The 143,292-nt window shown below is 46.0% G+C and overlaps 4 protein-coding genes across 14 annotated transcripts; 1 reads left to right on the forward strand and 3 right to left on the reverse strand.

The window, feature by feature from the left end:
* Window positions 1-10,816: 10,816 nt before the first annotated feature.
* On the reverse strand, window positions 10,817-82,509 carry opa1 (OPA1 mitochondrial dynamin like GTPase). Of its 7 annotated transcripts, none has more exons than XM_076040629.1 (31): window positions 82,319-82,509; window positions 81,150-81,462; window positions 80,841-80,937; window positions 80,572-80,679; window positions 79,923-79,976; window positions 78,440-78,522; window positions 76,996-77,136; window positions 75,660-75,713; window positions 75,302-75,406; window positions 75,075-75,161; window positions 74,788-74,901; window positions 74,519-74,599; window positions 74,343-74,417; window positions 74,067-74,138; window positions 73,875-73,974; window positions 73,660-73,790; window positions 73,397-73,469; window positions 73,079-73,151; window positions 72,842-72,957; window positions 71,860-71,924; window positions 71,604-71,680; window positions 70,512-70,677; window positions 70,062-70,214; window positions 69,718-69,826; window positions 69,331-69,410; window positions 69,016-69,156; window positions 68,759-68,875; window positions 68,565-68,658; window positions 68,264-68,374; window positions 59,293-59,368; window positions 10,817-10,829 (listed from the first exon to the last, which is right to left on the reverse strand). In XM_076040629.1, exons 1-30 carry the CDS (start codon window positions 82,345-82,347, stop codon window positions 59,304-59,306), a joined length of 3,084 nt encoding a protein of 1,027 aa, XP_075896744.1. In that variant the 5' UTR covers window positions 82,348-82,509; the 3' UTR covers window positions 10,817-10,829; window positions 59,293-59,303. The 7 variants fall into 7 exon arrangements, with proteins under 7 accessions (XP_075896744.1, XP_075896745.1, XP_075896743.1 ...); XM_076040630.1 differs by lacking the exon at window positions 10,817-10,829 and adding an exon at window positions 57,659-59,060 and having other exon boundaries at window positions 76,996-77,133; XM_076040628.1 differs by lacking the exon at window positions 10,817-10,829 and adding an exon at window positions 57,659-59,060.
* A 2,310-nt stretch (window positions 82,510-84,819) lies between these two features.
* Window positions 84,820-105,963, reverse strand: atp13a3 (ATPase 13A3). Of its 4 annotated transcripts, XM_076040671.1 has the most exons (34): window positions 105,795-105,963; window positions 102,416-102,493; window positions 99,895-99,981; window positions 99,556-99,729; window positions 98,188-98,415; window positions 97,927-97,997; window positions 97,746-97,829; window positions 97,522-97,591; window positions 97,084-97,218; window positions 96,514-96,586; window positions 95,823-95,954; window positions 95,308-95,490; window positions 94,992-95,149; window positions 94,630-94,818; window positions 94,414-94,475; window positions 93,893-94,043; window positions 93,584-93,703; window positions 93,323-93,340; window positions 92,882-93,035; window positions 92,622-92,742; window positions 92,360-92,484; window positions 91,673-91,833; window positions 90,872-91,000; window positions 90,691-90,770; window positions 90,500-90,542; window positions 90,073-90,182; window positions 89,822-89,918; window positions 89,632-89,704; window positions 89,359-89,536; window positions 89,069-89,247; window positions 88,892-88,980; window positions 88,681-88,761; window positions 87,947-88,039; window positions 84,820-86,913 (listed from the first exon to the last, which is right to left on the reverse strand). In XM_076040671.1, the coding sequence occupies exons 3-34, from the start codon at window positions 99,943-99,945 to the stop codon at window positions 86,746-86,748; spliced, it is 3,780 nt and encodes a 1,259-aa protein (XP_075896786.1). In that variant the 5' UTR covers window positions 99,946-99,981; window positions 102,416-102,493; window positions 105,795-105,963; the 3' UTR covers window positions 84,820-86,745. The 4 variants fall into 4 exon arrangements, with proteins under 4 accessions (XP_075896786.1, XP_075896787.1, XP_075896788.1 ...); XM_076040672.1 differs by lacking the exon at window positions 102,416-102,493; XM_076040673.1 differs by lacking the exon at window positions 87,947-88,039.
* Window positions 105,964-114,635: 8,672 nt separating this feature from the next.
* lsg1 (large 60S subunit nuclear export GTPase 1) lies at window positions 114,636-119,871 on the reverse strand. Its single transcript, XM_076040623.1, is given in 15 exon segments — window positions 114,636-115,238; window positions 115,343-115,513; window positions 115,695-115,774; window positions 116,012-116,144; window positions 116,296-116,430; window positions 116,517-116,618; window positions 116,797-117,177; window positions 117,335-117,511; window positions 117,784-117,844; window positions 117,950-118,036; window positions 118,173-118,259; window positions 118,349-118,469; window positions 118,850-118,976; window positions 119,420-119,543; window positions 119,739-119,871. Coding segments are annotated over 14 exon segments (1,941 nt in total). The 5' UTR covers window positions 119,519-119,543; window positions 119,739-119,871; the 3' UTR covers window positions 114,636-115,058.
* A 947-nt stretch (window positions 119,872-120,818) lies between these two features.
* Window positions 120,819-123,010, forward strand: fam43a (family with sequence similarity 43 member A). 2 transcript variants are annotated; one of them, XM_076040625.1, is made up of 2 exons: window positions 120,819-120,970; window positions 121,142-123,010. In XM_076040625.1, the coding sequence occupies exons 1-2, from the start codon at window positions 120,835-120,837 to the stop codon at window positions 122,218-122,220; spliced, it is 1,215 nt and encodes a 404-aa protein (XP_075896740.1). In that variant the 5' UTR covers window positions 120,819-120,834; the 3' UTR covers window positions 122,221-123,010. The 2 variants fall into 2 exon arrangements, with proteins under 2 accessions (XP_075896740.1, XP_075896741.1); XM_076040626.1 differs by having other exon boundaries at window positions 121,145-123,010.
* Window positions 123,011-143,292: the final 20,282 nt, after the last annotated feature.

The following is a 143,292-nucleotide window of genomic DNA, read 5'->3' on the forward strand; positions in this document are numbered from 1 at the left end:
CCAGAGAACCAGAGAGAAAAAAAAAAAATATAGCAAATAGTTTGTCATGGCGATGTAAATCTCCGACCATTTCTTCCTCTGCAGACAACACCACTTTGAAATTGAAAAACGTGAGAATTAAAGAGCGGAAGCTCCCAGCTCAGCCTCACAGGCGTTTGGGTCAGTACTTCTGGAAGGATCTATTGATTTTTATGTTGCCAGTAACAGCGGAGAGACTTTTGGAAGTTTGTTTTTCCCCCTTCTCCAATTCTTGCCAAAAAAATATATATAACCACATTCACGCCTCAAAGTCAATACAGAGTCCTTAAAATAGAAAGGTTTGTCCGTTTACAACATGTGATTGGCTTGCAAGTCTTTTCAATTACGTCATCAAATCAATGATTTCTGGCCATGTTCCCTTACTTTACACTGACTGGTTTGAACCTCTTAATTATTACTATCATGAATCACAAGTCTGGTCTCTTGTTTTTAAATGAAATGTCAGTTGTGCTTCTCTCTCTTCTGACGCTCAGCGACTCTGCCGAGTCTTTTTTGTCAGGTTTACTTCTCCACACGCCATCATCTGAACACGTTCTGACTGCGGCCGCGTGTTGTGACAGGCCGAGGTCCAGCTGTTTGTCCAGACTGATAAATCTACGTCCTGGCCTGTCACCATACAGGAGTGAACACTCTTAAGCGGCTCCTTGATCGTTTTTCACCACATCATTTTTAAATTCAAGTATGAATTCAAGAAAAATCAAATGTGTTGTTTGTGCGCACTGCATTCATAAAAAAACACGATCAGGGCTCTCACAGTGTTTTTCTTCCCCTCTGACGCCTCCCTCCCTTTTTTACGGCTCTCATCTGTGTTTGTTTTATTTCCTGCTGCACAGCAGGTTTCTCCAAAGGGATGCGTTTGCCATACGCCATGTGCTCCGTTGCAACAGGACCTAAAAATACACTCCCTACACCTGCCGTGCAGCGCACCCACATGCCGTTGGACATGTCTGCGGAGGCACGCGCTCGCCTTCCCACTCCAGGAAAGAAAAAAAAAAAAAAAAAAAGAAAAAACACTACGCTACGCTGATGACACAAGCAGTTTCCCCAGATGAATCTTCCAGACGGAGGAAGATAGGCGGATCTGCCGTTTCCCGTCAAATGCATTAAGACCCTCGCAAAAATAAAGTTTCCACAGATTGTCAGAAAGTCCCGGCTGTGTCTCCAAGCCTTGCAAAAACAGTCCCCCACTTCCCTCGCTCCACCTTGTCCGCAGCAGAGAGTCAGTCATGGTGAATAAATAGTAACAGTAGCGGATCTCGTATTTACTGAAGTCAGCGTTGAGTACGTGTCTGTGACATTACTCCAGCAAATTGCAGGCATAAAGACAGCTGGGACTGTTTTTAGGTTGAAAAGATGAGGCAACACTCTGGAGCCTGATGCCCGACCGGCAATAAATCAAACGCCCCATAAAGTGGATTAATTGATGTTAAATGTGTTTGGGCTTGTTAACAGAGGTTGTGTCTTTACTCATGTCTGTGGAGAGAATATCTTCGCACTAACACACACACACACACACACACACACACACACACACACACACACACACACACACACGCACACACACACACACTCAGAGCGGACCTGAGCCCGAGCCAGGCGCCAACAACAAATCCACAATTTCTCCAAATCTCTCTTCTCCACATCAACGGACACACTGCGCCAAATACCCCCCACAGGAAAAAGAGGCAGACAGGAGGACAAGTGATGTGTGTGTGTGTGTGTGTGTGTGTGTGTGTGTGTGTGTGTAATTTATATCGCAAGTCCAAGAATGGTTGCAATTTAACAGAACCAATAGGAAAAATAGGTGGCCAATTTCACACACACACGCACACGCACACACACACACACACACACACACACACACACACGCACACGCACACGCACACACACACACACACCCCTGGCTCTGTCTGCTGGTTGAATAAGCAGTCTCTGTGCCATACTGGTTTGGGCCTCCCCCCTCTGCGCTAGACCTTGTTATCCTGCCAGTCCTCCGTCTCATTCCCACACTCCCATATCTGGCTGTGTGGCTGGCGCTGGGATTCCCCCTAATCATGGGCGCGCGCGTGCGCGTACACACACACACACACACACACACACACACACACACACACACACACACACACACACACACACACACACACACACACACACACTTTCATCACACCAAACCGCGGCGGTCACTTGCTTTTCCTGCAACCTTTTCCTTGACAGCTTGAACCTAATTGTGACTGGAAATATTGACTGTGTCTGCAAGTCCATCCATCCATCTTCTGTACCGGCTTCCCCCTGCACGCAGGGTCACAGGGGTCTGCTGGAGCCTATCCCAGCCATCGCAGGGCGAAGGCAGGGCTACACCCTGGACTAGTCGCCAGGTCATCGCAGGGCCACAGAGAAAGACAAACAAAGACATACACCCACATTCACACTCACAGACACACCTTCGTCCTTGTTTTGTCATTTACGCATGGAGCCGTTACAATCTGATCTGAGGTCTGATCTCAGTTTTGAGATACTTTAGAATGCACTGCCTACACCACACCCTGGGTACTGCTGGCCTCAGCTAAGTGGCGCATCGCTAAAACCATTGTTAGCCCAGCATAGCTGCAGATATAAACATTATGATAACAGTGAAACTCCATGGTAATGATCACTTCCCACCACTTGCAGCTATCGTGCCCTGCTTGACTCAGCGGCAGCGGCTTCCTTGCGCCAGTCAAAGGTGAGGACATGTTTATTATTACTATCAGTTCCCGCTGCTTGACGAGATGGAGAAGCCAAAGCTGAAACACAGTGCGGTCATCTAGGAGTGCAGAGCTTCCAACGGGACTCTGTAGTCTAACCTCTCTGAGACTTAAAAGTTGCTTGGAACAAATATTGTATGCAGTTGTATAAAAAGGTACGTTGCGCAAAACAGAGTATGAATTTCCAGGTTCCACTGTGTGCACATAAACACAGTAACCAAAATATGTTTAAAACTGGGATAAAGATCCAAACGGGGAAACTCAGGTCCACGTAAACAAAGGCAGTGTTGGCGACTGCAAAGCGGCAAGCAAATGTGGTTTCACCAGTATTTTTATGTTTTGTTAGCTAATACAGGTCCATCCTATTTTGATACTATTTTTAAGGTTCGGTTATGCACAGAGATCAAATGTCAACCAACAGATTTGGGGGTTCCACGAATTTACATTCTTCAAGTTTATTGGCCCCGCTGTGTCGCACTGGTTTTTGTCCCCCCCGCCCCCGCAACAGCACATGTGCAAGTTTTTGAAAAACAAAACAAAACAAGGCAGACACATAAAGAAGGAGTCCGGCTGAGTCACTTGGTGATACACAGAAAACAGGCCTGTTGCACTTCAAACCACACGTCAGCGGCAGCGCCGTCGAGTGCTTCGACAGCCGAGACGTCGGCCAACAGAAGACAGGACAGTTCCACCACTTGAGCAAGGTGCTGACACACACACCCCCCTCCCCTCCCCCACACACACACACACACACAAAGCATATCCCTCGCGGTACTATGGCCATAGGGAGCAATCGCACAAGTCATTTCTATTCATTTATAATGTGATCACAAATCAATGGGGTCTTTCCCACCTAGACGCGTGGACGAGTGAAGCAAGTGGCCTGCTGGTCTTTATTATTATCGGATCATCTTTGTGGACCAATCAAAAGATGGACAACGTGGGGCGGAGGAGCTGTGGGCGCTCGTGTTGATCCTCCAGATTGAAAAAACCACGACGCGAGGTCGGGTTGCTTTAACATGTCAGTACAACAATGCGTTCACACACAGGCAGACGTATGCTGGTGAACAGAGGAGGGTGTAGAAGTGCAGCGCAGGACAAACCACGCGTGGTCTTTGTGCATCGTGGGCGTCGGGAATTGCACAGTCTTCCATCAAAACAAGCAAATGATTTGGAGAAAAAAAAGTGCGCGTGTGAAAGTTCATAAAATATATATTTGCGTGACCTCTGTAGACAAATATATGCCAACTAAACCAACACACACACACAAACACACACAAAAACATCTTTAATTGCTGGAGTAGCGCAGCAGGCTCAATTATAGTCCACTCTGCCGCCCCGCCGGAGGAAGTGCAGCTTTAAAACCACTGTCAGGGCCAAGAGAGGGTGTTTGATTTACTAGCAGCGGTGAGCTGGACTTGCTCAAACGCCAGTAAATAATCTGCAGAACACACTTCAGACGATCCCAGTTTTCTGCTGCTATCCGCTAATTGGACTTTAAATCATGACATCATAGAAATAGCTGAGCTTTCTTTTAGTTAAAAATCTTCTCGGGGGAGACGGGTGAGGTCTGCCGGGGCAGAAACTTTATTATTATGAATTTTTTTTTTTTTTTTTTTTGCCCCAGGAGCCGAGCTGAGCTCATGCCGTTTCGGCGGCGACGAGGTCAAGGAAGGAGCAGAGTTATAGCGAGTGATGCAGTGTTTCGCGCGGCTGGAAGTTGCGGCGATAGCGTCGGGCTGGCAAACTGATTTAGCTCTGGGCTCTCTGGGGTAGTTATTGTCCGGTTAGAGCCACGCTGACACTTCATGATAAACTCGGTGAGTGGAGATATCTCATAAGTTAATGGCGCAAGAGGTGAAGACAAGGCAGCGCTGGTGACAGGCCGGGGAGGAGCGGGTGAGGAGAAGCAGAGCGGGGAGGAGGAGGTGGAGGAGGAGGTGCTGGGAGAGTGGTGAGGGAGGCACCGTGCTCATCTTATCAGCTCGGCGAGCTCTGAGGGATCTAAAGTGGGCTGAGACAGGAGACGGAGGCCTCTGTTGTGCCCTGTGATCCGGGACGGGTGCTTTATGGCGTGCTCCAGATCCTTATCAGTGTGGGAAAAGGCTGCCAGGGCCCGCGTGTGTGTGTGTGTGTGTGTGTGTGTGTGTGTGTGTGTGTGGGTGAGTGCCGGCGCAGATGTTTGTTTGGCTTACATGCAGTTTCTGTCACTAAAGCAATCAAGAGGGCAGGGCCATGAATGTGAAGTGTGTGTGTGTGTGTGTGTGTGGGTGTGGGTGTGGAGTTTCTCAGTTTCAACCAATGGGGCTATCAAGAGGCTACAGTCTTGTGTGTGTGCGTGTGTGTGCGCGCGCGTGTGTGTGTGTGTGTGTGTGTGTGTGTGTGTGTGTGTGTGTGTGTGTGTCGCCTGGCTTCTGTAGAGCCTGATAAGGGCTATAAAAATCATTCAACAGCAGGCGGGCAGGTTCAGTCACACTAGTCGATAAGACGGAACTTTGACCCGTAGCACGCCCAACGGACCCTTTAATTTACGCACACACACACACACACACAAGCAGCCTTAATACTGGGCAATAAAGTAAAGTATGCCTCTTTTGTGGTGTTCCGACCCTGAAAACATTAAAGTGTATCAGTGCATTAGGGCTGCGGTCATCTGCACGGCTCACCACCACCAGACTGATTATTATTTATTCATCGGTTTGGGCTGCAGAATATTAGCGGTCGTTGCGGCGCTGCTTTTTACGCGCGCGCCATAAAAGGACGCTTAAAGCTGGCGATTTCACAAAACTGCGGTATCCCAGAAGCCCAGACGCCATGAGTTCATCAGTGTGCGGGCACACCTGCGCTCCTCGGGCGGGGGGAGGAGGGGGGGGGGGGCAAGGGGGAGAGCACCCAGATGGAGTCACGCTTCCATAAACCTGCAGCGGGGTCACGGGGCGACGAGGCTGCCGCTAAATCGGCGGCAGGCTCGGCTATTAGTTGAGTCAGAGATGAGTTCACAACACAGGCGCACTCCGAGCTAAATCACCCTCGGGTTTCAGCGCCGCGCGCGCGCACACACGCATCGACGCCACACACACGCTGACGCGCACCCAGCCTTGTGCAGACACCAGACTCCAGCCTAGTGACACACGCCGTCAAGGCCACTGTGAGTCACCTGTGCAGCCGGGCAGACAGGCAGCCCGAGGCGAGGCGACAAGAGATGTGTGTGCGTCTCCGTGCGTGCATGTGTGTGTGCGTGTGCGTGCTGCCCGCCTGGCTCCAGTGATGTCATCGCGAGGAGACGGCAAGGGCCGAGCCGGCTGATGGACGGCACACTCCTCTCCCCCGAAACAACCATCATCCCACCGCTTCATAAAATACGGAGCGGGAGAAAGAAAGGGATGGCGAGGAGGGCGTGTGTGTGTGTGTGTGTGTGAGTGTGTGTACGGCAGAGGAGGAGAAGGAGGAGGAGCCAGGTCGTGCCCCCACCACCGCCCTGTGTCTCCTCCAGACGTGTCCGGCGGGAGGAGACCCCAGCCTGCGTTCGGCAATCGCCAGACGGTGACAGAGGGTGGACGCGGGCATTAAACCACCATGACATCAGCCGGATGGACGGGCCGCGCTTTAAAGGCGCGCCCGTCACCTGCTTTACGAGGCGCCATAAACGCAGTGAAGCAGCAGCAGCAGCAGCAATAGCCACGGTGAATCCGGCTCTGTCCGGTCTCCCTGCGGATAAAGGAAGGCGGCTGCAGGACGCAACAAGGCATCATCGGTGGGAAGTGGTTTCCTTTACGATTGTCCATCGAGCTAGGCTCTTGCCTTCCAAAGCTTGGACACTTACACTTACATTCCACATGGACAGCAGCCGTGAATTATTTCCTATTCTTTGTGTTTATATCCGTTTTGCCTGGTTGGTGTCTCTGTTTTTCACTCTGTCCTGTCTGCCACCCTGGCTCACTCTGCTCCTTTCTCTCTTTCTCTGTCTCTCCTCTATCTTTCTACTTCACCCCAACTACTCATAGGCAGATGATGGCCCTCTGGAGTCTGGTTCTGCCCTAGGTTTCTTCCCACAGGGGAGTTTTTCCCAGCCACTGTCGCATCTTGCTTGCTCCGGGGGCCCGGTTGGTTCTCTCTGATTGTATAAAGCGCTTTGAGACGCCTTTGGTTGTGATTTAGCGCTGTACAAATAAAAGTTTATTATTATTTATGACGACTGAACACACAGCAACAAGGCTGAGACTTGGGCCCATTTTCTTTCGGTGTTAGACGTTGGCCGTACATCTAAACGATCACTGGAGTACTGAGAGACAGCATCGATGCAGGGCCTCACTTCACAACTGGTAATCTTAAAGAGGACAGAACTAATGAATTCATTACTGACTGTCTGGTAATTCAAGACTCACACCTTTTATTGTCCACATTCAATCAATACATTTACGTGAACGCAGTAGCTGAGCCGAGGTCACAGTGTGGCTAATCGGTCGAGCATTCATGGCGCTTTCCAACTGTTTGATTTCCTCCCAAAAGGTCAAAGTTTGCTATTAAAAAGTGTGACTCTTACATTGTTGGTCATTACTTATCAACAAAGCAGTTTTCCCTCCATTACCAAACACTGAATTCATGCTATTACAGTAACAAGCTTTATTGTTCCAAAATAAAGTCCTGCAGTCATATCCTCCCAACTTCCCGCCAGCCATTTGTCTGCCTGCCATTCAGCAACCCAGCCACATGACCAGAACTCAAAGCCTGTGGCCGCCAGTGAACTGAACCCTGACCTGGAATATAGCCAGGGGAGGACCATAAACCTTGCCGCATGGGTCACAGGACCTGGCTCATCATTTCCACACACACTGTTTGAGATGTTATCACACAGGCAAGAGCTGTCTGTCATGTTACCGTGAAATGTAGGTCAGCTGACGGGCTGTATGAAAACAGCCGAGCGGAGAGCGGCACTCGGCGGACTTTTCCACGTTCGCGAACAAATGCGTCACAGGTTCTGATCGCTGCTATTGTACATCGCACGCTGTGATGGTCGGCGCAGAATGACTGAGTTGAACTGATGCACTCTAGACCGCCATCGAGCCAAGAGCGGACAAGTGGCCGTCAGTATGTTACGGCCGTCACCCTGCGCTCGAACCGATTTAGGGTCGACGTGTGTCACGTGACGACGATCATGCAGAGACTCAGCTGAGATGCATGGGATTTTTTGCAGCAGTCGCCAAGGAGTGCCATGTGAGAGGCAGGACTGGGCCGGGAATACTGAATACATTTCAGAGTGAGGGAGGGAGGGAGGGAGAGAGGGAGGCAGAGAGAGGCAGAGAGAGAGAGGAAGAATTAAAGCCTTGTGTTCTTCCAGTGTTTTCAAAACTTTAGGAATCCCACTGATGGAAACAGAAAAGCTTATCTAACAGGAAAAAGTTGAACCATGATGGATTTTGTTTTTGCTTGTTGATTTGTTTTAATGCAAACAATCCCTAATCTGCATATGAAAAACCATAAACCAGTATGCCTCATCTGATGGGAACATCCTCGAGGTCCATGTCAATATTATGTATGATGGCCTCATAACAAAAATGAATTCTATATTTGTTTCTTTCTTTTTTTTCTTTTCTATTTTTGAAAAATCTTCTTTTACTATTGGGGCATTTCATAATCGGCAAAAAAAACAACAACAATGATACAAATTAAAATAGATCAGCCTTTCCTTATGAAGTACATTAACTTAGGTTATATAGTTAGAAAAACAACAACTGGATACTCTAACACCGATCTGGACAATGTGCTTCTCTCTTCTATAAGATGCTCAACATTTAACACGTATTGGTCTCCGTGCTGAACAAGACACACTGGCTGAAAACAGTCAGGCCTTCGTAGCACAAAAGGCGACAGCCAATATAACATCAAACAATCCCCTTTGACATCCACTGGCTTAAACCTGCATTGGATGGAGTTTTCTGTCTCAATATAAACTCGTCTGAGACCAAAGAGCTTTGCCTCTCATTGTGAGGGACACAGAGAGCTCGGTGTTGACACAGAGGACGGAGGTGGCAAACATCTCGGGGAGCAGATTGGCTCATGTCCCACATCTGTCCTGCAAACTGGGGCTGGCGGCGCCTCCGAATTGAAGAAGGACAGGGGTCGATCTCAAGTGGGCCGAGGGCGAGCTGCGGTCCCTGTGTCGCCTCTCCCGGTGATTAAATGCTGGAATTAGGGGGGCAACAGCTAACATCAAAACACAGAGAAAAACCTATCCATCTGGGGTAATCAAGGAGGGTGAGATTAGATGAGCTGCGAGTGTGTGCGAGCGTGTCTGTGTGGCGGAGCTCCAGCCACCCCCCACTCTCCTTTCTAACACACAAATACTGAAACAGTGCACTGTCTTAGTTCCAGCTGTCAAAAGACCACAAATGAAAAAGAGGGTCTTTTTCAAAAAAAAAAAAGGTGGCAGTTGCTCTGATCCCATATCTGTTCTCTGTATTGAATTGTACTGGGTACATTGGCATGCAAATATCTACTAATTCCAGCTCTGTCGGAGGCTGAACAGACCTTCCCAGCTCTGTGAAACGCCGGACACATCAGGTCAGAGAATGGGGATCCACACACAAGCAACACCACAAATCTATTGACAAACTCTGCATTGGATTCCGCCAATTTTGACTTTCCTCTCTGTTACTATACTCACAATTCTTACATTTTGCGGTGGATTCTTTTGTTGTTGAGACTTGGATGCCTATCAAAATGGAGTAGTTTATTTACCAAGCGAGTCCCGTGGCGTACTTTGATACAGAGATAAATAATTCCACAAACACAAAACTGGTTTAACCCCACATTTCATCTGAAACGCTTCCACTTCCCACTCAAAGATGGTTTTAAAGAGCTGTTTGGCTGAGGGGGGCTCTCTGTTAACCATATCACTGTGAAGTGAGATTAAAAAAAAATCTCAGTTTCCCTGTCTTTACCTTTAATGATGTCTCCTTGTTATCTCGCCATGCCTCTCAGGGATGCGTTTGCCTCTCAGCCTTTGAAACTAGTTGCATTGTTTCAGGCAAGGTTCGCACTGAGGTTATGGGTAATTGCAATAGCTGTTTTACATTTCAATCGGAGGTGTAATCTTCAAGTCCCCATCTTTCCCAACACAGAAATACACATATCCCCCCATTAAGCCATGGGGATGTCATAATATGGTTGTGCGCTTAGTGAGTAACAGCGCAAGCAGCCGGATCGCTATGCATCGTAATTTTAGACAGAGATGTACGTCGTAAATTTCTGATGGGCTGTGTTTTCACTGGTGTTTTTAGTTGTTGCCCTAGACTTGCGTTTTCATTGCTTTACCTGCTCAATAAATTGCATCACTGGGATACTTTCTTTTTTGTTCGCTCGCTTCCGAGAAATCCTTCTTCAAAGACCATGCGAAACTTACAAAAGGCTCATCTCTGTGTTTATATGTCAGTCTCCTAATTTATAACGTCCATTTGACACGAGGACTTCTCTTTTCACTTTGTCTTAATGGCTCAGCACTTCTCACCAGGCGCTGCACGATGTGGCTCTTGATGCTGAAGGACCCTCGGGTAAATTGACTCGTCCTCAATTTCTCCCGTTAGATTTTTATTTTTGTTTGCGAGTAAGGAGAGGGTGCCACTCTTTCAGATTCGTAAAGAGCAAACACTTAAGTGAGCCTCTTCTGTCTTTGTAGCTACATAGAGGGTTTTCTCTGAGTTTATTGATATGGCCTCTTTACCAACAGACTGCACAGAGTATCCACGAAAAACAGCATAATCAAGACACACGAGACAGAAATGACAGTTAGCCAGTGTACGGACCAAGGAGAAGTATTTGGTGAACTCAATCAGAAGTAGAGCTTAGTAGCGGCATTTTGGTCTTTGCAGGGGGATCTGGGTGAATAAGTGTGGTCACAATGGACAGTGGGCACAGTGACCAGACCTCTACATTTTATGGTCTATCACGCTGGAGCAGGAGGCCAAGCACTATTCCTAAAGACCCACCTCTTTACATCTCTATGGACCAACTCATTAGCTATGTAGAATCCCCTCTTTCTTTCCGCATCTTGCCTCTTTGTCCGGTGGCCGGTCTTTGTCTCCTTTAAATGATCCCACACAAGGCCCATTTTCTGGTTAATACATGTTTACAGCCATGTAAGGTTTTTGTGGGAGTCCTGTAGTTTTATTTTTCGAGCCATCACTCCAGACACCATAAAACCATTACCAAGCTGTTTGGGGTAATTGTCGACGGTACACTGGTCGTATTTGAGACGCTCAATGAGTCGGCATCTTGAAAGATGGGCAGATGGCTAGACAACACATGTTGGGGATTCCCGGAGATAGCGTGAAAAGTCAGTAAACCTGACTCACACATTTGCTAAACCCTTTTTGTCCAGCTGAAAAGTAACTTTGCAACTAAGATTAGCCTGAATGGGAAGAGTGGTGTTGCCCTGTTGTCAATTTTTCAGGAAAATTACATGTTATGCACCTAAGTAGGACAGGGACCTTGTAGACTAACTAGGCAAAATCTAAATAGTTGTGGATTTTGGGTTTTCCGCACATTTGAGGGGTTTCGAGATGTCGAACGTTTTTTGGGGTATGTATGTGTGTGCGTGTGTGAGAGTGTGTTTACAGTAGCATCTTGGGGGGTAGAGTCACCCTATGCCCTGAGTGAATTAAAGGGGCCAGCTGTGATACTGCCTGAAAGGAACATGGAGTGAGACAATGGGAAAGATCCCTCTACTCCCCCAAAAGACAAAGGAGACAGGGACAAGAGGCTAAAACCATACAATCAACTCACCATCGACAATGGCCAAGCTCCTGTAGCAAGCAGGATCAGGGGGATCGGCGAGAGGCTAAGCCAGCCGCAACCAGTGCAAGCCATTAATTCCACTCTGCTTAACACACAATTAATTTCACTCTCATGCTGCAGCTCAACAAATCACGAAAAGAGGAGGGCTGCTGCCAAAACCAAGATTAAAAGGGGAGGCAGCAAGGACTCCTTTAAGAAGTGCTCTGAGCAGATGCTCTTCGACCAAAAAACGAGAACCTCAGGGGCCATTGATGCTGAAAACGTAAACTGTGTAAAAGGCTAGTTTACAAACAGCAAAAACCCCTTCTGATCATTATTTTAACTACTGAAGCCAGCATTTGCTACTGATTCTACCTAGACTGACCAGACAATTAAGTAGTTTGTCAGCACATGCAGAGGTTTTGAAATTCTTTCTTTTATTCTGTTGACGTTGTGTGAAAGGATTCTAGGAACTAAGTCGGGATTTGGATGTTATCATTATTACGGCAAAAAAAGAAACAATAAAGTTAACCAAGCTGAAAAAAGTGCTCCTGCTGACTTTTACATTTGAGCTAATGTGACCAGAGTTAATGCTTCTGTGGGGCTTAACTCAACCACAAAAGTAGCCAAACCACAGAGATGGCTAATTGTTTGGTGGACTAAAGCACCTGCTCAGGAACTGCAGAACCGGTCCTTTCGCAAAGCAGAGCCCATGGTACTGGATTAAGATCCCCGGAGTGCAGACATCCTCTTGGCTCGCCACAACTTTTGCTCTAATGGCTACCCCGCAGGCTACCATGACTTCAGTCTGAAGCGCCTCAAGGCACGAAAAGCCAGGTTACTCCCCCAACACCCCCCATCCGACACCTTGAATACCACAAAATTGTGATGGAACCTTTTGTATAAAGAACATCTAAATTGTCACGCTTGTTTTATTTTATTACATTTTCTTCATGGTTAACTTCATGGTAAAAATCTAAGCTGTGCATTTACAAAGGTATATCCATAGTAACTTATGCTTAGCAAAAGTTTTTATATGGTGAGAGTTGCAAGTATTTGCCTATTGTAATGAAAAAGTTCATGAAAGTCTGTCAACCTTTTCCAAACCTGCATGACTCCATTGCTGCATTTATGCAAACAAATGAAACGACTGTTTTCTGAGGTTTTGCTGGATAGTTCAGCAAATAAGCTGAGGTTTGATTACTTTTTAAAAATAAACATCCCTTAGTTGTACAGCCATTGGTTTTCATGATTGACTTTACTACTGATCTCATACCTCAGTGCAGCTTTGCCACTGGCAACATGGTTGCCTTCATGTTCATCCATCTCCATAAAGTGGGACTTTATGAAGGCTGACAATGATTTGCCTTGGGCCATGGCTAAAGAAGAAAGGTGCAACCTGGGTTTAGTTGATGACTAATGCCCCACAACCAATCGATTGGCTCGTGTAGGGCAGAGATAAGAAGCTGGACCCGTTTGCCAGAAGAAGCCAGTGACCTCTCAACCATCCATCTCTGTCCTCATCTGGTCCTGCTCAACATTTGCCACTAAGTTCTTCCGTTTGATTCTCAGCTTTTGACAAAGCAGGCAGATGCTATCAGTTTGTCTGTCCAGCTTGGCCTATTAGGGCATAATACCACGCCTACCCTTCCCCATTCCACTCCCTCTCTGGACACCACTGACCATCGCAAAAGACATAGGGCACATTGTACCGAGCCTATGCTCCTTTGAAAATGTCAAGCCTTAAACTAAACGTCTCCAGAGATGAGTAATGGCTTCTACTGGCCAATATAAAAGAAGCTTTGAAAGAGTTTAGAAACACAACACAATGGCTAATTTCATAGTGAGATCAAACTTTGGAAAGGGTCACATTTTTGGTCAGGGCAAAGAATCTTTCTTCAGAAAGATTCTTTTTTTTATATCCGCAAAATCAGATAAAGCAAACTTAGTGAAACAAAATTCAATAAAAGAAACAAAACCAACATCAACGCTTGTTGTATTGGCTAGAATATAACTGACATCATATCCTAGAAACTGTTACATCAAAGTATTAAAGCTCACTGAGATGGACACATTGTTCCCCAAATGACTAGTGGGGAATCCCAACATCTAAATTTAAGGTTAACAAATTCTAAGATTCATAACTAATTTGTAATGTTCAACTTACTAAACAACAACTTTCACCTGAGCTGGACCATGAAGTCTTTGATGTAGTGTGTTTCTAATATAATTTCTACCTTAGTGGACTTTTCTCAACTATGTATTGGATCATTTTTGTGAACCACACAAAAAGTAAAAGGAAAGGTTTTGCATGCTATGCACAAACACTGAAGGGTAAATATTGAGGAAGTTCTGTCCAAACAAGCTGTATTATTAGCTATGCAAAACATTGCCATGCTGTTGTTGCCATGGTGCCACTAGTTTAGAATATATGTTCATGCCTTTAAATCTAGAACATACAGTATACTTGCAAAAAGAAATAGCAGATGTGTGAATTATGGGTTGCATCACTGTGTTGCAATTAAAGTAGAAAAAAAAAAGAAATTATAGTTTACCTAAGTGATGTCATTATTGTTCATTTAAGTTCTTTCCTGAAAACAAATCCTAGCAACAGTACAAGTACCAGGCAGTGGCAGAATAATAAATATCAGACACCAGATGTATCACAACATAATGATGAGTTAATTGGAGTGGGTTCTATTAATCAATCCTGGAGATTGAGGTTTGATTGAGTTGTTTGCTTGGAACACTGGATTTGTTAGGGGAGGTGTGAATGCGCAATCACACTCAGAAGCAGGTCAAAGAAGACTGTCAACTAGGTACAATCGCAGGTCTGCACCCACAGAGTAGAGCAGTGCAGCACAAAGGTGCTACACATTTTTTTACAAAAAAATGATGTGATATGATTTAAAGTTTCAGTTTGGGAGACAAAAATAAATGTTTTCCTGGTAAGACGAATAATACAGTATATTATTCAAAAAGTTCAAATGGTTGACGACAGTAGATGACAAAGTGGAATGTGAAACCAAACTAGGACCAGTTCACTGTTGCAATAAAACTGAGTCCCCAGCCATACCGAACTACTGGGTGTGAAAATGACCGTAAATCCAGCAAGTTAAGTTACGAAACGTGAAATTTCCAGCTTGTCGTATGACATTTCCATAATGCCCTCCGCCCATGCTTCCTCTAACATCCAACCTGGGTGTATAAGCCTGTGATGTAGGAAACTCTAAAGCCCACTTTCAACATGATAACCTCAATGCAGGTGAGCTGTATTCAGGTGATCCTCTTTCTCACGCTGTTCTGTAATGCAAACGCTCCGAGCTGAAATTCACTCTGCCTCTCTGTAAGCCCAAAGAGATTCAGCCCGTTCCCCAAACAAGTCATTTGGTTAAGCTGCCTGTCAGTCGGGAACATTTGTTTGCCCTCCGAGTAACTCTGTGGGGCATGGCGGATGCTAATTGTGTAGGTTTGGAGGGGGTCCCTCAGGTGTGTATTTGTTGAGTGAGGTGGTGGTGGTGGTGGTGAGGTGGGGTTGGGGCTGGGGGTTGGTGGCCTCTAAGAATTAAATGGCAAGTCTTAAGTTTACACAGAGCCAGGCAGGGAACCCCGGGCACACCTTTTCTCTTGATAGGCCCGGACTTCTTGTGGTTAACATCCTGCAGAGTCTTTCTTCGTTCTGTATAATGTTAGTAATTATACCACCAGTGTGAACCTCATGCCATTAACAAAACAGAGGTGGAAGTATCAGCAGGAGCCTTACTGAGGACCTACCTCAACGACTCGACAATGGCCAAGGCCTGATGAGACCTGGAGCGATAGTGGAAGGTTTGCATTATATGTAAATTTGAAATAATGAAGGGCCACATGTATTTCAATAGGGCCACTGGATATTAAATCAGAAGAGATTCTGAGAAATGTCTTTACTTGCTCTTTACTTAACTATTCAACTTAGCTATAACTTGAACCCCACCTCTTGATCATTAATTGAGCAAACAGGGAAAAAACAGCAGCAGTGCGAACGTTTATCAGTGATTAAAAAGAGCCAAATTATAGGATGACAAAAAAAATACAAAGATCACATCTGTGATGTAATATCAAAAGGGCCATTTAGTGACATTTTGGAGGGACAGAGGCTGACCCTGGTAACGCTGTGGTCAGCAGCCGTTGGAGTGGTCAGCGTGGAGAATTCCCTGTGCTTCATCATTCTGATGGCTGTGTCCAATTGCATTATGCCCGAGCTGCAGGTAGCCCTAGCTTCAGGGGTCGCATCCCTGACACCCTCGCCCCATTGGCCCGGGGACTCTGGCCAATGTTAACGGGTCAGGGCCTTCTCCAGACACAGGCTTGGCTCCTGACCAATGGGTCAGTGGCGAGAAGCAGCAGTGGTCAGACCAGTGATTTATGGAGGCATGGCGCGGAGAGAATGCGGAGAGGCTGCGCTTTAAACTGGCTGGGGTTTTCTTGACAATTCATTAAAAGGCACAATATGTTGGCGCTTTTGGCGAACCCCCTTCACCACAAGCACTTTACTTGAACTTTTGCGCTCAAGCAGCCAGCTGTTACGGACCTTATTTGTACATTTGCGCCTATAAATCTAATGCAGTTGAGCAATTTTTTCTTGCCCATGTGTCTTCCCAGAAAATATCTTAAAATGAACAAAACTTGGCCAAACTTGTTTGATCAACAATAAGGTCAGGTTTGATCATCCTGATGCAAACTGTGTTCCAGTTGCTGACCTATATAAAAATGATTTAATCAAAAGAAAGTGAAGAGCTTTAAAGCTGTTCCACCCTGGAAGACAGTCCGAAAAGATCCCATATTTTGAGGGCGACTTTGTTCTTGTTTGAGAACATACGGCCAAATGTGTAATGGTATTTGTTGATATTTATTATGATAGTGTGGCATCACAAATTCTAAATGCACAATCATCTTTGGGTTACTTCAGGAAATTGGAATTAAAGAGGCATTTAGCTATACAGGACATGCTGACGCATTAGCTTAATGGACCGAGACACATCATGGATTGGTTTGATCTTAAAAAAAAAAAAAAAAAAACTCCATTGAAAAATAAACTAGGCTTGATTTGGATCGTCCCTATAAGAAAACCGTCCACATCAGCACGATGACACATCAAGAGAAACCGGTGGCATGTGCATATTGCAAACAATGTAATCCACAGAGAGAACGGATGACCAAGGTCTATCTATACGCGCACAAAGACAAACTATTTGGCAGCAATTCATACGTTTGTGAAGCCATAAACCATTCAGTGACTGCGGGAATGACCCAGCATGTGGCTTACTTTTTGCTAGGCACACTTAAAGGTCAGGCGGCAGTCCACAGAAGTCTGTTGATGTATTCTTTGGCCATGATCACCAGCTGCCATTCGCACGTGGGTGGACAGTTTGTTTCCACTGGCCCGCAGAGCCGAGGCCCACGGCCACGCAACCTCTCTGCCCTTTCAGCTAATTGTTTCAGGGTTGTTGTTTTTTTTTTTTTTTTAATTTATTGACAGTCTTTGTGAGGTAGCGCTTCCATTGTGCTCGCTGCCTTTTGTGTGCAACATTAGCCGTGACTCCCGCTCATTTGCTCTTGCGCACTGCGGCTGACCAGAGGCCAGAGAGCAGCGAGATGCCCAGCGGGAGTGCCCTCTTCGTGGGCAGGGGGAGAAGACCTTCACAGGTGCCTTGGTCCTTCTCTTAGCAACGTCCTGCTGCTTGAAATTTGTTGCCCCACGTGGGTGTCTTTCTGAGTGTGTCAGTGGTGAAACCCCCGCAGGGAGATTTGTTGATACGATAACTCGATTAGGCTGCAGGATTGATGACACAGTGGCAGTGTGCAAGCCTGTGACTCCCAGGGAGGGTGCTGGCTCTTCTCCTTAACCTCTCCTCTGGAGACCACCACTGTGCACAAGTCAGACATGTGGCTCCAAAAAGCCCTTTCTAGGTATTTGGCAGTCAGTCTTTCACGCACGGACCAGCAGTTCGCTAACTAAGGAAAGAATGAGGATCCTTTAAATAATTTCAGTTAAGACTCGGTATTAGTCCAGAGGACTTCAGACAAAGAAGAACACACTAATTAAGCACAGTGAATGGAAAGTTTCTTATTACGGAAGGGTTTATCCTATCAGCTGCCCTATCCCTCCCTTTTTCGTTCACCTCATTTCTTTTCTTTGCCAGCCAACGCTTTCTAATTAACTCTAAAATTAGATGATGATGGCCCTAAATTGGTGCTAGATACCAGCGCGCAGCTTAAGCAGGAGTTTGGGGATAAAGTTATAGACTCCGTAAGTTGGTAATTAATTTTAAGTCATCAAAGCGTGGCTATATTGGTTGCAGGGGAAAGGGATATGGACTGAATCCCAGGTAGTCAGACCAGGATTATCTTGGAAGACTCTGAGGTACACTAATGTGCTGTCAACACGGCTGCACTTCCGGAATAATCCCAGCTCACAGGTGTCAGCCGGGGTTGAATTTTAAACTCTTTCTGGCCGGTGGTTAAGTTGGAGACTAATGGTGGATTTAAATCAAAAGAGCCGATCTCCCTCGATGCGGCCCCTAAAAGCTCTGGCATATCCACGCAGGTGTAACAGGGTCAATCAGTAACCACTGGAGAGTTAATTAGAGCTTAAAGTGAGACTTAATGGCAAGGCCTCGCTCCGTGCACACATTCCAACACACCCAAATTGTACACACGCTCTGTTTGTTGACGGGTTGGTTGCCACTTGAAAAATTCTTGACTTTCCCCCGACCGCGTGGCCTCCTCCCAGCCTCAGAGCCAAAACAGGCATCCAATCAGGTCTTCTTTTCTAAGTACTCTCATGACTTGCACTGACGCCACGCTTGGACCATTCTGTACCTGCACTGAGCTGGAAGAGAATTACTTTATTTCTTTTATTTTCATTTTGTATTTAATCACCTATGGTGCAAGAGGGTCAAAATCCTTGTTGGTGTGTGCAAACCAATAAAGGTGATTCATATACAATCATGAATTGTCTCTTTCTTTTTCTTTGGCTACAGCCTCAAATTACAGGCTGCAAAAAATTAAGACTTCCTCCCATCAGCGATGGAAAGCTCACAACATGAATTTCCAGCCAACACTATAAACGTCCACGTCTGAGAGGTCATTTCACGGCAAGGGCGCTCCCCAGCTGTCCTCTCGCTTGCGTAAAATGCGCGCGCACGAGCACCCCTCCCTCCCTCCCTGCCTCCCACCCTCCTACTGTGAACCGCTAAGCCAGGCGGTGGCTCAAACAGGATGTGGCACATGTGTATGATATTAGGCAGACCTTCCCAGGCAGCAGGCCTATTGGTAATAGTAGATCTACAGCTGGCCCACTCACTCTGCCGCCCGGCCAGCAGCCCTCTCAGACTGATATTTCGCACTTCCCTCCGGCCCGTCTCACTGCCCCACTCACAGGTGGGAATGCATTCAAACAGAGCCATAACAAGAGACCCCGTTGTAATGAGTATATGTGTTTTCTTCCCCGCAGACAGGGGAAGCTATTCAGTGTGCCCCAGTCGGGTCACGGCTGAGATGCGAAGGGTACCGACTCGTACACGGCCGACATCAAAGCCCGCCTCCCCGACGGACGCAGACCAGTGTGAGAGAGTTCAGGCGATCGCTTCCATGTAAGAAAAGCGAGGGACTTTGTGTTGATCCATGACGGAGGAGAGCTGGGGAATGTCGCCGAGTGCCAGCTCGTCACCCCTGAGCGAATCGCAGGAAGTAGCAGCACGATGCACGCCATCTGTCCACGTCTGAGGGCTCATGGGACGATGCTTTGAGTTAAAGAATCTTTGAGAACCGAGACAAATTTTTTTTTTTTTTTTTTCCAAAGAGAGAAAGGTCTCACAAATATGAGCGTCTGAAATGCCGCAGTGAAAGCTCACAGGTGTGCTTGAAATACTAGACGTCAGTGGTGGACATTTGTCAAACAACAGTATCTGAAATTTGGCTTTTGGAGAGAGGCTGCTAAAACATACGCAAAAACATTTGTTCCCCAACTCTTTATCCGAGTTTCTAAAAAACCTTTGAGGTGTGAGTCTTTTCAAATTCTGTAATGCAACGCCTTTTTCATACAAACACATTTTTCTTTTTTAAACTAATGCAATGAACCATTCAGGTGTCTTTTGAGAATTCCACATTTTTCAGCCTTTGTCCTCACACCCTTCTCACATGTTGCAGGCACAGGAATAACACACCAATACCAATGCAGGCCAGATAGATGATACATTGGTTCACACAGTATTCAGTGTGGTCTAAAGCAAAAAGCAAAAAAAAAAAGGGTTGACAAATTTGCCCAAGGCACTCCCAACAAAAATATGACTTGGAGTACAAAGAAGTCATTCATTCAAACGTAATATAGCTTTTATCATTTTGGCCATAAAACAAAGATAAACAAATTCCCGCTCCTCCCACTTTAGATTGTAGAAAACAGTGACAACAGTGATCCACTTGGCGCACTGACTAATTAGAAGCTTCTGGTGGTGGAGATAGTGGCGGGCTCGCCGAGACAAAAAAAAAAAAAAAGGGACGGGAATATTGATTTTTGACTATGACCTCAGGCTCTGAATGGAGCTGAACGCTAGACAATGACTGGTTAACGTCTTTTTTTTTATCTGAGGTCACAGATGTAATAGTGTCAGGGTAAGTGCGGCTTCTGATGAGGTCAGGGAAGATTACTCCTGTCTGCCTGGTTGACGATGACCTCATGGAGCTTGCGCTTTCTCAAAATAAATCAGGGAGACAGAGATATTTTTTGCTTCAATACCATGACAAAATGAGAACAGAATGGTAACGGGGGGGGGGAATGGGAGCGGAGAAGTGCTTTTCATTCAAGGGAGTGAATGCCAGAGCTTCCACGCGCATCTGAGCTCGCAACGCGCGCCGCTTGGCGTGTCGCCCGAGCCGAGATGCATTATTCAAGACGCAAATTCAGCTCACACGAGTACAAAGTGCACTCTGGGCCAACCACCCGCTCCTCGGTTTGATAGCTCGCTGTTATTTTCACACACACTCACCACACTTGAGCTCCTGCTGCCGTGATTGACGCAAAGGGAAAAGGGTGTCGTCGATAAACTGCATGCCGTCCAGGGACAACATGACTGTAAAACATTTGTTGTGTGCTTACTCACGGTCAGAGAGTCTGCGATTACAGACAAGAGTAGTTCACAGCAAAGCTAAATATGACATTATGACCACCCTGGTTTTAGGGTTCAGTTCAGTGACAATATCTCGTAAACAGAAGTAGTGATCTTCTTCTTGTAAACTGAAGATCACAAACAACATAAAATGGGCAGATCCTTGAATGAACTGAAACAATTCTTATGACTTATATTGTATATTCTTAGGACTGAAATTTTTTGTGGTATGTTATAGTTGAAAATTAATAGGAGGATAAATTCATGTGTTAACTGAATATAGAAATGTTTTCAAAAGTGACTTTACTACAAGTGGAGTATTAAAGGTCTCATATAAACGAAAAAAAAAATAAAGTTTTGAAAGCAAGGAAAGATGCAGATTATATTATATTATATTATATTAATTTCAGGATAGGAAATATGCGCTTCCTAGTGGTCTAATTGCTTTATTCCACCATTTCCTGCACAGTGTTAGTTGTGTCGATGCCGAGGTCACTATAGTTTCTCTCATTTCTTCCTAAATCAGTTTTAAATTGATTACCGGACCCTCTGGACCACAAACACAGAAGAATATTAGATTTTTTTTTTTGTCTGTTTTTTTTTTTTTTTTTTGTAAATGGTGAATATGAAATCAACATTTTAAAAGTAAGCATCTGGCTTGATACAAACGTCAAGCAGCAATTATTGGATTTCATCTTTAATGAGGGACTAATTTAAATGAACCTTGACAGACACCCTCCCTCATTTGAATGTCCAACCTGTGTCACCGTCCTTTCAAACAAAAACCGTTCACAATGTAATGTTGAAAACAAAAATATGCAAATTCAGCCTTCTCTCTTTACTGCAGAGCAGGGGAAATTCATTTGAAACTGCAAGTTAAAATTCTCCTCAATACTGGATAGTTTTGTTTTTGTTTAATGACAGACTCATCTGGCAATTTCTGGGACTAAAAATGATGAAAAAATAAAATAGAAAAAAAAAATTGTAGAAGACTTGAAGGAGACTGAAATCAGTCAAAGTGGTTCAGACATCCAGACGCACTCTGCTTTTTGTTCTTGTTTTTTTTTTTGGACTGGACTGCCCTGCTTTTACTCTCCTGCTGCTGCCATGGAGCAGATAAGTGGGTTGGGATGGAATGGACGGTTGAGTTTCTATGTTCACTGTAAAACAAGCAAACTCGTTGTTTGTGTTCACCAGCTCAGTAAAACAAATACACAGGAAATGCTGTAGGGCATCCAAGAGCAGAAAAACACTTCAAGCTGCGGCTGAGAACTTCCAGCGTTCAAGAACCAATTCTCTTCTTGTCCTGACACACATATGCAACAGAGCATTGCCATATCCAACGATCGATATGATGTGAGGCACATCCACCATCTTGAACAATTTCAAAAGGAATACGAAACAATTCAACAGAAATGTGATTAGCGTTGCCAGAATGAACAATTGCAAACGTGCAGAATGCAGCTTGGCTTTTCATATGGTCCTTCAAAGGCATTTCGCAACCGGGCTGGCCCTGCTTTGACGTCCGCTGTACACGCAAACTATCTAATCGCACGCAGACCAGAACAAATGTTGCCTTTCTGCTGCTGCGTCACAGTAACACAAGCGTCTTTAAATTTTGCCTGCAGAAAAATAACGGAGCAGAGTCTGCAATCCGGCTACGTCCACTTTCGATATATATCTCCGAAAAGAAATCCTAAGTAGCCAAAGTCCTTCCACGTTTTACACCCCCCACCCACAACTTAACGAAAGGACGCCTATTCTGTGGGTGCATCGCAAATGAGGGGGTCAGACATGTTAAGGCTTGTCCTAAAACGGACACATGTTCCCTTTTGTCAGACGGGCTCCTTTCCCAGCCAGCGGATCAATGCGACCTGTCAGAAGTCACCCACTTGCTGTCAGGCCTCAGAGTGATGCGTTGGGGGGCGATGGGGGGGTGTTGAGCTGAGGTTGGGGGCGAAGGAGGGGTGGGTGGGGGAGGACAGCAAATTATGTCGTGGAATTTCAGAGTGCCGCTGGCATTTCGGCATTTTAATTTCCGAGGAGGCAGGGGGTCATGGTTAAGAATCAGGCCACTCGGGAGGTGGCCGCTGGCGTCCTGCAAGTAGCGCCGACTCCAGGCAGATGTGTCAGTTCCTGCTGCGTGATGCCAACTGTTGCTTGGAACAGTCAAGCAAGGGAGAAAAATCATTTCTCATCGAAGAAATCCGTAGAAAATAATAGAAATTCTAGTTTTTCAAACAATAATCTGGCATTGAAACATTTTTTTAAATCAATTTCTACTGAAAGACGTAATAAATAAATGGATTTAATATCCCATTAAAAACACATTTCCAGGCCTGATGGCGGCATCCACCCGCTACTGTGTCACACGCTGTGCAGTTGTCAGCAGTTGCGGCTAGTTATGCTGAGATTATCAGCTGTCACTCAGTCATACCCTGATATACTCGCCATGTGTGACCTACAGTTAGTGTTTTGGGCGCGTGGCCCGGCCAGCCTGACAGACAGCTGTCCCTCCTTGAGGTTTGAGCTCCAGCGCGTGCTTTTGTCCATTGGCTCCGAGGGACACGCGTCCCTTGTTAGAGCCCACCCTCAGAACAGGGCCTCCGCAGGCAAAGACATGCGGGAGGGGACGTCCGCTGAGGGTGCCCACTGACCGACACGACAAGGAGGTGCGCGGGCAGGGCTGAGAGTGCGACACCTGCCGAGGTGCCTAGAGAAGGTCAGCCGGAGGTAAGGTGAGGCCCTTGGCATGGTTCCGGCCGGGCCTCAGGGTAACGGCCAGATGATGACATCCTCGGCATGGCTGTGCTGGGTGGGACGGGTGGAGAGGGCGGGGGCGGACAAATAAGATAAGAAGAGGAGCGAGTCATCTGTCAACGTTCCAGCCACAGACAGAAGAGAGGAGCACAGGGGAGGTGGGCGGGGTTTGAGGGGGTTGATTGGCGGCTAACGGGGGGCAATGGGCGGGCAAGCTGTCAGTCAACAGGCCCAGCCAGGCCTGAGGCCCACCTGTTGGGTGGGGGGGGGGGTCGGGCAAGAATGGCCTGATGGGAGAAGCAGGATGGGGATGTTGTTTTTATTAGCATATAAAAGGAGTGTCGAGCCCTAATTTAGATCACCTGAGCGATAGCGGAGCAGGTCACCGACTCGGAGGCACGAGCGCGACCTCATGCATTTTATTGCCATTCCATATTCGGTCCACAAAAGACCGGCTATTACCATGATTAGGGGCAACGCCTCGGCAAAATATATGGCCGTCTCATGGTTTGAGCGCAAATAAAAGGTCTGTTGGTTTAAAATAAAAAGGAGCAATTATGTTTATTGTGTTTCGAGTTGTTGTCGTTTTCATTTTCAATTGTGACAGGGAACAGAAAATCATCCCACCAACATATACTGTAGGCAAATATGGTCTGTTTCAACCCAGCAGTTGGATTTTCCAATTTCCAACACAAAACAAAAAAAAAAACTTGACCTAGCGCTAAGCTACTCCACAGAACAAATTGTACATTCATGGAGACTTCCTGTACATATCAGAGATTCTTCTTCACCCTGAAACTCTGCAGTCTTACAAACACTCCCACCCCGCACCCCCCCAGAATTTCAGAGCTCACATAGATGATAACACCAAATGCAACGCGTCAGCAATCTCCACAGCAACAGTAACCAAGAGGGGCGGGATCTGCGAAGGGTCGCTTAGAGGTCGGAAAGTTGGAGGAACTGGAGGTCTTGAGTTTGGATTTCCGCATGGCTGCTTTGTCAACACTGGGTGAAGGTTGTGGTTGCGTTACGCCGGTAATGAGCCACAACTGTTCAATTTTCCAGTCCCTGAAAATTCGTACCGACGTCGTCGCCCAACCCTGCCTGCGCTCGTGCCGTCATCAGCTGGCACTTGCTGACGCTTGCCAAGAACAACAGCGGACGCTTCCATCTTTCCTTCCCCGCTTGTAAGCAGAACACCGTCAGCTCGGATGCCAAGTCAGGAGCGGATCCGTTTTCCCGACTTCTGAGGCAACGGTTGCTCTGTAGCGCGCGCCAACCAACACAATATGTCTGTATATACAATCAGGCAAATTACATGAGACCATTGGGAACTACTTTGACCCGGCTCTTTGTAGTCCTCTGCCACGCCCCCTTTCATATACGCAATACGGAAGTGCGGCACTCATTGCGGACCTCTCGCTGTGGTGTTTCCATTCAGCGGCTCAGACACAGAAACAAAGTACAATGTTCTTGTACTTAAGTGGATTTTTCAGGTATCTGTACTTGTACTTCTTTTACTGATGACTTTACTTTTACACCCTACATTTGTACACTATTTATTGTTCATTATGTTGCAACTATGCTGTTGTGTAGTTAAATACAAAAGTAGATAATATTTTAGGGGGAGATTATTTTAAAGGACCCCGGCAGTGACTGGGGTCACTGCTCAGTACGTTTTCAGTACAGGGAAAAATAAAATAGTGGAATAACACTGGTTATTGTTATTAGAAGTTACAGTTTGGTTGCACTGCAGTTGAAAAAGAAAAAGAAAACATTTAGAGTGCCAACGCTGTTGAAATAATACAGATGCTCATGAAGACCTTTGGTCAGTTCAGCCCAGATTATTCTGTCACAACTTTTTCATTTCTGCAAAATAAGCAACAAATGGATTGTTTCATGCAAAAAAAGCTGTTTTCACTTTTTACCTAAGTACACTTTAGAACCTGTACTTTCCTACTTTTACTTGTGTACAGGAGTTGAATCAGTGCTTTAACCACAGTCATTATTTTTTTTACACAAGTATTCGTACTATTACCTGAGTACAAAACGTGAATACTTTTTCCAATACTTTTTTGGCGGGGGTGGGGGGGAGGTTGTGGGAACGCGGGCCGACTTTTTTCCTTCCTGTCCACATCTGCGGCACGCTTCCTCCTCCGCGCGACGAGGCAGCTGTTGCACAGTAATCCCGGCGGCGCGGCTCCCCGCGCTGTCGGAGCGATGAAAAGAGCGGCGGCCCCTGTCCTCAGGAGCGATGCCTTGCGGGAGCTTATTTTGGTTGGGCTTGCCCAAATAAACACGGCGAGACCTTGCAGCCGCAGCTGCGGGCCTCTCCCTGGCTGACCTCCCCCGTCCTGTGACTCCTCCACTCACAGAGCGAGCGAGAGAAAACAAGCCAGCGCGCGAGAGAGAGCCAGCGAGGCCGAGCCAAAGCCTGCAGAGGTTAGAAGGGCCAAACGCTGCTTATTATCAGAGCCGGGTCTTTCCCACGCCTGCAGGCCCCCTCGTGTGCAGCCGGCGGCGTGCCTGACTTGCCAGAAAGCGTTGCGCTAACTCATCTACAGTCATCCTCCCACCGTGGCCGATAGTTGCTTTTTTTTTTCCCTTCTTCCTCTCCTGAGCCGGACGACTGAAGAGGTTTTATTCAGAGAGTTTATGTGCAAAGACGCGCAGCTTTCAAATCCAAAGAGGCCGAGCGGAATGCCGAGCGCCTTTCTTCTGTTCACCTCCCGCTCTCGCTCTCTCGGAACGGATGAGAGTGTGAATCTGGAGTTTGACAGCCGAGTAAATTGGACTAATGGGCTGAGCTCAATGGAGATGAAGGTCATAGTGTGCCTTTTTTTTTTTTCCACCTACGGCACCTACGGTGAGACAGCTGCAAACTGGTGCGCAACCAGCTGCAAGAAACCGGGGAAGGTCGTTGGGGGATTTTTACGGAGAGGGTCTCCAAAATATCCCAGGGCGACGTATTTATTCCGACATTAGAAAAACACAAAATACTGAAATGCGGCTATAGGCTTCTAAAAAAGTCGTTGGAGCGAGCGATTCTGAGGTGGAAAAAATGCCTGTCATAAAATTGATTAAACTCATTTAACCACTCGAGGTCCTGCATAGAGATCAGAGAGGATGATCGCGCACATTTAAGCGAGGCCAAAACAGCAACATCCCACTACTGCAACCAGCAAGGCATCTTAAACAGGAGGGTTTGATTTTTATCAATCAAATCAATAGGTGTTAAGAAGAAGAGAGCAAATACCTGTAACATGCCGTGTAGCAAGCAGGTCCATAAAGAAACAACACAGTTTGGAATACTCTGTCTAATTGGAGTCATGAAATTCTTCCATCCCATTCACCTCTTTTTTTTTTTTTTTTTTGGCTTTACTCTTAAAAAAACAGAAAATTGGAGAATGTTTGTATTTTGTAGCCTTGCAAGTTGCAGAATGAAGAAAATCAAATGATCGGTGATCTTGGTGGATATTTCTATCAGCGCCATAAAAGCCAATGGCAGTTACCGGAGGGGAAATGCATAAACAAAGGATTTGCGGATGCATATGTGTGACCGTGTATTTATTTATTAAACTCATCTATTTACGACGCCCACGCGCGTGGTGCAACGCCCACGACCGCCCACTGAATTCCCCTCCTACACACACACACACTCCCACGCACACCGTCCACCCACACACACACATCCATCAAGACTAATGAATGCTCAATCACACACACACACTCCCACACACACACACACCCCGGCTACAGCAACCTGTAGCCTCCCACACGCTCGGGACCCCCTGCCTCGATCTGTTTGCACTGTCAGCCTGATCCAGAGCTGAGTCAGCAATCATGTGTGTGTGTGTGTGGGGTGGGATGGGCTGGGGAGGGGGTCAGCTGCAGTCTCACCAGGACCACTGTGGCCTCTAGAGGGGACAGATGGGCACAGAGAGAGCTCCTGGGCAGGTAGTCATCCCCAGAATGCGGGGGCGTCTCTGGGGGGTCTCATCATGGGCTGAATGGCTCTTCAACGCCCCCGACCCTCCCCCGGCCGACACCCACAGAGACAGTAAAGACCGGGGCTGCTGCCGCTGCCACTAAAGACCGAGCTCACCCCTCCACTCCCCCCCCATGCTGAGCCGGTGCATGGCAGGGAGAATCGCCGCCCACGAGCACACCTGCCGGAATGCGCCGCCATGAATATGAAGTGTGTCGACACAAACGGGGAGGGGAGACGGGGATGGGGTGGGGTTGGGGGGGTGCACATCTGCTGCGCGAGGACGACTTCCTCTGTGAATACCGAGCGGACGATCCGACCAGAGAGCCGGGCTGAGTGAATCAGGCCCACCTGTCAGGCAAACATCAGCGAGTTTCGCAAGGGGAAAAGGAAAAAAGCAGTGGTCAGCAGAGAGAAGGCTGGGAAGAAAGTTAAGACTGGGCGTCAAGTGGCCGGGCCTTCATTCTGTCAGCGCCGCCGCCGCCGAGAGCCACGTCAAAAATTACACAGCCGCTTTCGGCTAACAGGCAATTACAGAGACGGGGGTCCGTGAGTGACGCCTGTGTGGGACTGGCTGGCACTGTCCTCACTGACATTAGCCGAGGTAGCCGCCGTTTCACAGCACTCGGTTAATTGTCAGACGGGCCGAGTCTCCCAGAGCTGGAACCTTTTTTCCTCCCTGGTTCCCCCTTGGAAGTGAATTATATCAAACACAATCATCCAGGCCCAAAATTGCCGTCTAATGGCGGTGGTGGCGGTGGCGGCGGCTGCTGACCGCTCGGCGGGCAAGCAGACTCCAGGGAGACGGAGGGAGAAGGGGGGAGAAAGAGGAAGAGGAGGTAGAGGATGAAGAGGAGAAGGAGGAGGAGGAGGAGGAGGAGGCAAGAAGCAGGTCTTGCCAGGGGACTCAGTCTGGCTCGGGCAGCCCGGCTCCATGGCACCGTGTCAGTGTCATTACGTGGGCGTGCGTTCAGGAGCAGTTTCAGCCCAGACGGACGTGACACACACACACACACACACACACACACACACACACACACGCGTGCCACGAACACTCGCACCCACACGCACACACGAGCGCTTGTCAGGAGGCCCACCCACGCCTGACACCGGAAGACTGCCAGGTCCTGACGCGGTGAAGGCGACAAGTTCGTCAAGAGACAGATCAGCGCCTTCTTGCCACATGTCAGTCACCATCCCTCATAATCAGGTCTCACTCCGCCACCCCCCCCCCCACCCCCCAATCTCGCCCCCCATCCTTTGAATATGCAAAACTAAGCATTTGCAATTAAGATGAACGAAGTGTAACCTCGGCACGTCGATCTTCTCGCAAAAAATGTAAATTGCTGGAATGTAAATATGCGACAGCCCTCGGACCGTTTTCCCTTCTGAGTCTTTACCAGGCGAAACAAAGCAGCAAGGCATGTTTGTTTGTTTGTTTGGTTGTTGTTGTTTTTTTTTTTAGTTATTAAGGCCTTAATGCACCCATGTGGCGCAAAGCCGTTCATAAAAACCCCAAGAATGAGTCATTTACGCAGAACCCTCTTGAAACGGTGAACCTCTGCGACCTTGTGCCTTGCGGTTTCCTCTGCGCCGGCTTAATCGGCCCCGATTTACCGTCTGTCCCAGCTGGCGGAGTAAACAAGAGGCACACTCGGGTAGGCGTCTACGAACGCGCCGGGGAGAGTGCAGGAGGTTTCCAGAAATAAACCGGAGCGCGCAGTAAAATCACAGCTGAGGGACGGTCAAGTGTGGCGGATTTCAAAGGCAGCTCGTAAAGGAAGAAACAAAAAAACAAATCTGCTTTTCAAATTCGTGAGTGAAGAAGCAAATGTGGCTCAGGTATTTTTTTTGCTGTTTTTGTTGTTGCTGTTGCTGCTTGCCTTAACACAGCCTAACTTAAGCCAACTCTGCCCTGCCATTTGTAGGTGTTGTCACACCACCAGTTCCCTGAAGACTGTAGACTGTGGATCGTTCCCTACAATTGTCGAAAAATCTCTTAAATATCACTAAAAGGTTTTAACGCTCTCATGAGGTAATTTTTCAGACATATAGAGGCATATCACGAAAGTGTCATGGCAACACTTTTTTGCTTTTACACACGTAATTCTTGTACGAGAATTACGGTTCACGCGCTTCACACCATTCAACGAAAACACCTGCAAATCGCAATGGCACTTTGGCGAAATTTTAGAAATATCGCTTTCATTTTGCGAAAAACTGTCATGAAAACGTGTCTTGTGTTGAGAAAGAAACAAAGCGACGAGGGTGAAAAGGAAAGAAGTGGGGGCCGTCGTACCACTCCAGAAGGAGCCGTTACGTCCGTGCATCACTTCACGTCTGCCGACTGCAAAGACCCACAATGACTCCTTCACGAAAGTGGTAAGCGCACGTGTTTCGGTGCTCCGAAACTCTCCGTCGCCACCGTGTACACTTCAAGAGCAACGCAGCAAACAGGATAATCCCTTGTCAACACGTCGCTGATCCTTGGATCGGGCTGCCCCTGAAGGCCTCCATCTCTTCTCTTCCTTCCTTCCCTCATCACTCCATCCTCGGGCCACCATGAGCTACCGACAAAGCCCTAATCCGTCAACTCCTGTCGGGGAAGGCCGCGCTGAGACGCCGGCCCCCTCCCGGCCTCCGCAGGCCGGCATTAGCCTAATCCACTGCGGCCCGGGCCTTTGCTCCATGAGAATGGAGCGGCCACATGGCTTCACCCCGCTTCTGTTTACTCGTCCCATCTGAGTCAACACATAGCAGGAGAGCGGAGAGGAGGGAGCAACGCCGCGCGAGTCCCTGAACCCCGGTGGCTGGGACCCCAGCTCGGAGGCCTTACCTCGGCTAGTGTTGCACTGAGCGTGTCTGTCTGGCAGGCCTCTCTCTGGTGTGGTAATGTAATCCCAGGAGCAAACACAGGGCCTCCCGACTTCTGAAAGGTGCGGCCTCCTGCCGATGCCTCCTTGCGAGCAGCGGCGCACTGTGATGACGGCCCGCATCTGTCAAATAAAGCAAGGTGCACAAGTGTTTGCACTGCGCCACACGCAAAGCTGATATGCACAGGTGGCAAAAGTAGAAGTACTTCTGTAAAGGTATGGATACTCGTGTATTTAAAAAAAAAAAAAATACTCTGGTAAAAGTAAAAGCACTCATTCAAATTCCTTTACTCAAGTAAAAGCAAGAAAATACAGGTTTTGAAATGTCCTGAATGAAGTCGTACAAACATAGTAAAAAGTCATTTTTAATGAGTGAAAAAAGAAACAATATATTCGTTGATAAGTCGAGGTACTAGGTCCACTCCAACTGACAACATCTAGAGCAATAAGTGAATCACTTATAACACAACTTGTATCTTTTATACACTAAAGTAATGAGCATGCTTTTCCAATGTAAAGAGTAGAAAGAATGAAGGCAGTAAAAAAAAAAAAGGAAATACTCAATTAAAGTACCTGTTGACTGAAAAATCGACTTTAGTACAATAACGAAGTCTTTCTACTTTGTTACTTCCCACGTCTACTGATATATGCTTGGGGGGGTGGTGGGGGGTTAAATCATGTATGTAAAGTGGGAGATGTTCGTTTTTACCGTAAAAGTGGTGAGTCAGCGAACGCAGCAAATAGCTCGGAGGGTTTACAAACAGGTTTTTGCAAACAGCCTCTTACATTACATAGACGCTTCGTCTTGTAGCCTTGTAGCGTACCAACAAAACGTCTCGTTTAAGTGATGAAACAAAGCTGAATGATATAAGTAAAACAACCCAGGAAGACTTTGCAAAACTCGGAAAGTTTGAGTCTGTAAAATGGATTCACGCTGAGCTGAAACTTCGGTGTGGGACAAGTGGGTGGAGATGAACAGTCAACATCGTGTGAAGGTTTTTTGTTTTTGTTTGTTTGTTTGGTTTTTTTTTTTGTTGTTGTTGGACGAATTATGTACATACTGGTGGCCGTGGTTGACTCTTCCTGGGCGCGTTGAACCGAGGGCGCCATGCGTGTGTTCCTTTTGGGAGGAAGCTGCTGCTGACCAGCAGCCTTTCTTCGTGCTCTTACGACTGACATTCAGAGCCAACAGTACCCTCTAGTGGCGGGTGGACGAACAAAAATAAAAATAAAAAGCCATCTACCAGAAAACCGACCCAATTAAAGTCAAACGACAGAATCTTGACGACAGGATGTGACGACAAAATAAACTTCTATTCCAATATGTAGTTTAATCCATACATACAAAACCACAGTGCCTCACAGAATAGCCACGAAGATGCAACACGATGACAACTGTGATGAAGTCAAGAGCTGTGGTAGGTTTTTAACCTAGACATGTATGATCCTAAATTAAAACCCAGACAAAGTTAGACAAACATACAGAAGGTGAAAAAAATACAAAATCTATTCATGTTTTAGAATAGTTGGCCCTTTTGTTTTGAAAGGGTTATTCCACGCAATAAATATTGTAATAATAATAACAACATCATGACACACATTACAGAGCCGTTTTACTATGAACAAAAGTGTTTGGTGTGTTTTTATCAAACTGTCCATAGAACTCATCAAGAAAAAAAACATCCTAAGTGACATTAGGAGACTGAATTTGTGAAGTTGCTTGGAAGAAAAAAAATAAAAAAAATGAAATGCTTAGAGACGCTGCAGAGAGCAGATCACCCAAACATCCAAACATAACCGCGGCTACAAACGAGAAGAGAGAAAGCCCCTAATGCATTCAGCGCTGCTGTTGTGACTGGAGGTAGTGGCTCGTCAATCACACAAATGACTCGATAAACGGAGGGAACTGAAACGTTTCCTTTGCAAAACAGCTTCCTCCTTTTTGAGCGGCTCGCGCCTTTTAGAACAGGGTGATTTAGCAGCAAATTGACCAGGGATCGCGGCGAGAGCTGCAGCGACTCACTGGGTAAACAGAGAGGAAAACACACCATGAGCCTGGAGGTGTGGGAGCCACGTGCAGGAAGAATTGAGCCTGGCTCTTATTTTCCCTGACGCCGACTCCCCGGATGACTCGTCCCTTCTCTCCTTTCCATGCTTGAGTTACCGTGCCTTCTCCCAGCGGGTCCCCCTTTTATTCTAAAGCTACGTGATGAGCACACGTCCCTGAGGGCCCATCCACACAGAGGTTCACATTCTCCGCAGCACATATTGTCTGGGCCCGAGACGATCAGACAAGGAATTCTGGCAAAGAGAGGGAGTTATTCTGCCCGAAGGGGAGAGGGACCTGGTGGTGGGATATCTCGGCGTCTCTCGGGGCTTTGTTGGCATCCTGTGCGGCTTTGTTATCAGCTCCATTTGGGAATTAGGGGGATATTCAAGGGGAATCCTGCGCTCAGGGTGTGGTGGGACAGACTTGGCAGGAAAATGAAAAAGTGAAAAAGAAAATAAATGTGCATTTGATTTGTGCTCCAGAGCAGAGGGTTTGTTACGGCGGTGTGGTTTAAATCAGGGTTGCTGTTTTATTTCTTTTTTTCATGTGCTTTTCAGTCCAAGACAGTAACAGTTTGACAAACGTTATGCTGACGATGGAGTTACTTTCACGTGAAGAAAACAGACTCGAGGGTCAAATAGGCACCAACAATGGATCCCTAAACCCCCTCGGCTGGCTTCTGTTTGAGTTGAGAGAAAGGCAGCTGATGGGTCCTGACAGTTAGTGATGGAAAGCGGTGGATGAATTCAGTCCATTGTGGACCAAAGTCCAGCGTGAAAGTGTTTCCCCGCCAGCCTGTCCAACTGAAAAGTCACTTTGTCAATAGTAACTTAAAACTTATTGTTGTTTTTTTCTCATAAAAACCATGGCAGGACCCAACAAATGTTAATGTAGTAAATCAAACCAATTCCATCAATAGCAATGGCCTGCCGCTGTGTAGCCTGTTACTGTGACTGGTTTGAAACAGTAGGCGCTTGGTGACAAAGTAAAGGAGGACACAGCTCCTGCATTACATAAATGTATTGGCCCGTGAGATGGAATGTTTCCCCAACCCAGTGGATTCATCTCATGTAACCATCTGCTAAAGAGCTCACAGACTGTGGCTGCAACGGAGAGGGAAACGTGGTAGGTGACTGGGTGAACCCTCATATCCCTCGCAGCAAATTTCAATGCGAGGCGTCCTATTGGTTGGCATGCGGAGACGGTGCCGTGGCCAGTTAACTAAACTCTTGCCACTGTAACTGTTCAGGCGTGAAGCTTCACAAGGCCGTCCACCGGGAGGAGACTCCTCGGATAGCCACCGTGCTAATCTCTTGAGCAGCAAACATTGTCGGCAACTTGTTGTAGTTTCTTCTGAGGTCTTAAAATGCAAGATGGACGGGGAAAGATTTTACTGCTGAAAAGCTGAGCAATCCGACGCTGCCTGATAGCTGTTTATTTCCTTAAGAGCGCAGCATCGTCGTCATTAGCTGCATTTCCATTACACCTAGAACTGCGCAAAACCGAAATATCGCATTAAAATACTGGTAATGGAAACATCCTAACTTTGTACAAAGACACGTCTGATTTTCCTCGCAACTTGTAACCTTGAGGGGGCGCCAGGCAGGGCCTGCAGCATTGACACGCCTTGACCCCTGCGAGCGCTGCCCGTCATTTGCGATGCAGCCCCCCCCCCCGAGGCCCCTCTCTCTCAGTGGCCCCCGCCACCCTGCACCTCCGCGGCTGCCGAGCAGGCAGCAGCTACGTTAAGCCCCCCCGCTGCCCCACGGCACTTTCACCTGCCGAGTAAAAGCATCCCGGATAATACGGGATCACCTTGCACCGCCTGCAGCTACGCTCAGCACACAGCTCACAGATGAGCAGCTGTGTATGTGTGTGTGTGTGGGGGGGGGGGTCTAGAAGCACTCGTGTGTGCATGCGACTGCATTTCATGGTTATATATCTCAGTTTTCTGTCTGAGCACCTAGCTTGATCTGAGGACGGCCCGGTCCTTGGCTCACCGTTGTTCAAAAGGAATTTTCCCATCAAGGAACCTGTTCAGAGGCCCTAAAATTACTTCACAGGCTAAGCTGCCCTTGTCCTGAGTCTAATCTAGCCTTTAAAGTCTTTAATCATTGTTATGGCACTCCCGGGCTCAAAGAAGGCAATAGAAAAATAAAGCCTCTCTCAGCAAGCATGCCCAAAACTCTCGGACACTTTCCACTCTGGCCTTTGTAGCGTTCGGGATTAAAGATTCATTTTTGCTGGGCGTGTGGTGAGATTCGTCCCTGGGAAAAGCCCTCACTATGCCCTCCTTTCAAGTCAGTCTCATTTTCAGAGTATCTAATGGTCATAATCGAGGCGGACATGCTGGGTGCGTGTTTGAAGCAGCGGTCAAGGAGCCCCTAATCCCCTCATAGACAGTTTGTAGTGGCGGCCCCCCCAATACAAGAGCTGATTTTTTTTTTTTTTAGCTCCCCAAGAGCTGATTTTGTTGCCAATTGCTGAGAATGAGGGTGGTGGATTTGAGTTTTGGGTCTTATGAATACACAACACACCCACTTCTACACAAAGGCGCCAATGTGCTGGCGGCAACCCTAAGGGTTCGGAAGAAAGGCGGCCAGACATTTCAGCGCAGGAGCGGATTCAAGAATTATGGGACGCGTTTTCGCACAAGCGCTCACATCAAAGTTTCAGAAATCAACAGCGGTCGATTGGTAGATGGAGAGGTGCGCTACTTGCTTGTTTTGTATCGTAATCACTTTTAGAAAGAGAGGTCACGAGAGGTCAGGGGCCACAATTAGTCAACCGCCAGCACCGTGAAAAAGACGCAAATGGAAGGAAAGGACTGTTGTTTATCACCATGACTTGCTTGTAATATTTTGGCACCTCCGTACTTTCTTATTCTTCAAAGCGACTCCAGCTGCTTTTCAAGGGAGTTGCTGCAATACAGTGTAGAGCAATCAGCTGACATTCTGTGACCTTCCTTTGTTGTGTGTTTTTTTTTTTATTTTGCTTGTATTTCCTGCTGCTGTTTTTGGTGTTTAATGTCTTGTGCAGCATCATTCAGCACCACTGTCTACCACAAATTCATTTTTTTTGTTTTTTTTTTGTTTTTTTTACCCGATTGTGGCTTCCCTGGTCAAATAAAGGTACTAATATTTTTTTCAATCTGACAACTACGTGGTGGAAACTCAACTGAGGCAAATTAGCAAACTAATTTCAGTGTTTCCGTCTTAAAGGAAGGCATCAGTGACGTGATGCGTATTTGCCATCCTTTTGATCGACATTATACAAAACAAATTCCTCGCACAAGACCTTTGTCATGTTAACTATTCAAAACCACGTCAGGGAAGTTTGAGAGAGTGCAACCAAGACACACAGGCCATTATCTGGCTCCACACCCCCTGACTGCAAACAAAGGACCGGACCAAGGCCTGTTTTATTATAACCACTGTCGTCTTTAGGTCGGCTTCCTGTTTTTACAAAATTATCTGTATTGTATATATATACTACTACTTTTACTTGAGTAAAAGAGCCCAATCAGTACTTTCACAAGTATTCTACTTAAGTGCAAAATTCTTTTGCCACCTCTGCCGGAATGACAAGATTCCACGCAAAGTAATGGTGAAAGAAAAGACAGCAGCTCAGCGATGATCTCCCCGCTGTTACGCTCTCCACTCAGCTCGGCAACAAAGGACCGGGCTCCTCTGCCGCTCATCAGATTACCGGAGTCAAGTGAAGCAGACATCTCGACACCAGTGTCCACTCCTCTCACAGCGAGAGGGCCGCGGAGAGCGGCGGCCGCGGAGATGCTCTCTGGGTCGGCTTCTTCTGAGAGACGGAGGCCCTCGCCGCTAAATGCTGGAGGGTCTCTTTGTAAGGGGGGAGGGGGGGGGGGGGTTGGTGGAGGGGTGGTGGTGGACCTCACCCTTCAAGCACCTGCTGGCCCCTCCACGGAGGAGAGGAGAGGAGAGGAGAGGAGAGCAGAGGAGAGGAGAGCAGGAGAATGGAGATGAGAGCAGAAGGGGGATCAGCGAGGACCAGCCGAGGCGGCCGGTGGAGACCCTCTCCATGCTCGGGCGAGGAGGATTCTGGGCTGCAGCCGCCCCCCCACCCCACCTCCATCCCCCACTACCACCTCCTTCCCGTGTTCTGCATCCCACTTCCCCCGTGTCGCCACGTCCGCCCCGTCCCCGTGCGTCTCGCGGGTTTCTGGTCCAGCGGCCCGGGACAAGGCCACCATTAACTGCGGGGGCTGCGCAGAGGGCACGTGGGACAAAGAGGCCCGACACGCTGTCCCTGCCCTCGGACAAGGCCCGAAACAAACGTTACAGGGTTGGCGCACAAGGGAATCATCCGGCCGGTGTCACTGAATACATTTACCTACCTCAGAGCCCTTTCAGCCGCCGCGCTTTGTTTTAGCCGGAGAGGAGGGGAGGGCGTGAATGGAGGGGGCAGGACAGGGAGGAGGCTGGTGGTGGTGGTGGTGGTGGTGGTGGGGGGTCATTGTGCTTCTGCGTGTGTGTGCGTGTGTGTGTGTGTGTGTGTGTGTGAGTTCAGCAGGGGAATAAAAAAAAAAACGCAAGAAGGGAGGGAAGTGAAGGGAAGAAATGAACGAAAGGAGCTCCAGGTTTCCACAGTGACCGCCAGAGCAGCGAAAACACCACAGTGTTTCTAAGGGGTGGTGTGTGTGTGTGTGTGTGTGTCTGTGTGTGTCTGTGTCTGTGTGCGTGTGCCCCCCCCCCCCCCCCCCGACAAGGACGCCAGGAGGTCTTGTTGATTGTTGTGTTTTGTTTTTCTTTTGGCTTCCCGCTCCCTCCTCTCCTCCTTTGTCTCTGCCGTCCTTCCTGGGGTCTTTTTTTTTTTTTTTTAAGGCTAATTGGAGACCTGGAGAGCAGAGCAAACGCCAGACAAGATGCTGTCTAAGCTCCTCGACTCCAGTTTGGTCAAATAATTAACAGGCAACAGAGGAGCATTCGGTGGCCGACAGGAGTGGAAGTGGCCATTCTGAGTGGCTCGCTGTTGTTGTGGTTTTTTCCCCCCTTCAAGTGTTTGACTTTAGTTTGGATTCCTCACTGATACGAGAGGAAGGACTGGAGTGCTGCAGGAGACACTGATCAGCAGCACTTTCAAAGCCTTGCGGAGGTCGGACCGGAGGTTTGCGGAGGCCTGCAGGTTTTAGGACGGGCGGCAGGCAAAGGTGCAGGAGTCGTTTACGATACGATGGCTGAACGTGACCGCTCACGGTCGTATAAACATGTATGTTTGAAAGGAGAAAGTTTCTTTTAGGGAAATTGTAAAAGGAGGCTCTACTTTTCAAGTCTAATGAAATAATGAAAACAGATTTGCCCTGAGTATGAATGTAGTGTGAATGAATGACGGTTCCAGCGTGAGGCCTATATACCTTCCAAAAAAGGTAAATATGAATATAAATCTATACTTTGCTTCAGTTTGTCGTTTAAAATGAGTAGATATTCTTTTTCACTAAATTGAATATAATGGGAAAAAAAATATTGAGGAAAAAAATGCCTTTCTCAGTTGCTCAGTCAAATTATTGGCTGTTTCTTTCCCGGTTTCCCCCTTTAATCTACGCTGGCGTGATGGGCAGCTTTTCCATTTTCAATTTCAATACATTTCAAATGCAAAGTGCACTTTTAACTGTACCAAAGACACTTCAAAGAATTTCAAAGAAAAGTAACAGTGTGATTAGACGGTAGACGCAAAAAAAAATCCACTGCTCGCGGACCTCCTCTGAATAAAAAGAAGAAGGAAAAAAAAAGCTCAAACTCCTCCCCCTGCCCCCCAAAGAAAGCAATTAGTGTGTCATTTCACCCATAATCCCTCTGGCTAATCTCCTCCAATCCACTGGGCTTGATTCAGTTATCTTTTCTCCAATATTCTAAACCATTTTGCCTTTGAGTTTTTGTGCCGCTCGCAGCGCGCCGTCCCGTCCACAAAGACCAGTCACTGAGCTATGACATTAAAGATATTGTTGAACAGGCTTCAGCCCAGTGGCAGCACCCCCTCCCCTTCCCCCCCACCGCCACCCTGCCGACTACTCCCCCCCTCCCCCCTCCCCCTCCCCCACACCTCCTCATTTGGCTCCCTGTGCGAGGAAGTGCATGTTTTTATCCTTGTCGTCATGGGGATGAACACACACACACACACACACACACACACACACACACACACACACACACACAGTTGCCTCCTCCTACATCAGGATTTCACGTGGGACACGTTGGCTCACCTCCCACCACATACGGAACTGCTTTCAGCACCTGAACTCTTGGAAATATGGGCCGGGGAAGTCTGTGCTTCCTGCCGCTTTCACGGTGTCACGGGATGAAAAAGCAGCCGTGAAAGGAACGGACGACCTTCCGCTTCACTCAGTGTCACCCGCAAACCGCAGACACCCTTTTTTTTTCCTTCTCCCTCTTCTCGCTCCTCCAGGGAGCCACGTGGAAGCGATGAGAGCGACGACGGGGTTAAACGCGGCCTTTGGAAAAATCCGCCGGCAGCAGCAGCAGCAGCCTCGGGAAGACGCACGCCGTACATCATCCGCGGGCCGCGCTTGGGAACGTGCGTGCGAAGACGGTGCGCGCTGTTAGGCGGCGCTCAGCCGCCCACGCGAGAGCATGAAAATGTAGCGAGACGGGAACGCGAGGGTTCGGGGTGACGAGGGATTCGGGTTGGAGATTCGCTGGAGAAGCAAGAGAGGCTCAGCGCTCAACGACTCGCTTCACCCTTTAACCTCAGAGCTTCAAAGGGCCGGCGTTTTAAACTGTGTTCACATCTTTGTTTCCCCATCTCACACTCCAGTGGAGCAGACCAGCATGCTTGGTTATAACGCCACAGATCTACGGGCAACGGCATGTTCAGCCCTCTCTCAGAAATGCTCAGCTTGCTTTTAAAAAGAAAAAACACAGTTTGCTTCGAACCTTCTCCACGGTTAAGTAGAAGTCGACATAATAGTAGTAACGATGATCAGGCATGGGGGGCAGAACAAATACCCAATGGGGGTGTTGTTACTCACCAGTGAGGTATCAGTACCCTCTGTGACATCGCAAAGGGCCGATTTCCAGAGAGGAGCATTTTGGGACACACCTTCTTCAAGCCAAAGAAGTCAAAAGCAAAATAATAAAATAGTTAATAGCTATTAACTATTAATAGCTAATAGTCAAAAGGTGGTTAGCACTGCAGCAAGAAGGTTGTGGGTTCGATTCCGGGCCTGTGTGGAGTTCCCATGTTCTCCCTGTGTGTGCGCGGGTTCTCTCCGGGTTCTCCAGCGCTTCCTCCCACAGTCCAGAAACATGCACGCGAGGTGGATTGGAAACTCTCAATAGTCTGTCGGTGTGTGTGAGTGGTTGTTTGTCTCTAAGTTCTCCCTGCTATGAACCGGCGACTTGTCCAGGGTGCCACCCTGCCTTCGCCCTATGACAGCTGGGAGAGGCTCCGGCAGAACCCTGCAGCCCCGAGCTCAGGAAGAAGCAGGCGTTGCAAATGGATGGATGGATATTTGACGCACACTGTTGCATTATTGAGAGGGTTAGCGAAAATTGCAAACTTTTCAAAGAGGAGTTTACGCCATAGGAAATAAACATTAATGCAAAGCGCCATTCAACAGTCACCACAGGTCCCATTGTGGGAGACGTCTTGAAAGAAATCAGACAGCAATCTGAAAAGCAGGCCCGGTTTCAGCATTCACCACTGCTAGAAGGCAGCGGCTTTTGTTGTTGTTGTTGTTGTTGTTGTTGTTGTTGATGTTGTTTTTTATACATCGGCTGCAGTTCTCAGTGAAATGACTGTGTGCCAAGTGGGTGTCAAATCTGGCCCAGAGAAAAAAGGCCGCAGTGCCAGAACTGGTGTGAATGCATCCAGAGCGAACCTTTATAAGCCAACGACCAAAGGAACTTAAGGAACAGCCATCTGTCTCGCGCCACCCCCCTCCTTTATCACTCATGGGTTTTTCTCTGTCTCTGGCAGTCCGTCTGTCTCTCAGCCGAATAAAGAAATGGAACAGCCAAAAAAGAAAAGTCCGCCGGACCCTCGCCCTAACCTCGAACGGCGGGCGCACGTCAAAACAGGCCTTCATTTGTCCTCCCCGAGACGCCTCCTTCAAATCTTCACTCGGGCTAATTGAGTTTGTCCGTCAGGCGCTCATTCACTGTCAGACGCTGACGTTGTCGACAAGGGAGGCGAGTCGTGCCGCCACAATGTTTCCCGAAAAGTCAACACCGGGGCCAGACATGCACGCAGACGCGCATAAAAACACACACACACACACACACACACACACACACCACAATGCAGCGCCGAGGGGTCTGGGACATCCCGCAGACAGCATCCTGTTCCCGCTGAATGGCTCTTGTGTCACAAAGGGACAATTTGGCTTCTCCTCGGTCCCCCCCCCCCCCCCAGTCTACCTGCGTGGGATCTTGAACGCCTCCCTCGCTGACTTTGTGGCCCTCGAGTTTTGTTGTTTTTTTTTGTTTTATTTTGGTCTCTCTCTCTCTCTCTCCCTCTCTCTCTCTCTCTCTCTCCGCCCTCTGCCCGCTCCCCCCTTTCTCCTTTCTCCTCGTCTCAAGTGGTCTGCAGAGGGTGTCCTGGGAACCTGGCTGGGTGCCTCGCCGACAGCCCTCCCTCACCCCACCCCCCAGCCACCACCACCACTACCGGGAACACCCACCCTCCCACTTCCATCTCCTCAGGACAGACAAGTCCAAAGTTATTGGCCTACTGTCCAGACACTGGGTCGCACTCTCACGGACTGCATGAGCGCACAGTGACATCTTGAAGTTCCGTTGGCTGGCTAACGTATGGACGCAGGCAGCACAAAAAGGAAATGTGAGCAAAAACAGAAAAAAGTGAAACCCCGGAAAAAGCCTCAAAACAGCAACAATTCAATGATGATGAAGGTTTACCGCTATGAAGTAAACTACCAGTCAAAAGTTTAAATTTAATGTCATTTGATTCTCATGACTATTGACATTGTAGTTTCTCACTGAAGGCATCAAAACTACGCGCGAACACGCACAGAAGCATGTAGGAAACAATAAAAGTGTAAATTCTTTAAAATAGCCACCTTTCATGAAGAGCATATTTAGAGTTAATTTAACGTTTTTCTCCGCTGCATAATGACATATATCTTGCTCATGTATTTGATCTATTCAGTATATATATCTGCAGCCAAGTAAAGTTGTAAAGGTGCGTCCAAACTTTTGACTGGTAGTGCATCTCCAACCCTTCTCTGAACCAAACAGAAACAGTCGGAAGTCTTACTGGAACATATTATGAAATATTACCCACAGACAGAGAAAACTTGCAGGAGTGTGAATTTGCATAAAATCAACAAAAAAAAAGAAAAAGTTTTCCAGCAAAAGAAATATGCTTAAACAAATCATGTTGCCTATATCATCGTCACGCTTATCCCCATTTAGGTATTCATGTAAATCTCATGGACACTCCTGCTATCAAAGATGTCTTTCACAGATGTCAACTGATCTCAATCTGAAAATCAATCAGCAACAAGTGCCGGTGCGTATCACTGGGGAGCGTTTGAGTGGAAGCCTCTGCCCTGGATTGGTGAAGCGGTATGCTAAGCTATCTGAAGCCTTCATCCAGGAGCATTGCCCGACTGCATTTGCCCGACAGCAACTGAGTTAAAAGTAGGAATTACGGTCATCCACAGAGTCTGAACGCTGCCGTAATGTCTTTGTCTGTGGTGCAGTGTGTCATAGCTTACAGTTTGTGAGCCTGCATCACGAGTAGAAGTGTGACTGGGAATGACTCAAACCGCTGTTCGCTCCACATCGCGAATGTTGGACTGTCTTTGTGATTCAGTGCGTGTGCACGAGGCCTCGTGCGTGTGTCTGAACGCGACGGCAGGCCCCAGGTCCCACACACACCCTCCCCTCCTCCTGCCCTCACCTCCCCTCACCTCCCTTCCCTTCCCCCCCACCCGAGGATCCTCGCTCATTACCCAGAGGTCAAAGCCCACGCCTGGCCACTTCCTCCCTGACCTCCCTCAGGAGAGCGGAGCATGCTGGGCCGTGGATCACACGTGCTGGTCACAAACAATCCCACTTCCTGTCCCAGTTTTGGCGTTAGAGGCGCGCACACACACACGCACACACACACACACACACACACACACACAGAAAAGACGCGTACGTGGAGGGAGAGAGAGAGAGAAAGAGAGACAGAGAGAGAGTCTGGATTCTATCTGCCACTCGCTGTGCGCATTTCCTGCGGTCTCACGCTCCCTCTCGGTCCCTCTGTCTTATTCATTAGCCTCCTGACTATTCACCCCGGCCCAGCCGGCCCAGTTCCAGTACTGGGAACAAAATACACGCCGGTCATCTCGTTCCAAATTTCCTCCCACACTGCTCTGGATAAAGACATGAGTCACATGGGCCTTTTTCTTCTTCTTCTTCTGATCCCCACAATAATAAACTGGCTGCACATGTAGACGAATGCAGCCCACTGGTTTTCAATGGAAGAAATCTTGAGAAAAGTCTCAGTCAGACTTGCTAAATTTAGGAATCCCTTCTGAAGACCCTTCAGCATTCTGTTCATCAGGTCTTCTCACACTTTCATGCACGGCAGCCTGGGATTATTAATTCCAACAACAGATCAATTTCAACACACGCTCACTTCACATCCCCGGACATCTGTCACTCTGGAGTGTTAACCAACAGGAGGCATGGAGCACCCCGAGAGGGTCTTTGGAGCAACGGTGGGCAGAGTGAAGAAGGGCCGTGCTGAATAGCGTCTTATTGATGCCAGATGGGCATTGTGGGATTTGCGCCGAGAAAGAGGCCTTGCGCAAACATTATTGTTTACCGGCTCCTATTGTCAGTCGGACGTCTGTCGTAATCGTCGTGCCCAAATTGGACGACATCAGCAGGGGTGACGCTGCCTCGCAGCCTCGCAGCCTCTGCGGAACCTTTGGCCTGACCGCCAGTCCTTTTATCATCGGTCAGCGGCCGCTATAATGACCCTCCAGGAGAGTGACCCTGTGACTCACAGCGGGGGGGTGGGGGGGGGCAGGCAAGCCTAAGCTGGGTCAGGGCATTGGAGGGCTGGTGGTCGGAGGGCACGGCGCTGGTGTGGAGGCCGGTCCTGGTCGCTGACTATGGGACCTAAGCCTGACCCGCTTCCCCGCTGTGAGGTCAGACCCAGGAGTCCAGAAGACCAGAAAGCCCCCCGACAGAGAACAAGGGACGAGCGGCTATTGAGTTTGGGCCGCGGTGGCGGCGAGCGGCGTCCGGCTCAGTGCTGACCACTGCGGGTCAGCCAGGCCGCTCTCCTGCTGCTGGCCGCGGATCCGAGGGAGAGAGCAGCCGCGCTCATTAGGGGAGGCTTTCTGCTCGGGAAAGATGTGTGAAAAGTTCCAATTAGCTGGAATTAGGCAGCCCCCGGCGCACTGACACCCCGATTTATCATATCGATCAGACTCCCGGGCGTTTGGTCCCATTCCTCGTACTCACGAGGGCGTGAGCGGCGCGAAGCAACACAAGCCACGCAGAACTAACGCTAAGAAAATCCAGATGGCGACTGTCGTCGAAGTCACGGGCGCAGAGGAGGTCGCACAGCTGCCCAGTGGCCACTTTAATGCAGAAATAACAAACTGCACAGTGACACACTCACACACATCCACTGTGGAACTTCACTGATGGTCACATCTGCACGGCTGATGTGCCTTTTTGTTACCGGTGCGTACTCAATGTGTTAGAGTGCATGAAAGTGTTTCACACACACACACACACACACACACACACACACACACACACACACACACACACACACACACACACACACACACACACACAGATGTCATCGAAGCCAGAGGGCTGCTGGTTGCTGTCGATGATTAAACTTGACTGAGAATTCACTCGTTGCCACAAATGATTTGAGACATTAGTGGAACATTTGCAGCCGTAGAACCGCATTTTAATTAACAAATTAATGAATTGTGGCACGCGGATGGCAGAGTTATTCTCTGGAATCTCCCTCCTCCATCTTGGCACCCTCCAACCAAGAGTGTTTTCAAGTGGTGTGAGGATTGGAATGGAGTACAAAAACAATTACGAGTCTTTTCAGTTGTGGCCGCCGCCGCCGCCGCCGCTGGTGAGATCAGCGATGATGCTGCAGTCGCACCAGTTTGATCCAAACTCGATCTTTTCATATTTACAAGATCAAGAACAAAAAAGATGAGGGGAAGAGTTGAGTCACACTCTACCGTGCATCACAGTTCACCACAAAGTGATAACACGCAGAGAGCGTTGCACCTCAGACCAATAGGAAGCTTAGCCTGTTAGCAAATGCTTTCTGTGGGCTCCTCACCAGACAGATTTGGGTTTTTTTTTTTGGGGGGGGTGTGTCTCATTTTGCAAAGGTAAGCAGAATTTGGTTTCTTGAGAACTTTGTTTGCATCAGATATTTAATAAATGATATTCATCTGGAGAGGGAGGTTTAGTTTTTGCTTTCCTCAACGTCTCACTTCCCCCCCCCCCCCTATAATTCTCAATCCTTTGCTGGAAAATTGGGGTCTTCATGGGGGGCAGGGGGCAATATGAATCCATCAGACAGACTCATAGACCATCATTACCAGAAATGGTGAACTCCAACAAGAAGACCGTAGCCTGGTGCCAACCGGTCATCACGTCGCCTTGCACCTCTGCAGAGAAGAGGGTTAAAAGGGGGGGGGGGAGAAGGCAGTGAGGTCAGAAGGTCAGCTGATAACGGCAGAGGACAGGTTCTGCCTTGTTCCGTGAGACCCCCCCCCCCCCTTCTGTCTGTCTCAACCTCCTCCATCCGTCCATCCATCCCCTGAGCTGCACATCCATCTCCCTCTGTCGACGCCATGTGACTCAGCTCAGGCTTGGGAGAGGAAGCCGCTGTCAAGATAGGCTCCTTATCACAGCCCGGCCGGCCCCTCCCGTTCCCCTCATCCATCAGGCGAGCGGCCACCTGGACGACTGCTGACCCTCGCTACAACCTAATTGGACGGGAAGGCAGAGAGGACACGCAGGAGTGGAGGAGATGAGATGAGATAACGAGGCGGGCCAGCCAGCCGGCCAGCCAACGCATTCCTGTGATCCAGCGTGTTTTCTTCATGACACAGCCAGTGTGAGAAGATCCAACTGCAATGCAGCTAGGTACACTCCTTTATTTCCTCAGAAATAATAATAATATTAAAAAAAAAAAAAGAATCTCTTGTGTTTGATGATTTTACCGAGCCAATCAGCGAAAGATAGAGAATGCAAAACCCCTTTCCAACTGAAGAGAACCCCAAGGCGCTGGTAACGTGCCTCTTTTGGAGGGAACTCAAGATGTCTATCATTTCTCTCTCATGAAAGAAATTGCACATCGGAGAGAAAAAAAAAGGAAAAGCAAACAAAAGGTCAAAGAGGATCAAATTCAGCCGGCAGGCTAATTTTTCTCCAGAGTTCAGGTCAAACTGGTCTTATCGAAGTCGCCCCCTACTGTACGTTCGTGACCCCTGGAAGTCTCGGAAGCCCTCAGATCTCCTCCGAGACCCCCTTCTCGCTCCCACACACCCCGCTATGTTTGTTTTGCTTATATTAGCACCCCGGAGGGCCCCGAATTATGGATCAGCGGAGGAGCATCCATCTCCATTCAGAGCGAAGCCTCCCGCTCGTGCTGAAATAAGTGGCCAATTAACTTGGCGACGACCGAGTGTGCTCGTCCCCATCTGACTGCAGATTAATGACGGGCCAAGGCTTTCCCTCACCGAGCCCATATATCAGAACCGGCAACTAGGTCGCATGATGATTAAACATCCGGATGGCCGCGGCCTCCTGGGGCCCGGCCCCCTGCTTCACCGTGGGCTCCGATTGGACTTAATTGCTGGCGTTTCTGTGAGCTCCAGGAGGAGGATAAAGAGACGAGTCCGCTGGCAGGTTTTCTCAACCTGTGAGGTGACAAGAGCTGCGGAGTCTGCGGCAGCGTGAATATCGAAAAGTCTGTCTTTGAAGAGGGCTTGTAATCCATTGCCAGAGGTGGCAAAAGCATTCACATTCTGTACTATTAAGTGCAGATACACGTGTAAATAAATACTCTGGTATTAGGGAAAGTACTGATTCAACTTCTTTACTGACTAAGTAAAAGCAGGAAAGTACACGTTACACTAAAATGCACTAAAAAGGACAAATGCATTTGTCGACAATTTTGCAAAAATAGTCTTGTCCTGTCGGTAGCCGTCTTTTTTTTGTATTTTTTTTTTTTTTTTGCAGGGGGGCTCCATCAGAGAGACGTTACCGTGTTGTCACACGTCAATGTTTACTGTGGCCATCCAAAGTGATCATCTGAGAGCCGTATTCTCACTGAGGCCATCGGCTGCAGGACAGGCCCGAGGTGTCATTACATCACCAGAGGACAGTACTTCAGGCGCGTGATAACAGGTCGTTTTATATGGTGAGGGGCTATATTTAGACGGCTGCGGGCTCCAGGATGAGTGAGTAATAAGGTATGATTGTTTCAAAGTGCTATTTAAAGCAGTTAGCGAGCAAAGTTTTCCTGCCAGGGTAAACATCCTTTCATATACACCACCGAAAAATGACACTCTTGTTTTGAACTGAACAGTTCAGTTTGAGCATGAATAAAAATCCATATGTATCCACAAGCACGCTTGGGTCTTTGTCTTCCTCGCAGAGCCCGAAAACACTCGGCGCCGGTGCCTATCGGCAGCGGACAAAGAGACAACTCGCTGGTGAGTTTTGAAGAGGGTCTTTTGAGACGTTCCAGCGTGCTCCCGCAAACACTTCATCACGTCTCCCGCCCCATTGATCAGTCTGAAATGTGATTAGAGCATGTAGGTGAGAGCCGCCTGATGAAATTAGTCCCGTGGGCAGATGTAATAGAATTAGAGTGTGTGGGTCAGTCGCCCAGGGCAGCCGGGAGCGCTAAGTGTATCAAAAGCGTGGCGAGCTCTCTCGTTCTCCTGCCCCCCCCCCCCCCCCCCCCCCCTGCTAATTGAGTCCAGAGTCAACAAGTGGAGGCTGAAGCCCGTGTGTGTGTCTGTGCGTGTAAGTTATCCGACGGCGAAGCTACATCTGAATTCTCGATAAACTTCGCCAATTTATTTTTTTCTGCTCTGTGTTTTCTGTTTTAACTTTAAGGGTTAACATAGTTTTGTGTCATTTTTGAACCAGAGCCAATGCAAAACCTGACGCTTGTTTTAGAACTGGAGCACCTGACTGAGGGTGAGACAGTCGTCCAACAGGCTGTTTCAGCTTCACACTCTAGTTTGTTTCCCAATCTTGTCCGGCGCATCGTTTCTCTGCAGGAGAAAGTGGGGATGAAAGAGAGGAGGTGAGAACACTGGGTCAGAAAAGGAGAGTTGATCACTTTCACTTGAGCACTTGTACATCTGTAGAAGTCTAAGGCACATGCATTAGTCCTTGTGAATAATGAATAGTGAATTAAGATGTTGTAATCAATTAAATTGTTTCTCAATTTATTTAAAGTTTACTCTCCGACTGGAATGTTTTGGAAATAAGGACTGATTCATTTAGCTCAACAGCCAAGCAGCGTTGGAAATAGACAGACAGACAGACAGACAGACAGATAGACAGATAGACAGATAGACAGATAGACAGACAGATATATAGATAGATAGACAGACAGACAGACAGACAGACAGACAGATAGATAGATAGATAGATAGACAGACAGATAGACAGATAGACAGATAGACAGACAGATATATAGATAGATAGACAGATAGACAGATAGACAGACAGATATATAGACAGACAGACAGACAGACAGACAGACAGACAGACAGACAGATAGATAGATAGATAGATAGATAGATAGATAGATAGATAGATAGATAGATAGATAGATAGATAGATAGATAAACTAAATAGTAGTTACAGTCGTTACAAAAACATTCAAATGAGTCTGTGTGCAACAAACAACCAAAGCAGATGTGCAGTGAAGATGGCAGTGAAATTGTGCAGAGGCAGGGATAAGCAAGGTTTTATAAACCATTCGGGCATTATTTGCAATTGAAAAATTGAGTTTTCCTTTCCTTTCCATTTTTCCCTTGGATTTGCCAAAGGGAAAAAGTCCAGAATGCTATCTGAAATGGAAAAATGAAAATAGAAGGTGAGTGAGTTCGGGGGGACTTTCAACAATAAGTGACAACATTAAAGAGCAAAATGTGCTTTTTTAATTTTAGTTTGCTGACCCCCGAGGTTTTCCTCCACTCTGACGTGGTCGTCGAGGTGCTGGCTGGCTCTCCGGAGTGGAAGAGGGGTATCGATGGCATTTGAAAAGCAGCAGAGCGCTGCGGACAGTCTGACCCGTCCTGCCCCGTTCCTTTCAGCCAGCCGGGCCTTTCAAAACCAGACCGGACAATACCGACTGCTCTCTGGCCTCCAACTGGCCTCTGAGCCGATTAGGAACCGGACCTGCCACTGGGGAGCTGAGCGCGCCGCCCTGACGCCACCCACGTCCAGCACTACCCCCGCCTCGCCGGGGCCCCCGAGGGGTGCTGGCAGGGGCCAAGGTCAGCGGCCGGAGTGACCTCTGGTCTCCGCTGCCATGTTTGGACACGCAGGCACACAATGTGGGAGCCACGATGGATGATTTGAATATCTTGCGGGGGCGGGAGCGTTTGAAGAAAGAGGACAAGAGGGCTGCGGACTGTTGCAGGGAGGTTTCTCTCTGTTTCTGTCTATATGTTGTTGTTGGCATGGCGACCTGGTCAGAGGCTGCCGGACCACCGGACCTCGCCAGGACAAACCCCCAGATGTGGAGCTCTTGTTTTAGGTCTCTTTGTTGGGGGGCCAGGAGGGAGGAATTACACCAGGGATGATCCCGTATTACTGGGCCTGCCTGCCTTTCAGGTTGGGTTTACTTTTGTTGCCGGGCTCTGGTTTTATCCTCCTCCCAGTGTTGCCACCACGGAGCTGATCCCTTTGATGTCCTCATCCTCTGGCCACCACATTGCAACTCCTCACACGTGGAAATGGGATGTGTTGTGTTGGAGTTGGTTGGTTTTCGCCATGGTGTGCCCAGTTTGCCACATGTAGACAAAGGTTCTGAAGCCCAAAGACTCAAATTGTTCATTCAATTTGCAATTTCATTTCACCGCTGGAAAACTAGTTGTGTGCTGCGTGGAGACCAAAACAAACCAGCTCCCTGCACTTCCTCGGGAACCTAGCGTCTAGGGAGCACCGAAGCTCCACTGACTCAACAGGACATGACTGATAACTGCGACTGTTTGGTGATCATGTGATAAAACAAATACAAAAGACTGCTGCCAGAGGATGGCGCTCTGGATATTTGTCGATGTTCGTGTACATGGAGAAGTGACCAGTCCGTACTTCGTAGACACACTTCGGGTTTATTGATAGACCATAGCGACCACGCTGTTGGCGCATGCAACCGGGAGCTGAGCTACGAGCTAACACACACACACAACACTCAAGCATCTGCATCAGTGGAACTACGGTGTCTGGCGAGGCCCATAAGGAACGGCAGGCTCGTCCACAGTATTTCTTCTCTATTGTTTTGAATTATTTTCAAGAACAATGTAGGCTAACGTTTTAGCATTAATGTACAGGCATCCTGACTCACATAAGTCAGGATGCCACTAGCATCGGCAAAGTTTGCTTCTCAACAAGTCTAGTAAGCTGAATATCGCATTCCGCTCTTCAAAATGAACCGAGGAGTTTTGTGTGATTTCAGTTGGATGTTAAGGACTTGCAGGAAAAGATCCCACTTCCTCAAAACGAACCCTTTCATTTGTGAGGTGATGATTCGATGTCTTATTGCTGTTGCAGACCTTCTCCCTGACTCAACAGCGCCACCTGCATTCTGCTGCTTTCCTATCCATTTGGACTTCATTAACATGCAACCTTCAACTAAGCCCCGCCCCCACACCATCTCATAATAATGTGTGTGTGTATGTGTGTGCGTGCATGCGTAGCGAGCCGCCTTGTGTATGATCACCAGTCCATACAGTTTTTAGTACTCCGTGTGCACAAGCATGCATACACATGCATGCTTGTGTGTGTGTGTGCGTGTGTGTGTGTGTGTGTGTGTGTGTGTGTTGTGGTGAAGCCAGAATAGCCAGGGGTCTCACTCCAACGCTCCTGTATGTACTCATTCAGCACAGGGGTCGTGTGTCAGGGGTCAAAGGGTCTTGGGTTGGAGGTGGGGGCGCTGGTTGGATGGAGGTGACTTGGAGGGATGGGGAGGTGGGACTGGGGAGAGCAGGGGGGGGGCACACGCCTTAAGGTAGGGTTGACTATCTTAATTAGCCCCAGGAGACTGTGGGGAATGTGCGAGTTAGTGTGTGGTGTGTGTGTGCGTGCGTGTGTGTGTGTGTTGGGGCTGTTTAAAATGTGTGTGTAAAGGTAGAAGCGTGGTGCATGTCAGTTGGGATGGCCTACAGGTGAACATCTGATGCAGGATATTGAACTCCAGAGGAGGGACTGAGGCAGGAGGGACCTGAAGCAAAGAGAAGAATTTATCGCACTGTAAATATTTGTTGTTGTAAAAGTCTTTCCGTTGTGAACGTGATTGGAGAGATTCATGTACAACTGGCGCTTTAGACTTGTGCATTCCATGTACTTACCTTCTTGTGTCTATCCCGATATTAAATGCAACAGTGTGGCGTGTAGGTGTCTATTACTGGTTAGCACACACTGACAATGGTTGCTTCTGTCAAATGCCAGTCAGGGCACTGATTGATTGACGCTTCCCCATTAAGAGGAATTGAAGCAGGCTAACAAAGCTAGTTGTTGACCTTGGTCTCACTGAATTAAACTTGTCTAATGTAAATCTCACAGCCAAAAAAAAAAAAAAAAAAGAAAAAAGAAAAAAAAGGTTCCAAGGAGGCACTAGACACTTTGGAACTGGGTGAAATAGGAGGCCAGGAAATAGAAACACAATCTAAAACTTCAATTAGCCAACACTCGTTAAAAGCACATTGAATTGTAGCTAACACTCATGAACGTACAAAGCGTATTTATTTCATGACTGATGGTTGTTCAGCCAGTGTTTCAAATGCCTAAATCCTTTCTGACAAACTCATCGCGTGCGTTTCTTCTTGAAGTTGTGTGTCTCTGTGGCCCTGTTTGCTCAGGGACAGTCGGCCTTGTTGCCCCTGCCACAGCATTATCCACCTATTGAAGCCCGGCTATTATTTACCTTCCTCCTCTCGGAGGGACGGCGACGCGTCCGCCCTGATAAAAGCCGCAGTGTCTGTTTCACTCCAGGCTGGAGAGACGACGGCCGTGGCTACAGTCGCCCAGTGTTGGCAGAGCAAACACTCCTGAGTGCTCACACACAGCCACACACACTCCCGCGTGCACAAACACACACACACACACACACACACACACACACACACAAACACACATAAATAAAGTAGATTTAGTAGCTGCTGTTTCAAATCAAAACAACTCGGACCATTTACAGCCACTTTGCTGCTTTTTTTTTTTTAGCATAAATATTGAAACGCACAACACACATGTGATACTGATACAAATCTTTTTTTCTTTTTTTTTTTTGATTGATTGATTGATTGTTTGATTGATCTTTTAATTTAAGTGTCAAACACCAAGACTGGTGCCCAGCCCTAATGGACTTATGAGCCACAGATCAATACATTTATTAAATTATATTCCCACAATTACATCCACAACAGCCAAAGAAAATCTCTAAGAATAAGGACACGTACGAATGAAAATGGTTTGTCATGCAGGATACAAAGTACCACCACCGATGCCAGACCTTTCCTATTCACTTTGCACTTTTAAACACCAAACAACCAGCACAGAATCTCACCTTCATATTTCTGAAATGTATCAGGATTTTTTTTTTTTTTAATTGATTAATTAATTGATTCAATCCATAAGATACTGATACATAAAGGCTACTAATAAGAAATCTGATCGTTTATTGGACATTAATTCTTCACGACTTCAAGATGATTTGTCTGCTCTCGTGTCAATTACAACCATTCAACCCGTTAAGGCAGTAAATCGGAATACAAGCTCAATTTGGACTCTTTGAAAAGATCCGACACTTGGTTCATGAATCACTCCTGAAGACGGAATTCAGGATGAGCCGCTCCACTAAAATGTTGAAGTCATGACGCGTTAGGGGAGTAAAGACAGGCAGCAAAGTTGCCAAAGTGAACTCTATCTATCTGGTGGGGCTGTACAGCTGTTCTCCAGCAACAGTCAAACAGTCAGTGGGCAGCCAGCGGACAAACCTTGAATGACTGGTTCAATATTTGCTGGTCCGGAGGCTGCGGGAGGTCAGGAGGTCAGCGGGGTGAGGCGGTGGCCTTTCAGGCCCGACAAGGCTGACCTGCAGGTGAACAAACACACAGAGGCTGCACAGCACGGTGATGACATCATCAGAGATGGATTTCACTTTAAGAGTGGGACTGAGTTTCACAATACCTGCTGGAATCCATCAATCATGGCGGCTCGCTGCCTTCTTTCTCTGCTTGTTTCTATACAGGGCTGCGCAGCCATTAAAAAGGTTTAGGTGTGAAAGAAAAGAAGGGAAAAAAACAAAGTGTTTTTTTTTTTGTTTTTTTTGTCTTCTTCTCTTCTAATTTCTCACCAGCGAATCAGGAGAGGAGGAACTCCCGGACAAAAACTGACCTAACTTGTTCATTTCGCCTCAGCCTGCTAAACCTCCTCATCCGCACAGAGGTCATGAGAAATCAAACGGCCTCGGCCGAAGATTCCTGACGGCGCTGGACGTGTAACGCGGCAATGGGCCTCGTCTCTAATCCGAGCGTTCTTGCTGAACACTGAACTATTCATGTCGATAAGTCTGTTGTCCCGCTTTACCTCCCGAAATCGCATGTAAAACGGGCCGCTTAGGAGATGCAAATCTAATTAGGAATATGAGCTCAGGGGGAGGGTGGCGGGGAATCAGATCAGGATTTCCTGAGGGGAGACAAAAACGGGTTTTTCACTTGATCACTTCAGCACGACTGCCAGCGCAGACGTTCACACTCGGGCTCCCCGGCCCTGTTTGCTCTTGGCTTTAGCGCCTCGCTAACACACTATTGACGGCCAGTCAAGTAATGTCACCAGACCGTTTTTTGCTGCGCCACTTAGGCGATGAAAGCCGGTCCTCAGCAGCCACCCCCCCCCCACGCCCCCACCTCCCCCACCCCCCGCCTCACACCCTCCCGTCAGCGCCGCCCTGCAGGCTGGACTGACGTGAGCGCTGTGGACAGATACAATTTCAGCCTGGCAACGCGGCCGGGATCTGGCGGAGCCTCCTCCGTGTTTACAGAAGGGCTTTGGCAGCCGGAGAGAAGCGGGCCTCACCTGCTGGCCTCGCTGCTTCCCCACGAACGTTGCCATAATCCCACTAAGCCCGTGCAAACCCAGCGCCGCCGCCTCCTCCTCCTCCTCCTCCTCCTCCTCCTCCTGCACCACCGGGGGACCCTCCCTCTCGCTGTGACCTCCACTCGATTAAGAAACAGTTTTGCTCCGCGCTCAGTTTTTCCATGGCAACTTTGCCGCAGTGGAAGGTTCCCGCGTGTTTGCACAAACAATACTTTTGATTCTTCGGCCGCAGTTTCCCCCTGAGGAACGCCAACTGCAGGGAATTTAGCTCTTTCAAAAAGCTGCTTGAAGTTGTGGCAACGTCGCTTCATCCAAACCTGGCTTGCTTCTTCTTTTTGGTATCAGGATCTTTGAGATCCTGTTACACACGTGTTATGTTGTTATATTATAAAATATTGTAATACATTAATGTGCGAGAGCTTTCTGCACCCTGACTTGGTTTTGATGGTGACAGGAGTGTGTGGGGGGGCACGACAAGGGCAATATTTCATATTTGATTTTTATCTGTTGAAAGTATTTATTTAACAGTTTTTTTTTTTGTAGAAATTCAAAATCAAAAGACAAATCAAAAGGATGCACAGTGTCAACGAAACATCATTTTACTGTCCAAACTGCCAAATGTATTGTCATTATCATTTAGGCTGAATTTTGTGGTTTTCTTCTGGACAACTCATCTGACAACACCTCATTTCAGCTCCATCTAACCAATTACAATTTAGCCATCCTATATTTTTACAGCTAATTACCACATATGTCAGATTTTGCCTGGCCGAGGGGCGTATTTAGACAACTGGCCCCCATGAAGCGTGTGCAGCCAATTAATTGCAAACATTGCTGATTTAAATGTGTTTGCAGAAGGTTTTTAACTGGCGGCCGCATGGAAACAATTAGCCGCAGAAGCCCGAAAACGCCGCCGCCGTGCCGCTTGCTAAATGGCGGGGGATTATTATCCCGCGTGATCCGCGACCCCGTGTGTGAGCGGACACCCTGGGATCTTTGGAGATCAGTGGGAAAATATACATCGGCCGAAGCGTTTCTCCTAAAAAAAAAAAAAAAAAAAAAAAAGGCGGAGGTCGACAATGGGCTGATTCAGCAGTGACATCCCGTGCCGAGTGGCCGTGAGATCATTTGGCGTATTCTTCCAGGGGTGAACTTTGGACTTGAATGGTGAGAGCACGCAGAGGTCCCTCGCATGGCCACCCCAGTAGAAACACACACACGCACACACAGTTACAGATATGGAAGCACGGCAGGATTCACACGGCGGCGCTTTCTTCAACTTTCAATGTTTGGGCAGTGAGTGCCATAATTTATAGCTCCCACAATATAAGAAGAGGACTCTCTGTATGTGTGTGTGTGTGTGTGTGTGTGTGTGTGCGTGCGCGTTAGGGGTACGACAAGAAAGGTCTCTGACCTATGTGACTTGGCTAAAATCCCCATGGGCCTAATTCAGCACTGGAATGGACCTCACAGTGCAATGGGAAGATGCCTCCAACAGAATGAACACAAAGGCCAATTGTGATGCTATTCTCTGCAGGGCAGAAGGCAGCCGGCCCCGGGGACAGTAGAAGGTTTTGTCGGCCGGAGGGGGTTGGTTGGGGGGTGTGGGGGTGAGGGGGACCAAGTAGGAAGACTGTTTCTTCAACCAGCCGCTGATAAGATTCAGCGGCGGCGGCCCAACAGCGGTGGTTTGTCTCCCAGGGTGCTGCCAAGTGTTGGATTTACATCTACTGTGTTTATCTCCACTTAGCGAGTGAAGGTCTGATGATAAGTGGCACTCAGAGACAAAGTTCTCGCCTTTGGTGACTCCAAGGGGCATTCGACATGAAAGAAGAAGAGTTGTTGTATAATAGCCCATGTGCCTTATTTCTCAGGCTACAGTTTGCCTGCCAAGTCAGAGTTTTTAGTTTGAAGACAAAAGGAGCGCGAGGCCGCGAAGAAAAAAAAACCCGAAAGCTGCGAGCCAAAGGTAATCCTGGATATCTTACCACCGGACCTGTCACCGGACCCCCTAAACGCTGCAGCCCCAGCCGCTTCAATTCAATTTGCAAAGGGGTATTTTGGGAGAAATATCCCCCAAAAATAAACTGATGAAGCAAATTCAGATTATTTCTTTTTCTGCAACAGACACAAAACAGAGGAATTCATTAGAAATCTGCAATTGGGCTCGCTCGCTAACGGTTACCCTCCTCCTCCTCATCACGCTGTCAAACAAGGTCCAGCGCTGGTTAAAGCAGGCCTCGTCCTCCCTGCCACCATGCTGCTCGACAGCCTCTCCCACAACCCCGATGACAACTCGATAAACGGGGGGAGGCGACGGAAAAAAACAAAGCGGAACAAAGGCAGAAACGGCAACAAGACGGTCAACAAATGTTAACACCGCCGCTCGCCGCCAGGAAACGCCCACCCACGCAATTTATGGCCCCGGTGTTCCCCCCAAGACTTATTCAACATTTTCATCATATAGCCGCTGACCACGCCCACCTGCCAAAGGAACCAGAACGCATGTGTGAGTGCGATGAAGTGTGTGTGGTGGTGGTGGTGGTGGTGGGGGGGGGGGCGGGGGGTGGTTAATAAAAAAAAAAAAAAAAAAGCCCAAAGCATCAAGATCGGCTCTTTCTTTCTCTTTTTTTCTTAAGAAAAAGCCAGAAAATGCGGCTTTGTGCGCTCCGTCGGCTGCCGTGGCATATTTGAAAGGTCCGGCCCCGGCTCGCTTTTGTGTCGCGGGCATAAAGGGGGGAAAAAAACACACACACACACACACACACACACACAAACTGAGGCACTGTGCCGCCGTGGCTGCGGCTATTAGTCAACGTGACGGCCTTTGGAGATGCTAATGGCGTCTAATGTGTCCCTGCCGGCCTCCCTCCTCCCTGAACGTGGCTATCTGCTGGCACAAAGGCCGTCACTTTAGCGGCTGCCGACTCCTCCCTCTGTCTTCTCACGGACGCTACAAAGTCATTAGGGCTTCTTTCTTTTTTTTTTTAACCCTCCACCGCGGCCAACCCCCTTCTCCTCTTCCCGCTCCGTCTCCCTTGTTTTTCAGAAGTCGGAGGCGGAGACTTGTCATGTGGCGGCGGTTATCTCCATGTGTTAAGGCCTCAGGTGCTGGACGAGGAGGAGGAGGAGGTGGAGGTGGGGGTGGGGGAGGGGGAGGGTGAAAGGGGAGAGGATACCCGGGAGTGGAGAAGGACTTCTGCACTCTGCCTTATTAATCAGCCAGGCTCAGGCCCCGCCGGGTTCCCAGCCAGCACCTTCCCTCCTCTCCTCTCCCTCGCTCTCTCTCTCTCTTCCCGGGATGGAGGCCCAGGGCTGCGGATCATCCCCGGCGCCCCCCAACATAGGCAGGGTTGGCCCAGAATCCCGGGTGCAAAGGGCCTCATCACGCCAGCACACAGGTCAGAACATCCAGGGGCGATGGAGACGCGTCTTGGAGGAGACGAGGGCTCTTCAAAGAGGTTCCCGTCGTCTCAGGAGGCCAACAACCGTTTCATGCTTCCGCCCCGGTGGACGAGTCCGAGGTCTGGAGTAGGCCATCGGGAGCACTCGGGGCGCTCAGCCAGGTAGTCTGCGTCGCAGGGCGGCCTGGCCGGCAGCGGAACCTTTGACGTGTACGCCACTGTTCAAAAAGTTCGGGGTCACCGGCTCGTTTCTCCATTGAACTCCATTATTACGGCTTTTATGATGATAATGATCCTGAATGCTCTGCGATCATTACACGTGTATGAAACTCAGTCGAGGTGTGATTAACAAGTATGGCAAGTGACCAAGAGTAGGCCACAAATATCAACCACGATCCTTTCTTCACTATTTTATAGTTTATCACACACAACTAAGTGTGATTATAACACAAAGCTGTTTTAGAAATATTAAATATTACTTCCCAAAATAATAATAATAATAATAATAATAATAATAATAATAATAATAATAATGTATGCTTTTATGTATTTGTTTTATTTTTGATTTTCTTTCCTTTGTTTTTAAACACAAATTTTAATAAATAAAGCACATCTGAGGGGGTACACCATGCAAACATTATTTTCTACAACATAAAACAACATTTGGAACTGACTCGCTGATTTTCCATTGTTACATGTGGTGGCACACTGCTTAGACGTGCAGGACACCAGAGTGTCTCCATGACTTTGCCTGTACAGAGTGCACAGCATATTACTTATTTATAACCATGTACACATGAAGGTGGGGCAGCACTGAGACAGTCTCCCGCTCACCGGTTCTTCCAACATCACACTGGGAGGAGTGAGAAGGTGTTTACAAGGGTGGTTGTGGGAAGAGCTTTGGAGGTGCAGAGGATGAAAAAGAAAAAAAAAAAAAAAAAAGAGGATGAGGAATCACAAGACCTGTGTGTACATCATAGCGGGAGCACAGTCTGGAAATGTGATATGCCTGTGTAATTACACAATTGCCTCAAGCTCTTCATTTACCATACGCCTAAACCATGTGGAAAATTGCATTTCTTTTTATATTACATTTCAAATGAAACTACCTCATTAGCTGCATCTTGGGGTTTGTTGGCGACGTGTTATGACCCGGGTGCAGATCTCACTGAGCAGAAACAGGTGCTGACTTGTGGCCATTTGGCAAATAAACTGGAAGGTGAACCAAGTCAGATCTCGGATGGAAAGAAAGTAAAAGCACACATTTTGATTTTGGTAAACCTCCAAAAAAGGAACGAGTCCATAAACTGGCGGGAGAAGCAAACTGCAAACTGCCACATTCCGATATTCACTGGTGAACACTGACGAGCGGAGAGTACAGCTACAGTTTTTTTTTTTTTTTTCCAAAGTGCTTTGGGTTCTAAGTGCCAAAATAAAATGAAAGTATCCAGATTCTGTAGCTGATCTGAGTTCTAGGCGACATCAACCCGGTTCAACAGCGGCCACATAATGTTTGATGACACTCCTGCGATCACATACACAAACACAGCATCAGTGGAAAAGCATTCGCCAAGTACACAAGCGTCCTCGGGGTCAGAGGTCAGACGGTCCTCCCATCATCCTCCTCAGCCGATGACGCCGCGCCTCAAGTGAGGAGTCTCAGTGTTTGAAGCATTTTTTTTTTTTTTTTTTTCTTAGACGAGCCACGCAAGAACATCCCAGCGCTTCATCTTCCCATGTAGATCCATCATGAGAGGGGGCAGAGCCGGGCAGAGGGCTTTAAAACCAGGTGAGTGGTGGGACGAGTCCAGGGGTGGGAGACGGTCATTTTGAAATTTAATTGTCTCTCTCGCTCTCTCTCTCTCTCTCTCTCTTTTTTTTTTTTTTCTTTATTAAATCAGTGCATTTCTCTGCTGTGATTCACAACTTCCGTACATCTGCAGAAAAAAAGATCACACGTGCGTGCGGGTGAATTTCAGAACTGTGCGCCAAAAATATATGATCTATGCCAGGGGTAATGGAAGCGCAGCTATTGACTTTGATTGGTCAGGTGATCAGTTCAGATTTATTTGACGAATGGAATGAACAAAGAGGCAAGTTGGGGTTGCGTTGTAATGTGTGTGTGTGTGTGTGTGTGTGTGTGTGTGTGAGCGTGTGTGTGCTCGCTACCTGGTTGTCTTTTATTTTTCCTTGTGAAGAGCTTCTATGAAGGCTTCAAGTTTCTCTTGGATCTCACGAACTTTCTCTGCAGACACACAAGCAAGGCAAAAGTGGTTACACAAACACGACTTTGGTTTTGACAACAAGCTGCATCCCTGCCACGAGAATACAAAAATACACCTGAAAACACGACGCACAAGAAAACAAGCAGTCTTCCTTTTTTTTTTTTTTTCCTCAATGAACTGAGATATTAAAATGAAAACGAAAACAGTCTAAAGATTCAACCATAGAAGAACGGAACACATGATGTTTTTCTGTTCATTCAGGTAAATTGAAGTGGGTCATTTTTAACGACAGCAGCTGCAAAAACGACAAAATCCAAACTACATTTCCTGCAGTGCTGCTGCATCATATCGGTGCACAACGTGGAATTTCCCTCCTTTTTTTTTTCTTTCTACCAAAGCACCAGATGGTCTCCTCCGTCAGCGTCAGCCGAACCTCCAGGCAGACCTGCTGCACACGTCTGATGGTTTCGCGCCCTTTTCTCCCCCCCAGTCAGACCACATCAAAGCTCCCCCACCCCCCCTCCCCCACCCAGGGTCCCTACCTTGCGGGGCAACACTGCTAATGGACAGAATAAGACACCAGAACAACAAAGCCGTACATGAAAGAGGGACAATGTACTGGAGGTGGGTAAAAAAAAAGTGTAGTCACTTCTCTCTACCCCAGTGGCCATTGTCCAACACTGGAGTCACGTGGCGAGCCGGCGAGCCCTCCAACCGACGTGTACTGTCGCACGAGACAAGCCGGCCAACCCCCCTCCCCCTTTAATCGCTGATTAAACAGCGGCTGAAGGGAGTCTGCCGGGCCGCCGAGCTCCCGGTGCCAGCTGCACCTCAAGGCCCTGGCCGGCTCCTCAGCCCCACTGTCACCCTCCGCTAATCTGTCTGGATCGCAGACCCCCCCCCCACCCGCCACCTTCTCCCCCAAGTACAAACCCAAACGGCGGCTGCGGAGAACAAACTCGCCGCACGGGATCCATAGGCGACCCATTGTGGACGGTGCCCCAACCCAAAGAAACAAGGAGGCCTGATAAAAGGCACAGGTTTTTCCCTCTTAAAAAAAAAGCAGAGCTGTCGCTCCTTGGGGAGGCGGGTCATTGTGGCTTTGGGACCTCGGAGCGATCGTGCCCTAAGTGTCCATTTCAGGTCAGCACAAAGGTGAGAACTGTGTGCACGCTCTGGAGCGCAACTCGATACGGGAGCGCTTTGATGGCCGCGCGGCTGCCGGGGGTGTACGTTTCCTGAGGGATGAGGGAGCACGGCGTCGAGTGGCGCGCAGACACACACACACACACACACACACACACACACACACACACACACACACACACACACACACACACACACACACACACACAGACACACGTGCGTGAAATGCGAGCTCAAGCACCAGCACGAGCTGCGAGAATGTCAAAAAAAAATTTAGTCTAATTCTGGTGAAAACTGTGAGCGCTGTGCAACTGTGTCATCTCAAAACACACACACACACACACACACACACACACACACACACACACACACCACTAGTGGGTTCCTTAAAAAAAAGAAAGAAAAAAGGGCGGGAAGGGTCTGAAAAGAGTGTGTTAACACACACTGGGGCTTTAGGTGGAGATTACGGAACCTAATGGAGGCATTAAGAGGGGCCTGCGCAGGGCCACGCTGACAAGTCGCTGCAGCAGGTGTGCAGGAGAATGAAATGGAACACCGTGGTGAACCGTTCCAACACGCGTGCACGCACGCACATGCACGCCCACCCACCGCCTACCGCAGGGCCGCGGCTCAGAGGCTACCGGGAGCACGTGGGCGGTGTCGGAACACGACGTGCGTCCAGGCCAGTCGGAGCAAGATTACCGACATCTGCGAGAGCCGAGGAGCAAGAGGGCGGCCTGGCTGGTAGGTGGGAGAGGAGAGGAGAGGAAGGAGGGACGGCCTGTCAGGTCGTCAAGTCCTGGGAAAGCCCCTGGCTGGGAGCTTCAAAGCGTCAGACGCGGGGTTAGATGTGGCTGATTAGAAGTGGCTGCGCGGGGCCTCACCGTTCCACACGCAGACCGTTAAACTGGGGTCAAACCTCCAGGATCCTGCCAAACGTCAGGCTAACACAACAAGCTGCGCTAATGACTCCGGGGCAGCAGCAGCCTTAGTTCAGAGTCACGATAAGAAAGGGTTTGATTCCCTTGGATTGGGCTAGAAAGACAGAACGAAGAAAATCACCCCCCCTTTTCTTTAAAAGAACCGAGAACCGCGGCCGGACCGAGAAGCCCTTTGTTGACCCCGGACGCATTTTTCCGCCAAAGGTATTAAACGACACGGCGATGGCTGGGAGCCAAACCTGCAGTTCCGCAGGACGTTGCTCACGAGTCAAACATGAGCCATGCAGGCGGAGAATTCCTGGCAGGTTTTCCGTAGTGACTTTAAACTTTTGAACCCACCAGATATTAATCAGAGCAGCTACTGTGCCTAAAGACACAGCGCTGACAACGCAAGCATTTCATTGTTTTTCTTTGCAAATTAAAGACCCCCAATAGCAAGAAGAGTTCACGTAATAGCAGTTGCCTTGCATTTAAGGGGAGAAAAAAAGCCTAAATTAAATACGAGCACTAATTAGCCCAAAGATAACATTTCTCTGCCATTTATAGTTGAGAGACTTGGGAGAAATGCCGACGTGTGATCAACCGTTGCTCGCTTTGGTTTTCTTTCCACCATTGGAGACAACATTGGAGACAAGACGAAAAGCAAACTGCAAACTGCCACATTGTACCAGGACGATTCGTGACCAGTGAATGAGTCTTTAGCAGCTCCACAGACGCAAACAAGGCCTCGGGCGAATGTTAATAGTTATCCTTGAGAAAGGCCAATATTCTGTGGCCTCAACCTGTGAGAAAGAGATATTTATTTCCCCAGGCAGCCATCTGTTTGCCACAGCAGCGAGAAGAAAAGGCCAGCGACAACAAGGCTGTTCTTTCAGCGTCTGGTGGAACTGCGACAATAAAAACAAAACAACAAAACAGCTGACAGAGTCACCATTGGCCGCAGCGGGAGTAGCGACGGAGAAACTCCATTTAGGGCCGCTGTTTACCTAAGAGATGAGCCCCGAGAACACAGTCATTCAACCGTTCACCCCTTTATCTGGTCATGAATATTCCCATAATCCTCTGGCCTCTATCCCGGAGCGCCCCCCCCCCTCCCCCCCGCCACCCCCCAAACCCTCCTGCCTTTAGACGCTGGGTGTTATGTGGCCCGCTGAGGGCGGAGGGACTACTTGGCCCATTGAGAAAGAGGGGAACCCATTTTCCCCCCAATCCTCGCTTTCAAGGAAAGGCCTTTTCTCGGCTGATCTCCACATGAAATGATATCTCATTCACTCTCACTCGGCGCGGCGGAGCTCCCCTAAGCCTGCGCCGGCCCGGCAGAAGGAGCTGGCAGAAGAAGGGCCGAGCTACAAAGCCTTTAATTGATCTGTAATTAGACCGGTAAACCTGTGCGGCCACGCTGGGGGGGGGGGGAGAAAAAGCAGGAGAGAAAAGAGAGGAATTTTGAGAAGGATGGGTAGAAATGACCAGAAGGCAGAAAAAGAACTCCCCGTCAGTTAATGCCAAAAATTAGTTAGACGGCAGATGAGCGCGACCGCACGCCAGTCAGGATGGAAATTCCATTGTTGGCCAAGTTCGTGCAGATCGCACAGTGACTGACTGAGGTCCGCATCACTTTAGTTTCTGAGAAGTCCTAGTTTAGGCAAAATAAGGTAAAGCTGAAACGATTAACCGATTAATCGACTCAAACAGATGGAGCCTGCCTGTGCCTGAATCAATACTGTTATCAATCAATCTACCTTTTATTAGGATGCAAGTATTGGTTCCGCGGATGTGTTTCATGTGGACACGTATTGTAACGCACATGATGACATTTTTCTGTTGTCAGTTGTTTTACACCTTTGTAATTTTGTCGGTCAATCAACAAATTTATTTCATCGAATAAAAGAAAAATAATTGCGGTTAATCAATGACAAAAAAAATGATCAATAGCTCAAGCTCTAAAATGAAGTTCAAGTTTTAGTTTTTCATGCTTTCACATTTGACATCATTGCTGCTTGCAGGAGAGAGCGAGTCCGTCCTCCTGACAGCATTGCCAGAGCCAAAAATCTCAGTTTCATTCCGCTTTTAGAAAGAGAACGAGAGTCTTTGATGAATTTGAGAGCTTTTTCCCTCCTTGAGAGGACCGTTTTCCCAGAGAAAATAAATTCTAGCTGTTGAGCGCTGCGCCAAGGCTGAGGCCACTTAAACGTGCCACTCTTGACATTTTCCATCTGACGAGCAGGCAGCACCTCACAGCCGGACCACTGGAGAGAGTGTGATGGTGGCGGCGGAGGGCTTTTTTAGTTTCTGCCCCCGGGCCCGTCATCGTGCCTGAGGAAACGCTTTCCTGCGGCGTGACTGCCAGGGTCACAGCGTAGGTGGCGGACTGGAATCAAGTGTTCTGCCGCCTCCCGGTCCTGTTAAAGTCAGCCCAGACCCTTCACTTACCAACCAGAAAAAAAGGCAGTTTCCTCAAGTTAAATGGCCATGTGATAATATCTGGGCTGTGGGAGACATGGGACTGGGTGGCGGGTGGGGGCGGGAGGGTGTTTGAGGGGGGGGGGATGCTGACGGCCCCGAATGCCATGTCACTGACAGAGCCGTGAATCAGCACTCGCGCTCGCGGCTCTTATCTAGAAAACAGATGCCTGGGAGAGCGCAGGCCCAACCTGAGGAGTGATTTATGCTGTTCTGGCCAGGTCAGAGCTCGGGTCAGACGGGGGGGGGGGTTGTGCAAAATGCAAGGATGAAACCTGGGAACAGAGCCAGCTGACGATCCTTGTTAAGGCCGTCTGGCTCAGATTCTAACAACTCCCAACTACTCGTACCGTTGAAAGGGCCTGAAATTTTGCCGCTCGGGACTTTGGAGCTTTTCTGAAGCTTTTGGTTTCACAACTGAAGGCGGAAGTGATGTCGATCCGCCAGCAGGGGCGCACAAAGGTATGGAAGTGTCACCCCCTGCTTCCCATATTATCCTTTGAAAGGAACATTTTTGAAGAGCCGAACGACATGACGTGAATTAGTGGCCGCTCTGGTTCTGACGGTCTCAAGGATCAGCTTTCAGACTTTAATGGAGCCCTGTATCAACACACAATGTTACAAAATATGTACTGAAACATCAACTTTTAGAATGAATTTTCTTCTTTTTTTTTTATTTGCTATTCAATAATTATTACATTTGTTTAGAATAAGAACACTATCAATTAAGATGTTGATGATCATGGCCATTTTTCTGTATGGTTGTGAAGACATACTTGATGTATGCTGCCTCATTCATCTAACTTTGGTTGGTTAATTCTTACACTAGATGTACGCTTCCTTTCAGAGATCCAGAAAACACTGGGAGGTCCGGGGACGTCTCAAACTGGTTACTGATGGAGATGCGGCTACAGGGTGAAACAAGGCTGCAGAAGTGCAATACAGCCAATTCACTCATTGGTGTGTTTGCCACAGGATAGTTAGGACAAGGCCAAGAACGAGACAGAGGGACTGGACTTGCTTCAACGAGGCAGAGTTTATCAATCACCTCATCGCAGCTCACGTCTGATGTCGGGTCGTTGTGTGCTGGCGCGTGTCTGAGTGGCAACGGGATTGGATGAATTATGTCCCCGGTGCAAAGAACCGATCGGAGGACCTGCCTTACGTTGCCCCTCTCAACAAACACGTCTTCGCTCCACATGCCACCCCAACAACAGATTCACATCATCCTTCACGTTTCCTCTCGTATCAACACTTTCATTATCGCCTCTCGGCCCACCGTCGTCACTGACTCCTCCCCCTTTGGTTTGGCCCACAGGGATTATTTTACCAGGTCAAACAAAGGATATAGTCGGAAGCCATTTGCAAATATTTTGGCCTGTTCTTATTTTTCCGATTGTTCCTTTGCACACAGCACGGTCCAATACTGTCACGAGAGACTGCTAGTTGCACCATAAGTCACTTGATGCCCCAATTCACCACGATGATGAAAACAGAACATGCCATAAAAACACTTAAGGTCCCAAGAAAACTGGAGGAGTAGAGAGCAGATGCAATACTCAAGTAATTTTCCCAATTTTTAATTAAAATGTAATTTATAAATAGCCAAATCTGTTTGGCCAACATTGAGCAACTAGTGTCAGACCATGGCAAGATCATTTGTAATGAATATTCCAAGTTTTATGAGAATATTCTAAGTTTGTAATGAATGTTACAAACCGAGGGGGAAAAGGTGGATAAATAAAAACCAGAGCTGAGCAGTAAGTCAGTGGTCGGGGATGTAGAGGTAAAGAAGAAAAGGCTGCGCCTGAGAGGGAAAGTGGTGAACGGCAACAAAAGAGCAAGTCCACGGAGAAGTGAAGCAACAGAGGCGGTGATTTAAATTCATAAAGGTTATACTGAAGTAAGAGTGCTTGTGAGGGCAGAATTCTCCATCGCGCCAGAGAGCAGACAGTCTACCCGCTATTTCTGCATTAAAACCTCCCCCACATTCCGAAAAGGAGACCAGTTGACTCAGCTGATATGAATAACTTGACAAGAAAAAATTCCTTTTGCCCTTTTTTCCGCGGAAAGAGGAACTCGCAACTGTGAACTGCGGGAAGGAGGAGGCTTTCCAGAGGGCAACAACCACCAGCACTGACACGGACAGTGAGAACTTGTGTCAACGCACAAACAAGGACGGGGGAAGGAAGGAAAAAAAAAAGATAACAGCGACTGCTGCTGCTGCTGCTGCTGCTGCTGCTGCTGCTGCTGCTTTGCACGTGAGAACTTTCTAACGCAAGTCCGTCCGCGGCTGTGCGCGTGCCGATCCGCTCGCCCCACGTGTTAAACACTTAGCGGTAACGAGCGTGAAACTCTAACCAGCTGCCAGCGTATGTGTGCGTGCGACACGTCACTTCTGGAGCGCCGCACTTTTCATTTAGTCCTCGCTAATCTCTCGAGGGGGTTAGGAGGGGGTGTGGGGGTGGGGGGGTGGTGAGGTGTGGATGAAAGGAAATGAGGTGAGCGCGAGGGCTGCGAAGGCATTCCGGTGAGCAAGCCCAGGCAGCCGCGGCGTCATTGTGTTTCACTTCCACGCACAAGAAAAGGAGCGAGAGAAAGTGACTGCGTGTGCAAACACGCCAACGCCTCGCACATCATCGCCGTCCGCTGGATTCACCTTCCGCTGACAGCTTTAATTCCTTTACCCTCCACCTTCAGACGGACCCCCGTACGCCAAAGCCGCAATTGATCCACAAAAGGTCCACAAGGGTTGTCTGAGGTTCATCAAGGATGTGCGGCTCGACAGTTTTACCTTACAAATGATGTCGTTTTAGCTGCCATGTGATTTACAACTTTATGTCTCACCAACTACTACAATTTCCTTCAACTCAAATTTTGTTCTGGAAGGGACAACAAGTTTTCTGCAGAAACACACACACACACACACACACACACACACACACACACACACACACACACACACACACACACACACACACACACACACACACACACACACACACACACTTTGGGAATAAAAACTTTGTGGTAAAAGAGACTTTTGACCCCCTGGAGAGACTCGCTCACTTTGCGCTTTGAGGCGCGACACACATCCAGCCCATCAGCCATGCGGCTGAGTCTAGACAGCTGAACCCACACGCCCACAACCACGCCCGCGCACGGGCCTGGGCTTCGTTGCACACAGAGTGTCAAGAACTAATGGCCTGGATCCTCCACTCACCCACTAACTCAACCTGACAGACTGGCAACCCTTAAACCCTTCCGACATGCATTCGCTCAGAAGGTAGAGAGACATAAATGTGACTTTCTCATAACGTTCCGGCCAAGCCATGCTAAAATACACATATATGTTTGTCTCTAAAGAATACTGTGGGCTGACAGATATTAGTGGAAACAGATTGTGCAGACACTGTTTTTCTATCTTACATTAATGAGCAGTACATATACAGTAGACATTAGCGCAAAGATTTAAATCTGAGATATTAAAGACCAAGACTAACAGGTGTCTAGGTTTTAGAGAAGAGTATTGTAGTGCCATTTATAATTTCCTGATAATAAGAACCAAGTCAACTGAGTTCCTCGTGTGGTTGTGTGTGTGTGTGTGGGTGATTCAAAGAGAGGGATACTCTAGCCCCTGTCTAATCAGCCAATCAGATGACAACAACTGATTGGAAATCAGAAATTTGACATAAATGAATGCAGTCAGGCCAGGAGACACAGAAAGTGCTGATCCAGTCGTATCTACTTCTCAGAAAAAGAGCTGCAGAAGAGACTGACCGGTACCTGAGACTCATGACAGAAGTAAGTTAGTACAAGAGAAGAGGAATATTATCCTTTTAACTCATGCATCATTTGCACTATTACAATCAACTAAATCCCACCAGGAAAGATTGGAGCAACACTGGAATGACATAATTCTGGCATAATCCCGTTTCAAATAAACATAAGAATCCAACTGTAATCTCTAGAGATATCGAGAGCTACGGAGATATGCAGAGGATGACGGATGTGCAAAAAAAGCGTGCATCAGTGAACATCAGTGTGAAAACATAGAACTGCGGCCAAAACTCCAAACAAATACCTAACATGGCAAATTCCTTTTCTATCACAGGTGCCAGATTAGGAAGATGCTTGGCAGTTTTGTCAGATTAGTTCATAACATTTCCTTTAACTCTACTGCCACCTATTGACAGCGTCAAGGTTTCCTGATACGGAAGAATTCAACGGAACATAAAACAAACTTAATCAAGTGCATTATTTCATCCACTTACTGCACTGACAAAAAGCCTTAACCACCACACTTTGACCTTTTGACCTTTCGAGTGTCCGTCTGTGGGTTCATTAAAATGTGAAAACGCATCTTACTGAGATCTTCCGCCAGCTGGACTCGACGTCCAGTGATGAGGTGCGTCTTCCTCTCCATGTCCTCCCCGAAATCATCCAACACCTCCTTCACGTTCTTCTCCAGCCGGCGCACTGCAAACACCAACACATAACGCAATCAACATCGATAACCTGGAAAACAGGATATGGATCTTGATAAGGCGACATTGCAAAGCCTTTAGACAAGCAATGACGGGTTCTTCCTGTGCCAATAACATAGAAAAAGACACAGGTTAGAGGTTCAGTGCCAGGAGCTCCTCACTCACACGTCGTAACTCCTTACCCTCGGTGTTGGTGAGCTGCTGTCGGAGAGTGTTGGCTGTGATGACCAGCATCCTCTGGATCCTCCAGAACAGGACCACGTCATTGCACTCCAACTGGACGGAAGCACGTCAGAAAAACACATGACAAATTTTTAGGACGTCTCGCCTCATTATAGCTGAAAGCTTTGAAGCCATTTCAGGAAGTCCTTCCTACCTCAGAATCAACAAAGTGTCTCTGGTAGTAGTAGAAGCCTCTCTTGCAGAGGTTACAGTGGGACAGCGCATTCTGCAAGAAGTGCCTGCGATACAGCTGGTGCCATGTGTCCTTGATCTGATTAAGGCAAGAAAAAAAAGTTCTGATTAACCGCGGGCAGGAGAAAATACAGGGCTTATAGCTTTCTGTAAAATAAAAATGTATATTTGTCCTCTGAATATCAGACAATCAAGACAAACGCAGGCGGAGGTTCTCACCAGCACCGGGTCCACTTCGACCCCTCGGCCCTCCAGGTTCTTTCTGACAGTGGTCACTTCATCATTGGCCAGGTAGGCTGTGTGGTCATCGTGCAGCTTCAGCAAGCGCTCCAGCTCATTTTTTGTTTCATTGCGGACATGCTGAGAGGTTTGAAAAAATAAATAAACAGTCTCATCATGGTGGACAACCAGTTAGAACGACCAATGGCCAGTTGTCAAGGGACAGTATTTTATGCGACCTGTATTAGGGGATAAGTATGTTGTTGGTCTAATAAAGGTCTCTTATTGGTAATTCCGCAAGCTTCAGACTCTGACCTGTTCTGGTGTTCGATTCTTCCAGTTCAGCCACCTCTGCTTCCAGTCTGGTCCCACCATGTCTCTGATTACCGACTCGGCTGCAAGTAGGGGGTGAAGTGCAGTGGAGAAAGCAGAGAGCGTCCTGAGTGTCACCAACAGCAGACCCTCAACAGCTTTTTATTGTACTTCAAATTTCAAGGCGACACGTTAACCACCGCAAAGAAAAAAGGGCCCCGGCTGCGACGTGGTGCGGCACAGACAAGAAAAGCACAGAAGCGAAACTGTCCGCACCTTACAATGTTCTTTCAGAGACTGTGACGGGGACGAGTTCACGAGGTTAAGGCTGAAAAGGTTATTGTGCTGCCGGCTAAGTGAAGCAACGTGAGGCCATCACGGCTTACGTACTGTCTTTGAGACGTGACTGCAGGGTTTCCTCCATGAATTGGATCGCCGCATCCCACTGAGGTTTGTCCGTGATGGAGCGGTCTTCCAGAGCATTGTGCTGGATCACCCTCTGTCCCACACACAGAGCAAGGGGAAAATCATATTAACGAGTTTGGCAAAACACGCATTCAGCACGAGGTATGCACGGACCGAGCACGAAAACTTTAACAGTCGATTTGTCGGAAATAAAAGCTGCAGAAACAGAAGTGAGGAGGCTTCAATTAGAGGAATAACACTTGTTGTTTCGGCACGTCCTTCTCCCTCTGTGTGTGTGTGTGTGTGTGTGTGTGTGTGTGTGTGTTTACCAGGCTGTCCATGGCCCTCTCATTCCACTTATGCCTTTTGATGCTCTCGTCCTTCACGGCCTCCTTCAACTTGTCAAAGATGTCGTCCTGGTCTTTGCCTTTGTATTCAGCCATGAAGCGGGCAAACTCTTCCTGCAGTGTCTCCCAGGCAACCTGAAGGAAAGGACAAGTTCAGTGGGGTTTGGGGGGGCAGAAGAAGAAGAAGAAGAAAAAAAACACACAAAGACAAACAACTCCCAAACATCTGCAGGGATAAAAATAGTAAATAAAAGACACGAGAACCACAATCAACAGAATTCTCAATCATTTAGAAATTAAGAACTGTTTTCAGCAATATTTTTTAGTATTTGTTTTGTATGAGAGGTGGCGGATTACTGTTTCATACCAGCAGAGGATGCACATAGAAAATCTAAACAATTATCAAACCACCTGAACACAAACAGGCCTCACCTCCAGGGCTTTGTGTGGGAGCTGCTTGTCGGTCCACTGCTTGAGTTTAATGTCTACGGTGGTGTTAAAGGTGCCAGAGTCCATTGTTTGGGCAGCCGGCAGGTAAATGTTTTCAATCACGTGTGTGGAAACGCGCTCCCACAGCTTCTTCTGCAACATTGACTCCCTGGAAGAGATAAAGACAGCGCCTCTGAACTGAAAGGCACAATATCTTTGATTTTCACTTCCAGCTTTTGCGTTATTGATTCTGAATCATAAACAAAACCAATGAAAACGGGTTTTCTTACATCATTGCATCACTTTATGGTTCTGAAACTTGAACAATCTAACGGTGAATGGACTCAGTTTAGTTTTGTGACCGAGGGAAGAGGTTATTTAAGCAACGCCACTTTTACTTGCAGTCACTCCGGCTTTTGCACTTGACTGTAAATTCCAATACGTCCACAGCCTGACCCTGTTAGCAGCTATCGATCCCTGGCTGCATGGCCATGGACAAAACCCTCCCCTAGTCCCATTAGACCAGCCGCTCTCATTTATCATAAACACGCACTCATATTTCATTAGGCTCCCCTTTTGTTTGGCTCGCCCCCCTCATTGTCAGTAAGGCTATCTCCAATAGTGGTGGCCGGCTGCAGGCTGCCTTACAGGGCCACCCCTGTTCACATCCTGGGCCATTCATCAGAGAATTGATCTGATAGAACTGACGACGCACACTGGGGGACGGTGCGACGCCATGCAAATGCCTCATTTAGCAGCATTTTACCATAATAGTTAGCGAGATCGCTACACACTTATGGACAAATAAATACAGACATTGAGCCTAACATTAAACAGTTGTAATATGATTATCTGTATTTACAGTGGCACAACTTAACAGAAACACTAAAACTTTATCCTTGGACTAACAAGTTAACTTGCAATTCATCATATATGCATATGTGCTATACCTCTCCTTTTAAACAGTTGGTTTGTGTTCTTTGTATTATATCAAATATTTCTTTTTCATTAAATATATCTCTGGGAGCTATTAAAACCACCAGCTATTACTCTGATTTGTCTTGCATTGCACACCAAGGCTCCACAGATACTTACCAGTGCTGTGGGGTCACTTGACTCAGACTAATGACTTCATCTAATATTTCATTCTTGGCCTTTTCGAAGAGTTCATTCTGCAAAAGAAGACACAGCCGATTTTTAACACCTGTTTCAACACACTTTTAAAACAATAAATTGTTCCATTAATTTGCATATCAATCTTTCTCCATAAGTAAACTGTGAACATCACTGCCACAAAAAAAGGGCTGCGACAGACTTTGAAAAAAAACAGCGATATAAGGCCGATGCTCACCCTGTCCAGCTCTCTCAGACGAGGGTAGTTGTTCTTCCATTCGGTTTCCAGGTTGAAGCGAGACGCTGGAAGAGGAAGGCACCGTTAAAATTTGCTTCCAGAAATGTCACACACATGGTCAATCTGGACAATTAATACGCAGTAGGTCACACTGTGATGCACTATGAGCGACTAGTCCACACAGTAACCATTCTAAGCTTAACCTCAAATAAACAGCCACAAAGTGCATCTTTCATTGAGACCTTATGCATCTGTCCAGTCGCAACAAATCTCCTGCATGTTTCATGGCTTCTGCAGCACTGATGTTATCATGGGCCATTAAAACAGTAATTCTCGCTACTCATCAGGTAACGAGCGCTCAGGGAGAGGAGACTCCCGCTCTGTTTTGACTTGGGATGATATAAAGGTGGCTTTCAGACTGCTGGTGGTGCCTCGGCTTTAATAGGAGAGGCAAGGACGCGCTCGCTCTCTTAACTGGTCTCCCAGGAGTACAGGAGACGAGCCCAGTCACACGCACTTCATCAGAGTTTTAGTTCTCACACACACACCCACACACACACGGACACCAAGTCTGCTGTCCCTACAGGAGATTAGGCTAATTGCTGGCTTGTGAGGCCATAGTGACGCCAAGCACAGAGGATGGAGGCCGGCTGCACGCAATTTGAAAGGATATAGATCAATACGGCGCACAATGGGCCTGTGGGAAAAGCAGACTCGCGGCTATAAATCTCCTGCGCTGTTAGCAGTGGGCTTGTGATTGTCTAGACTAATAGCAGCTAGGAACAGAATGCAGGAAATGTTTGGCAGGGTGGACTGAGAGGTGAGCGATGCAGAGGAGGAAGAAGAGGCAGAGGAGGAGGGGGAGTGCACAGTCATAGACAGTCAAATGCAGAAGACCCACAACTGTTCATAATGTAATGAAGCAGAATCAGGACAGGAAGCCGTGTTTAAGATAAGGAAACACACTTCTGGTCAGGGATACCTTTGAAGACATCAGCCTGCTGCTCAACAGACTCCCTGACCATCTTCCAGAAGCAGTCCGAGACCGCAAGGCTCAAATTCTTCGTTGTTACTTGGTGAGCCTTCAACATGCCGTCCCTGATGGCAAAAAGATGTTCGTTGTCAGGTTGGAATAAAATCATCTTATTTATGGAAGTTTACGGAAGATTACGGAATATATGTAGGGGGAAAAGGTAAGATTATATCCCATCCATTTTACCGTAGCAATCTGGAATTCTGGAAAAATTCCTCCTCATAGTCCTTTATGGAGTCGATGCTCTCGCTACTGCTTCCTGTAGACAAGCACCAGAGAAACAGAGGATAGTGAGAAAAAAACCCAACAGAACAAGTATCTCTTCCTCGTTCAAGTAGCGCTCAGACAGATAGAATACACAGAAGTAAAAACCAACCAACTGCTCTATTTTGTAAATGAACAGCGGAAACAACAACAAAAAATAGATTTGGAAATCTGCGGGGAGTCATATATCAAAAAAACAAAAGTAACCAAAAGTTTGAAATTTTAAGAAGAACATGCTACCTCTTCCTGTAACGACAGCAAAGTAACCCAGGGCCTTCATGGGAAACAGCTTGCCTTCAACGATCTGCTGGATCTGAAAAGAAGAGGAAGAAGAAAAGACTTCATTGCCTTGGCACTTGAGACCAGCAAGGTTTCCTAACTGAAGGCAATGGGTTCTTGTTAAGTACTGAGCGCCATCCTGTGGAGAAGTCCTACATAAAACAAAATACATGTATGGGGGAGGGAGAATCTTTGAAAAACACAGGTAAGTTCTGGTGCCTTACTCTGCTTGGGCTGGCCAGGTTCTTCTCAGCCAAATCAACCTTGGTCAGCACAAAGATGGTCCTCTTCCCATGTGGATCCATCTGACTGACCAAGTCTGTTACTATGCTCCGCTCTGCGTCCACACTGCCATCTGGTGGCAAAAAGAAAATATCAGACATTGTGTTACAAATGTGATGGTGAAAGAAGTAAAAGTGACCAAAAATCTTTTGCTCACCCTGAATGCAAAGGATGATGGCATTGGGGTTCTGCATGTAGGCCCTGCTTATGCTGAAGATGGTCTCCTTGGTGTCTGATGCCATGCCTGCGGTTACAGTCTAGGTGGGGGAAGAAAGAATAAGTTATATTAGTTTTTTTTTATTATTATTATTATTTTTTAAAAGTGTCTACCTCTGTGTTAAATACTCACGCTGATGACACCTGGTAAGTCCACAAGCACCATCCTCTGGATGCCGGGGCCTTTAACGCTCAGTGATATCGTCTGACATGGAAAATGAAGCATTAGTCACAGAGGTGTAGGACACTTTGGACTGAACAAATTTGATAACTGATGATGGTAAACATGAGGAGTATTCCTACTAACACATTAAGCAAAAAAGATGGCACGTGTAGTGAAAACATGGACACTAATAATGAGCGATTAGTCCGAGAGGATGTTACAACTCAAGGAGACGGTGAGTCACACCTCAGAGCTGACCGTCTGTCCCTCCTTCACACTCTTCCTCATCCTCAGCTCGATTTCATGCCTCAGAGCAGCGAGCTACAGCACACAGGAGACACCAGATTTAAATGATTCATCTAAAAGAGGGCAGACAGTTTGTGTTTTGCCCATTCAAACGAGTGGATGACCGTCAGACTCACGTCTTCCTCCTTGGTAAGGTCAAACTCTCGCCCGCTGTCCTTAAACATGGCCACATGGTGGGGACCTTCACTTAGAGTCACCTGAGGAAATTCAATTTCATGAAATGCGACTGTCAAAAAGTTTAAAGTTAAAAAAAATAATAATAAAAAAATTAAACTTTAACTTTGTTAGTCAATTCTTTGGTAGTTCTATGGGTTTTCAATATCAAGAAACCTTGACAAGAGAATCAAGTACTTCACAAAACATCAGTCGGTCCGGGTCAACTTACCTTAACAGGAGAGCGTGTCATCATCTCTCCGGAGCCTCTGGGGAAGATCCTGGCCTGAGCAATCATCTCCAGCACGCTGGTCTTCCCAGCGCTCTGATCCCCAACAACCACCACCTGAAAGTCAAGAGGAAAAGGTTGCACCAAATACACATAATCAAAGGCAGTGATGAACAGAACATAGAGCAAGAAAACCTGCAGAAGAATTTGAACCATTTTAAGGAAACAACTAAAACGTAGTTTATGAAAGAGTCATGTTAATAGCTGGACAAACTTGGATTGCTCCTCACCCTGGGTAAGTGGTCCTGGGTGTTGTAGTTGGAGTCATAGTCAGACAAGATGTCGAGGACTTCAGAGTACAAGTCAATGAGGGATTTCTGGATTTAAAATATAAGTAAATAAATAACAGTTACTTAAAATAAGCTTCAATATACTGTGAAACAACTGAAATAACTGGCTGACTTATTACTTGTCATGTTCTTATAATCATCAGGATGTGTCCTTAAAGGCATCATACCTTTACTTTCCTTTGGTGAATCCCTTTGTCATCTTTCTGCAGCACCACTTTCCTCAGCTCCTTGTTCTCCTTCTCCAGTCTCTCCAGCATGCGTTGATATTTGAGCTATAGAATGAAATGTAAGTCACAACAACTACCAACCACCACAAACACTTTACTCCTAAAGGAAAGCTTTTACTGCCACCTAGTGGGGAAACTGCAAATCTTACTAGCTTTGGGTTTAACACAGCGACTAAGTGAAATTTGGTATTCATTCATTTTTTTGGGGAAAAAAAACGTATTAAACTAATTTGAATAATAATAAAGTTGACTAACATTATTGTCATTATGCTGTTTAATTTCACACAATATGCTGTACCTGTGTACGCAGCAGCTCTTCCTGAAGCTGGTCGACCCTTTCTTTGTCTGACGACTAAAGGATGAAGAAACATGCACATAGTCAATAAAGTTGTTTTTTTTCCATCTTGAAATGGCGGGTTCCCAGTGCAACTTCACAAGTACGACATCCAACCTGCACCACAGAGGCCGATTAAGTGCACACAGAATTCTAGAGATTTCATTGCTTAGTGTCACAACGTTCAAAACAAAGGACAAAAAAAAAAATCACGTCAGGCAGACACACTAACAATTAGAACAAGCTATCTACTCACAAACTGATTCCCACACACATTCACACACATTTTAAATACACCTGAAAATAAAAAATCACAGAATTATTGAGTGGAGATGGTTTGATTTCCCCATGAGAGAGGCAGCTTCATTGGATTAGGATTGTTACTAGCAGCATGACAGTCAGGATGAAAGGCAGGACAGGAAGCGGAAGACACCGCACACATACAAATGGGATGTGCAGGAAAGGGGAACTGAACAAACACACAAAACTAAGCAATTAAAAAACTTAAAGGATACAAGACACCAGTGTCAGTATTACGCTGTAGCTCTAGTGTTATGCATCCACGATGTATCAACAAGTCTGAACTACTTAACCAGGTACGACGGCCGCTCAAGGATTTTAAAACTTCTGCCTTTTTTCCGGGAAGGTCTTTCAACTGTCTCCCGTTCCACTGACCTGCTGAACAGCCTCCTTTCAATGCACCTCACAGCATGCATGGGGTTGCCACTTCACTACATGCAGTTTACCTGTACTACACTGAGGTGTGGTCATAAATTTGAATGGCAGGGTGACAGTGAGTCTCATTTTACCACGACGGAAGCAACTCTCTGCGTAGCCTGTTGTAGCAGTGACTCATGGGAGTCTAATACTGGGTGATCGGGACCTTAGCTCATCCCTACACTGGTTTATAGAATTGAGGGCAAAATGCCATTTAGTCCAAAAGCAAAAAACAAAAACAAATGTTTTTCTATCTTGAATAGGTTTATTGAGATTGACTCCACAGCAGCTGAAAATCCAATGTCTTCACTTCTCAACATGCTGCAGAGTCAAACTATGTGAATGCACTGTGACAGAACAGTCGTACTGTATGTGTACTTCCAGGTACGGTAAAGAACACACACACAAACCCTTCCATCCAACAACTTCCAGCGCTGCACTGGAAGAACAGGCTGATGACTTATCTGAGAGTATTAAAAAAACATATACCTGTTTGAAAATATCTGAAACTTTCTGCAGGGCTAATCTTTTCTTTGGTGGCCGGGTGGATTACAGGTTTGTCTAAGTGGGTTGTGACCTTCACCTTGCGTTTCTGTTGTGGCGGAACGGGGGCGGGCTCTGCCGGCGGAGGTCGCGCATTATTGGCTGCTGCAGCTCGCCGGACCTCCTCCTCGTGCCTCTGGATCTGCTGCTGAATTAGAACGAGTTCGCCGAGCAGACCCTGCTGGGGTACGTCACAGTGTGAGACAGGCAGGAGCAGCAACAGAGAGAGAGAACAACCAGCCGGTGCGCACCGGTTGGGGTGAAAAACGCTGCCCCCTAGTGGCCCGGGTGACAACGGAGGGCGAGCGGCCCTCGCCTCAGGCGCCGGCACGGGTGACAGAGCTCAGCGTCGATCGACTTGTGTAATCTTGCCACCGTCGTCGTCAGTGCAAAGGAACAAAGTCGGCCTCATTGGAGCGGCACTTTGTCTGACTGAAGGCAGAGGAGGTGACTAATACCACAACCAGCACCTCTCTCGGTACGTGGCAGCGACAACGACTCCGTCTCAGTACAATTTTAAATACAGTCGAAGCGAAAAGACCCAAAATATATATATTTGTTATCGTACGCTGGTATGCATGATCAGACTCATAGAGATGGATGCAGTGATTGAGTAAAGAATCATAAGCGTTGGGACATTTTCTACAGGAGTGAAGCACGAAGCAAACAGAATAGCAGGTAAATGTGCTTTAGTTCTGGTCCCCAGCATGAGGTCATTCATCTTTTTTTTTTTTCGTTTCGTTTTGTTCTGTCTTCAACAAAAATTGACATATAAACACCCTGTAGATATGAATCAAAGTGTAAAGTCGGCTTCTGTTTTAAAGTGCTCATGTTGGAGACCATCATGAGGGCGGGAGAGGAAGGCAACGCTCTACAAAAAAGAAACTCCTTTTTGCATCAGCTATTAAATTTTGATATTCTCATGGCACTGCGGTTGTTTACTCCTCAGAGTGTCTGTCATAAACACAAAAGAAGATACAATGAAACAGATGGGCACAGAAAAGGATGGTTTTAAAGAGGTCACTTACATAAAGCGAGCAAAGGACATTCAAAGTAACGGAAACAAAAACACATGTATAAAGCATTCAGCTAAAGATGGGCGGTGAATTTAAACGAGAGGAAGAGTCTGCGAAATAACAGCACGTAGGAAAAACTCAAGGAGCGATCAGGAGTTCAAATTCTCAGGTCGTTGTGACAAAAGTGTGTGCATGATGTTCTTTGATCACATGCCTGGCACATGATATCTATTTGCAGATTTAACATTATCAGTGCCTTCTGACTGTATGGATTGATATATGTTCAGACCTTTTGTGACAGTAATTTGGAATCTTTCTCTGTAGCCCAAAGAAAACGCTGAGCTTCATATTTGATTCAGACCAGAGCAGTGTTCACTGCTCAAGCCAAAGGTGGACAGAAGGTTTGAAAATACCTCCTTGAGGCAAAGCACTAGCAAAGCAGAGAGGTTGAGTCGTTTATGATCGCACCTTTTTGTATTGCTTCTCGCTGCCGTCTTGCGTGGCTGAAAGGGAAGAGTCTGTGGCTTTCAGTGAAGAATCGCCAGAGGTTTCTACCAGAGGACACAAAAAGACACAGGGTGAGAATTTCTTTTGTTTACGGAACATTGAATACGAATGAGAAAAGAGACACGTTATTCCCTACAGTAGGAGAGACTTCGGAGCAATGTATCTGATGAAAGAGAAACACCACAGTGCTGTGAAACGCTTGGAAAACTTTGAATGTTTTAAATTGTAAAAGGAAAAGTTTGTATTTGGTTTTTAGAGACATTTTTGAAATTACAAGTATTTTCACATCACAATTTCTCAGGTATGTAGCACAACAGGCTATGGGGAGAAAACTGCATTTGAAAGTTATGAGATTAATCAGTGACAGACAGTGTCTTTAAGACAATTTGAACTTGGGAACTTCATGTGGGATGACTTCTACAATTCAGTATCACTTCCATAATGTTTTAGAAATAACTAAATATTCTGTTTGAGCTAAAATTACACAAGTGTCAGTTAACATTGTTTAAAATGTGAGAATATACATATGTTCAATTATTTCTAGAAAAGTATTGATGATTTTTCTAAATTTAAAAAAAATGAGTCAAAACCGCTTCGCGAGCAGTGCTGTCATAGAGCAGTGGCTGAGTGCAACTGTGGTGACCGATGACCCATAAACACTTGGGTTTCTTTTTCTCTTGTAGGATTAGGAGGTGGGGTTAAGCTCGCCATTAAAGCAGGAAACAAATCTCTTCTCATACACCACAGTCTATGACAAGAATTTATTTATAGGTTGTTATTGGAAACAATTCAAAGCGTTTTGGATTTTCCAAACTTTTATGACGAAAGAGATCAAGGCAGAACAAGTGAGCGGTGAAAGGCTGCTGGTGAACGTTAGTCTGATTACAGAATGCAGCACACAACAGGCCAGGAGAGAGACAGGGTGGAAGTCAAAGGAGGCAAACAGCCAAACAGAACAAAGTCCAGTCAGAGAGAGTTGGGTTAAAGAAGGTCAGAAGGTGTAAGGGGACCAAAATGCACTGATTCTGCCTTCAAGAACCTTTCAGACAAACAAGGTTTTACACTAGTTTCATCGCTGCGCAAGTAATGGTCGATAATAAAGCAGACAGCAAGTAACTCCTCAGGGTCACTCCTGACATTTGAACAGATATCAGCTGGAGCTAAAAAATAGATTTTGGTTAATAAAGAAGTTAACTTCTCGAATAGGTTTAGGAATCAGAATTTTACCATTCTAGCCACAGGTCGTACATCAAAATGTACAGAACCTGCGCTAGACACCCGCTGCCACCGTTGACAGTGTCACTGGTCTGCCGCCTGACAGCCAGTGTCCAAAGGAGATGCTCTGCTACCGCGGCGGGAGCCCGCAGCCATGCCAACATCATGGCCGGAAGGAGGTCGCACAGCGGCAGAGAGCAAAGAAGGGAGAGGGCGGGGCTTTACACACCTAACAACAGGTGCAGACCAGAAGCTCCTTTGACTTCACTACCCAAACTCACACCTGTGAAGAACGTCGGGGAGGACAGCGGGAGGGGGGAAGGGGAGAAAGGAAGAACAAAAGATAAAAAAAAAATGATAATAAAAAATATAAGAAAGAAATAATGAAAAGACAGAGAGGTGGGATGGTGGTCAAAGCAGAGCGCACAGCTGAGTGGTGCCTGTCAAACTAAGCCTGGAGCTTTAGCAATGATTTTCAGTGAAGCACATGAGGAACAAGAGTCATAGTAGATTAGCACGCCCAAAATGAGAAAGTCATAATTTTGCATTACGTAACACTCAGCAGATAAACAACTTGCTGCAGTTAAAAGGCTAAATTCAAACAAAAAAGCCAGACGGGGATATTACAAGGACCCCATGTAATGTTATGTGGTGGTTGGGAAGTCACAACTCTTAAACTACGGAGCTTCAGGTCATTCTGAGGAAGGAGGATCGTCACAACATTGCAGAGCACCTTATTATATTTCAATGTGAATGTGGGACATATGTTTGTGTATGCAAGCCTTTTTCTAAGAACACTAAAATAGAGAGAGACAATGATATGCAAGTGATGAATATATCTAAAATCATAAGACAACTTGGAGGCTTTGTTTACTCACCAGAGGACAGGAGACTTTTGAGGAAAGTGAAATTCTCTCCTATCTTGTCAAAATCAGGCAGTAGTTTGGCTATTTCCTCAATCTCAGGAAGAGCTTTGGCCAGTTTGTCTGCACATAAAAGAAAATGATGAAAATAAGTCACACCTCTTATCTTATCTGACGACATGCAATTATGTGTCTATACCTCCAGTGAAAACACCAAAAAATAATAAATATCAAGGACAGAAAACAAAACATTAATCAACAAATAACAACAAAACAACACTTACCAAGATCAATTTGTTCACTCAGTTCCCAGACAAAATCAGGAATGACCCAGTTGTATTCACTCAAATCAGGCAGCATGTCTTTCCATTCATCATAAGTCTGTGGAAAAAAAAGAATAAGGCCATGTTCATGTTCATGTTCACACACACACACACACACACACACACACACACACACACACATTTGTTGTCTTGAAATGGGATTAGCCCTTAAACGTGAACCTTAACTTCAACTGTAATGAAGATGAATTAAACCCAACTGCCAGTGTAAAGGATTAATGGTATTCTGAATGGTAAAACTTATGAACGGACCTTTTTCGCTGTATAACCGCCTCCGACTGCAGAGCCCAGGAGAATGTACCGCAGCCTCAGCAGTCTGGCAGCGAGGCGGGCCACCCAAAAGTTACGCTGCTGCTGGTAGCCATGACCTCCTGATCCCGGTGGAGGTTTAGGGGTCCGCATTGGCAGTCTTGACATAGAAGTATAATAGCGGGCGGCTGTACGATGAGGGTTGGTGTTGCCCGCATAGCGGTGATGGATGACACGGGACAGAGAGTGCAGCTTCTGCAGCGGTACAGGATATCTCACCCCCAAGTTGGTGGAGATCAGATTCCTGCAGGCCATGCTGGACAGATAACAGCATTTGAGAAGAAGACAAGAAACGAAAGAAAAGAAAACGTGCAAACTCGACCAGCAATGCATCGACTGTCGTACAACATAATCTCAGCGGAAACCTTGCAAGACCCGATAGTGGGAAAGCAGAGAAAGTAAGATTAAAAAAAAAAAAAAAAAAAAAAAAAGAATAAAAAAAAAGAATAAAAAATACAGTAACAGTCAAAAGTTTGGACACACTTGTTTCTTCTTTATCTTTACTACTTTCTACACTGTAGATACATATTGAAGACATCAAATATGTGACTAAGGTATGTGGATTAATGTGGCAAAAGAAAAAAAACGGTGACAATCTACAATGTAAATAGTCATGAAAATGAAAGAATTTTTATTTAATATTTGGTTTACAGTTTTTAACTTGTTTTTCTGCTAATTTATTAACGTTACACCAGTGAATGCTCATATCAACATTTAATACGATCGAATAATATAGTTACAATAACAAGGGAACTAATGTTTAAATAATTAAAGCTAAAAACAGAAAGAAAATAATTTTAGGGGAATATAAATCAGCTCGCTTAGCTCGCTAACGTCCAAAGTGTTGCACAAGCCAATGTGTATGTCCCAAAAGATGTCAGTTGCTGTGAACGAGGGCATGTGACACAATGTATGTACTTAGCTGCTATAGACATACTTATAAAAATTACGCTATGTGGTTTTGCGCGTATGTTACGTGTTTTAAGTGCAAAACACGTCGCTGTCCTCAGACGTCAAAAACGAACAGCTAGCTTGGCATTAATGTAAGTGCTGTAGTCAAGCCGCAGCTAACACAATTAGCCTGTTATTGTTGGCTTAAAATGGGTTCTTACCAGGCAGCTTTACTCCCGACACGCAACATGATGCTGACAGGAGGGTTTACGATAATCTCTCAAAGTCACTCTTTAGGCGAGGTTTAATTCATCTTTCCAAACAGTACACATTTGCTTGCCGGTTGAGGCAGATACCTAGCCTGTTAGCCTACAAGGACACAACCAGAATGACAGCCCACTTCCGGCAAAGTGTGCAACCTTCAAGTCAGTCCTGGTGGAAACACTGACCAGCGAATGTGTTTCCACCTGGTAAGGTGGCAATGTTACGCTGAAACGCAGGAGTTCGAAATTCTACGAACATTGCCGTATTTGGTTCTGTGCATGACGTCATGGTCTAACCCTGCCATCCACATTTCTACATAGCTTTTATTATTTCAATCAACCACCAATGTTGTGTAAACTGAGAAATTGGACCCACAAGTGTCACATAGTTTTAATACACAACTGCCTGCAAATGAAACGAGTCAAGGACTGTTCTGCTGCTCAACAGTGGTTACATGTTATTCTTCTGTAAAATGTCCATAAATTATTTTCGTAAAAGCTTTATAAGCAGTTGAAGGGCCTTGTCATCCAGTACTTCCCAATGTAAACATTACTTTGTTCTTGTTAGACTTCTGGAGAACAAAGACATTCCATTTAGGGCTGTTAATTATCAGGTCAGTACAAGCTCATTATTGTTAAAGAGGCGAGATAAAGGTACAAGCGATTAAGGAAGAAGGATATAATTCCTTTCAACAAAAATGTCATGTCTCATTTTTTCAGTATCTTTATTAATCGTGTTTGCATTTGTTACTGAAATGTGAACACCATTCCTCTCGCGAAAAATAAAATCACTTGGAGCCACTCACCAGAACTTTTAAAAGCATTTATTGAAAAGAGAGAAAAAAAAAAAAAAAATCAAGGCAAATGTGAAATACAATCCTTTCGGAAAAAGAAATAAAAAATAAATGAAATAAATTATGAAGTACAAAAAAATAGAAAATGTACACCTCTTTCAATACAAATTATACATACATCCTAAATTAGCTACTCGCTAAGGCATGGGAGCCGCACACCTTACATAGCTGATACAGTATGGACTGCAATGTAAAGTTTGACCTGCAGTAGAATTTTAATTGAGTTGGACTATTGACTTTTATTATTACGAATTATACACATTTCCCTGAGGAAACAACATCCATGTGACACTTATTTGCAATGGCTGACATAGTCATGTTTTATTGACGACGGTAAGTGAAAAGCTGGTATTGATGTTCAACCTGTGCAAGCGCATCATCCAATTGATTTAATGACATGATATAATGGACAAAGTAAAAATGGAAATTCAGTATTGGATTTACCAAGGTCCAGTTATTTATTTATTTTTTTTTAACTTTCTGTAAGAAGGTGCTTTTGACAGTTGAATGGGCCATAACAAAAACAGGCCACAGACAAGCAAATACACATTCTCTATTTTTGCCAGAAAAAAAAAAAAAAAAAATCATAGAAATTCATAAACAAAGCAAAATGACAAGACAGCAAAGCAAAACGATTGTCAAATGTTGCTCTAAAGTGGTAGCACAGAATAAACTGTTGGTTTGATTCCCTTCTTCCATGAGATCCATGGTGACACAAAGCAACGCAACTACAGAGAAGCAAAAAGTGCTGCATGAAGCTCAGCCATGAAAAGAGACACTGATTCAACTGACCCATTGATACTTTTGGAAAACCGTTACAAAAATGATTGTGAATCGTGCCCTAAAAAGGAAGATTCATAACAATGCAATTTCTTATCAGCCTAACAGAAAGCAAAAATTAAAAAAAAAAAAAAAAAAAGTACCGAGTACCAAAATGTAGAAAAAGACACATCAGCCCTTTGATAACTTAAAACTCCACATCTTTTTGTTTAAACTCATTCATTTTTGCACAGTTTAGACATGTACATCTCATATATATACAGATAAAATCACGTCTATTGTCGATTAGCCTTCACAAAGCCAAAATAAATTTGGACACCCCTGGACATGGGCAATGATACCACTTTGATTAAAAATAATAAGTTGATGAGTAACAAAAAAAAAAAGAAAGAGAAATGATTGGAGCAACAACAAATTTCCACAACCGTCTAGTGATCCATGTAAAACAAATAAACCCTTTAGTCGTTCAGCAACCAATCAGAAGCCTTCCAAATCTGGCACTGAAACGCCAACCAAGCAATGGCAATCCTAGTGCAATTATCCCTGCTAAAGCTGACAAATATTTCCAGTGAATTAAAATAATATACTTTATTTGGGTTAGTTTGATGAAGACTTGTAAAATTATTACAAGGGTGCAAACAGACAACAGCTTTGAGGAACTAAACTGCAGCCGCCACCAGATTCGATTGCAACTTGGTTCCATTTCAACAATAACTCATAGAAAATCTAAAGATATCATCATGGCATGATCATAATCACAAATTATAGAAAATTATAGAAATGGCTTTATTTTGCTTGACAAAGGTTGTTGTTTTTTTTGGGGGGGGGGGGGGACGAGTTGTGTCACATGTACTTTGACATTCTTTCGTACATGGTGTCTCAACACTTTGGGTCACAACATCATTTAAAAAAAAAAAAAAATGAACAACAGAACAGATGAAAGGCAGGTTGCTGTGTAGAGCATACAGTTTTAGACAGGAAGCTACCAGTCTCTTCAATTTAAAGTGACACTACATTCCCAATCTGCATTTTTGAGTACAAAACTTTTAAGCCGTTTTAAACGTGGCTGTGAGCCGCTTGTGTTGAATCAGTTTTTACTACTATTAAGTGCATACAGCTTCTCTCTTGTCCCGCCTCACAGCAGTGGAATTAATCAAACGCTGTCTAGCATTTCCTGGCCCCTCAGTGTCTTCGCAGCAGGGCTACTGTTCAACACTTGGGAAGCGTCACTTTAAATGTCACGGTGGAGAACATCTGTTCCAGCCCTCGGCCTTCTATGCTGACGCTGGACGTGTAATGCGTGAATGCCAATGTAACTGCTGACCGGCACCTATTCCATGCATGTCGTAAGCACAATTTCATTTTGTGCCAAATACACAGAGTTAACGAGATGCGCAATTTCTTGCCAAGATTTTGAAAATGACACATTTTATTAGTCTTCCATAGGAAGCAATTTTGCTTGAAGTGTTACGACTGTGGGTATTAATGCGTGTCGTACTCGCTCCCACAGCAGCGCAACGTGTGTGTTTAAATGCTTTGATAGGTTCCCACTGCCCAAGCTTATGGTGAACGGTCCACAAAAGCCAGCGAGGGCCATGCTTTTTCATTGCAGACAGAGAATATTTGCATGTAAATGTACAAAGTCTACAGTAATGCTCTGTTTGTAGTAGCAGCTCTCATATTGCAACCATCAAGTCATTCAGGACTCGATCAAAGGGGAGCTGGCTTTAGACTATCGATGCTTTCAGTATCGTCTTTAGATGCTGGCTGAAAAATTGATAAAAGAGCTGCAGAACTCCCACCCACCACCACGACCTCCTCCAAATAACAATAGCTAGTAATAATCATTGACACAGTTAATAGCCATACTAGTGTTTCTTTAGGGACTGAAGCTCAACAACTAGAAACACTGTTGTTGATCCAAAGCAAAGCTTGCAGTTGTTCCACATTCACCATTCAAGGGGCGACAGGTTTGGCTTGGCCAGAAAGGACTAGTTGGCTTGTTATGCAACAAAAGATCATGGACAGTATATTTGCCGCTCACGTGAAAGCAGAAAATACGAACAATAATAATAATGGTTTCAATCACAAATCAGCAATGTGCAGTGTGTTGTGCTGTTTTCTACAGCCGGTCCCAGGCTGCTCCACCTTCTGTGACTTTGTGTGCTTAAAATAACATTTTTTAAGGAGAAAAGAAATAAGCTCAAGGTGAGTTTAAAATGGCTCCTTTTTGGTTTTGTGGGATTCTACAGCGTTCCTCTGGTAGCGCTCGTCGAGTGGTTATGCCAGCTGAATGAAATCAATTTGTGCAACAGCTGCTCAAGACCACTACATGGTAGCAACCAAAGGCTGTAGCTTCGAGTCGTCCAATAAGAATGGAGGCTGCTAAAAACACCAACAACAAGTGGTCCCAACGCAACCCGACCTGCATCCATTATTTTCAGCCTTAAAATTTCCAATACATGTTTTTCAACTGTCCCTAAGGTTTCTTCCCAAGACTTCCCAAAACAATTCACCTCAATGCATTTCAGCCTGGGTGTGGGGGAGGGGGTTCTGAGGTCTTCAGAAGGCAAGTGCAGCCAACCTTTGCAACATCTGCTTTACTCACTTTTCATGGAATTGAAAGACAAGCAAGAGACACCTGAGAGCGCGGGAGTTGGACAGCCAGCAGACTGGGAGCGCTAGAGGGCGGGGGGGCCTTTTTTTTTTGGTACATAAGTTTGCCGTACATTACTAGATGATGCAGCTATCCTAGATTTCAGGGTGGGGTTTGGCTTCCGTGGTGGTTGTTGGCTTTGGGGGCCAGTCGGGGTCCACGCTGAGTTCCTGGGCCAGATGCATGTATCGCGTTTTGGGTGCTATGTCGCGAGAGCAGCACAGCCAGGAAAAACACTTGGTCGAGTGCCGGTCGATGCCCTCCTAGAGAAAGAAAAAGGAGAAAAAAAAAAAAATACCACGGTACCAAGAACAAAGCAATTAATTGGTGAATTTGCTTATTGGTTTAATGACAAACAAGGACTGGCAGGAGAGCATGCAAACGTTTAGCACACGAAACAAGATCTTTTAAAGAAAAAGCAGCATGGCGGGAGTTTAAAGGAGCCACGTCCTTCAAAATAAGCTCATGGAGTCAAAGAGTAAAAAACAAAGCGTAAAAATTGAACATATGTAAGGAGGCACGGTTGGGCAACACGTCTCATTTTAAGTTTGGTGTTCTTCACAGAAACCACAAACTGTTAGAGGACAAGCTTTTGTAATCAAACCTGTGTCTACAAGAGTACGTTACGACAGGACGTGAGGTGCGGCAGCCCCTTCTGCCTCTTTGCTGCAAACTGCTGCTACGACCTACAACTATTAATAATAACTAAATAGCAACTAAATTTGCTGCCCGACACACTGTGTATGTCGTAGTGGATAAAACTTAAACTGCAGGGGCAGTTTACAATATTTATAATAGTTTTTATATCTTTGTATCGTTTTGCTCTTATCTGGACCATTTCCGTCTGCAATAAAAAGTATTTATTATATTATATTATATTATATTATATTATATTATAAAAACCAACACATTTATCTAATAAGAAAAATCTAACTTGAGCCTGGCCAAAATGGAGACCAAGAGATTTAAACAATGACATTTTTCTTTTTCACACTTTTTAGTTTTGTGGTTCTGCAGTGAAAGTATAGCTGTGCTTTTTCACCCTGTAGAATTTGCATCACTTAAAAAAAAAAAAATCTAACCCACTAAACAAAAGGCTTACAAAGGGGACAGGGAAAAAGGAGGAAAGACTGGCTGAGACTGATGTCTCACACATGCATGTCTCGGTTAGAGGTTAGAAAAGAATGGTGGAGTTTGCTGCATTAAAGGAGGAGGCGGAACAGAAAGAGGAAACACCACACAAGGAGGAGGAGGAGGAGGAAAAGGCTCAACAAGAAGGTTTCAGATATTCCCAACCTGTGGTGTCGGGGCGACAGGAGTGATTCCAATGTTGCCCTGTTTGTCTCGGCTGAACACAAGCTTCCATAAGACGATGTCAAGGATGAAGGTCTATGGAATAGTGCAGTGGGTAAGGGAAAGAATTACAGAGAGGCTGATTTGATTTCACAAAAGTGGCTGCTAACTCTCTCTTTTTCCTGATGTGAGAAGATGGCAGAGCAACTTCTCCACTGAGCGGAGAGTTAGCATGAGTGAGGTTAGAATTTAACTGGGCAAATTAGTAGGGAGAATATCTACACATCGCGATACCGGCATGAAACAACTAAGAACTGTGCACAATCATTTGAAAAGTAAAGGAGATTTGGAAGGAACTAGGGTCGTCTAAAGCTGTGGGGGCTAAGCAGTGTGTTAAGGGCGGTTTCCCGTGAAGGAAGGCAAAAGCAAAGTGGCTGCACTGAATGCAGCGAGCCAGTAGTGTTATGATAAAAGCACAGAGCTACAGTATCCATCTTCTCCATTATTAGAGGCGACACACATCCTGCAAACTCCATTAAAAGAAATACACTCATAACGGTCAGTTAGGTAAAGACTGCTGCCATCACATGTTGTCATGCAATCATTTTCTCTCCTAACGCAAAGTTCATCCTGCTGCCGTGCCGAATGAGACAACGATGAGCACACTGCATGAAAAAAACAAAACTGGACATGAGGAAAAAACGCCCACGGTTGAAATGTGCGCAGACGTGTCTCACCTCCACCAAACAAGACACAGCGGCGTTGACCACGATGAGGGAGAAGAGCTTCAACCTCCAGTCGAATGGGACGCAAACAATCTGGAGACAGAGATTCAGAGAGACACTCTAGAGGCTGAGGCAAGTCTAGAAGATAAGAGATTATAATCCAAACGGCCTCCTAGGGGGATTTGACCAAACACCACATCTGGTTTGTCGTGCTTCGCCTCACCTCAAAAAACTTGTCAATGCTTTCAACCGGGTAGAAAAAGATAACGAGCAGGAAAGTGTACAAGCTTATGGCGGACAGCACAAAAGGCACTGGAGAGAGGACAAAAAACAAAAAATGAACAAACTGGAAATAACCTGTGGACTGATTTATTTACTTTAAGCATGTAAAGTTTCTCACAGTTCTTGTAGCTGGGCTGCCTGAACGGTTTCCCCTTGGAGAACACGATGGCAACGATGAGATACTGGAAGCAGGAGACGTAGAAGAGGCTGGTGTTCTCAAAGTTCATGATGTTGTGCTCGTCCACCTCCGTGCCATTGTGGTCGGATTCGTTGAGGTGCGACGTCCGGTTGCACACGCTTGGGGGCGAGAACGCAAACAATCGGGTGAAAAAACGTTCAGTTTAATTTCAGGCATTTCAGAAAGGCTCGTCATTTTTTCGTCGGCGGCCAGGAGTTGCGTTCATTTACTCTGTGAGGGGCGTCCACACCGAGTACCACGGCTGCTGCTGGACCCAAAGGAATGCTAAGATCTGGAAGCCCAAGCAGATGAGGATCTGGGTCAGCACGGAGAACAGCAGAGGCCCTGAGATCAGACCTGATGGGGGACGGCAGGACACGAGCTCTTTCCAGGCGGGGTTCAAGCTCACTGAGGCGAAGAGAGTGGAAGAAAACAATGACCATGAAAAATAGAAAAGGGTAGTCGCAGCAAAAACATGTGTTACTTTGTTTTTGCACACTTACTGGTGAAGACAATGAGGAGAATGATTGCGATGTCGATGAAGAGGAACTGGAAGTCCCCGAGGTTACTGAGGATCTGACCAACAAAAGCGAGGAGACTTCATGAAAAACACCTCTTAAATCATACATTTTTTTTTATCTTCAGCCAACTACAGCTAATACTACTACTACTACTGAGTGCAGCAATACGCACAGAGTAGAGCAGAGTCACAGTAATGTACTGGATCATGCTGTAGAGGGCCATGAACTTGAACACGCAGAAGGAGGTGATGAGGGCAGCGCGGCCCTCCCTGTTAAAAACAAAGAAAGAAAGAGCAAGAATAACTTCTCTGCATACGATGGCCTGGTCAAACACAGAGCTGTTTAAATTGGATGGTATTTAAGAAGTTTTTCTGAATCCATTTCCACACTTTGTATTCATTTCCTTGGAGAGAAAGGACCAACCTGATGAGGCTGGGAACGCAGGAGATATTCGGGGTCCTGGAGGTGAAGGGCGAGGCCACCGAGGCCTCCAGCTCAGACAGGGAGATGCCGCCGTGAGCCCTCTTTAGAGCCTGAGGTGAGAACGTTGCAAAGATGTCAGGCACAAGTGCACCGCAGTAAACAAACGTCCCTTTAAATCTTTCCGTAAAGTGTTTTCCTTCACGTATTTGAGGCCATCACTGCCATTTTATATTTTGGTTGGATCGTTTTGTTTTGTTTTTGATCTGCAACCAGCCAACACTGGCATCTCCTGACCGCTCTCCAGCCTAGTTTATTTGCTCTGGGCCAGTTCATGGATGGAGATACAGGTCTATAAAGTGCACTTAATGTCAGCTCACATTATAAGGAAGCATATCTATATCTATCATATCGAGTTGATGCAACATACCCCACAGTCGTTTGCTCCGTCTCCACACATACCAACAAAGTAGCTGTGAGAAAAATCACAAGGCAGTGACTGCTTTAGTTCCACCATTGAAATTGGTAAAAAAAAATATACATATTCTTACAGCTAAAAACACAGTAATTTACTTTCATTACTGTAATTACTACAATCTGTGTCTGACTGTTTGGACTTACTCCACTGCCTGCAGCGTCTCCACAAGTTGGGTTTTCTGATCCGGGGCCATTCTCGCAAAAACGGTGCCATGCAACACGAGCTGCAAGACAGGATGGACCATTATTGTCGCAGAAACGTTGGGCGTGAATGGAGGAACGACAACAGCTCAACTTATATGTCCTTGCGTCAGCGAACTCGCACCTTCTGAAGCATGTCTGGAAAATGCTCCTCGATGACGCCAAACGACTTCCCATTCATGGCAAAGTGGTAGAGCGACTGGGATTTGTGATCGTCCACATCGCACATGTCCTCCAGGCTGATGTTCACTTCCTGCCAGGAAATTCAAGTAGGTCCCAACATTGTCAAATTGCAACACTGATAAGCTGCATTCATTTCTCACAGCATATTCCCAAGATTTAACATTTACTGGCAAGGTCATGAAATATTTCTTAGCTTTGATAATATTTTGCATATTTAACTTTTTTTTTTTTTTTTTTTTTTTTTTAACTTTCATGACCTGTCGGAATCAGACAAATTTAAACCAAAATTGTGCAGATTCAATAGATATTATCATAGCTGTGTCTCATATTGAAAGCCACATTCAGGTCACACTGTGAATGCCATCCATTTATCTATTTATGTATTTTTTGAATTCAAAATGAGGACAAGCAACATATTTCTGCTGATTAAACCTCATACATGAGATAAACCAATTAAAACAATACAACAACAATGAAATATTGTTTTGGTCACGAATGTTATCGCTTTTGTTTTGGCCAAATACATGAACATAAATTTGACGTGTAGTTTCAGAGCGCAAACACAAGGGGGCTGATGTTCGGGCTCATACACACGCCTGCCTGCACCCTGTGACAGTGCACATTTCTGATGGTGCAAGGCTCTGTGTGTGTGTGTGTGTGTGTGTGTGTGTGTGTGTGTGTGTGTGTGTGTGTGTGTGTGTGTGTGTGTGTGTGTGTGTCAGTGTTCGCTCGACTGAGTCACCTCCAGGCGAGGCATCTTGGTTGGCTTGTCAGCATATCTCCAGGTGATTTTGGCAGACTGTCCGCTGTGGGGAGGGACGGCGTCAGCGATGATGACAGTGTCATGTGGGGGAATCATTCCGCAGTCCCTGGCCACTGAGATGGCCGTCAGTATGTTGTCACCTGCAATGCAAATACAGCCACAGTTTTCACACTGGTTTTGTGGCTCGCTGCAATCATTAGGCTGATTATTCCATTACAGCCTCGCTTGCTACAAGTGGCTATAATGGAACGCAAACGTGATAATGAGATGCAAACTTCATCCCCCTGTTTTTTGTTGTCTTTAACAAGCTGACGGGTATTAAAACTTGAGAATGTAGGTAATTTCACTGCAACAAGGCAGAGACTGGTGAAGAAAGTTTCCGTTTTAAGAGCACTCGGAAGTTACTTAATTCAAGTATTCTGTTTACAAGAGACAATTTATAGACCTTTTTCCCCAATTACAGCACACAGTAATTGGAAAAGAAAATTGGACTGTGCAATTACAGCTTGTATTTTTTTCTTCTTTCCTCTTTTTCTTTATGGTATTTGTGTTTTTTATGCTTGAATAAAGAATTCAATTCAATTCCCCTGCTTTGAACTGAGGTTACAGATACAGCAACATTAAAATGAGAAATATTATACTGATGAGTAGTCATGGTGGTCTCACCAGTGACCATGACAGTGCGGATGTTTGCTCTGCGGAGGTCTTTCAGCACCGCTGTGGTTTCTGCTTTCAGCTTGTTCTGCATGATGATCAGACCCAGAAACTCCATGTTGGCCTCAACGTGGTCCCTTAGTTTCAAGAAATGCAAGAGTGTGAAGAGTTTTCAATCAAATTGTCTCAACAGTAGAAGATGAATCTTCTTCTCAAAATCCTGGCACAGATTTTCTAGAAATGGAGGCCTAATGAATGATAAGCAGCACTCTACCTGTTGACATTCTGGACTTTGTGCCATGTAAGTTTAGATCCTAGTCGACGGTGAGCGAGCGCTATTACCCTGAAGCCCTGCTTAGTGTAGCTTTCGAGAACATCAGCAAAATTTTCTGGCACTTCAAAAAAAAATAAATAAAAAAAAGACAAAGACAGAAAAAGACTCATAAAATCAGTACGGAAAAGGCAGGAGTGACAATGTGCTGTGCACATTTTGTTTTTGAAAAATGCAAGAAATGCAATATGTGGTCATTTTACCCGTTTCTGTCTTGCAGAGACTAGCCACCATCTCTGGTGCCCCCTTCATGTAGGCATCCATACGTTTCTCCCCCAGCAGACGAGTAACCACGCTCATCCGCTGGAGAGTTGAGGAGAAGGGAAACTGCCGGACGATACCAATCTCATACGCTGACTGTGAAAGTGCATGTAAAAAAAAGACCACGCCCAAGAAAGTATTCATCAGTTTGGTGAAAATATTCACAAAAAAAACTATAAATTTAAATTTGAATAACGGACTCCAAAATCAAACATACAATAGCCCTGAAACTACAAATAAACATGGTAAATTTATCAAAGTCACACGCTATAATTAAATGAAGTTTGTCTGTGGTTTTAACGCTCACAGATAAACTGAAATGATGACTCAGATTAAAAAGAGGAAATATTTTGTGCTTTCACAAGGGGAAGCATGCCACTTACCGTAAGCTCATACAGTTCCTAGAGAGAGAGAGAGGGAGAGAGGAACAGAAATTAGAAGTGATTCTGCTTCGCTATAATGGTAGTTAATCTCTTAAGAGGATAAAGTTAAAGCAAATATTCTGTAGACTTTGGAAATTTTTATTTTCTTTGCTCGTATTGAAAATGAAGACAGTTTTCACTGATGGTAGAGAACAGATCTATACACATTAGTTTTGACTTGGGGAAGAGTCGTCTGTTGAAACACAGGGCTACTGTTCATACCATGTCCTGCTCTGGTGACTCGTTGGGGGCCGGAGGCAACAGTTGCTTTGGGGGTCGAACCACAGTGGGCATGATACGGTTGTGGAGAGCAGTTTCTTCCTCGGTAGCTTCCTCCAGGGTCTATTTGGGCAGATTTATAGGGGACGGGGATCAAGAAAAGGGTTAGGGTTAGGCTTAGGGTTAGGCTCTTCTGGTTTTTCCTCTGTCTGTAGCTCTAACAGGCTGGTGCTTTCTACATGAGGCGTGTCATGGCTGCCGTGACTCATCCCGCCTGGAGTTATGCCTTTGAATAGATATGGAGCAACTCACCCAGCCTGTGGCCTCAAACATTTTGAGGTCCAGCGGGTCTCCTGACAGCTGGCCTTCTATTTTGGTCAGAGAATGGCAGGTGGCCATACATGCCACAAACTGGGATTTGACAAGATTTTCCTTGTAGGCAGTTTCCTCTGACAGCTGAAAACTGGCGGGACAGACGGGACAGAGTGAAGGCACAGATGTGAAAATGGAAGAGGACGTGTTCCAGATGTGAATCAAAAACTTCCATCGTGTGGCTAAATTTGGATACTGTAGACTCAGGCTAAACATGTCTATGCAATGAATTATGAATACACATTGACAGTTGGTTAGATTGTTCTAGCACATTAAACTATCTGACTAGATATTTTGCAGATAACAGATTTGTTTAGATGATTTTTACTGCAATTTATTTATTTCCCTGTGTAATCACAGATTATGTCCAATTGAAATTATTTTATCATTAATTTTTGTAGTAAATCATTTAATATTTCATTTTTCAGCTGAATAAACATCTGGAGCGCATTGCACATTACCTGCCATTCTCAGCCCTTTGCACTCCCCACAGGTCTAAGCCATCTTCTGTCAGAGTTCCAGTCTGCAAGCAGGACAGAGTAGAAATAAGCTGTCAATCATTTAAACAAACTGGGAAAAATAGACAAAAAAAATAAAATTGAAATCCAAACTAGGATTTGAAACCTTTGGATTAATTTGCGAGTCATTTACTGAAACTGTGAGGAACCGTGACTGACCTTGTCAAAACAGACGAGGTTTATCTGTCCACAGATATTGATCCTCTGTGGGCTGATACAGAAGATCCCAATGCCTTTGAGGCGTCGCTGCGCATACACAATCCCGGCTGTCATGGCAGCTGGCAATGCTGGTGGCACCGTAATGGTGATGATGTCCAAAGACTCAATAATGATGGTTTCTGCCGACACCTGGATGGTCAGAGAGAAAGGTAACAATTAGTTTCCATGGATCTTTTTTTTGATCAAACAATGGTTCAGCATCTGACTATCTGCAATCGAGTTATCGTGTGTAAACACAAATGGTTCCGCTGAATTAATTTTGCAATGCAATTCTGTCCTGTGCCAGTGGCATGGCAGATTACCTTGTTCATGATACTGAGGACGATGGAGTAGATGAAGCCTATTCCAGCCACAGCCACCAGACACAAGAGAAAGAGGTAGGCGTCGCGATACAGCTTGAAGTCGGTGGGTTTTGGGTAAAGGATCGAGCGCACTAGCTGGCCTTTGGCGGTGCTGAAACCTTGTTTGGAAAAAAAAAAGATCTGATTTATCATCTTGTCCTTCGGAGTGCAAAAACAAAGTTGTACTTTTAAAAAAAAACAACACAATCGTCTTTACGCCTCCATTCATTTCACAGCTCATCGAAACCCAAAAGCCCTCTAGAAGCCACACGCTTACCTGTGCAGATCACCACAGCCTTGACCAGCTCTCCTGTGTAGAAGCGGGTCTGGATGACGTGGGTCCCACAGAACAGTGTGTGTCTCTTATGCTCCTCTGTGTTGTAGGCACTGTCAGTCTCCTCAGCTCTGTCTCCTGGCACTGGGTTTGGGAGGTTTGTCTTTGTCACTGGAACACTTTCGCCTGATGGATGGATTAGAGATTGTTATCGAATCGTTATTATTATTGATTATCATTGAAATACTTGAGGTACACTACTAGTCAAAAGTTTGACATGTTTTAACATGTTTTTCTTTGCTGCATAATTACACATATCTTGGGCATATATTTGATGTCGTCGGTATCAATCTGCAGTGTAGACGATTGTAAAGATTAAAAAAAAAAAAAAAAAAAAAATGCATGAGAAGCTGTGTCCAAACCTTTGACTGGTAGTGTACATGGGAAAACCCACAAACCCCTGATGAATCAATCTCCAGTCTCATAGTTGTTGTTTTTTTGTTTTTTTATTATCTCACCTGTGAGCATACTTTCATTGACGATGCAGGTGCCACTGACAAGCACAGCGTCACATGGCATGATGGTTCCATTGCTTGGGATAATCATCAAATCTCCAGGCACCAGATCAGTGGACAAGATTTCTTCGATTTCTGCAAAGAAACAAGGTCCAGTGAGGAGGGCAATGGCAGACGGTATTGAGTTCAAAAAGAAAGAGAGCAGAGAGCAGAGACAGACACAAAACTTCAGTGGCAACGGTGTGGAGCCACTCGCAGTTGGTTCTGGAAGCTGAGAAAGGAGATTCTGTGTGCCAGGGCCCATTGTCTTGCTCAGCAAATCTCTCGTTACTCACGCCTCTCTGGGCACCAGAGGGAAATGCTGCAGCATCGCAAGCAGGGCCAAATGCGGCACATGAACGCACAAGCAAAGATCTCACAGGACGGGTGGGGAGCCGGAGATGTTTATGAATGACATCAAGCAGATACAACTACGTGCTTTAGCACGTGCACCAATTAAAATGTACACATCATTGTAAGGAAGCATTATTTTATGATATGCTACATCATCTGCTCTGGCAGGTAGCACAGTGGGATGACTGTATCACATCTGGACTCGGTAGATAATATTAACTAACGAAAATAGAGATATAGAAATATAAATAGACAGACAGACTGACAGATAGTCAGATAGACAGATAGATAGATAACAAACCGTTGTTGGCTCGGCATACAGACACACGGACAATACTGTGGGCTGCCACCATATCATGAAGCATGATGTATTGCTGCAAAGAGAAAGAAAGGAGAAACAGATATAATCGTTTGAGTGATCCTATCCTGATCGCTGCGACTACCTGGGTGACGGCTGTTTTAGTCCCAGCAGTTGAACTTTGAAGCCAAGGGCAGCAGACCGTGTTAACATTACCCTTTATGCTATCCTCAAAACCCTGGATTAGATAAGAATGGGGGAGTGATCGTGCTGCCTTCAAGTCTGCGTGCCGGCGATTCTGCTTAGTAAATAGTGCAATTTTAATCAGGGGTAATGCCTTGACTAATTTTAGTACCATGGGAAACTTAAGGAGGCGCTGCGAACAAACAAGGTTAGTGTTTGAAGTTGCTGGTCTGGGTTTCCATACAGAAGCTGTTTAAATCCCCAAGTGCATCTCTGTGTATGACATGAAAAAGCTGCTTTAGATCCCAAAGACAGCAAATTCCTTAGTTGGCAGTATCAATTAAAGGAATCAACCAATCATTAAAAAAAAAAAAAAAAAACGTAGCTCACCTTTTTGATAGTGTACAGAGAGGTAGCTATGGATATGACTGACATGAGGACAATGGCCGCAGCATAGTAGTAATACTCATCGGCACTCCACAGGATCACACTGAAGAGCTGGAAGATGTAGAAAGGATTGAGGACCTACAGGAGGAAGCAAAATTAGGGATTAGTTTCAAAATGTACAAGGAAGCAACTCAATTTCAGAGCAAGAAGAACATTTTTTGATTAAAACGTTTGAAACACACTAAAAAAAATTAACTAGAAAGATGAGAACAATTACTAGAACAAAAACTAGAACCATTACTAAAAACAGATGTGCCTTGTGCCATGTCCCCTGTGAGCTTAATAGTCTTGTTAAAATAAAATAATTCTAATTTGTATGCAAAGGCAATGTCACGCAAGTCAATGAAAATTCCAGCTCTGTTCATGCAAACAGTACTCTACCTCTTTAATAAGCAGCTTGAAAATAGAAGGCACTTTCACAGCAATTTCATTCACACCAAAGAAAAGTCTCCTGCAAGAAGGTGAGAGAAACATTAATTAGATTTCTGAGAGAAAAATCGCCAGCTGACCAAATGAAAAAAAAAAAAACCTGCAGGCCTGCCTTCTGCGCTCCGGCCAGGCATCTGAAGTTGTTTTAATTATGACCCACAGAGATGAGACGTTACCTGTACTCCTGCTGGTTCCTGGTCAGGCCTGCGCTGTGCTCCGAGTGGAGGGCGGAGCTGCTCACCTGAAGGTCTTCAATGCCACTGTGGAATTTCAATTGAATTTTTTTTTTTTTTTATCCAATTTACAAAGCCGTTTGACAGACAGTCCATAATATATTCTGAGAAGGAAACAACCTACGTTAAAACCTCAAAGTTTTGCTCCTCGTTGTTCCAGTAATACTTTGTGCTATGGAAGGTGAAATAGCGGATCTGCGGGAAAAGGAATAAGGGAGGAAATGAGGATTAATTCAATACTGTGAGAAACGCGCTGAGCGAAAATTCAATCTGTGCAAACACATACCAACATATGGAATCGGAACTAGTTTTAGCCAGCTTGGCGGTGTCAGACGCCATTGCCGGGGTTCTGTGAATGCAGCCGACCGCGCCGAGTCGTGCCTACCTGAGTGGGCTGGTACTCGGCATATCTCTTGATGAGCTCCTGAGCAGGGCTGCCATCGGAAGAGTGGAAGGTCTGTCCGTTGCCCAGAGTGGGGGAGGTGGAGGAGGAGAAGGAGCAGGTGGGGGAGGAAGAGGGAGAGGTGGTCTGGGTCTCCAGGCTGTAGAAGGGGTTCCTCCCTGGGGCCAGCATCACCCGAACCCTGGCCAGGAACCAGCGCTGGAACTCATCCTGGTTAAAGTCACACGCACAAAGCATGTGGTGCTGCCTCTCTTTCTTTTTTTCTATATACACAAAATGAATAAACTCTATAACTTTATTTACTGCTGCTCTTTGATCAGGAAGTATTTGTATTGATGTATTTGTTCATTATTATCGTGTAAAATGTGCCTTGATGTAATGAAGTGGGGCATGTCCATCCGGTTAGCGCCAACACATCGCCGAGCTTGAGAGAGGGAGGTTTTGTGTTCAAACCCGGTTCGATCAACACCGTTGCCTGATACGAATCTGTCTCCGATTAGACACGCGGGCTACAGCGACGTGAACATGAGGACGCATGAGCGAGTCCATGTGACCGTGTTACAAGTACAATGGACTGGTTGTATTTTTACTTATAGATTCAGAAGCACGCGGGCTTATGATTGAAGTCTTGTATATACGCAGACATTTAGCCATGTCTGGCAGCACAAACGGTCCGTCGCTGTTGTACAATAACAGGAAGTGGTTTTATACACCGATGCTGCGCTTGCAATGGCAGCAGTCTTAGTGGGGGGGAGAGGGGGCACTAACTCCTTCTGACATGTACCAGCAGCTCCTGCAGGACCGAGACGAGACGCTCTCCTGGGGCAGGAAGGGGATGTATTCTCTGCAGGGAGTCTTGGCTCAACCTCAGGGCCTTTTGCCCAGATAGATGTGGGCAGGTGACACAGAAATCAATGGTCAGATCAGATCACCCAACCACCTACAGTGTAATGGAGCGCAGCAGCCCTCCTTCTCATCCCGTCTCTGTGGCTGCCACTTACTGGAGAACTCTCACTCTACTCTGCCGGCGTGTGTCTGTGACCTTGACTCACCAGTCACTACCCAGAGCTCATGCACGATGAATGTGCATCCTCTGCATACAGAGGACGGTCAGTACATCGAGACTCCAAAAGATTCTATTTATTCAAGCTTGACACATGAATAAGCTTTAAAATAATAGTTCCAGACCACATAGCTGCAAAAAAAACTATTAATTTCTTCTTCTTTTTTTTCCAATTGTATAATTGCAAAAAGCAGCAAGTGTGACCTTTGTTGTTTTAAATTGATCAAGAAGTTATTCAAACATTGTATTAAAAAGAAATAAATCAATTCAGAGCGGCTACCACCTACCGTGGAGCGAAGCAGCACCACATCAGCATCACGAACTGTGGTGCGAGTGCAGGTGGATTTGACGCACCACTCTGGCAACCAGTAGAGCAGCAGGAGAAGGAAGCCCCCGGTGCACAGCACCCCAAGGCCGACCAGGGCCAGCCGCCAACGGCACAAACGGTAGCCCTGCAGCTCCTTTGGCACGTGGAGAAAAATAGGTCAGGCTTCTAGTAACGTTTACTGAACTTATGGACGACTATAATTGCAAGACGAAGAAGACGAAGAAGACGAAGAAGAAGAAGAAGAAGAAGAAGAAGAAGAAGAAGAATTTGGTACTGAAGTCGAATGAGAGAGTCATACCATCTCCTCCTCCCCCCCTTTGTTGAGGATCTTCAGGTCTTCCTTCTCCATGATGCAGAAATGCTTGCTAAGCCCCTCCCTTAGTCACTGCAAGCAGCACATGAAAAAAAAATACATTACAACCGGGAAAATATCTTTAATTACAGTCACACTACAAGAAACGACAATTTCTGGATAAATCCGGCAAAATATCATTTGTTTCTGCAGTATGAATATTTAAATTAATAATTATTCACCATTAATTTGAATTTTGTAGGATTAGACAGACAAACTCAACTTTATCCTTTTCTTTGTTACACGAATTATGATTGTACGCAAAGATGTAGCTGCTCCTACTCACGCTTGGCATGTCAGCAGTAGGCATGTGGTGACAAACTACGGCTATAAAACCACTAATCTTTCCCATAAGAAGATATCCATCTATTGAAATGCAGAGAGCACAGATCTGTAAGGCTGGACACCATTTTCAGAGTGGGAGGAAAAAGCACAAAGGTCAGCAGGTATCTGGGGCACACGAGCGGTTATCCAACAACCCGAGCGTGGAGCACTTGCGAGGCAGCTGCTTAACCTCAGAACACCTGAGATTAGCGCTTCAGAATGTCACACACCCAAACTGAGAGCCAGCGATTCAGCAGAGGAGCACGTTACCCAATATCAAGCTCATCCCAGTTTCCTCCCCTCAGTTGTCCCAGAGGACTCACCAGCTGCCCGAGACTGCATGCCGAGTGCTGTGTGAAGTGTGAATTCACAGGGAGGGGCATCGAGCTAAGAAGAAGGCCGAGCTGCCAAAGGCAAGAGTGGGCCATCTCAGCAGTTTATTTGGCCCTTTTTGCAGTGACTTCATAATTGAATTGGTACTGAAATGATTATTAGACTGAAGGCTTAATTTCTCTGGCTCTGTTCAGACTGGGCCACGTTACTGAGCCATCTGACAGGTTTCTGTAGCAACGACGTCGGAGCGGAGGCGTGGTCCAGCGCGTGGAGTGTGGGACGCCATGTAATTGCGACAGCGGCAAAAACTAAATGGACTTGTTGCGATACATGCCCTGGAGCTTGGCTTGAATGAAGCTGTCTCCCCACAGACTGATGAGCCAATGAGTTTCCTCCTCTGTCCAGGGACTGCCGTTTTCTACTTCTTCCGTCTGCTCCATTACATTACAGCTCCGCACCTCAAATGGCGCCCTCTGGCCTGGCGCATTGGGTCTTCCGTCTCGTCGAGTCGGACGGACCAACCGGTGTGTTTGGAGCTCTTCAGACTGAGACGCATCTGTCCAAATGTGATTTGAAACGACCTCCCGAATTTGGTTTCAATCCGATTTGCAAAAATCGGATTTCATGTGATTTGTGACTGTTCAGACTACAAAAGAGCCATCCGGTTTCAATCTGGATGGGCTAAAAAATTGGATTTTGGCTGGCAGTCTGAACGAGGCTAACGAGACCAATACCAGAAGCAATAGAGGAAGAGATACGGACGGCACTAGTTGCTCCAACCCAGACCATTTACTGACGGCCGCTGGGACGCTGTTGTGGCAAGTCACCACGCCACCTCCCCTACAGCCTCAAAACGCCACTGATCCTGAGAGCCACCTCCTCCACAGCGCGCACACACACACACACACACACACACACACACACACACACACACACACACACACACACACACACACACACACACACAGATTTTATCTGCCAGCTGCACCTACGCCGACTTTCTCTCTGGCATACAGCGGGATATTTTGCTTAGGACCAAGCCCTTCCTTGCATTTTACAACAAAAACCACCCAGCGACAGCATGCCAATAAATGAAAGATGGAAAAAAAACAAAAAAAACTGAAAAGGCTTAAAAAAAAAAAAAAAGACTTTCCCTTCCAAGTCTGTACTATGGCTGGAAATGGAGACCCAAAGTGCATCATGAGATAAACACTCTGTCTGAATCTGAGGGGAAAGGGTTTTTGTTTGGCCTATTTTTAGAGGGTCTTGAGGAGATTTTAAATTAGAATGAGGAGCAGTTGACCAGCATCAAGGACAGAATGCTGATCATTCAGAAATGTATGGCAAATCATCATATTTCATGTCTTAATTTGATATCCAAAGGCAATGATGGAAAGGTTGTGAATGTTTTAACAGTTATGAGGTAATTGGCTCAGTTAATATGGTTAATATTGCCAACTTAGTAAATGCTGAAGAAAACGCCCCTCCTACTTATTTACTTAAACCAATTTATTCAGTTTTGTGCTGTCTTTACCTTATAACAAGAAGCAGCAACACCTGCAGTGCAATAACTTTAAACAAAAAAAAAAAAAAAACATCTACATAATCAAAAATCTTTGAAATGATGTTTAAAAATGACAAAGTTTCCTGAAAGGATATTGTCTCTACACAAATCTTAACTGTGTGTGATACAAACTAAAGTGCAAGCACAACAGTTGGCAACTATCATAGTCACTAATACCAACGTATTTTGCAGTGAAACCTTATTGAGTTTGGAGTTTATTTTATTATAACGTTCAAACAATTGTACCTTCAGAACCAGGGACACAAAGTCCCGGGATCCTCCTCCCCGCTGTTGGCTTGCTCTGTCACCACACCAACCTGGAACCTTGGGTAAGGAAAGAAAGTCACTCAGCTTTGCATTTTTAAATGCTGAATAGAAGCAAAATTTTACAATAATAATTACAAAAAAATAAAAAAAAATAAACAATAAATGAACATTTAGACGTAACAACAAGAAACCAAATATCAACAGATGTGTTTGGGTAGTTTAGTTGAACTACCTTTTCAAACACTAGAAATAAAATTAACTTGAGCAAATTTGCTTTCAATTACGAAATTCAAACATTTTGACAGCGACAGGACCACAGATGACAGTTATGCTTGCCCATCACTACAATAATGGCACTGGAAAACTCACTGAGCAAAAAGTACCCAGGACAGATACCACACGCTTGAATTTCCATTCTTCAAATATTTTATTTATCATTTGCTTTTTGATTTCTCTTTTTAAATGCATTTCATTAAATTTGGCTCCTTACTCAAAAAAAGTGGCTCCATCCATCAATAGTGATTTCAACAGTCCTTGAAGATATATATAATTAAACTAAACTAAACTAAATTAAATTAAATTAAATTAATATTTAAACTAAATACTCGACAAATAAGGGAAGCAGGTGACATGAGGAAAAGATGTTTAGATGTTGAGAAGTTTTATTTGAAAACACAGGACTCTGGTTGGGCCAGTGAGTCTGCTTGACTTCCGAGATATTTATAGATTCTGTCAGCCCAGCCTAGAACCACATTGTGGCCTCTCATTTGATTAGTCTTCTATTGTATTAATAGGCTTAGGAGGAAAACAAATGAAACAGCAGCTGACGGTCTTTTCTTCAGACTTCCAGATTTAACACAGTCTGCGTTCTTTTCAGGACAACTCAAATAATTCACTCACTGCATGCCCTCAGTTCACATCAGAATTCCCGTCTCACAACTCAAACTTCTCAAGCTTCCGCGACCAAATCTGACTGATCTACTAGAAATTGACCCCCTCGCCCATCTCTCCACCTCCTCCAATACTGATTGCTACATTAGATAAATACGCAAACAGTCCATCTGCCACTCCAGGGTACAATTAGTAAAATTGCTTTGTTTACAGTTACTTCCGCCATACAAGACAAGCTAACGTTCTACAATAAAAAGCAATGAAGAGTCTGCACAATTTTTCACCACTGATTGCAGTTGACAGATGACTTCAGTAAGCAACAACTCTTCAGCCTGTTGCTGTTAAAAACCATCGATATCAAGCAGGACTTCACACCAACTAAGTGCGTGATCATTCAGCACGCGCACACACACACACACACACACTTCACCGTCAAACTGAAATCTAATCACGCAGGGAAGTTTTATCTTATGTGTTTAAGACACATACATATGCATATATTACGTACAAGTCTGTGGTGCCTCTACCTGTGGTGTCTACTGTGAATTTAGAAAAGCTCTGCCTTAACATACGGGCGAGCAGAAAATGGACTGGATTTCAATTTTCAGCGACTCCTTTCACGCATTTGCTCACAGCTATGTACGAGGATTGGTCGGCAATTAGGCTGATATTAACTCGTACAGTAATAGGGGCAGCCTGTGAGAAGTGCAACTTGAAGAGTATTACAAGTGACACAAAAGTGACTCCAATCTCATGAAAAATCTAAGAGAAATGGGGCAAACTGCTGAGATCAAGAAATAATCCTACAGATCAGAAGTGTGCTAAGTTTTTAAGTCAGACCACATGCTCTTGGATTAACAGTGGTAAGTAACGCTGCTCAATGAAAATGTGCCACTGTGTAAAAGAGCAAACATGTATTTTAACTTGGAAGTACTCAGGAACAATATCCTCTCAAAAAAGATTTAAAACGTACAGAGACAACATTTTCCCACACATGTTAAAGAGAAGGTTGAAGTTTTTCTTGATATAAAATGTTGAGTTCCCTTTTACATCTTTTACATTGTAACACTGACTGACAACACTGATGGCAACTTGATCAGCAATTTAAAACAAATGAAAAAGTCATGACCTGTCATGTCATGTATCCTCCACCACCCAGCCATCTCGCTTTCTACACTACTAGTAGGGCGGTGGGACAATAAGCATATTTGATGAGCGCATTGACTTTATCTCAGTGACGCAGGCTGCCGGTTTATTCATTAGATTGACACATTTCCAGTGTCTGTGCCCACTTCTGTATCTGTAACACTTTTGGCAACCGTTATGATTCATTTTCAATGACAGCAAAATATTTGGAAAATTGCCATCATTTGAGAAGCATGCTGTTAATGGCAACCCGTGTTAAGAAGGCAAAAACAATAATAAAACATCATACAATGTCAATGTTGAATGCTTTTGGTGTGTGATTCATGCAGATCCCGCACAATGATGTCAGGATCTGGAATATACAGATATTGTTTATAAAAAAAAAATAAAAATAAAAATAAAAATATGTAAAAAAGGATCATTGCAACCCAATTGGCAATGATCTGACTCTCCAGTAAATGTTTTGCCAAAGCAGAAAGACCACTAATCTGAATAGGAAGTTACCTATTGAATGCATACGGGTAAAAGAGTAAGAGACACCTGGCTTCGTAACCGTCAATGTCATAGGTGACCAGCCTGTGGCGTCAGGTGTTTCACTGGGGAAATAGCCAAAGCTAACAGAAAGGGGGTGTGTGTTGATCAAACGGATCAAGCAAATGCTTCTTTTTGAAGCGATTGCACGGACCCAGCAAAAGGCGTGTTGATACCTCCGACACTTCATTCGCTGCACAAAAGCAAAAATGACGACTACGTCCTAGCGAATGGTATCCCAGATAATAACTGAGGAATGCCGACAGTAGGAGAAGGAAAGACGAGGTATCAGGTAATAGCGGGATACAATTACAGCGCCGTGATGTACCTGTCGGGCGGCATTGTCTATTAAAACAACGATTTCCGGTACCTTGAGACGTTAATGTCGAACACGGTTTAGTCAAATGTTTGTAAAGTAAAACTTCGCATGTCTATGTGCTGCCTGGAGGAACCGTGGCTTACAGGGGGAGATGAGCCCAGGGGAAGTGTTTCGGGGGAGGCGTGAAGACATGGACGTCGGGCTAGCTGGCTAAATGCTAGCAGGGCTTCAAAGGTGGGCATTGCAGGCACGAGTTTCACAGAATATCGTACCTGCCGTGCGCCACTGAACCCGCTTGGGTCAGAAGAGCCGAGACGACGTCTCAATGGCAACGCCTGGGCTTTTCCGTACACGTATCAGCTAGCCACCGCTAGCGTTAGCAGCGCTAGGTAGCCACAGCTGACACATGGGTGATGATGACAGGCGATGTGAGCGAGCCGAGAGCAACATTTCAAGGGAAAACGCACTCACCCAGAACCACCTGGACACTTTGAAGATCACCTGCGAGCCATGGTGAGACGGGAGCAGCCGCTATCTGAAAGGAAACGTCGTCGGGGAGGGAGAGCGGACTAAGTTTGTTGGCGGAATGTTGTCGCACAGCCGACAGGCAAGAGAGACTGCTCGTTGCTGCGCACTGACAGCTCAGTGGGGCAGACTGAATACTACAGCAGTTGTGAACTGGACTGAACTGGCTGTCTGACGGCAGGAAGTGACATGCGATGACATCATTCACCACGGGTGAGCTGTCCAAGGTGAACGCGTGAATGCCCAAGCTTTTGAAATGCCACAAAATTGTACTTTTGGTATGGGGCGGTTAACTGATTTGTGAGCGTGAAGGCTTCGGTCGAATATCCCCCCCCCCCAGAGCCGATGAAGGCCACAAGCAGATGAATCATGATGGGCGAAGATTATCTCAATGCCAAGTGAGGCTAGAGTGTCTGTTTTTAGCACTGAACTGTTCTCCATGCGCCTTGGAAACAGGTGCCCCTCAGGAGGGGGAAAAAAAAAAAAAAACTACTCAGGCAAAAGATGTTATTGTTTTTTTTAGGTAACACAGCCCATGTGTCTTGATCCTAATAGTTTTTTTGCTCAGCGCACCCTCTGCAAAGATGATTTGGAGTAAGACCCAACATCAGAAATCATTTGTGCAGAGCAGAATATATCTAGTTGGGAAGCTTTTATGAACCCCTTTAAGGCTAACAGGTAGTAGTGTTTAAGTTACAGCCAAAAATTAACACCACCTAACTGAAAGGGAGCAGTCAAAGTAGTCACCACACTTTGGGCTGTTTCTTCAAGTACACCAGGAGTGGACTAACTCATTGCAGGAGTCTGCTCTAATTGTGAAAGCAATTTCCAACACAACTAAATATATATTTATATATGTGTGTGTGTGTGTGTTTTTTGCCACACTTTTTCCTGCTCCTTTTTTTTAACATAAAACTCTTAATTCTTTGCTTGAAATTGTATAAAGCTATGCTTGATATTTTTTTTTTTTTGAACATGTTCAAAATAAACTATATAAATTAAACTAAACTGAATTACCTGTTTGTCACGTTGATACCATTCAATCACCATGACACATTGCTTTGATGTGTTGTGTTCAGTAGGTTTTATCCTCGTGGAGAACTCTTTCCAAAGCCTCAGGTGATGGTAGAAAATTGTATACACTTTGACAAAGGAAACCTGCTGAATGAGGTTTTTGCACGTCCGTTGAATTCAGCATGTTCCTCCATGCAAGGTTTTGCTCCAAAAGAATATTTTATTCCTGTTTCAGGAGGCGCACAGTAATGCTCTAAAGGCCCCCAGTACTCCTGCATCTTTTACGTCCTGTGCAGTGGAGTGATCACTGACGCACGGGCCAAGAAAAACAGAAAGGCCAGTCCCCTGCAGCTGCTTCAGATGTGCTAATCCACTGTCTCTAATCTCCATCACCTCTGCAAACAGGAATCCAGGGTGTTGTGCGAGACACACGGTCTGTTTTCTTTTGGCCTTGTGTCAGAGGGGATAGAGATGAGGCCCAGAGATGGAGCGGTGCAAGCTCAGCATTCGCAATGACATCAGAAGGCATTACTGGTGTACAAACAAGTCTTTTTTTTTTCTCCCTCTTCGTTGATTGGATCAGTCAAGAACTACTGATCAAGCACGGAATGAGGGCCTAAATTGTTGATATATCACAACACAAATGTTGTATATCACAACATTTTCTATTGCATTAGCAAATCACACTCATATTGCAGTTACCGCGGTAATATTCATATAAATTTCTATTAGCAAGGTACATTTTATATAAAGTAATAAGCAACAGGTATTAAAAGGAATTGACCAATTTCTTTTGTTAAATGTGACAAAAAATAACTACAGCTGCCTGAGAAGTAGCCATGCATCTGTTCAGAAATGATGACCTGGCAATCGCAAGTCATAATTCATTTTGCTCAGACAGACAAGTTGCTCAAGGAAATGTAATGGCCAGGAGGAAAATGTGATTCAGAACTTATCTGCGTATTGTTCCATTATCGGTTTCTAGGAAGGCTGTTCATTTAAAAATTCTCCTGTCTGTTGCTCAAACGCCGCCAGCCAAGGCAGAGAGCAAGTTGAGCGGACAGCCGTGTGATGGAGAGGAAGGAGAAGCTCTGGCCGTCTAGTCTGGGGCTTATCTGTGCCACAGGGCCTTTTCCCAGTCCAGCCCTGATAGCGGAGGTTAACTAGCAAAATACAGGATATGACCCAATAACCTAGCAAGGCAGCAGGGGCGCAATAATGTTTTATGAGGGGAGGTCTCATTTTGTAAACACTGGTTTGATGAATGCTGCCGGGGCAAGTTAGACAATGGCTGCGGTTGCTGCTGTGCACTCGGACATGGACGTACACACGGCAGCTTAATGCAACATTCAATTTAGTAAATCGGATATGAAATAAGAAGTTACATTAAAAACGAACACAAAGCCGTCAGAGGGTAACGAGATGCTATTAACACACATCAGCTAAACTGTAAAACACAGCAATGAAACAACCCAGGAAGCAGGTTCAGTGTTTGCATTTTTTTTATTACCCTCTAATACCCTGCACCAAGTGTGCACAAGTCATTTTCATTTAATCAAGCTGTCAGAGGAAAAACTCTCACACCCTTGTGTGCCAGAAAGAGTTTTTTGTAAGAAACCACTTGTAGTGTTGCTGAAGAGTTTGGTCTTTTTTGGCCATTCCTGTTGTGGAAGCAGCTGGCTGTCTCTTAATTTATTCCACTGCACATTTTCCTCCTCGAAATCCCACTGCAAAATATTGGTAGGTGAATTTTTTTTTATGGAATAAAAATCAGACTTACAATGTTCTATCATTATCAAAACAAACTTAATTTATTCAGATACTTCAACAAATATGTCCTGCCCTGCTGGTTATTCAAAGGTTTGTAGTCTTGTGTTATAGTTTGAGAAATATTACACTAAAAATAATAACTAAATAACATTTTTTACAGTATAGAACATAAATCCAAAAGAAAGCAATTCTATTTATTACTGCTAAAACATACCAACAGTCAACTCCAAGCCACATACAGCCTGCAACTAAAAACAAAGTTTAAACATTTCCCAAAATAGCAGAGGTGAATATTCACCCTCAATAGATGAGTCAGGCATTTCACAACACTTCCTTGACCCAACCCAGTGTTGGTCTTTAATCAAAGATCCTTTTAGAGCAGAACAATTGCACCACAACGAAATTCTCAAGAGTTCCACCCCTGACTGTACCCCTCACCTCTCTACTGGTCCCAGCACAGCACAGCACAGCAGAAATGTGAGAGAAATATAAGACTATACAGGAATGAGGGTCCCGGCTGCTGCGAACTAATCACTTCAACCATAGGTACAGTATATTATTAAAAATAAATAAATAAATAAATAAATAAATAAAAACCTTAAGAGAAACCACTTAACTTAACATATTGTAAAAGTATTGCATCAGATGAAAACTAATAATTTTATGTGCAAGTAAATGTATTTTTTGCCAGAGAAGAGGAAATGCAACATCACAAAATATGTGAAGTATTCAAAGTCTGCCCACAGTCCATTTCTTAATGTTTTCATTGTGTGCAGGACTCACGAACTGCCAGACTGGAACTTATTGGGACTTTCTGTAAAGCTAATAACCGGAGGAATCTTCTGAAAAACGCTGAGTGTGTGACACGATAGCTGCATGAGCATATTGACTGGAAAACTGACTATAAAGACATCCTGGTGACTTTTTGTCTCCACATAGAGCATGTGACATGTAGTAAATCTTTCTTGCAGTAGGCGTTGGAATGCAGGGTGAGCGTTCCGTGTCGAAGTCAAACAGGGTCATTCAAGTTGTGTCCTTTTATTGTTTAACTAGTAAGCGTCGCTCACAATATATGCGATAAAGATCTTGGGGAAATTTTTCTTTATGGACTCGGTCATTTTTCACTCCATTATTTCTGTTATTATCACAACCTCTTGGCCACGAAGTGCCCCCCACCACCTCACCCCTCCAAAAATCCCTACTATTTTAAATAGCTGTCTGAATGATTTATCTTGGATTGTAGTTCACATTAGAATCCCAAAATATACGGGAAACTTATTTACCATAAGTTACTTAGAAATCCGTAACTAGAGTGAGTCAACTATTAACTCTAACCAAGGACAGGAAACGTGTAACAGGGAAGATATTTTTTGTCTTTGTGTGTGTTTCTGTGAAGAAAGACTTGCTGCCAGGTTCCTCTTGGGTTCGTTGCTCCACTATTAGTTTAAACCCCCAAAAGTTTTTTGTTTTTAACCCGGCTGCAACACATCATGTACGTTTGATACCTTCTCGAAGCCTGCTTGCGTTTTCCAACACGACGACTGTGCTCAAGGCATTCACGTCATTTGCTTTTTCCTGCTTTGCGATTAGTATCAAGCTGCGATTGTTCGTGCGCACACCATTCGCCCTTTGTTTCTCGCTGAATGACATCCTCCCGCAGCGGGTTTTATTCTCTGTGAGGGAGGTCCTCCCGTGGCTGCGAGGGTGAGGACTCACAGAAGAGAAAAGCCGGTAATTACAGCTTCTCTGTCAATGCAGGCCACATCTGAGCTGCTCGAGAGAACGCAGGGATCTCCACTGTGATTCACGTGATACACAGAAATTCAGGATGAAACCACCTGCGTGCCATCCTCCCTCCCGAATCGTGTTATCCACAATCCCGCATGCACACGGACAGGCAGGGTGGGACACTCAGTAACGTTTGACTCATCAAGTTTACCAGGCAAGGCTGCTTTGCCCTTTTCACCAGATCTTCTGACAACCGATTCACTTCCTTCTCTATAAGAGTCATGTGTAAGCAGTACCCAAAATTAGGCTTGCAGCAGCAAAAGAGCTCCTCCCAAGCTCATAGAAAACAGATAGTTCATTATTTGAATGGATACATAAATAAACAAAAAATACATTTTGGGGGGAATTTTGTCAAATAGTAACAGTTACGTAGTCAGACGTGATGTTGTCTGGACAGCACTAACTAGTGTCTTATATTGTATTTTATTTTTATTCATCTTTAGGTCTGTTTTGCACAAAGGGAGTTGCCACGAAAATTCATTGTATCTCCTGCTACAGTGACAATAAAGGCTATTCTGATTCTGAAAACAGTACTGTATTTATGGGCAATGCACAATATTCCTCATTGAGATTGTGCAATCACCACCTAGTGGCAAACTGTACAAAGTACACCACATTGTTTACCGTTGCACATTTACAAATCATACGATTTGTCCATCCATTATGTCTTGTCCTACACTCATGGGGGGGTTGCCGGAGTCTGTCCATACAGATACGGATACAACATGCAAACTCTGCACAGAAAAGCCCCCGGACCCTAAACCTCCTTGCTGTGAGGAAGCAGTGCTAACCACTGACCACTGTCTCCCTTCACCTAGTATGTGATTTAAAAAATATATATACTTTTGCTTTCAACCCACCTCCAGCTCAGAGCTGACTGAAGAGTCAAAGGATGTGTCTGAGGAGCATGAACTGCCAACACCGACCACTCGCACCTGTGCCCCCTGAAGCAGGCCTTCCCCTGAGAGCACAGCGTCGAGGTGAAGCTAAGGTTGGGGGAGAACAAATGCACGACTGTCACACAGTTCAGGTAAAACTGTCCTGCTCTTGTTCTCTGGTGGAAATGTTTCCTTACTTTTCTCGGAAGCACTCCACTGACGTCCAGATAGTGGCCCATGTCGGTCATTTTCAGGGCATTTTTAGCCTTCAGAACACAAGGCAAGTTAGTTAATACGGCTGTATGCGATAGGTGGACTGGTAAGAGACTTAGAAATATCAATAGGGCTCCTAGTTTAAGGGTAAACACTTAAGATTGCCATTCATAAAAGACAATGTTAGGGGTTTAGGGCAGCAAGCTGTGTCTGACTGAGAGAACTGCAGCTTAACCAAGAAAATGAAGGATGAAAACTTACTTTTATTTGTCCGGAGGCATAAGCATGCTGCTTCCCCTGCGTCTTCACCGCAGCTTTATCCTCAGCGGCAGAACAACCCAAAAGGCTCTCTGTGTCTGAGGACAAGGCAGCAAGCCGATGCCTGGCTCCTTTCTTGAGCCAGTGGATGATTAGAATCTGACAGACGGCTGAATAAAAGATCAACAGGTCAACACCTGGTTCAGCAACTAAAGGGTGTAGAACTGGGATATAGTCGCCATTTGGAAATAAACTGGGCATTTTCCTCTTTTTCTTCCTCTTTGTTCCTCTTTACGCTAAGCTTTTCAAAGATTTGAACATTGAGCTTCAGAGCCAATGGCAGCGCGCCGTGTAAGGATACAAGGACATCCAGGACGGCGCAGCAAACGGCCGACATCAACCACGGCAGGACTCTCAGCAGAAACACAAGCCGAGTGTCATCGAGGAGTATTGCAGCGGCGTAGAGGGCGCCAGCGAGTGCGCACAGCAGCCAGGAGATGACGTGCGGCCGAGACCACTTGTGGCCCCTGTACTGGAGAGGGAACAGCAAAATATCAACAGGGCAGAACATTGCAGTTTTGACAGAAAGAAACACTTGTACTGATTGTCGCTCACTGCTCGGCAGATTGCAGGAAACCTGGAGGTAGAGGCGATGACGAGCGACAGCAGGCCAAGTGTGTAACTCAGGATTTCAGTGTGGTCAGGCTGAGGGAGCAGTTTCAATTTGTCGCAAGATGAAATAGAAAACAAGACATGATGTCAAAACTGGACACATTTGAGAAGGTGTACAAATATTATGTGGTTGTTTTTTTTTTAACAACACGTGGAATGAGGGGAAGTAGAAGTAGAGAGGAAGTAGAGATATAGAGGGAGTGAAAAACAGATGAAGTAGCGTGTGCAAGTCGGTTGAAACGGGTGGATAAAAGCGTGTCAGCTGTGATAAGAGTGTCAGTAGGAATGAAAGACAAAGTGGAGGACAGCAAGGAGCATGTTAGATGTTTTGGAGATAAAGCAGACAGGCGTCCTGGAGGCAGAGCAAAGAGCGAGTTTTGAGAATGACAGACGACGTCAAATTAGAGTTGGGGTGGGAGAAAAGGGTGCAGAGGACAGGGTGAGACGGAGACAGGTGATTGGCTGTGGCCACGCCTGAAGGAAACAGCCTAAAGGAGGGGAAGAAGCATGCCCTGAGTCGAGTTCCGGTGTCCATCAGCCTTCTGCCGTTCAGAGGCCTGTCCGTTTGGATCTGGGTGAGCCTGAACGGAACAAGAAGCCCAGCAGTTGCCAGCAGGCCACATCCTGCGAGTAGGTGCTGCCTCCGGCGCCTCCTCGTGGTCCTCAGTCTCCTTTCTGACGGAGGAAACGCAGACACGCGTCCACAGAGCTTATAAAACACTCACCGTGGTTGCGACACGTCCATTGTGTCATTGCTCACATTGTTGTACTTACACTACCAGACCCTCGTGAACTGACCTGCCGATGAATTCCAGCAGAGCAGCACAGGAAAGCACCAAGACAGAAAGTGTGCAGCATCCAGAGTGGCAGCAACAGCAGCCATCAACACCTGCAGATGGCAGCAGGTGGGAAGTAACAAAGTACAAATCGAACATTCCTTCCTTTTACTTCCCACACTTATATGCAATCATCTCTACTTCCTACTTCTTACCGTCTCACTTTTACTTGAGTAAAGGAGTTGAATTAGTCTAGAATTTATTTATTTATTATTTATTAGAATATTTTTTCCACACAAGCATCCGTACTTTTCGAACATTTACCAAACGAGCACGGGGCGTGAATGCTTTTGACACCTCTGGATGGCAGCAGAAATAAGTAAAGGAGTCAAGAGGAACCGTCCAAAGTCTGGGCGGGTACCTGGATGTGGAGCTGCCTGGCCAGAGAGGCTCCGACTGCGGCGCACATGTTGCCGAGGAGGCTGTAGAGGAGCAGGGACATTTCACCCGCAGTCTGCCTGCGACTTCTGCGCCTCTCGTACACGATCCTTGGCCAGATTATAGAGATTACTACTCAAAGGGACATTTGACTGGAATAAAAACTGAAGGATGGGGGGGGGAGAAGAAACTTACAGGAGGCATGAGAGGAGGAGAAGCAGCGCGGACAGAGAGCTGAGACCCACGGGGACGCAGCGTCTGTCCGCGTCGCGGGACAAACAGGTGGAGACCGAATCCACGCAGAATTCAGCCAAACCCGACAGCCAAGCACTGGGGTCCGCTGTGGCCGCGGTGCCCCTCTCCATGCGAGGGGTCAAAGCGTTCACATTAACACCGAGAAACGGGGGCGCGGGTTCGACGTGCAAACTCATTCTCCACGCGTCGAGTCGCATCAGCTGGGGGGCGGTGTTGTGGGAGGAGCTCACCTGTGAGACACGCCTCAAATAAGATAAGTCGGGTCCCGAGCAAAGCGGACAAGAGGATCTGCCGTTGATATATGATTTCAAGTCTTTAACATTAGGTTTTAAAGGCTTGGTTCATTTTCATTATGATATAGTATTAGTAGGTGTCGTTGATTGTAAAATAGTGGAGCACCTGCAAACAACAACCTTTGCTGACTAGTCTGACATAGGTACATTCATTTCGCATCCATATTTCAGAAACTGTGGAGCAAGCTACAGTAGCAAAGGATGGACTTAATAACAATGTTGTGTTTCTTTTGGTTTTAATCTCTGTACAGCACTTTGGTCAACTTTGTTGTTTTAAAATGTGCTTTACAAATAAAATTGAAATTGAAATTGAAATTGAAATTGAACAAGGTCGACAAAACCAACAGTGTTTCCTTTATTGGCCTGCAATATGTAGAAATGTGCAAAACATAATTTGACATGACTGTGGCTTCACACAAAAACACTCTTGGCAATAATGGAACAATTGAAATAATAACTTTATTTCTTAGGTTCTCAAATTTGCAGAAATTACACCTGTGTGTGTGTGTGTAAAATTCAATTTGTAGATAAAGACTTTGTATCATCTGTTCATCCTTTAGGAGTGTCTCTGAAAGTGAAGTTGACATCCCTCAGATGTTGAGTCCATTTCCCATCACAGTGTGATGAGATCTGATGTGGGACTGGTGATCCAGTGAATGGAATGCATCGCACCAATATAATCCAGTTGCCATGACAGACAAAGCACCTTCTATTCTGTGTACTCACGGGATAAGGAGCCCTTTTATGTGTTGGAAAGGGCTACTTAGCTAGAAATCATTTAGGATCACGTTTCCTGCACTTTACTTTCATACTGCAGATGTGTGAACCTGTAATTAAAGGGATTTGAGATCCTCCTCAGGCATCCAGGTGCTTGGTAAGTCGACGGACTTTCTCCTTCTTGTTCCTGTTGCCGTGCTTTTTCCAGGGTTTTCCCACTGTTGCTTCTGTTGCGGCTCTTGCTGGGCCAACAGGTCCACTTCCTGGTTTATAGCCCATGATGGTCTGGACCCCCTGAGTGAGCGCCCGCACATTCTCCTGAAGAGAGAGAGAGAGAGAGAGAGAGAGAGAGATCTGATTTGTATTCATATTCATTTCATCTCACAGCATCTAATTAGAAATATAATTGATCTAATTTGTACCTGGTGAAAGAAGCTCTTGTCAACCGTGTTTTCAATTCTTCTGATCTTCTGTTTGCTCACTGCTGCAGAGAGATCAGTGCTTTCAAGCTTTCTACTCAGGAACATCTTGTGCTGGGGCTGGAAGTCTTCATCTTTAATATGCGGGGGAGGATGACAATACAGAAGCTTCCCCTGCAAAGAGTCACAATTGTAAAAGCATGAGAAGCCCGTCTGGCAGGACAACAGCTACTTCACCGTGCAGCTAAAATATCTCCAGTTCCCTTTCAATTAAAGCTCACTGTAATCACGAACACGCCATTTTATGCAACATCCAAAGTAAGCTGGCAAATTTATAGCTGCTGCATTGACTTACACTGACATAATCCTTCAGGATGTAGCGGGCTGATCTGGACTGATCGGGCTGGCCGTGAGATGTCATGAAGCCTCTCATGTCTAGGACAGACAGAAACACATCAGCACATTTATTACCATTCTTATCCTAAAACAAAACAAAACGAACTAACACTTAATTAAAAAAACAAAACAAAACAAAACAAACTATTAATGGGTAACATATCAGCTCGTCAAAAAAGATGTCAGTGCCTCAGCCATCCAGCTCATCTTCACAAAGACAGTTGTGCATCATTATGTGGTGTTGCTAAAATCCCTGTAGTTGTCAGGAGGTCTTACATCCATAAGCCATCAGGAGCTCCTCTGCAGTGGGATGCCTGTCAGGATCTTCGTCCTCTCGTGGTCGGATGATGTTGATTCCATACGTACCTTCCAGCACATCCCGAGGTATCGTTTGACACACGTACTAAATCTGTTAAGGACCGAACTGAAATGAACAAGTAAGTATGCGTCTACTGCATTTCTATATCAAAAGCACACTTTAATCAGGTGTCTAGCATGACTGTGAAACAAATAACTGTCACTCTATTTTGCAGGTGCTCTTTGAAGGATATGTGAGAGACGGCGGGCACGTGGTCTCTCATCTGGTCGATGGGCAGGATCCCAGAGCAGATCATCTCAGCTTTAGTGGAAATGAAAGACGGCATGACGAGACCAGGGCAGTCACAGAGGCACAGGCCTGACTCCACATACAAGGTCTGTTAAGAGAAGGCACCCAACGCAGGCTTACAATGTCTGTTGATGGAATAGTAGCTTTAAATTCTCAAGGAGGAAGTGAGAGTACCTGAAAGTGTTTCGTGTGACCGGGAGTGGCAGAAACAGAAACCTTCTTATTCCTCAAGATAGTGTTGATCGTGGAGCTCTTTCCCACATTCGGATAACCAACCTATTGAATGCAGACACAAAAATTAAATGGATGCAATAGCTGATTAGGCTCCCTGAGATACATTCACAAAATAATGGGAAACTTACAATCCATGCCTATCAAAATAAAATACATACAAAAGAAACTGGAGAGATTTGAAGCTACAGATCCAACTGATTCCTTCCAAATTTTTACTCACCAGTCCAACTGTCAGTTGTCCGTCTTTATACTTGGGCCCGTTATGAGCAGCCTTAAACATGTCCAGCAGTTCTTCTTTGTGCAGCAGACGGCTCGAGTTGTGGAAGGAGCGGCCTCTAGATGAGGAAGTGGCTCCCTCTTCTGTTTCACCTTCCTCATCGCTGCCTTCTGAGCAAGTTTGCCAGTCCTCTTCATTAACATCTCCTTGGTGCCCCTCCTCTGTGCAGCTCTCTTCACCCTCCTCCTCCTCTTCCTCCTCCTCCTCACCCACATTACATTCCTCCTCTTTAGCTGCTTTTTCTTGGGGAAGATCTTTGTTGTCTGGCTGTCCTTCATCTTCTGGCTCACTGTCTCTAGACTCTGGCTCATCAACTTCCATGCCCTGTGTAACCGGGCAATTTGTGCATTGATACTCAGTTTAATTCACATTTATTTATTTGTAATGCTAAAAATCCCCACTATCATTCAAAACACACACTGCCAAAAATTTATATGTAATACTGAAACATAAAATGAAAACTTGCAGTCGAGCCCCTCACCTTCTCCTCCGCATCCAGCCGGTCACTCTCAGCCAAGGCTGACCAGAAAACTGTCCTCATCCCTTCTTTTTGGAAGTGCTTGGCCCAAGCCCGCCTCTGCTCCCTGGTCAGCAGGTCTGCCTTGTTTACCAGCACCATGTTCACCTTATTCTTAGACACCTCCTTTACATATGATTCCTAGAAGGACACAACAAAAACACATTCAAATAAAAGAAAAACAAAAGCGTTTGTCTTGCTTTATACACAATTCTGCTGGCAACAAGGAAGAAGCATGTGAATATTAGTGAAGTATGTGAATATTAGTAATCATGATACATTTGACTAAGCATTTGGAAAAATTGTGTGAAACCAAAATCAGTGATATATTCAATGACAATAAACAGGGGAAAATATTTTAGACAGAGCTTGTTCTTCTTCCCACAGCAGCAATTTATTTTAAACAAACCTACCATGTCAGGACATCTGAAGAGCAATGGATTTCTTGCATCAACAATTTGAACCACAATGTCACTAAATGGAGACACAAACACAGTTTTGTTTAGGTACTGCACAGATACGATTTGTTTCTCACCATTGACTGGCGTCAGAAAGGTACTGTGTACACAGTATTTTTACCTCCTTTCGATGACTCTCCACAGTTGTCGCCAAAACTCCAGGTTCCTCTCATATGGGGTAAGAATTAACTTCTGCTCCTCTTCCAGCCTACATATGATATGAGATTAGTGTCACTGATAATCCTTGCATAAATGTAACAACTATCTGACTGACCAAAAAAGTCTATCAATTTTATGCACATGTTTATATTTTCTCAGTCTAAATTTTACAAAATATTACACACTGAACAAGGGTTCTTCTCCATTCCAAGAAGCTGTCCCTCTCCACCTGTTGCAGTGCGTCTGGACTGGTGCTTTCATCCCAGTGGGGTCTTAAAATCAGAAAAGAGTTATAAGGAAACATGTTTTATGAAAAAGGATCACGGGAACCATTATAATCTACTTAAATTGCTTTATTTACCGTCGAGGAATTCTAAGGAAATGTTTGTTGTCTGCATGCAGCTTTGCCAGCCTGGTTTTCTCCTCGGCTGTCAGTAATCCGGCTCGGGCTTCCGCTGGAACAAACCTGATGTTGAGTTTTTCTGAGAAAACATAGGAAAGTTGAGGTCAGAGACAACAGTGGAACCAAACTGCTGATTTAGAGTTAACCTTTGTTGACAATATCATTAGTAATGCTTGTGTCCACCAAGTTTGAAATCCAACTTCCGTAAAAACAAATAAAACACACCAGAATAATTTAATTGGTGAAGGTTCAGTATCCAGTGACCATTTATGAGTCATATGAGAAATTCGGATTTAACGCTGTAGGGTCAGTCAGATCAATCATAATTGCTGCTGGTGTAAAAATTGTGATTCTCTGGACATTAATGTATTTTTGCTTGCACACAATTTATAAAATACAGTGGATGTTTAACCACAGTCACAGCCAGCAAAATCTGGATTTATGCAAGTTAATTATTACCTGCAACAAATTCTGTTCCTGCCAATTCTGCAGTGGCCAGAAAGTCATCCATTGAACTCTGCTCTGTCACCGACTGTAGGTTGAGGCGCCCCCAGTCGTAGCCATCATTGAGCTCACTGGTATGAAGCTGGAAATATAAAATGGTGTCAGACCGGGACAATGCTACAATCAACAAACACACAAATGGACAAACAGACTTTAAATGTTCCCCAAATAACTTGAATAAAACTGAATAATGGTATCGGTGCATATGGGTAATACTGTGACTATAACAAATGGGTCCCTGTACAATTTATCTCAAAGCCAAATTCTACACAGTACAGAATTGGTTACAAGCAAGCATGAATTAAGGTCGATAGTTCTGCGTAGGTAACAAATAATTCTTGACAGTGCTATGCGCAGATTTGGAAAACGTGCCGAAGAGTTCAGTGACAGTTAAGACCTAACTGACGGGGATCTTTGAAATTTGTGACATAATAACAAGGAGCTAAAATAAATCAGAGCTGGTCTTCCGTGGGCTCAGTCCTTAGAAATCAGCCTGGTTTTGGTAATCTTAGTAACTTTTAATACCCATGTATCGTTCCGCTTGTTTCCTCGGCTAGCCTGGAGCCGTTCCTTGATAAGAGCTCTTCCAAGTCCGGCTCCACCGCCTGCCTTCTTCTTTCCCATTCCAACAGGTTTTGGCTAAGAAAAACTACACCAATAAAGTGAGAAAATATTTCATATAGATATTTAAAACAGGAAATATTACTAAATACGACAACACATGTGCAATTCACGTTGGCACTCGGTTGTTGTCATACGAACCGGAAGTGGAACGAACCAACATGTTTCAAAAATCCTGCGTAATATACTTGGGAATAGATTGAGCTGAAGCAAACTACAATACCCGTAATATTCTCTATTGTTGTTTCAAATGTATTTTTTCATCTTTGACATAAAATTGTGCATAATTAAATGAGGAAATTTGTCGTTTTTACTTGTGAGATGGTAGCTTCCCTGCTTGTCCAACTATTAAAGGTGTTCGGAAGGTAAAACGAGCATTCCGATATTGGTTCCGGATAACATTTCGTCGTTCGGTTAAGAGACAGTTACTTCTGAGCAAACATCATACGAAAATTAGCTTTGTCAACCGAAAATTGTGAATATTACTAAAAATGTTAATGTTAAAGTTAATGGTACGCAACATAAGGAGTATCAAGTAACGTCCATCACCCATGTACAGTCTTAGCATCTCTTGTATTCTACCGAAAGATGGCAGCATAAACCAGAATTTGTCCAATCTGCCTTTTCCATCCATGGACCTCACTTGGTTCTGGGTACGTGTCTTGGTTTCATGAAGGCAGCGCCACAAAATAAAAATAAACATTTCTTCTTCTTCTTCTTCTTCTTCTTCTTCTTCTTCTTCTTCTTCTTCTTTTTTTTTTATTTTTTATTTTTTTATTTTTAATAAAAGATTCAAACTAAATTGAAGCCTTTGATACCTTTATGATATTAGGCATTTCAATGCCTGTGTTTCATTGTAATTTCAGCTGTCTTATGGAATTTTCCAATACATTAATCACGTAAAGAAAAATGTTTGTTATTTTGGTTGTTTTATACTAGAGGGAGAGATCACGCCACCATATGCCATTTATATTTAGGACAATATCAATGTAAAGCTAACATACATTGTTTGGTCATTTTATGAGACCATCACTTGATGTGGTACAAAAAGCGTCACCTCCGTCAAATATTTGATAGTGCAGTTGGTCTAAGTGGCGACCACTTTGTACATGGATGGCTGCATTCAGTTGTTGATGTCGTCGTTGTTTAAAGATATATTTACGCTATCACAAGTACGAAGTGCCAGTACTAGTACTGTACCTGTTGCTCATCAAAAGTCACGGGAGACACTTTGCGTCAATGAGCTCAGTCAAACGACGCATCTTCTCTGTTTTGGTGTGGATCAGTCCCGCCAACCCCCCCCCCGCCCCCCTGCGGTCATGCTCAGATGGTTTCTCCCTGTATATAGCGTGTGTGGCTCGCCTGCTCTCAGGAAGACTCCCGTCTGCTCCGAGCCGGGGGAAGGAAAGCGCGCTCAACAATGGGAAGGAGGACGCCAGTGGCCCAACAGACGAAGTATGGCATCTTTGCGTCCGGTCATCTTAGAGTAGCTCCCCCAATGACTTGACGGGACAGTCTACTCTTCTCTCCCCCCCCACTTCCCGCTTAGGATCTAGCAGTAATACAACACTTTTTTCTTTTCTCTTCTTTTCTTTTTTTTTTTTTTGTTGTTGTTTCTCTCTCAAGTAGACTTTGTCGCGGTCAGAGTTGGACACGGCAGTAAGATGCTGCCCTGGAAGAAGAACAAGTTCGACCTGATCGAGGAAGACAAGCGGTCCAAGCAGAAGGGCTATGCGGTGAGCCTCAACTACTCCGCGCTCACCTCCTTCGCCAAGTCGTGCCCGGAGAGCGCGCTCAACCGGGTGGGCAGCATGTTCAAGTCCAAGAGGAAAAAGGTGAAGATCACCAGCGAGGACCCCACCTACACGGTGCTCTACCTGGGCAACGCCACCACCATCCAGTCCAAGGGGGACGGCTGCACGGACGTGGCGGTGAGCAAGATCTGGGGCAAGAGCGAGATGGGCAAGAACGGCACCAAGATGCGGCTGACCGTCAGCGCGCAGGGCATCCGCATGGTGCACGTGGACGACAAGGCGCGGCGCCCGGGACACTTGTACCTGCTGCACCGGATCACCTACTGCGTCGCGGACCCGCGCTTGCCCAAGATCTTCGCCTGGATCTACAGGCACGAGATGAAGCACAAGGCCGTGATGCTGCGCTGTCACGCCGTGCTCGTGTCCAAGCCCGAGAAGGCGAAAGCCATGGCGCTGCTGCTCTACCAGACCTCGGCCACGGCCCTGGCCGAGTTCAAGCGGCTCAAGCGCCGCGACGACGCGCGGCACCAGCAGCAGCAGCTGATCGGCGAGCAGACGATCCCCTTGGTGCCGCTGCGGAAGCTGCTGAACGGACAGTGCTGCTACAAGCCGCCGGTGGAGCGCAGCCGCAGCGCGCCCAAGCTGGGCTCCATCACCGAGGACCTGCTCGGCGAGGAGGAGGAGGAGAAGGCGACGATGCACTTCGAGTGCGAGGACATCCTGGACGACGGCTGCTCCGAGAGCGACAAGCGGGAACTGACTCAGATCATAAACGACCTCGGGGAGCTGAGCATAGGGAACGACGTGCAGACGCTGAAGGCTGACCTCAGGGTCACCCGGCTGCTGTCCGGGGAGAGCACAGGCAGCGAGTCGTCCATAGAGAGCAACCAGGAGGGCAACCCCGCGCTCACCAACGGCTTCGAGGGGGTGAAGGTGCAGGAAATTGCCTGATTTCGTTCGGGGGGGCATGCCTGGCGCTCCTCTGACTTGTTTGTTTCGTTGCCCCTCTGACCCCCCCCAATCCACTCCACACGAAAAAGAAAACTGTCTCCTTATTGTTGGAGTTTTTTTTTTTTTTTTTCTACCTTATTTTGTTTTGTTTTAATATCTGTGCCTCTGCGACTGTGATTCAGCTCACATCCTGTGAGATCCCGGAATCATCCCAGCACACAAAACACACAAAGTGGGCCACGGGGATACATTCTGAAGTGTGTACAGTGCAGGAAAAAAGAGAGAAAAAAAAATAAAATCTCAAGACACGTGCGTGCGTATTTGAGACACAAAATCCTTAAGACGCACGCCACTAATCCACCTCGTTTATTTAAGAGGATTTCCTCACAGCCCCAAGCCTGTTTACCGACTTTTTTCTATCTTTTTAAATCGACAAGCTTCAAAAAAAAAAACATTCAGATTTCAAAGCAGTTCCTGATCACGCATCTTGTCATTATTTTCTACCCCACCTCTTTAGTACACGTGCTTGTCGATTTTTGTTTTTCTTTGCACTGTTGTGGGATTCAGTTTCATCTGTTCACTACATGTACATGACGTCTGATGTTATGTTGTCCGGAACATATGTGTCATATCTTTGCTGTGCAAAAGAAAACAAGCTGTTTATGTATGAAGATGTAAAGTAATATGTTTTAAAAATAAATATGTTATTTTTTAAAGAATTTTAAAAGAAGATGTGGTTTGTTACGTGAACCTCACTGAACTATCAATAAAAAGGATTAACAAAAAAGATTATATTACAGTCGGTGTGTGCCTTATTGATGTAAAGCATGTGGGTCATGCTGTCCTTTGGGTTCTCATTTGGTTCAGCCAGCGAGCTTGAGATTGAGGACAGAGTTGCACTGCTGACAGAGGAGGACGGCTGGGACAGAGACCACCGTGTGTGTGTGTGACAGGAGGGTGTGTTTTATATGAGGGTGTGGGTTGGATTCTCTCTTCATCAAACTGCTTCCAGGGAAGAGGCTGCGGAGGTTATTAAGTTTAGGTGCTGAGAGCCCGTTCCCTGCGATCCAGCCTCAGGGTTGGTCCCGGCCTCACAGAACGACCACGTCACAAAAAACACAAGCGCAAGCAGTTAGAACATCGCATGTGTCCGATAATGACAAGGCAGCAGAAGCACCCGAGGTCTTTTAGCGCGCTGACTCGAGCTTAATTTGCTGTTACGTCTGCCTCGCTGTGACGAGCCTCTCCTAAAGGTCAAAACAAGTGCCGTACATCGGTAAGCTGGATGGCATGTACTGTTCATGAATAGAAGCCCGAATCGGGACATTTAATTGTGGATATATCTTAGTGTGTTCACAGTGTCAGGCGTGACAATTAAACACAAGATAACTCCCAAACTGCCCTCAAACGTCAGTATATCAGGCTTAATATTTGATTTACACACACACACACACACACACACACACACACACACACGCACACACACACACACACACACACAGTATATAAATACATACATATATGAGAGATTCACCTTCATGCTGTATGTGACCAAAGATAAATGTGACTTAGCAGAAGTAGCTATGTGACACATTTTCTATCCCCACTAAAACAAGAAATATAGGTCAAAGCAAACAGAGCAGATGAAAGAGGTATTTCATTGAAGATCTGCTTGTGTGTGCATTTGAGGAAAATGAGATAAAGTAGAAATGGATTTGATCAATCGGGAAAATAAGGCATTCAATTACAAACACATGTTGCACGTCTGTCGCCATTGTCTCGGCCGAGGCGGCCTCAGCCAGACTGTGGTGATGCTGATGCAGATAAGCTGTTAGTGTCATGTAGCTGTGCGCCAGAGCACCCCGAGGGCCACAGAGAGAAACGAGAAGCCGCCGCAGAGCACAGAACACTTCCACTGTGGTGATGCACACTAGAATAAGACATGAGAAGAAGCAGCCTCCTGCTGCTGCTACCCCGACAAGGGGGGTGGACTGGGGTGGATGGATGTGGCCATTGCAGTCGTGGCAGACGGTATTTCACCAGCTGAGACAGTCCCACTGGCCACGCTGAGGTATTTATTGTAAACAAAAATCATCCACAGAGGCTGCTTGAGCCAGCAGCAGGCGGCAGGTCCAATAAAAGCTCCACGGCAGCTCATTATGAATTGATGTGCCCAAAGGAAGCACACACACACACACACACACATGCACACACACATACCCACACAGTGTTTAGCACATTTGTCAGATGGTGGTGGAGTGTGAGAGCAGCTAGTTTCTCTTTCTGCTGCCGCCACAACAGCACGATGTCAGCAGCCTGCCTGCGCACGGCTCAGTGCAATTAGCACACGGCCGCATCGGAGGTCGATCAACGTGCCATTTGTCAGCCCGCCCTGCTGCATATGTTGTCGGATGTTTCCGCCGTGAACCATATATCCTCACAGGTCAAGGGGACAAACAGCCATTCTGCTGCAGCCCACGTGTACGAGCAGCCTTCCAAAGCTCCCAGCAAATGCACCCACACAAATAACAAATAAGGGTTTGGACAGAGTTGGGAGACAACAAGTGGTTTAGATTGGAGCTCGGAGTCCAAGGCTTACAAGAGAGTCTTGTGCTGTTTTTTCAGTTTGTCTTTTCTACTAGAAGATTTGCTTTATTTACTTTCTGGCACGGAAGGGACTTTCTGGCACGGAAGAAATGTCTTAAAGTAAAATATATTTGTTTGTACAAATGCCAATTCTGGCAGCCAATTGTTAAACCTAGTATTCTTTCGGACTTTCAAAGGAGAGTGTTGCCATGGCTAGTTAATTTTTAAAATGCTCAACAATGATAATAAAATAATAAACGTAAATGTAAACTGGAAAGTTCCTGAGTCGATCTTAACCTTAGCGTACGCTAGCATTAGCATTAGCATGAGCAAATATTATCTGGGTATACTTAAAACTCTCTATTTTATACGAATACCGAAAAATGACCAGAAAAAAAAAATTACACCATAATTCACTGCTCAGTTATAAGTGCGCTTAGCCATTCACCAAGAAACTCTAATTTTATGTGGCAGCCAGCGCCTGGTTGAACAGAGAGACAGATGAGTTTTCTAATTAGCTGCTGGTGGAATGTCGCTATGGGCCATAACTGCACCACATCATTTGCGGAAGTGTGAAGCAGGCAGACATGCAGCTTCGCTTTGAACCGCAGCTTGAAAACCAGTTCATGTATAATACAAGAGGGTGGCTGGGAAAGCAGGAGAGCACTCAATAGCAGTTCCTGGATCTGATTACGGCAGTGGTGGCTACAGGAGTACAGCGTCAGAGGGGTTCAATCTCATCTGAGAGGGATTCATCCGTCCTGCAGCTTGGCTGGAAGCACATATAGAAACATCTTGGAATATAGCTTCAGAGAGCGACGCGTCCCAGTATTCTCTGAAGTAATAATTAAATGCCTTATGTAGACTGTGAGTCAGATCCCAGAGCAGGTGAGGAGGCGATAGAGGTTATTTGCAACCTGCAAGTGTGTAATTAACATTATCTCCAGCTGCAGACAGACCTGCTTTAATTGTTAGGAAATTAAAGGGAAGACTTTGAAAGAACACATCTCAACGTGTCAGTATTGTTTTGGTTTTTTCCTGCTCTTGTTTTCAGCTGAGGTTTGCTGTTAATCTTGCGCAGCTGCGGGACAGCTCGGATTTCAACTCTGAAATCTTGCATCATCCATTTTGCCGAGATCCAACGGAAAGTGTTTTCGGACCATCTTAAAAACCTGCGTTGGATCCCATAATGAGTCAGCTTCCTTATGGTTGTGACGAAACCAGGAAGCAACTGCTGCAAGCTGCCCTCGGGAAAAAGACAGAGAAAGCAAGCCAAGCTGCTGCTAAAAAGATTAGCACGAACGGTTGACTGCCGTCAGTTTTCATAGTGTTCAGATTTTCACATCAAACGATTTAACTGGGCGCCTTTTTTTTTTAATGGTGAAAAATGTTTTAATCACGGCGAGCCAAACCCAAAGAAGCACAGTGAATGGAACGCCTTGTACCAGCGGGATGCTGTGAGCATTAGCAACCTTGCTACACAATGAGATAGAAAGTTTGACTCTTCACATTGCAGATTCTGCAAGTTTCTAAACTCTTTCAAGGGACTCTTTAGCAGATAAGTGCATGAAACAAAACCAAACGATTTGGAAAACACTTCATCGGGCGTGTCAAGTTATTTTTCCGTGTCTGTCACTGTACAACATGACTGACAACATGACTTTCTTTTGTCATCTGGAGATGAGAGTGCACCCTTTCTTTACACATGCAGGCTGTCCGCCCACGCCACAAATGAGTGACAGACACAAACCTCAGCGCTGTGGTTGCTGCATCAGCTGCTTATTATTTTTGATGCAGCCTTTGCAGCCCTTCTGAACGGCAACTTGCACGCGAGCCACCGCCGCTGAGTTTCACCTGCAGTTGAAGTGCAGGACGCGAGCATCAACGTAGCAAAGGCTGCGGCGCTCTCATCAATTATTGAGAAAGTGCCTCCATTAAGAGCGAGTCCGTGGAATGTCCGCTCACATGTCAGTGGTTGTTTTATGCACGGCCAACAAGTTGGGCCTTGTGAGCACCAAAATAGAAGCAACAAAGGTCACAAGAAAACAAAAACAAGGGGGGGGAAACGCCAAGTAGGAGGCACAGAGCAACATGCCAATGCAAAGACGACCCCAACAGAGAAGACAACACTACATGGATAAACAGGCAGTGTTGTGTGTTTGTCTATGTGGCTCTGTTAACACAAAAGACCTTTCGGTTTAACACAGATCTCAATTTTAGAGCCATGCATCGAATTGTTTGGATGTTTCCTGGAAAACTCCAAAGCGGAATATCCAGGTCAATTTGGACATGAATGATACGAGAAATTTAAAAAGTCATGAGACGTTTTCGCATTTTAAACATCCATTGAATCCCAGCTACTTCATCTTACCAATCTGGCTGCAAGGCTGCGTGAAAATAAAACTTTGTGCGGACTCGTTTTAGTCGATGAGACACTGAGGGGTTAAATTTGATTTTGATCAGTTTGTGAGGCTAAATTAAAGGTCAATTATCACCAGCCGTAACCACAATCACTGTTTACTCACTTATTCACTGTTTTAGTCATTCTCCCAGGAAGCCTCTGGGCCTTTGCAGAGAACATTTCCAGCGTCTTCAAGTTGTGACGCTTTAATGGAGAGCGCAGACATCGGTGCCACCTCAGCACCAAGTGATGGTAAAACCTTCGAGGAAGTAGCAAAAGTGATGACCGTTAGAAGAAAGAGCTCGTTTGGGGATTTGGAGATCCCTCAGCAAAAATCCTGGCCTCCCAGGCACACACACACACACACACACACACACACACACACACACACCAGCGCTCTTGCAGGTACTTGCACAATATTTCATCACGGCACTGAGCTATCACTCAGCCTCAGACAAGATTCTGGCCTACTATTTCCCCTGCAAATCATACGTGCTGAGTAACTCACACTCGACTCCGTACAGTCTGCCGGTGTAATGAGCCGTGTCTGTGACTGTGGGCTGAGCCCCCGTGAAGCGGCGAAACAGGAGATCACGCAGTGTCCCTTTCAGCCGCGGCGGTCTTGTTTTCCACTTGTTCCGACACAAAGGGTTTTCCCCCCGGAGAGCCACAGATTTCACCAGGGTTATTTCAGTCCTTCCGTTCATCGGGAGGAAATGGAATAATAACAGAGGAGGGACAGAAAATCACGGGGTGACCCTCGGAGTGGCGGTGCAGGGAGAAGAAGAAAAAAAGAAAACAGACAAAAAAAACAAAACAAAATACAGCCAAAACCCAATTCTCTTTGTTAACAAGCTGGTTTAGGCCACATTATGCAAAAATGCGACACCTGAATCAGATCCACACTTTTAAAACTGTAGTTTCCGTTGGTTCCCGACTGCTCTCTGCTGAGAGGCCTTTGTCCCTCAAAGCTGTGGCCCACTTCGCAGACACAGTGGGTCCTAATATGAGGAAGCCCTGTTGAAATCGCAGCGAGCAGTGTTCCTGTTTCAGCTACAAGCAGGAAACAAATGCAATGTCAGACGCTGCAGGTGTCGACCTCGTTCCAAAGGAAGCGCATGCTTAAAATGAACCCAGTCGGATCTAAAGGCAATACTTCACTTGAACGTGAGTGCATGAGACGACGCTGTCATCATTACGACGCGACACCTGTCACGACCTGTCGTGGTAGGTCTACGAATGCTGTGAAGTTTATGAATGTTTAGGGCCGCTGTACTCAAATGTCATTTGGTAAATGATCTCAGTTTTAATGCAACGTCGACACAGTTTCAGATAATCTACCGCACGAAGCTAAATGTCAACTGTCATAGGCATTCATGACAGGTCAGGACAGGCGTCAATACATGTTTATGACAGCATCGTGTCAGTCTCATGCACACCCGTTCAAGTAACGTGTTACTGTTCTCAATCTAGATTTTAAGCTGGGGAACAAAGGCAAATAAATCCACTGTCACTGGAAATCTCGGCGAGGGGGTTGTTGCGAATCTCCTGCGCCAACTTATTCACAGCTCGGCGGACGTTGAATGGCCAATGTTTTAACTAGGCGGTTTAAAGTCGGATTTGCATAGTCAGCACTTTTTTCTTTTAATTAATGCCTGCCATAAAACCAGACAGTGTGCCTGAATCTGTTTCTCCGTAGAAAGCTAGGAGGCTTAAATAGAGAGAGTTTAAAAAAAAAAAATAAAAAAAAATAAAGTCTGGAGGAGCGGAGCGGAGAAGCTGCTGTGATGCAACTTCATGTAGAATAATCAGCACCTTCAAATTGAAAACAACAACAGTGAAAAATAAAAACAACTGGTGAGGGAGTCTCTCGAGCGCTCGACACACTTTCAGTCCTCGTGCTTTTAATCCACCGAGAGAATCCCGCAGCTTACAGCCATCGATTCAAATAACTGAATCCCAATTTTCCATCAGCGAGATGGCCTGCAAGTGATGAACCGTGCCACTGACAGACACGCACCGACCGCGGCGTTTAGATCGATTGCACGCAGGGGTTGTGTGCAAGCCTGCTGACGCCTGGTATCGACGTGCGTCCAGCAAACGGGCCGGGGTCTCCGGCGGTGCCCAGCTTGCTCTCGGTTCGTTAGGATTTTTCCAGGGTGTCAGCTGACACCAGCGAACACGCGTCCCCATTGACAGCCCAGCCGAAACAAAGTCGTCAGGCCGGCTGCGTCTCTGACGCCTACAGCTGTAGCTTTTAACTTGCGGAAAAGCAGGAGTTTTTCCACACATTTACCCACGTTAGAGCTCCGGTCCGTAGAAAATCTTTAGACCGCACTGAAGAGACGCGCAATGTGGTGCTGTTGAGTGAACGAAATGGCGGTTACTGCTGGGGGTGGGGGGAGACTTGACAAGGAGAGACTTTGGTTTTTAGAGCTAAACTGTCTTTTCTGTCTGCTCTACACAGTCGCTCTCAGTCAGTTTCTGGTCATACGCTAAGCTAAATTGGCGAGCTAAGACCCTAACCCTAGCAGCTGATTGAACCAGGATAATTTGCTAAAGTTGCAATTCTCACACACAAGTGACAAACTGCTTGACTTCCTTGACTAAGAAACAGCAGAGTTTTACTACTGTGGTCTGTCTGTATTGTGTTTCCAGCTCCAGTTTTACACCAGTAAAGACACAATGTTTGAATGCTTTGACATAAGCTACAGTTATTATAGACATAAAATACATAATGTATAAATCATTCCAAAAAGAATACTTTTGATGGACTGCAGACTTTCTTGGCCACAGCACAGAACTTCACTCCGGGCTAACCACTCGGCCTTTCTGTACTTCTAAATGACCTCCGAAGCAGTTCTAAACTATAAAAGTCTTATTCTTCCAAAATAAAATCCCCGGAATGTGGGCATTAACCTTGAACACCACATTACTCTCAGGACAGAGGGGAGAACCCGGGGCTCCAGGCAAGGAACATTCCAAACTGTGTGTCCGTGTGAGGAGAACGTCAACATCCTTTGTTCAAAACGCAGTGCTTATCATCCACGAGTTGAGAATTCTGAATTCTGTAACAGCGACGCTGTGGGCCACACAAATCTCAGCTGACGGTGTTTACACTACGCTGCAGTTCCCTGTTTGTGCCATCATCCACCGCAAACAACCGCCGAGAGTGCCGAGACTGATCTCCTCGCGCGGGAAGGAGAAAGCAAGGATTTTTTTGGGGTTTTTTTTCAGTGTGGCTAACTGTCCGGGACTTAGCCAGATGGCACTTCTTCATCTCCTCCAAGCCTCTTAAAGCCTCTTAGGACGCAGACCAGGGGCTCCTGAAGCGACGCAGCAACCCCACTGGGCGTCCACCGCCAGACTATAATCCGTCCAGCCGCCGCCGAATTAGCATGTCACCAGGTCTCACGGGCCGCCCAACGATTCAGGAAGTCTGCCTGGCTGTTGCTGCGCTCACTTGGAGGCGCTCGGCTTACCTGGAACGTGAGCCTTAAAAGCGCAAGCGCTCGACTTGTGTTGCATTTATTCCTGCCGAGACTGTTTACGCTGACTGGTGCTTGTATTTTTTCGTCTTTGCCAAAGTTTAGAGTTTAGTCTGGGATTTTATTAACACTGTGGAGACAGTGTTGACAGTGGTTTTTTTTTGTTTTTTTGTGTTTTTTTTGTTTTACACGTCATTTACGAGAAAACACGAGACTCAACATTTCCCGTACTGGGTGTCAAAGATCAACGCCTACCAATCCTGTGTGGAATTTTTTTTTTTTGTTCTAACCAGTTGGATTTTTAAGTCAAAGACATTTATGCCACTTTAAGTGAAAAAAAAAAAAAAAAAAAAAGCAAAAAAAAGCAAACTCAGCAGGCAGCGCAGGAAACTTCTCACTCAACGTGCAGATCCAGGATCTGTGTGTGAGCTCAGCCAATCGGGAACATCACGTACTCTCAGCGCTTTGCTCTCGGCCTGGTCATCACGCCAAGTCAGGTCATTAAAGAAGGATTGCACCGGTGAGCCGGCCTTATTATTTCACAGGGTGAAGTCAAAGCAATGCCGCTGAGCGAGTTTTCCGAGGTTGAAAATGCCCGAGTCGCAGCCTCAGGAGAGTGCACGCACGCACGCGCGCGCGCGCGACCGTGCAACTCGGTTGAAAATATGCGATAGCAAACATGCCTGTGACATTCTTGCGCCGACCTCTGACCTTCCTTCCAGCGTCCTTGTTGTTGTTTTTTTCGGCCTGCGCCGATGAATCACATGTGATGTCGAGACGGGGCAGCGTGGCTCTTTGTGTCTTCTGAGACCACGCTTTTTTTTGGCGCAGGCCGGAATTAGCCGACAAGAGGAAACGTGTCTCGGGCCCCGTCGTGTTTTGGCTGTGACGGTGCTGTTGTGTTTGACGCCACCGCACGCCTGCCGCCCTGTGGGTTATCAGTGTGGACGGAGTGGCTTCCTACGCAGCTCTGCCTCACGATGAAGGTTGGCTGCAGAAATGCGCAGCGCACCTCTCTGCTTGTGCACGTGTTAAACCTACTTTGTGCTCAGCTTCGCTGATGATGACGGGTTTGAGACGCTAATAAGAGTTTTTCTGATAGTGATGATAAGGATTGTGATGCTCTCCCATGCCTCGTGCTTCCCCCCCCCCTCTATCTTTTTCTATTCTACAGTACACAACCTCGGGATATAAGTTCATCCTATGTCTTACATCCTGTGTAAGCATACTTTTTTTTTTTTTTTTTCAAGATCATAGTCACAACAACAACAGGCTGCGGTGTATGTGTGTGTCTGTGTGCGTGCATTTTTGTCCAAGTTTCCATGCAGGACAACAAAGGGAGAGTTGGAAGTTTGTCATTTCCTTCCTATTTCCTTTGCTCCACTCTCTGCTTCGTCGCTGCACACTGCCCCCTCTTTCCTCCATCTGGAACACCACACGCACACACACACACACACACACACACACACACACACACTCACATGCACAAAGCACGCCGAAAGAATTTGACAAACTTTTTCATGCAAACACTTTGAACACAAACAGAGAAGAGAATGCCATGCAGGGTGCAACTCTCTAAATTCTGCTGCAAACACTCCTCTTCGTCAAGATTCTGCGTCGCACGCAACACGCAGCATTCGTTCGTATAATTTGCATATTCACTGCAATTTATTTGCATGTTGCCCGGAGTGCAGGGTTTTTGGTCCCTTTGATTGTCAAGTGGATTGAGAAGTTAGCATGATGAAACAGGCACACACTCGACGTCTCTGAATGCATATGAAAGATTTCTCGGGTGGATCCTTTTTGCGCATTACTGAGCTAACATCATTGGGAGCGACGCAGCAATGCAGACTTGCAGGTGCAGCTGGTTATTAAGAATGGGAGTCCGCAAGTCTGAACAGAGGCTTGTCTGTAAACTTTGACAACAGGACCCGAGCGAATGGCCTTTTACAATGGCACCGTGGTGGCACAGCGCAGAGAGAGACCGACAGGTAAATCAGCAAAGGACCTGGATTCAACACACTCAGCTTCCGCTCATAGGAAACAAATGGCACTGTTTTATTCCAGGCACCAGAGAAGTCTTTCTGCAGCTGCCAATAGAACACTTTGAGCCGGGCTTCACTGGGGAGAATGGCGGGGTTTGAATCATGGGACCGTCATGTTTGGTCAACTCACGCTCAGAGTGTGGTGCCAAGCAGCCGTGGGAAAGCAGGGGGGGGGGGCAGGTTGGTGGCTAGCGCGCTGGACCGGACACATAAGCACATTGCTGTGTAATCTCTCAGCTTATGAAAATGAAATGGACAGGTAGCAGTGTTCGCTCTAATAAGCAAATGGCACTAACGCTGTGCGACAGGAATGCCCCCAGTCAGGATTCTTGTGATTAAATAGGATTGTGCTTTTGTGCCTGGTGTGCTTCACCAGCACAGGCTGCAAGGAGGAGTGTGTGTCTTTGAACATACGAAACAAAAGAGGCAGAAGAAGCCAGACGAGACGCTAATCAATACTCACCATCGTGCATCATCCTCAAAACCTCTGAGGCACTATGGCAAACCTGTTTCCCGAAGGCCCTTTATTATCAGGTTGTATTGCTATTGTAAACATGGTCACAAAGACAGAACAACAGCACCATTAGGCATCTGAAAAATCCTTAAGTATTCAAAAAGTTCACACGCTCACACATGAAATTTCCCATGCTGAGGAGTGATTGAATTCCCCTCACATTATTCATCTATGAATGGATGAGACAAAGGCACATTGCTCTGCTTGGTAAATCCAAACAGCCGTGCTGTCATGAATCACCGACCTTTTAGTCAGTCAGAGAAACAGTATTTCTTCTTGCCAGGTGAACATGTGGAAAACCAAGCTGGAAGTAGAAGCCTGCGGCCTGGTCATCACTTCATCTATTACATTATCTGCCGATCAAAGTGTGAGTTTGAAGTGCAACGGGACACTTCCTGTTTTCCCGGTTTACGTTGTCTATTTTAGATTTAATTGAATAAATCTCACTCCAAGTTAAGTTCAAAACGAAACTAAATGTTTTCTTGGAAAAAAAAAAAACAAACTGATTTGCTGATAGAGATGTCACTAAGGCCTTCATGAGCCAGAAAAACTCTCCACCCCAACCCACCCACCCACCCACCCCCCTCCCAACACCACCCGCTTGTTATATTGTTAATATGGCGATAATGCCCAGATATGAAAGGGTCACAGGGGGGCTTAGAGTGTTGGAGAGTGCAGAGGTGGATTCCTCTCTGCATAGTTCCCACCTGTCACTGGAAAAATCACGTGCCTCTGCCTGACACAGCAGAGCCCAGTGGAATGTAACACTGCTCAAATCTGTACTGTAAGGCTTTTTAACCCCCCCCCCCACACACACACACACACACACACTGGACACAGTTGTTTGGTCCTGTGCATGGGACCAGCTTTCACATTAATAGTTTTCGTATCGCTGTCCAAAGTCTGGGCACGCTTGCACCTGCACGCAGTGCAACATGTTGAGATGAATGTTGATGTGCAACAGGTTGAGTGTGCAAACCACCAATTGTCCAGAAGAGGAAGCCAGGAATGCTAATTGTTTACTCCTGCTCCAGAGTGTTTTTCTGCACCGCCGTAGGACCCAATGACCCGCAGCGTACTGTGTATGCGGCTTCGTGGACTGTAAGTCATCTGATTAAAGGTTAGTCTAAAATCACCTCATGCAAACACTCTCATTGGCCTGATCCGAAAGGGCGAGTGTATCAGAAGAGGGGCTGTTGACCCTGTTTTAAATCGGATCTGATCCATGTAAACGGCAAGTTGAATTGCTTTCCAATGTTGGAGCTTTGTGCGCACGTCCACCATGGAATGAAATGATTTTGCCACATCGCGGATAAAGATAATCGCTTCCTGTTTGTCCGCTTCCACCTATATTTTACACAAGGGGGATGTTTCTTTGGCGTCGTAGTATAAAAGAAGGACTGTAAAGTCAGTGCATGTTTGGGTTTAGGGTCGTTTTTTTAAGTCTGTTTGTTACACGTATTGATGTGATCAATCTTCTGGCCACCTTTCCAACTTTTGTATCGACAACTTGCCGCTATGTCTTAAGTTAAATATGAGGGACAGTACACACCTCGTGTCCCGTCCCTGAGAGCACAGAGACTCTGCTGACTTGGGCACAGGTGGTAGTGCATTCATTGGCATGGAATGTTTCTGTTCCGGGCTGGGCTCCTGGCATGGAAGAACCCTGAAGGTAGGAAAAGACTATTCACCTTTTCACGACTCACTATGTTGAAAGTCTTTTCCTGCCCTGGCCAACAGACTGGAAACTTTACAGATGTGACTCCATGATTACGTGACGATCGCAGATGGTGATCCCATGCTGCCGTGACATCTTCAGCTCTTATTGCAGCACTGTGTGAGTCTCAATGCGGTCAGGCAAGCCGGAAAAGAGGTGTTAATCATGACTAAAGTAGTAGAAATGATGACCTAGAGGTCTTCAACTTTGAAAAAAGAGGGAGGGGTAGGATAATTCATCCTGGACTCGTCCACAGAAAGATCTACACAATTAAAAAAATGGACACGCAGGATCTAATGTATTTGCTCGCAGAAAAGGCAGCATCATCTGCGTACTCAGCGATGGGATTCTTTCAAGATAAATGCATTCATAACAGAAATGGATTTTCGTCTCAGATAGGGTCTTGATGACATTCACTATATTTGTCAGTGCTGTTGTTCATTGCGTTGTTATTGCTCTTTCTAAACCATAAGTTTGATTGTGGGAGGTTTTAACCAATCTTCAGCCACAGCGGTTGGCCGATCATGATGCGACTTCGGCGGGAATAAAGTGAACACGTGCTGCAAGCTGCCCTTGCATTGACTTTGTGGCAGGCAGGCAGGACAGCTCGTGTGAAAGAGGCTTTAAGAGCCTGTGAATGCAAATGGCTGGTATAATCCTCTGTCTATAAAATCTGTACGTTACGCGGCTTAGAGGATTTTTATCGGAAATCATTAATGCCATTTTCCTGTAATGCGGCGGATCATTTTAACTAATGGGCTGAGTTGAGTGAGAAAACCCGCTGGTTCGGCTTTGATCACGACATTTAGTGTGAGGAGCTTCAGCAGATTGAATGGCATTTGGTTGAAAAGGGCTACAGAGCGTGGAAGACGAACAGCAGATTCCTACATGGATAACGGCGGATGAAACCAAACCTATTTTCCAGTATTTTCCACTGTTCCGCAGTACAGATCGTGAGCGCACACACCTTAATGCTGAACACACACCGTTAGACGGCTCTTTCGTTACGATGCCAGAGACTATTCATGCTCCCGCCAAATTCCTGGCATTCTGAGAGGGAGGATGAGGCAGAGCGAGGAAAAAAAAAGAGTGGTTCACAACAGAAGTGGCCAGTGGGTCAGCAACAGCATTCATACAGTATTTAAGAGTTACATATGTGTTTGCGCAGCTAAAAACAGATGCAGTAGCTGCAGCAAAAATAGCAAAGAAGGTTTTCAAGTCAGACTCAGCGCAGCTATAAGGGCGTATCCCCGAGGGAACAGAGATGTTTGTAGCGGAGCTCCTGGTTAGTGTCACGCGGTGCACCTACAAAAATGAAAATGAGCGAGGTGGAGATGCGCGCAAGTCGGCAGGGATGCTACGACGCCGTCAGCTGGGCTGCTCAGGTAAATATAACCAGCAGTTATTGTCAGATTACTCCATCCATTCAGAAAAATAAAATGATATAAAAAAAAAAATCCAGCATTATTGACACTTTTAATGAGCAGCCAAAATGAACTTGACATCAGCAGCTTTGGCGTATAAATATTAAACAAGGCTCTGCAGCTCAGCAGGGCTCATTGTTGCCGTCTGAATAGCAGAACCCCTCTAATCTCTGGGGCCCGACTGGTTTACAACGCTTGTGCTGCCAGAGGCGGAGATCAGCGCTGAGAAAAACACCAAGCTGACTCTGCTCGACACACCAGCACGAGGCTAAGAATAGTTTCCCATCGCTAAATATCCGAAGCCCGCACTTCTGCCTTTTTGGTGCTGCTGTGTGGGAAAAGAACAGGCGGGGTGGGCGGGTGGGAGCTGTGGTCAGGGTGGTGGGATGCTGTGGGGCCCAATAAAGATTGTGTGGGTGTGACGGTGCCGCCGGCCCACTCCCTCCCCCCGTGCGCACCGCTGGTGTTTTCTCTGTCTGTGTGTCCACTTTCCCTTTGAAAAATACCAGTCAGTCACCTGCCAGAGCGTTAGGCCACACATTATTTCCTGTTTTATAATCAATAATCATACTACGAATAAAAATCTGTGCTCAGGTTTCTACTGAGATGTGCATCTCTGTGTGCACAGGAATGATTGATTGACTGATTCATTCTCATTTCGACTGTCTTCTATCTAATCCACAATAACAGAGAAATGTCTGTCTATCTTTTTCCCGCAGGGTCAAAGGTGAAGTGGGAGGTTTGGAGCGCGCGAGATGCTTGAGTGGAAGCAAACACCTCAGCGCAACAGCCACTTGTGGCCCCCCCGGCGGCATCCACCGTCACACCTGCTCACCTATCACACTTCCCGCGTGTTTGCACGATGCGTTTAATGAAGACGTTTCCCCGAGTGCACACGACCTGAAAAGGCTTCTTACCCGTTATGTTGTTGTTTTGGGTTTCGTACGAGAACAATGTGAGGGATCGTGGATGAACAAGATCAGACGACTGATTTGATGGAACTTTGGAGTGGTTTGATTTTTAAACCGTCTCGAGGAGTAGGGTGCGGTTTCATTTCATGCCGAGCTCTTGCGGCTCAGCAGGTGGCAGTTTTTGTTGTGTTTTTGTTTTGCACCAAGGGCTTATTTAGTCTCAGGATTCAGGGAGGAAGCAAAGCAATTCTTTGGAATCAGACTGAGTCACCAACAAAGATGATCTACAACCGTGTGTCAGAAAGCTGGCCTGAGGCAGTAGCCCCATGTTTACTGTGCCACAGTTAGAACCACGAAAGTTGAGGTGGTGGTGGTGGTGGTGGGGGGGGGGTATAAACCAAAAGATTAAATGCTTAAAAACAGGAAATAGATGAGAAATGTGTGCACTCCCTGACTTCTGGCGTGTTGTCAGTAAGCAGTTGCTTGCTTCGCATCGCACTCTATTGTTTAAGTTGAAGGCTTCGCATAAGTTGAGAGAATGAAAAGAGCAATCCAAACAGTGTAAACAGGAAACACGACAGGAGTTTCCACTGAGCGAGCGAGCAAGCACGCACGCACGCACGCGCATGTGTGTGTGTGTGTCAGACTTCCTACCAGTCATCTTCCACCACAGGCTGTTTTTTTTCCCATGTCCAGTAACTCTTGTTGGACTCAGTCGCTCGCTGCTGAGAAAAAAATGTCAGACAAGATATCTGTTCTGTGTGTGTGTGTGTGTGTGTGTGTGTGTGTGTGTCAGGATCGGCTGACCTCATCCATGCTCACGACTGCACTGTCAGCTAAGAGGTGGCGCCATACTATTCGGAAATCAAGCAATTGTTCTGCCCAGACGTGGTTGAATCAACAAGACGAGACAATAGCTCTGCGCAGATAATGAGCTGATTTTTCAGGATTATTACAAGGAACACCTTTGAAAATATTTAAACAATGAAAAAAAAAAATAGAGGTCGGTCGGCTGGAGGGCCGCCAGTGAGGAAGTGCAGAGGACCTTCACGCACTGGCTTCAGCGAGCTGACGGCCTTATCTGCAACGTGTGACGTCGGCCTTCAGTGACATGCTATTTTGTTCTGATTGGACATGCAGAGAAACAGATGACAGTGTTTGTCTGTAGTTTGCGCAAACAACTCGTCATTACTGGGAAAACACATTGTTCAGATGCCAAAATCCAGTTCATACGGCCCCATTTTGTGATCATTTTCACAAACAAATTGTGTAAATGTTACCAAAGCTAACATAGGCTGTAGAGAGTGTGAGACATCGCAACAACGCTAAAAGGCAACAATGCCGAGCTCAAACATCCAGAGAATTACCGCTTGAAATGAGGTTAATCAGTCTCATGTGAAGTCCAGTTGAGATGGCTCCAGAGCAATAAAATAGGTCACAAAAGCCCTCGTGGAATCTCACAAGTGGTCAAAGTGAAGCGGACTGTGCTCGAAAAAACACACGTGACTCTGTTCTGGTTGTCCTAACCAGATCTCAAGAAGTCTCACGGAACCTGAGAACAATTCAACAAGCCTTTGTTGAAGAATCTTGCGAGTGCATTTGAACACTATGCAGTTGAAATGATGTACTGTTTGAAAAGTGGAAAGTGCAACAAGGTATTATCTTCATACTTCAGGAATTGCCATGCTGCCATAAAGGTGTCACACTCGTTGGATCAGGTCGACTTTCAAGGAACTCATAAGCGGGAACAAATGTTGACTGAGAACAAGACACCAGAGAGCTAAAACAACAGAGAGCCTGAGGTATCGAGAGAGCGTTCACTGAAGCGCAGTTCTCCCAGAGGAAAACTGCAAGTACAAACTCAGACCTCTGGCAAAAGGAATCGTTTATTTCAGCAAACTAAGACAGAGGATTTATTTTAAGGAGGAGAAACGAGGTCGGAGGAGGAAAGGATAAAGTCAGTTGTTGAGGTTTGCACCAAAGACGGCTGTGCGTTTGAACTTTCTTGGAAACTTTCTTCTGTGGTAGAAGGAGGAAGTGAAGCCTGATGGAATTTACATGCAATACTTACATGTGACACTTTTTTTTTTCTTCTTCTTCTAAAATGATTTCCTTGCAAGCACAGACAGTGGGTGTGCGGTGGGAAACATGCAGCTGAGGCTAACTTTAGCACTTTAAAAAAAAGAGAGAGAGAGAAAAGAATGACTGTTGGAGAAACAGAACATCGTGGAGGTGTCAGTGGGCTGCAGCGACTAATTGAACGAGTGCCTGAAATCACACAACAGAGGCGGCGGCGCTGGAGTGAAGCCTGGATTAGAGATGAACAAAACCTTTTCCAGAATTAGCCCCGCGGCAACAGCAGCAACACCGGGAGATGGCGGAACAGTGGGAAAGGAGGGAGGAGAAGGAGAAGAAGCAACATATTGCACTTCTGGTTCCATTGAGTGAGTCGGCCAATCACACTTTAGGCTTTTTTTTTAGCCACTGCACAACAACCGAGAGTCACGTAAAGAAGCAGAGAGAAAGAAAGACACTTTTAAGGCCAGTTTTATTACACTGATGTAGAAGGTTATAAGGTGGCACCGCTAAGAGAGAGGTAACTATACCATTAAAAACGATAATGCCAGTGTAATCAAAATCAAAATCAGTTGAGAGATGCACCCTTCCCTCGCTCAATCACACAACTCCAAAAACACTTTGGTAGGACAGGTTGTGGCCTGCGCCTTCACCGCGCTATGAAATAATGACGTAAGTTTATGAGACAGGCCTGTCAAAACAAAACATTTGTTGAGATGAAGCCGATAGCTGATCGTGACGCACTTTGTGGTGGATAACGATGAGGATTTCTTTGCTAATCGAGAACCAGAGCCTTATCTATTTGAGCCAAAAACCAATCCAGTGGCTACGGCACTGTCTGAGGTGGTAGTACACTCAAGAAAGTAGTTCCAAGTATTCGCTTTGTGCTTTGTAATATCACATAATTACCACACGTTTTTGCTTCAAAGAGTGGTGAATGTGTTGAGAAGTCCTTGGATTGTGAATGTGATGAGTTTAAAGGGCCTGTATCGCTACATGCTACATGATGCTGCCCTGGATCAGTCGCTGACAATTCAGGGGAATGTTCCGACTCATACGACTATCGGGATAAAAAAGCAAAAGGCGAGTTTGCCAAAGATGTTGAAAGATTCCTTTCAAACTTGGTTGCTGAGTTGGAGGCGCAGCAGCTGAATCCATGTGTGTTGTTATTTTCCCCCACCCAGAATGAGGCAGGGATCCGGGTTGTTGTGACACGGTGTTGTGAAAAATTGCGATACTGGGACGTGCAACGCCTTGCTAGAGACACACCCACACCCACACACGCTTCTACATGCTCACTCCACCGTGGCCTGCCCCACCCGGCGTGATCTGCGTCTGGCTGCCGTCCTTCATCTGCACCCCCCCCCTCCTCCCTCCCCCCCGCCCTGTCTCTGCTGATTAGTGGCACGGCCGGGGAAGTCTTACAGGAGACGACGCCAGCAGCCCTCTGCTTTGACTCGGGCTGCCCGTCTGGGCTATTTCCAGTCGCCGCCTGGACTCAGGATGCAAGTCAGGGGGGTTGAGGAGGAGGGGAAAGGGAGGGGTGGGGGGGGTGGGGAAGGGAATAAAAATATTTAAAAAAGAAGGAAAAGACAAGCAGAAGCCCCGACTCCTGTGTCCTCCTGCATTGTGCCGGTGTGTCCCGAGTCACTCCGGAAGAAACCCTCCACAAGGGTATAAAAAAGAAGGGCAGACTCTGAAAACATCAACCCGCTGGTGAACCCCGGTGCTTTGTTTTCGGCTGGACACAGTGAAGCATTGCTCTTTTTGATCACAATGGACACAAAAGGCCATTGATGTTTCAGGATATTAATCCTTGTCATGACGTTCGCAGTACGGCCAAGTCAGCAGCTTTTTGTTGTCGTTGGGCTTTCAAAATTCTGAGACACGTGATTCTAATGAACCTTTTTTTTTTTTTTCTTCTTCTTCTTTTCCCCAGTCATGCCCCTCCCCTCCCATGTTGATTTTGTGCAATATGCTGCGTTTTAAAGAATCCTGAATTCCACTTGTCAGAGAACGAAAAGAAACGACAAGCCACAAGCGAGGTGGCATAAACACGATGGCCCAGTGGAGGGGTCGGAGCAGAAGTTCTGGTTGGAAATGATGAAATTCGGTAAGACAGTCGAAAATAAATTACATTTAAAAGAAAGTCAACAGCATGACGGGACTGGGATATTAGAGACACAAGAGATCGGGGACATTGCGCAATAGTGCTCACGTGAGGGTAAAACCTTTGGTTCAAAGTTTCACAATAGCGTACCACAAAGGTCATTGGCGATGACGACGCAAGAATGGAAGCAAAGGGGTTGGGGTTAGTGAAGAAATTTTATTTAAAAAGCAAGCAAACAATGGCAACAGCACCAGGCGCTCCCCCAGTTTCTATTCTTGCTTTCGGGTTAAAAGGTGAAAAACATCAGCTTATCGTTGCACAATCACAAGGCACGCTTTGCAGCATGCAAATTTCCTTGACTTGATGTGCAGACACGTGCGCGCACGCGGATACAAACACACACACGCACACACGCACACACACACACACACACACACACCTGAGTTGGTCTGGTTCCAGGACCAGGAGTCTCCTGCCCTCTCCAACCCTTCCTCCTTTTCCCAGCACAACGTGAGTGGCGCTGTTCCAGTCACCCCGATGGGCCGTTGCCACGGGACGATTACCTCACGTCTGTTGACACGCACTCGTCTCTGTGCTGCTGCCATTAGTGGTGGCCTTCAAAGCAACTAACATGTTTACAGGATCCTATTCTAATCCCAAAGAGATGCGTGAGTGGAGCTAAATGAGGGGTGTGAATCCGGTGTTTTCTCTCTGTTTTTCTTTTTTTTTTTTACCCCCATGAGGTATTTTTACAAACTGCCACGTTTAGGTGGACGACCCAAGGAAAAGACATAATGACAGTGGTCCCGGTTGGACCAAAGTCGTTGGTGCAACTGTTGACGTTACTTCTACTTCTCCTCCTTGGCGCTGGCTGTCCCGCTGATGTTCTCCGTCCTGATCCTGCCCATCCCGGTCGCTCAACATTTGACTCTCTGCTGCTGCCTGCAGCTCTGCACAACACTGTTGTGCTCAAACCCAATGGTTTCAACACTTTTTCTGTCAGTCTTGCTGACACTCTTATCACACATCCTGGGCTGGCATTTTTTTTGGGGGGGTGGGTGTGATGACCTGCTCGCACCCGCTTCCTTATCCCTGCACTCTGCAACCTGCGTGTTCCACGTGGGTCACTTTTTCATTCACGCTCAAACATATCTTGACTTTTCTCACTGTGGCTGACCTTCACTCCTATCCAGGACGTTCCCCACACCACTCTAGATTTGTAGTTGATTTCTTCCTGCCTTAACAACCCACCGCAACCTGTCTGAGCTCATCTGTCAGCCTGTCCATCACCACGCCGAACAAGAAGGGGCCCATAGCTGATCCTTGATGCAGTCCCACCTCCACCTTGAACTCCTTCCCCCAACAACTACAGGAGACCTCACCACCGTCTTACAGCACTCATGCACGCAGGCGGAGTCTCCTCACAGTGATGACATACAGTTATATTAGGAAGAGTTATATTAAGAGGTGATACCCGGATCAGTGAGTGAGGAGCTTTGGCTTCAGTTGCTGAACATTGTGTTTCAGATGGTCACAAACTGATTTGCAAGGTTGAGCCTATAATTTGTCGCGCTCTTAAATAGAACCGATTCAAAGAATGGTACGCAAAGTTCTGGATTTGCTTCTTCTCACATTGTTCTTACTCCGGCACGGGCAAACTACGACAAGAATTAATAACATTAATAAAAAAAAGAAAACACTACTAGTAAAAAAAAAAAAAAAAAGATATGTTATCATTCAAGAAAAAGCAAACAAACAACAACATCCATTTACTTTAAATGCTCTAAATAGACACTTCAC

This window comes from Nelusetta ayraudi, unplaced genomic scaffold (assembly GCF_046127955.1).
Source record: "Nelusetta ayraudi isolate G7.1 ecotype Tasmania unplaced genomic scaffold, CSIRO-AGI_Nayr_v1 ptg000062l, whole genome shotgun sequence".
Taxonomy (NCBI): Eukaryota; Metazoa; Chordata; class Actinopteri; order Tetraodontiformes; family Monacanthidae; genus Nelusetta; species Nelusetta ayraudi.

Bases quoted from the DNA above. Each gene is read 5' to 3' on its own strand.
- opa1 (XM_076040629.1), bottom strand. From the start codon at position 82,347: ATGTTGCGTGTCGGGAGTAAAGCTGCCTG. The intron at 73,470-73,659 runs GTAAGGCACCAG...TCTTCTTTTCAG, and splicing joins ACCTGGCCAGCCCAAGCAGA to ATCCAGCAGATCGTTGAAGG. The intron at 73,152-73,396 runs GTAGCATGTTCT...GCTTGTCTACAG, and splicing joins TGCTGTCGTTACAGGAAGAG to GAAGCAGTAGCGAGAGCATC.
- atp13a3 (XM_076040672.1), bottom strand. From the start codon at position 99,945: ATGGAGAAGGAAGACCTGAAGATCCTCAACAAAGGGGGGGAGGAGGAG. The intron at 90,771-90,871 runs GTGCGAGTTCGC...CCTGTCTTGCAG, and splicing joins TTCCAGACATGCTTCAGAAG to CTCGTGTTGCATGGCACCGT. The intron at 86,914-87,946 runs GTTGGGAATATC...TTCTTTCTCTAG, and splicing joins CTGTCGCCCCGACACCACAG to GAGGGCATCGACCGGCACTC.
- fam43a (XM_076040625.1), top strand. From the start codon at position 120,835: ATGCTCAGATGGTTTCTCCCTGTATATAGCGTGTGTGGCTCGCCTGCT. The intron at 120,971-121,141 runs GTATGGCATCTT...TTCTCTCTCAAG, and splicing joins CCAGTGGCCCAACAGACGAA to TAGACTTTGTCGCGGTCAGA.